Raw genomic sequence first — 102,410 nt, forward strand, 5'->3', positions numbered from 1 at the left:
TGACGATACAGCATAGAGCTTGACTTATTCAACTCGTTCTGTTAAGTCTGTCTCGTTTCTTTTAACTTGTTAACTAGTTGCTACTCGTTTAATTATTCTCTCATTAAATTTCAATGTTGATTATGTAGTCAATCTGAGTCGAGTTTAAATGAGTCGAGTTCTTATACCTCATAATCGACTCATTTAACATTTCGAACAAACATTTGAACTTGACTTCGACTTGTTTAAAAATAAGTTGAGTTTTAATGAGTGAGTTGAAGTCGAGCTCAGCTGGCTTCACTCGCAGTGCAGCCCTAGGCACAAGAACTTATTCCCATTTTTGACGTCCCTCTTTTCCTACCGCACTGAAATCCAACTTGAATCCATATGTCCATGTTGCCGGTGATTTGGATCCGAAACACATGAGTGCTTTCCCATGCTCGTTCGTGGGCACATGATTGTAATCCAACTAAGTTGTAACTACAGATAAAGTGCAAACATTTATTTCTCTTATATTATCCTATATTAACGTTTTTTTAATATCAAATTTACAAGGTTTAACATTGCATTAGTGAAAATTAATTATATTTGCCTCTATGATTTTTAACATTTTGTTATATTATATATTTAGAAGTTTATACTTTGAGATGAGTGAAATCTGTGAATCAATATTAGATGAGTGAAATATGTATCACATTTCCTCATTATTTTTTTCTTAACAGTTCATCATGATACATTAAATGACCCTCATAAGTTAGTTGTTCACCATTCAAGTTTTTTTATGTACGTGTGTGTATGTGTGTATTACCTACCTACTAGATTGGCCAAAGGACAGCGCTAAAAATTAGTTTAGGAAGCAATACAAGGGCACTAAATTTAACTAAGAAAGGATTTTAATTGTATTATTTTCCTTATTGAAATCCATTGGCAAGTGCCCACCCTCATTACAACATCCATCATTTAAATATTAAAGCTTCTAACAGGAGACCGTGTGGTATGGAGTTGAAATGACAAAAATACCCTTAATGTTTAAGTGAAGCCCTCTCCTATAAAGGCAAAAGTGGAATCAGTTAAAAATCACTAATAAAAAGGACAATGTAGAAAAATCTGCAATGTGGTTGTTTATTTATCGCTCATATGGGATGAAATGTGACCTGAAATCACTAAATGATCTTCTCAAAGTCTTGGCCACACACTGAAAACCCTAAGTTTACACGTTAGGTGAAATCGGGCGTTTGATTACGCTTTTGGTCCCACACAAAAGGGATTTGAGATCAACCTTAGCTCTGAGATTCAAGGCTATCAAACACAAGGCTATCAAAACACACCCTGATGGTGCATGTTCTTTAGGTGTAGCCACAGAAATTCAGATAAGTTCAGTAGATCACAAATCAAACTCAAATCAAATTGAGTACCACAAACGAATAAAACCAACATCCCAAAACCATGTGCGGACCATTTACATCCAGAGAAAAACACGACCAATGTTAAAAAAATCAAGAATTTCATGGCTCACATCTAACACTAAGACCAAATTTGTTGACCACTAATATTGTCTGTCTGCATGATGCCAAATCACTTTAGGGAGCGTTTGATTACTCGAAATTCGAAAAGTACCGCGAATCTAATATGGATCTGACATGGTATGGTTTCGCTGATGTGGTAAAAGATACATGGTAAAATCTATCAAACTAAGGATATTACATCACATCTAAAATCAATCCACATTTGAAATCCTTATTGTGCTTGTTTGCATTGAGAAAAGGTTAAATTTTAGATCAGAAGAGGAGGATTTGATCTTAAATCCAGGGTTCTTGGATCCCAGGACTTTATATTAGGAGTAAAATTAAACGCACCTTTAAAGACCTGGTCTTGTCCATACAATGCTTGTTTTCTTGTCTCTGAAACCACGTCCACTATCTGGTTTTAGGATAATGCAAACGGTGGATGGACAGATTTTTTCTATCATTTCCTTTCTTAAAGAAAAGTGAACACGTGACGTGGTCAATGTGCTGCCACGCAGCCGCGAGGAAGGAACAAAAGACCACGCGAGATTGGGGAGAAGAGTTGTTGAGGACCGAGTGAGACCGCGGAAGCCACACTTCCAATGCATCCCCACCACAAAGATGCATCCAAATTATCATTGTCTTGGCTTACAATGCAACTTTCTGTGAGATCAAATTCCTACAGGTCTTGTCGAACTAAATGGTCCACTTAGTACTGTTTTCGAATTCGAAAGGTTGGTACAACCGTCGAAGCGGGGCTGGTAGGCGATCAGTTTTCGTTTTTGAATTCTAAGGGCATCAACCCTTTGTATCGGAAAAGAATAGGCTAATGACACTGTTAAAGCATGTCTTCATCATGACACATCAAAAGTAGATCATGTATCTTAAAAAGACCAAGAGTTCGGTAGGGGCTTCAGTGCTCTTTTGTGTAGTAGGATAAAATATTCGACATCCCAAGACATCAAAAGTAAGCCATGTGTTTGTATGAGATAATAAGGGGTTTGGTGGATACTTCAGCTTTTCTCTGGGTAGTAAGATGAAATAGTCTCCATACTCACACAAAAGGGTCCAGCTAGCAGTAAATGGCCGGCAAGAGCATGCCATTATCGGTGAAGGTGACCATGGGTGGTAGAGCCAAAAATTTTTAACTGAAGAGTATTTGATGGTATAGCGAGCTAGGATTTTTTCACTAAGACGCACTTAGTTGGCATCATAAGTTTGGTGTCGCCAGAGCATGTAATTTTTGAATCATGACAATGTAATCTTAAGACGTTATAATAAGATTTTTGTTGGGTCAATGTGACCAATAACCTACACCAGCCAACAGGTGGCTCCGCCACTGAAGTATAGCCAAGAGTATGGGATCCTCGATTAGTAGCGGCCGAGCTAGATGTGGGTATGTGTAGGCAGCTATCCATCAGACCTGCTCATTTTTCAAGTGTGAGCGAAGACTTTGTCTACAAAAATAATGAAGGCCAACAGTGAGGCCCAAATCAGCACCAAGGCCGACTGGTCAAGAGCCGACAAGGTCGAAGCCCGGACTTGGTCGATCTCTAGTCCTTTAATTACTAAGCCATACGTCATACATACTTTTAGAATAACATTTATGAATGGGTACATGACTAGCCTTACCTCAATGTCACATTATTTAATCTACTATCGAACAAGCAGCATGCCACCAATAGATTTATGGTAAAGCTGGTTGATTGAAAACAATTAAAGAGATAAAAGTTGACTGTATACATAACATGATACATATACATATATATATATATATATATATATATATATATATATATATATATATATATATATATAGAGAGAGAGAGAGAGAGAGAGAGAGAGATTGGTGTATAATATATATATATATATATATATATATATATATATATATATATATATATATATATATATATATATATATATATATATATATATATATGAGTATGTTGCGGTTGTATAAAATATCAGTTTGTCGGAGAATCTAGTGAGAACGCAATGAAAGTTGACTGGTTTCTGATTTTAATAATGAAGTTGATTCCATGTGCAAAGTTTCGCTTGTTTTAGTTTCAGTCAACATCATGAAATTAATATGAAAACATGCACGGATTCTGCTGGGAAGGCCCGGTATTACGATCAACTCAGTTTAGCTTACCTACTGCGTTTGCTGGCAAATGGGTCGGACCAAATATCTATCTTTTGTAATTTCTGTCTTTTCCGGACCTAGCAACTGTTCAAATAATATTCAGTTATGTACAACTGCTCAACTGGAGTATAGCTATGGAAAATTAGCATAAATTATAATTATAGAAGCCAATAAATTCGATTTAGATTTTCTTTTCAAAAGAATTGCTTATGAAATCGGAATGGAAAAAAAAATTAACATCTGGTTAAGAAATTGAATTGGATTTGGATTTAGAATTGGCATCCTATTGGATTCAGATTCGAATTTAACTAAATGTCCGATCAAATAGATTCAGACCCGATTTACTCTTAAATCCATATCCTATATACCAAACAAATCCTCCCTGCATTTGCATAAAGTAGGCGAGCGCTGCAACTTTAATCCCTGCAATTTTTGGCACCTGAATTGGATTATTAGCCTTCTCCTACTGCAACCTTCTTAAAAGGACCTAGATCACTAGAGGGGCATTTGACGACCTTGAATTTTCATTTTAGAATTAAAAATTTTAGAAACCAAAGCCCACCTCAATCTATAAATTTCAGTTCTAGTTTCCCTTTGTCTTTGATAGCCTGAAATTTTGACTCCAGAATTGAAAATGATGTGCTTGATGAAACAAGAATTAAAATTCTAGAATTGATGAATTAGAGCCATGATCATGACATGTAACATAAGGAGATGAAAAAAATTCTAAAAATTTTACAATCGTAATTTTACCCCTGAGGTAGAATCACAATTCCAAAATTTTGATTCAAGAATGAGTTTATAATTTTGGAAACAAAAATTCTTTGTGTTGATAAAACAATTCCATTTCATCAAATATGAGAAGTTTAATTCTCGAATTCCACAATGAATTCCACAAATACGATTCATCCATTTCACCATGATTCTAGTAATAATTTTGTAAATAGTATTACAAAATGCGATAGATGTATAACCCGGACTATTGATAGCTTCATTCACCTTTGAAATCAACACAATTTGTGACATATTCGTAGTCTTTACCATTTTTTCCAATCTCATAAAATCTGTGGTTGGTGCTACAACATCCTAGCCCACAATCAGCCGGAATTTTTGGGGGGGGAAAAAAAGTCTACCGGAAACCGGTCAGGCTCAGGTGCCTTGTTTTTCTTCATACTGAAAACAACACTCTTGGCTTCAACACCACTGACAGGGTTGCATAAAATCCGATTTTCTCCCAATGTCAGGTGCCGTCCTTGGAAATACTTCCAGAGTCTGACTAGTTTTATGCACTGACCAAGGAATAACTAGATGCTGCCCAGTCAATATTGAACCTACTCATCTTGTGCTGCACAAGATGTGACGCGTAAGCATCAGGCTCACAATTCTGAAATGTTTAATATCCTTAAAAAATATAAAATATAAAAAAATAATAAGATGATTTAGGAAACTAAATTATATGAATTAAGTATTTATGTAGGTTTTTCCATAAATTGAAATTAACTAGAGATGTATGATCTCTAACTTGAAAAACCTTAAGACAAAAAAATATATTTCTTCAAACTATAATAGAATTTTATAAAAATTCAAAAGCCGAAGTTCCAGAGTTTTTGTTTTTTTTTTTTTTTTCTCCTATTCGTGTTTGAAAGAATGTAAATCTTGACTTGCAATTCATAAAGCTTATAAAATGAAAAATAAAAGATAAGAGAGGAGGAAAAAAAAATGGGGTCACATTAATGCCATCGGCCTACCTGACATTCTTTCCAGCAAACATCAACCACCCAGTCAAAAAGAGAGGAAGAAACAAAGGTAAGAGAGACGGAATGAAATTGTATCAAATTATCATCGCCGAAGGTCACGCTAATGGCTGCTGATATATATATATATATATATATCTATATATATATATATATATATATAATGAATGCAGTTCCCTTGTCAACCTTACTTTTATCACATGCTATGGTATCAATTGCTACTAGCCATTGACAATTATGAATTGATCAACTAATATTTTCTCGCTCTTTCTCTACAGGCAAGCACAGAAGAGGCAAGAAAAGAGACAGAAACACGGCCAAGGATTTTCTGTTCCGCAGATCTTTCAGGTATAGAACAGGAGAACGGTATAAACGATGAGCAATGGAAGAGAGCCTCGCTTCCACCCTCTCTCCGGACTGGGACTACCCAGAAATAGAAATCGATTTTCTCAATGAGAAAAGGAGAAGACAGACGCATGCAAATAAAATGAGCTCATTGGAGTTCCTGCAGTTTGTTCTTTCCTTATTGGAAGAGAATCAAGAAAAACATGAAGAAGAAAAGGAAAGCGGTAGGGTTGCATCTACATCTGCACTGGTAAGAGCAGAACCAATCAAAACAACGTAAAGTATATAAGTAGGAAACATCTATATATATATCGATCGATCGAGAGAGACCACACCTTGTGGAAACATAAAAATCAGGCAATTTGTTTTCTATATCAGATTTTCACAATTCTAATCTAAACTAAATACAAATCTAACTGGCAATGGAATAACATTTTTGTATTGTTGGATTGGGTTGGTTATCATATAAATCTTAGACAGATGGCGCTGCCAAACTCAACTTTGGAGTTGGTTATCTGCATATCAAATATCAATCCAATCAATAACATTTGGATCTGGATTTCTTTGATCCAGTCAAATGGTTTCAAATTCAGGTTCGTAACTTGGTGTGTCAGATCCATTCACAAAATCCCTACCATCATATGTGCGCTTTGCGTACCTTTATATGTATTTTGTCCACGTAGATCCATCTAAATGTGCAAAAAGCCTATAAAATGAAATGGATTATGCTTTTTTTAATCATGAAAGGGCAAATTTTTTACGAAGACATAATTATAATTTGAATTTTTTGGCCTATGAAAATTGGTATGTACATTTTACAGGCAAAAATTTTTAAATTTCTACATTTTTAGATACCAATTAAAATTTCATCAACGTGTTTGCAATTATCCAAAAAAAAAAAGGAACCTTAGGAAAAGTTTTAGGCCATATTAGTAAGGTTATAATCAAAGCATTAACTTCGTGCTTTTCCTTTGTTGTCCATGCTAGCTGAACTGTTTAGCATATCAGAATCTATTTATTTATGAAATTAACATGGCCAAGAATTTGGAATTTAACGGGAAATGGAAGTCAGGCTAACACTAAATGTGAACTTTGAATTAAATAAGATATGGTAGGCAGTCGATTTCCATTTTAAATGTCATAGTGTCAACTACATGCGTTATTAATGGAAGAATCCTACTTCATCGATATCAAACCAAATAGCAAGGATTTTAATTTTGTTCTGTTGTCTTTTAAAACGCATAGAGGAGAAAGGCTCACGCATGCACGAAAGATCAAATGGCAACGACAGGCATAAAGCTGTTTGCCCAATATCCTGATTCTTGCCACTCCCACAACCTCTCCAATTCGTACGATATGAGCCGCCACCTTCCAAGAAACTCTGATAGTACCCACGCTGCACACACACATAATCGCATGCGCGCAGTACACACACTCTCTCTCTCACTATGTTTGTGAGATGGTGGTCATGCCTCAGGATGAAGGAACTAAAGCTCATATGCAAAACCAAGAACTACCACATTGTTGGAGTTTGATGAATTTGATGTGCCCAATTTTTGCAGAAAATGAGAAGGAGAAAGCATGCCCAGTTTTTGAAGAAAATGAGAAGGAGAAAGCAACCATCGTCAGAAAACAGAGCCATGAGCTCGTACAACATTAACCAAGCAATTGGAGATTCTAATCAACCGGAGGTAGAAGCGAAAGAAATCACATCTACCAGTTCCTCTGTGAGTAAAAACGTGGAGAAGAAGAACCATGCAGCACCAATGTGCTGATAAATGGGTCTTTGATTTTTCATACAACCAAGCATTCTTTTACTTAAACAAATGGAACGAAAGCCCACTGTTTTTTCCATGATGAGGGAGGTGCAACGTTAGAACTTAGAACCCAAAGATTTACAAACTCCTATCGAATACAACAGAAGCAAACCGACCTAACGTGGTTCAAAACATAAGAAGAAACCCAAGAAAGAAGCAGCGGCCAGGAACAAGACGCAGGGCGTTACAGATGCAAGGTCAAGTCGAGGTTGGAGCTGGAAGACGCGATGCCCTTGTCCTCTTCGCCATGGTGGTGCTGAGCAGAAACCCGCTGGCAGTTCAGATTGAGGTTGGCGCGTAGAGATGGCGGCGCAGAAGGTGGAGAAGAGGCGAAGCTTCTTCTTGCCGCCGCCCTTTCCTTCTTGTGAGCATTCTGGTGGCCACCAAGGGCCTGGGAGGTGCAGAACTTTCGAGAACAATAGAGACAGGAAAACATTCTAGAAGCATCCACGCCAGGGCCTTGCATGGGGTTGCCGCTTGGGGAGGCAGGGCCGACGGTGGTGGCGGCGGCGGTGCTGCTGCTGCCATGGAAGAAGCTGAAGAGGGCAGGTTCTGCCATGGAAAATGGGTGCAAGAACACTCTTACATTGCTTCTTTTTCTCTCTTATATCTTGTTCCCGTTCCGTTTACAGTACCATGCGTGATGCTAGAATATGACTGTATTACCCTTTAAGCAGCCCTGTCTCGATTTTTACCTCATTATTTTTCGTCCTTTTCCTTCTTTTCTGATGCGCTGGAGAAGAACGTGCTTGCTTCCTGATTGGCAAGAAATTTGCAGAGGAAGCTCTTAGGGTTCTAATCATGGTGAAAGTTCATGACCGCCAAATGGGAGGTCCAAAGGTTTGCTTTAAGAGGAAATCTGGATCGGTGGGCTTATGATTTCTTCATTTCCACCATCTCCTTTTTCTCTTGAACAAAAATCTTTCCCTTTCAGATGTAAGACATAGGGAGAGCTATGAATGATGGGTCGCAGCAGCAGCTGCAGGGCGTCTTGTATCCCCACTGGTTCGGCCAATTGGTGTCAGCCATGGATCACAGCAACACATGCTAGCTGTTCACCTTGAGAGAGAGAGAGTGCAGAGGAGAAAGACCCCATTGGCGGAATCGGAGGAGAGCTTGAACTTCATTGGCCGTCTTTATTTGGGAGTGGCCGTCGCCTCCTTTCCGGCAACCGTAACCCCAATTCCCATCTCTCTTTCTCTCCACATGTTCACGTGTTAACCAAAGCGAGCAACACTGCTAAGAGTTAAAGGAAATTGCATTGTGTTGTTGGCAGGAGAGAAACCTGGCTGCCCAGAACACTCTGCACTGCAAAAATAATGAAAAGGAGAGGGGGAAGGGATCAAATGGGGATGGAAGAAGGGCGGCGTCGCCGGCTCCGTGGTGTCAGACCGGCTCTGTGCAGCTAGCCTGCGTCGTTGTTGCCGGTGCAGATCGGGCACGAGAGCTCCTCCCTCTGTCTCCCTTCTCTCGTGGGGAGGATTCTTTCTCATCTTCACTCCATTTGACTGCTATTAAGGAAACGACAATGTTGCCAATATGGCATTCGCGTATCGGATAGTATAGGCTGATATATGCCGTCAATATGGCTGTATCGGTCACTTATTTTTTTTGAACTAAAAAATAATTTAGAATACTTTAGTTAATATGAAAATGAAATAACAAAAGAAACAATATATGTCAGCCAAACGATATTAGCCCATGCATAGGAAGGTGGACCCTATTACTAATATATATATATTTACTTGAATGACAACATTGTATTCTAGTGCCTATTATCTTTCATACCCATAGTGTTTGAGATAATGACATTGGTGGCATGAAATAACAACAAGAAATAATGCCAAACATATAAGATAATAGACATGAGATAACAACATGAATATAACAAAAAAAACAGTTTTTTATCATTTCGAGGAACATACTTGTCCTGCATATACGGACTAATACAATCATTAGGTTTGTGTTTTATTGAATCCGAACATCTTGGGTTACTAACAGAAGCTCCCATAATTTTGAATTTCTTTCATTAACTACATCCTTTTTAATAGACTAAGTAAAGGAAACTATAATTCAAGTGTGTATGCCTTTGTTATTCTATCAAAATGTAAAAATGTTTTTTTTGTAAAATTCTCGTTAAAGCATAAAAAAATACTTTTTTCCCTAAAATGGCATTTTCTTAAGAGCAAGTCTTTTTTATATGTTGAAGGATGTTCGGTGCAATGGATGGGATAAGGTTGAAAGGTGGCCAGTTTTTATTTTGAACGCTCGTAGCATCAACTAGTTGTGTTGTGTAAGGAGGTACCAATACGCAACTCGAAGAATAACGAGAGCATTATCTTGAGGCACCAAAACCAATCCTGAACCATGGAAGATGATAGAAAGGGAAAAATGTTTCGGTGTCACTTGGGCTATGGGATTTTTTCCCGCGCACCTGGAAAGCAAGCTATTTTTGCAAAATCTTGCATGGTCTTTCATATTCTCTAAAATTCTAATTTGTTCTCTTTTCACACAAAATTAATAAGTTATAAACTAAATTTCTCCCAATGTATGTGACGTACTGACTTTCATAAATTAATAAGTTATCATCTAAAGTAGGAATTAGAGGCCTCCAACCTCCCAAAATCCTTTGAGATATGCAACAGTGCAATGAAGTATTTACTGGTTTTAGAATTAACAGTTATCCAATAATCTGAGAGGAAAAATTTTAAGATCTCATATTTATTGGGTAAACTAGGGAAATACAAATAATATAGAAAGTGGAAGAAAAATATACGTAAACAGAAAATAAAAAAGTTTACAACCTAGGTTGAGAGACGGTGCTTCCTTAGGTATATAAAACCAAATAATCTGTTTTCTCGCTCTAAAAAAATAGTGTTCTTAAAACACATTTTTTTGAAACATATGTTCTAAAAACGCCACCTTCCTTTTTCCAAAAAGATGATATGAGAGACAGAGAATATATATATATATATATATATATATATATATCCGAATGTGCATGGTTACAACAGAAATAGTAATCAGGAAAACTAAAAATTGACGCCAACAAATAGATCACTTGATACATGGGAATGATAGTTTTAGTTAGGTCTGCACAACGAGTCGAGCTAACTCGGGCTGTACTCGAACTCACTCGTATAAACTCGACTCGAGCTCGACTCATTTATAAATGAGTCGAGGTCGAGCTCAAACTTAGGATCAAGCCATTAAATGAGTTGAGTTTGAGTTGAAGGCACTCAACTCGTTTAAGCTCGACTCGACTAGTTATGTACAACTGAGTCGAGCATGACCTTTAATAAACCACTTGAATGTATGAATGAGCTGGTTAAAACTTAAAAGTCGAGCAAAACTCAGGGTCCGAATCTTTCAAAACCCTAATATCTCTCTCTCTCTCTCCCTCTGGGCTAGCAGGTTAGGATTTCTCTTTCGTTCGTCCACTGGGGTTAGGTTTTCTCCTTCATTCTCCTCACCAAGAGATCACCAGAGAGAGATGTTGGGCTTGAAAGCAAGGAGGGCTCTAGGAATTGTCAGCGGCAACGAGGTTCTTTCTTCAACCGTAAGCTCCTTCAACAAAAATGTCTCTGCTTGCAGCAATGTCTTGAAGCTTCAAATCAAGGTCAATAAGCAGTCCAAGAAGATTGTTGATGCCTACTTCAATACATTTGCGTATGAATCTACCATTGCGTCATTCTCCCTCTAGTATATCTGCTCTTCTCTCGACTTTTTCCTTTCGATTAAGATCGTTGATGTTTGCATCAAGACATTTGGTTATGAATCTGCCATCGCCTTTTGTCGTAGAGCAGTATGGATTCTCTTCTATCAACCTTTTCTTTTTGCTAATCTTTGCATTTGCTGTTTCAATCTTTGAATCGATTAATTTTTGTCGTCGAGGGCGATTTCAAGAGACTCATTATGTCCCTTTTCTTTTCACTTGTTCTTACATGATATCAACCATGAATAAGTATCTCCCTTCACTCTTTGCTTTTGCTTTTCAATGACCAGGATAAATGAGTTTAAACTGGCTGACGAGTAGAGCTCGAGCTCAAATACAGTTTCTCGAGTCAAGCTTGAGTTGGAGAGTTGTGAAGCTCGTGTCGAGCTCGAGCTGGAGCTGGCCAAGCTCAAGCTCGACTCTGCTCGTGTGCAGCCCTAGTTTTAGCTCCTGGCCTGCTTCACTATTTATGATTTAACGACTCTTGTGACACTAAAATTTGAACGTAAAAAGAAAGTCAAGATTTTTTATAAAATCAACTTGAACTAAAGGATGTTCGGTAAGTCATAAGCACATTAAAATGTTGACACTATTATGTTTGTTGAAGCATATTAGTTGAGTACTCCAAGTAGATCCGTGCATCCTTCCCAATACTTTAAGTTGCTTTGCATAGATTTAATCATATAAATAGATTCGTAAAATTTGAAAACAGAAGATTGTAAGAAAAAAAAAAAAAAAAACTCTTTAAGCTTTGATGTTTAAATTGAATTTAAATTTGAGAAAATTAAAAACACTAATTTTTAAAATCTTATAAAGCCAAATTTGTAGATCTGATTTTCATAATGGATATGTGCAGTACCAATAAGCTTTCATTTTTGCTATTCCTTGATTGGAACAAAGGGATGCAAACAGTGGCACCTCGATTTTTTCAATTTAAAGAGATTTCAAGAAATCTCAGATTAATCTATCCATTCCATTAATAGCCGCACTAATATGGCGTATCATAATGGAGGGAAACACCCCAAAGAGGCCGAAGCCCCTCCTCCTTTCCTTGGAGTCTAGGGATGCCTTGGAACGTGGATAGGAAGCAAGGCACCCATCAACTAAGCGACATGCACCCACTATTTGCAGCTCAGTAGAGTTGCATTCACGAGAATCAACAGTCAACTAGACTTTCATTGGTCGGTGAATCTGACCGGCTATGTTATGCTCCTCAAGGCAATGTGCACAAGGAATTTTCTCCTTCTTGTTTTTTTTAATTTCTATAGAATGGATTAAAGAAAAACTTAAGGATACATTTGATTAGCCCTGGATTTGAGATCAGAGGGGGTTCTGGTCTAGAGAGAGAGAAAAAAAAAGAATGAGATCTCAACGTTACTAAAAACTCCAGCAAGGTGCTGAAGAAACAGTACAGCATGCCCATGTAACAATCATATGAAGCAATGGAACTTGTGGAGAAGGACTGATGCCTGGGACATAAGACAGGCACATCAAACAAAATGTTAAAGGTGATATTCGGGAAGCAAACATCATTCCTTGTGTGAATAACCACAAAACATCATTCCGTTGTATATTTCCTGCACTGATTTGGGGGACTGTATTCCCAAAGGAGATGAACCACTGTCTCTTTCGCTTGGCAACAGCCTGCTTGTTTCTACAATGCTCATCTGCATCTCTTTAGCTTGTAAGCTTCTTTCCTGTCATATGGGTAATTGGATAATGGATCCTAGTCCCAATTGACCCGGATTCATTGCGGAGATCGTAGTCATCGTACCATGGAACAAAAGTTAGTGGGCAATGGATCGAATCCCAACCTTTCTGGTTGGGCCTCGGAATCTTCCGTCTCTACGAGAAACCAAGAAGCCTTGAACTTTTAAAATGCACAGGCCGGATGATATATAAAAAACCATAGTTGGTAAACCCGTGATTAAACTCGGATTAGCCGATGACCAGATCATTGGAACAGTGAGTTAGACTTGTCAATTCGCTCAAGTATTCAAATAACCATAATGTATACTTATGCAGGGGAATCGGGAGCGTGAGTCAGGGGCGGTCTAACCGAGTTAGCAGCGAGTCAGCGCAAACCTTGACTCGTGGTCAAATTTATAAGCAATCCGAACTTACTCCAATGATTCTCGAGTCAGTCCGGGGAGTTTGCCAATTATGATAAAAAAAACACACAAGGATCAGATGGCAGGAGACAAAAATGAAAACTAAAAGGAAAACTTTTTGAAAAAGGATGAAAATCCCTCGGGCCCAAAATTTATGTTTATAATCTAAATACTAGGGATGGATGTCAATAGATCAAATTCGAACTAGTCGTAACCTTATCATATCTGATATCTATATATGTATTCAGATTGAAACCAAATAAGGCAAAGTTTTTGTCATATTTGAATTTGACTCTTAATTCACAATTAGAATCCTACGTTTTAAACATTCAACGGAATCAAAATCCAGCTTTCAAATTCATAACCAAATCTAGATTGCATTATGGTATGTCAGGAATCAACCTCCAAAATATTGGACATTAGATATGGAAACTTTTAATCAGCCATCTTGAAGTTTATTATTTGATCATGTACTTATTTGAAACTTAATTCGAATCTAAATCCGACCAAAATGATATTTCCTAAATCTAGACCTCATTCAATCTCTTAATCAGATGTTACTTTTCTTGTTATATCTGATTTTTGTGAACTAGTGTGATGGAATATTTGTTCCGTGTGTGTCTAATTGAATGACATTTCCAATGCATACTCCTGTAATTCTGTCACCTCAAGAGGCATAGTATAGCTGGATTGAACTCGTGGATTGGTGAAAATCTAGTTGTTAGTTTTAAATTGCAAACGATTGATACATGACACTTTAATTGCACATCCAACTTTCCATCCAAGCCCTAAAGTGACATAAACTAGAAGAAAAGAGGGAAAGACTACAGCATTTTCATAATATCTCCACCCAAATCTAAAAAATCTCTAAGTTAGGCTTCGGCGATTTTTTGATACATTTTAGACCAGCACCAGTGGTGGAGCCATGTTGTAGCTGGTGTGGGCAATTGCCTACACTAACTCCGCCACTATTCGCCCCTCACCAACACGAAGGGAGCCTGCCCGCTGCCCGAAAGTGTGATAATTGGACACTTCTTTTTACATTAGATCCCAAAGAATCCATGCATATGACAAATGAGTGCCTCGGGAGTCGTGATTATAAAAACAAGTTTCACACGCGAGACCGAGATGTGGGAATATGCCGATCGATAAATTAACTCGAACTTGACGATGTATTGTTTGTTTCATTTAACGTCATCTCTTTTGTATTGGAAAGAACACCAGTCACGCTTTTCTTCTTGTTCTAAGTCTTTTTTTCCTTTCTTGAAGTTGATGTACATTTTTTTGTTGCGCTGCTTTCGTTCTAACTTAGAAAAAAGAAAGAGAAAAAAATAGATTGATAGAAAAAAAACTCGTCCAAAAACTGGCTAGGCTGATGTGCGTACACATAGAAATTCGTTAAAATTGGTTCTCACTTCCGTTTAAAAAAAAAAATCAAACTGATTTTTCTCCAGAAAAAACAGAAAACATATAAAACTAATCAAACTTAATGATTTTTTAATATTCAGAAATAGTTTAAAATTGACGTGTGGTATTTCTTCCCTGGTTTGCTGAAGATTCGATGCATTTGTCGATTCAGACATATTTTTTATAGCATCATCGTGGATCTCCTAAAGGCTTTCCTCCTCACTTTGGCCAATGAGAAATTTTGGTTTTGAATCCAAACCATTTGGTTTCGTATAAGGGTGAACAAGCTTTAACTGAACGAGTTTGAGTCGAGTCATTTGCTTAACAAGTTCGAGCTCGAGTTCATGAGTCGATTCGTTCAAATAATCGACTTAAGTTTGAGCTCAACACGGAACTATCGAGTTGAGCTCGAGCCTTAATCAAGTCGATATATTCAAATAATTTTACAAGTTTGTCGAGTTTTAATCGAGTCGAATTCGAGTTGAACATAAAGAGAATATCAATTCTATGCAAACAAGTTTGTCGAGTCTTAATCTAGTCGAGCTCAAGCTCAACACGTAATTGCTGAGTCGAACCCAAGTTGCTTCTGTCGAGCTTGAGGTTTTGAGCGGAGTTCAAGCTCGTGTTCACCTATAGTTCCACAAGACCATTCAAATCTCGACAGAATCCTACTAATAGTATGTCAATCGGGTGTTCGGTTGGTTAATTAAAAAAGAAATAACAAACAAAATAACCCAATGTAAATCCAATCAAACCGATGGGTTTTCCCTTTAAAGCAGAAGTCCATAGTTGGCCGTGGTTTTGAGCCAATGGGTCGGGTCAGAATTGCGATCCAGTTCTTGTGGATTTCTGAGCAGATTCATTAGGACGAGACAATTAATTGCAGATGCGAAATCTCCTTGAACGGCCACTTTTATTGGAAGCATCCCAAGACGTGTCCGGACCAACCTAGTTTTTATCCGATGGATGGTTCGGGATCCAAACTTCGAGACATTGAATGATTAAACTGGCAATGAGGACATGTGAACCAAATCGGGTCAGACCCTTCCCGTTAATGGTGGTCATATGGTTTACCCTACGAATAAATGGTTTTGGATCAAAGGGCTAACGAAAGCATACGTGACTAATATTGTCAGAATTGATTTTCGAAACGGACCATTTTTCAAAAAGACTCAGAAATGTCGGCTTGCATTGAATGTATCATTAAAATCTTCTTTTAAAAAACAAATTAAATTTAAGTTGATGATGATGGCTTACACTCACTTTATAGTTTATATTTGCATGTGATGCCTGAACGATCAAGTTCATGTTGTTAGAAATCCTTCCGCCATTTTGATCTGTGTATGATTTTGGTTGCCTGATCATGAAGATTGGAGGATTTATTGGTTCAAAAACTTAGGAATCTTAATTTTATAAGACAAACTACCATATCCGTAAGGTTACTAATCAGTTCGAATTAGCTGATTGCCTTATCATGATCATAATATGATCATGTTTTAATTGTTCAATATCAGTATTGGCTTAGAATGCCTTGTTGTTGTCAATTCATTTATTTTAGAAGAATGATACGTAGAGAGTTCAAAGTACTAATGAAATGTAAGAAATCTTAAACTGCGTCTTGTTTATCCAAAATATGCTACTAAGTATTAATGTAAGAAATCTGAAACTGCAGTTCTTATGAAATGGCAATATCCAATCTTGATGAACTATCCTTAACTGTAAATGGGCATTAGAGCTAGTTCGGAGCAAAATGAAATCGGATAATTAGAAATTGACAAGATCATGAAACGTGGCCGCTTACAAACCCTACTTGGTAGACGATCGCCTGAGTTTAGCTGCCGGCGGACCAAGAACGGTTGACCGGAAATGGCGGCAAACATACAAATCCAGACCATTCAATCGAAGATGGACGGTACGCGTACGCCTTCAGGTAGCAGTCCCACTGACCGTCAGAGTGCATCCCCAAAAGCATGACACCGATAGCTTCCCTCGGAGGAAATAAAAAACAGCTAAATGTGGTTTCCAGAGCCAGAGAAAATGGCGAACAAGGGCAATTTTTTCGTGCTTCTTAGAAATTGGTGCTCATGATTATTATATATTTACCATTTCCTGCTACCACCTTTTTACTGTAAAGCTTCTATAAATTGTTCCCACAACTGCCTTCTTGCGTCTCTCTCTCTCTCTCTCTCAATGGCTTTCTGGTTTGTGGGTCTTCTGCTCTCTTCCGTTCTCAACCCTCTGAAGGCCAACGTTGAAGGTAAATTCCCTTCCTATTATTTTTCTTCTGCTGCTGCTTCTTCTTCTTCTTCTTCACAGAACAGCTTCTGTCGAACAGAGTGACGGATTCCCTGATCTTTGTTGTTCTTTTCTCTGTGTTTTTGTCATGCTAATAAGATTTTCTTATTTTGGTCTGTGCAGGGGATGCACTCTATGCTTTGAGGAGAGCTCTTCACGACCCCGCCAACGTGCTCCAGAGTTGGGACCCAACCTTGGTTAACCCCTGCACCTGGTTTCATGTCACCTGCGATCAAGATAACCGAGTCACCAGACTGTAAACACTCATTAATCTCTCTTTCTCTCTCTTCATTTTCCTTTTTCTGAACATCACTTCGTTGCCATTTTCATCCTGTCGCTCACTTCTTAATGCAATTGGAATGGAGCAACTGCCAACTGCGTGTATGTATATGCTCTTATCACATCAAAATTATGACGGAACATCTTGCCTCTGTCACTCAAGTTCTGTTTGGCAGATCACGATTTTAGCGACAACTTTGATAGGACTAGGATCAGTAGTTCTCTGGTCTTATTCATGGGCCTTCTGCATTTCTTGGAATGCTTTCTGTTTTTCTAAACAGAGAAGGGCAATAGCGTCATACAACCTTCATTGATCTGTGTGCTTAGTGCTTTCAATCTGATCAGGGTTTTAGGGGCAAAAAAAAAATATGTTGAGCATTGACAAGACTACCCTCCTGCGTCTTTCTTTCATTTTCACCTTTTTCTTCTGGCAGGGACCTCGGGAATGCAAGGCTATCTGGAAGGCTGGTGCCAGAGCTAGGCAGGTTGGAGCGTCTCCAGTACCTGTGAGTCATTCTTGCCTTTTCTTAAGGACAATTTGGTCACTCTTGGTGTTTTAGATATTAAAAAGTTCTCCTAAAGGACGACAGTACCCATTCCCGTATTATTGTACAAGAGTCTGAAGATGGTTGAGGCTATACATATGTTCGTGACAGTTTTCTCAGTGCATTGATGATAATATTATTGAAGAACAGGAAAAAGATCTTACTAAGACTTTACGTTATTAAGTTGGAGTTCCTTCGATAGAAATATCATATTTAAAATTTTCAACCTTTCTTGGGAGCAGTTGCAGAATTGCAGGGACGCTAGTATGATGGTAAAGAAAGAGCTAAAATCAAAACTTAAGAAGAGACTACCAAAAACAACCTACTTTCCATGGGAGACCAGGGAAAAGAAAAAAACTATCTTTTTTTGAGGTCTGCAGAACAGACTACAGAGTGCAGGTAATAAAATGATGAGTTCCTTTGGGACTCCAGTTAGACTTGTGTAATGTTTGAGTCTCACAGTCTAGGCTCTGCACCACTCATCTTTTTTCATGCAGTCTGTGCCCCTCCAGGATATAGCCACAACAGGCTAAAAAGATCATGTAATCATCTTTTTATCTCTTTCTATGCTCGTTCCTCTGTTTCCAATGCCATTTCTGTCTCTGTGTATCTGCATGAGTTGATTCATATTTGGTGGGGCAATTTGGGCATCTCCAATGCTCCTCATTGTCTTGCCTCCCTATCAAGTTCGCTGCCCAAGAACATAATGACACTATATAGAAATGGAAATGGCCAAAGTACCCTTCTGTTTTCAGCTCATGTTTCCCATTCCGCCCTCTGCAGTGAGCTTTACAAGAATCAGTTGACTGGCAACATTCCTGAAGAGCTTGGCAAGCTGAGTCGTCTTGTAAGCCTGGACCTGTACAGTAACAACCTTACAGGAACCATCCCTCCATCGCTAAGCAAGCTTGCCTCATTGAGGTTCCTGTAAGTCCCTCTTTTTCCTGTTGTCTGTTCACATAAATGGCTCTTATCGAATACGGATTCTCGTATGGCCTTTTCACAATATGTCGTGGCTAATGTTGGGTGTCTGAACTTTGCATAAGCAGGAGGTTGAACAGGAACAGATTGACAGGCAGAATCCCCAGGGAACTTACACAGCTGAAGAACTTGAAAATTTTGTAATCACTTCATCTCCTGCTCTTTGTCTTCTTATCAACTTTCCATGAGATAAAAGACAGAATATTGACATTGAGATTGGTTGGTAGTTCACTTTAGACTGTAAAATCACAGTAGTTTCTGTAACAACAGCAGGAACTGCTTTTAATGAACTAGGGAAATCATGGAAATAGGAATACAAGAGATCAATCTGGGCCTCACTCATGCTATTTCCCATTGTATCCTTTTTTTTGTATTTTTGTTGGTTGGCAACAGCCCTCGAAAATGATCAAAGGATTAGAATGGCAATGTCCTTTAGAACATGAGAAAACTCTGATTGCTCGACCGTGACTTGTGTTCACAACAGCATGAGAAAGCTCAGGGGACTAAAACGGCATCCTCGATAAATGATCCAGTTCACTTTACAGCTCACTTCCTACCACCAGTTCTCACTTTCAACCGAACTTTGTACTCTTGAGAGTACTAACTTGGAGGACATATTGCTGTCGCTTTGGACACCACTGGTTCTGTATACAGTTATTGAATGAGTGTACCATATACTGTTTTTTATTTCTTACTGTGACATGATACCAAGTACTATGGTTTTCCTTTTACCAGTGAGGTTTCAGACAACGACCTGTGTGGTACGATTCCTACCTCAGGCTCCTTCTCCAAGTTCTCGGAAAAGAGGTGAGAATGAGATTCATCATCCTCTCTCTCTCTCTCTTTTTCTATATATATATATATATATATATATATATGAAAATGAGTTTTGAAACTACAATGGGTGCCATCAACTTCTTTCAGAAATTACTTCTGTTAGGTGTTACTGTGGCGTGGTTTATGCGTACAGTTCTTGGACTCCTGATTGACTGGCTTTGCATGTGTTGCCTGTGTTGATTGAACGGTGTCTGCAGTTTCGAGAACAATCAACGGCTGAAAGGTCCAGAGCTGATCGGTTCTGTGAGTTACGTCCTTGCCTGCAACTGAAGCAATGACATTTGGTTGTCTGCTGACCTGGAGGTGGAAGGAGACAAAGAAGGCTACCAAACAATGAATTCAATCAGTTTTTTGAGTTGTTAGTGAGGGCTGCATGTGATGAAAAGTGTCTCTGTTTTTTGACTTACGTCCAAACTTTCGCCCTGTGAAAGAATATATATATGTTGAAAATTGGGGAGTCCTTGTAGTTTGTTAGGCACGCAATGTTAGTCCTGGCGTGGCTTTATATCATGCGTCCTGTTCCTTATAATGTGAACAAAACCATGAAGGCCTCTGTAGCTGTTCTTTGTTTCTGCAGAGAGAGAGAGAGAGAGATGGATGAAGCCTGCACACTTCTGGTGCTTCTGGCCACTAGACCGTAGACCTGCAACTTAAACTTCACACCTTAGTCGTGGCTTCCTTTCTGCCTTGTTCACAACTACGCCCAGACTAAGTCAAAAGCCTTAAATTCTTTTTAACAAGATTTGACATTTTAGTTTATTTGAATTTCAAAGACGGGTTAAAATCAAGCGAACAGTCAAAAACAGGGCTAGCTATGCAGCTTGTGGGCCGGCTTTAACTAATTGGTTCGATTCGTAGCCCGGTTTGGAAACTCAGAAGGGGACGTAGAAAAATTTGATTGGCATATAGCAAGATAAGTTTGCATTTATGGCTTGTTTTAAATCATTGAATTTAAGCCTTTACAAATGTCTAATAAGTCCACATTTCAAGAATGGCCAGAAGAATCGTTTGAAGCAAGCAACAAGCCGAATCTCATTCCCTAGCAAGCAGAAAGTAGAAGTAATCGGGAAGGGTTGTTAATCATGGAGCAAGGCAGCTTGACTATGTCTCAGCTGCCTGGAAGAGGTATTTTTCATTGTTTTCTATTTTTGAGGATTTCATTTGCTTTTTATCACCGACTTTACGAGTTGAAGAGTTATCCCTTCACTAAGCCTGCAAAACTGTAAAGCAACAGGGTCATGCTGCAATTGGCTATTAAAATGCTGTTCACTAGCTCTTATAGTAACAGAAATTTCACCCACAGGTGCAATGCTGTAAGCTTTTTTAAATGAATAAAATCTACAGCGGAAAACGCACTGGCATTAATTCTATTTCAAAAAGTCTATTGGAGTGGTGACCTTATTACTGCCGGTGAAATTTGTCACCGGTAAAGGCTTTGGCTTTTTCTATTACAAAAGATGGAATGATACAACAGACAAGAAATTCCAAGCTCCACAGCAAAATCACACGTCCATCTTGATTCCCAAAGAAGAATAGTTCAATGTAATCAAGTGTAAGTGGATTTAAAAAGTAAAGTATAACTCTGATGGGACCATAACAAGGCATAATGCTCAACTCATTGCCAAGGGATATCTTCAAGAGGCAGGTATTGACTTCTCTAAAACTTTCAAATCCAGTTACAAAGCCATTACTATTCGAATTTTATTGTCTTTGGCCTTTAGCAAGGGCCACAAGCATGGTACACTTGGTTGAGTGAATTTCTTCAAAGTCAAGGTCTTCACATCTCAATTTTCGATCTTTCCCTATATATTTCAAAGAAAAAACAGATCTATGTCTTGATCTACGTAAACGACATTTTATCATGACCCGTAGCTCTCAACTTGCTATAAACAAGCTTATTGAACAGCTGAAGCAAACATTCTCAGTTAAAGATTTGGGATTTTTTTTTATTTTATTGGAGTAGAAGTCTTACACAAGAATGACATGATCTACTTGAACCAAAGAAGTTATCTTGTTAATCTTTTAAAGAGGGCATGCATGGACGAATCAAACCATTTGTCCACACCCATGAGTTCCACAAACAAAGTTCATAATGAAAGAGATTCTTTTAATGATGTCACTCTTTACATAAGCATGGTGGGGGCCTTATAATATACTTGTCTCGCTCGTTCGGACATTGCAATCTCAGTAAACAAAGTCTGCTAATACATGCATGATCGATCCCCAGATCATTAGAAGGTCATGAAGCAGATTCCACAATACATCAAGAGTACATTCGACTTTAATTTACGCTTTAGCTCATCGAAAGATCCTCTTCTTCTTCAGGGGTTTGCAGATGCAGATTGGGCTGGATGCGAAGTCTACAAAATGATGTGTAGAGTTAAAAATGGTAGCCTTATCAAACACAAAAGCTTTATATAAGTCTCTAGCAAAGGGTGGCAGAAAGCTTCTTTGGACTCAAGAAAACTTTTAAGTCTTGGGTTTCCAAGTAAACAAAGCTCCCATTCTTTGGTGTGACAACTTAGGGGCACTTTACAAGGCTCCTTTTCTTTGGATTGACAACTGGGCACTTAGCCTCTAATCCAGTCTTTTATGCCCGAACAAAACATATAGAAGCAGACTTTCATTTTGTCTGTGACCATGTGAACAATGGAAATACTAGTGCTCAATTTATCAGAACCAACAAGCAAGTTGCAGACATGCTAACCAAAAAACTATGTTAGACAGTGTTTGATCCAATCTGTGCATTCATGCTAGCACGCTCAGATAGACGAGGCGTGTTAAGGCGAGTGAATCAAGTCAATCCGATAAGGATACACGTGCAGTGGTTAAGGATAAAGTTCACGATAATTATGGACAGACTTCAGAGTTTGCAGTTGTGCGTCAACAATTTTTTGTTGTCTATTTGTTAAAATTATCTGTAAATCTTTTCGAATTTTATATTGCTGTAATCATTGAGATAATGCATTGAGTTCTAGTTGCATCAAATCCTTGTATTGCAAAAAAAGACACCTATGCAAAAAAGAACACCTATATGCAAGTTAAGCATAACAGATACATCACCCCAAGGTACCAAAACAAGTTCTTTTGATACCTAGTAGGGATGGAAAGAAGGATGAAAGCTTTTATTGAAAAATGGTTGATTGGCAACACCACAAAGGCCAATTTTATTACGGGGAGTTTGTTTTTCTTTTAAATAAAAACTTTTGGCAGATGAAACTATAATGGAATTCCAATTTACTTGCTTGAAGGAAGATCAGGTTATTCACTATCCCACACACCAACATATGGTCTCGTTGAAGTCAGGTTGCTCTTCTGTTCCACACACCTAATAATGTGGACCCAGCGTTCAGTACACTGATAACCAAGGGTGGGCAAAGGCTGACACTGACGCCACCTCACTAGTAGAAGCGACAGGTGACATCTCAACTGGCGGGTTTAGATTCTAAGTTAGTACTTGATTATATGTAATGTGAAGGGACTAGTAGAGTCATTTAAGTTATCCCAAATAGATGAGAGATTTTAATGATGATAACAACTGACGAGATCCCCAGTTGGGTTCACCTTAATGAATTCAATGATCCATGGCATTAATGTCGGCCTCGGAAGTGCACGTCTCTGTTTTCTTGCTACTGCTTTAAAAAATGGACCTTAAGTCTGCTTTTGCAGGAATGAGCCCCTGCCCACCTGAACAAATGCCAAAGTCTCTCCAGGTATCGGGTGAAAATGTTAGTTTTTTTGCTGTAAAATGTTGAAAACTCAAATGCCAAAGTCTCTCCAGGTATCGGGTGAAAATGTTAGTTTTTTTGCTGTAAAATGTTGAAAACTGAATCTTATTGACCAGCTGGAAGCACAATTTTAACCCCACCTTAAACTTAAGAGGATTAAAAGAATGAACACTTCGTACTTATGACGGTGGGTGGTGCTTGCACTTGTTTCACTAAGTCGGTGTCTGTAAGAAGGATACACTTTTTCATAAGCCAAGAAAATGGGCTACCTACTAGTATGCCTATTGAGACACGCTCAAACTGGCATAGATGCCAAATACCATAAGACTTGGAACTGTTTGTTGCAAAGCAAGCGCTTCAACAATAGAGGATAAAAGTACACACATTAAGTATATATTGGCCAAGCTAAGGAACTGATTTTCATGTTCAGCTCATCAAGTTCATCTTACGGGATGAGAATGACGCAACGAAAGGCGCTGTGCACAGGCACAAACATTGGAGGATCATATACAACTAAACTGGGGGCCGAACTAAAACTTGATCCATCAAGCTTTCTCCAAATCAGTCAATACAAAGTGGGCCATCTACAAACATGGTGGATTTCAACATGCACCCACCGCTTTATTTAAAGGTGATGGATTAAGGCTGCATTTTAAATCAGCTTCCCAACCAAGAAGTTGAAGGAATGAACTAATTATATTATTGACAAAATGGAGTTTCTTTACAGATTGGAGGGTCAAAACAGCGATGAGTGGGCGACGATCCTGTATGTACAAGACGACTAAAGAATCCAAGTTGGACGCCGCAAAGGTCAGTAGCCAATATCAAAGTATTTTGGGTCTGCTGGAAAATGATGCTCCACATGCAACTGCATGGTACGAAAAACAAAAAACCAAGCCACATAAGTCGCAGTTACCAGGAGCATACATAAAGCTATCTATCTGACCAGATACCAGGGGCAAAAATTTAAACTGACTGATATATTCTAACTTTCCAAGAAGCAAAACAAGAAGGGACCTCCGCAGACATTATCTCAAGATGCCATGCCCTCAATGAATCTAACAAAACTTCTAAACTCGGAGATAAAAAAATGACCACTTTCAGGCCGAAGTACGGGTTTACAAATCAAAGACATACAATAAGAGAAAAAGGGAAAGGCGATAACCTATGGTAACTAGTCATCAAAACCAGCACACAGTGCCAGGACAGCAATGATATTCCTTATCAATCCTAAGAAGTGCCAAGGTAAAGCAATGGCAAGCCACAGGTAGCAAAACTCTAGAATCACTAGCTATGTCCCTCTACTTTCATGCATTATAATTCTAAATGATTTATTTACATTTAAGAGCCTATTCATGTTTCCAACTATTTGTTCCCAGGGAAGACAGAAAGAAAACCCACGATCCACATGGATTTTACTGTTTCAAACAAAAGAAATGGCAATTGCATAAAAGTTTAAGCCTAATACGCAGAGTAATCATGCTTAAAATTAATGCAATCACATACAAAGAGCCACACGAAGAATATTAGGATTTCCAGAGTACAAAAACAGTTATTCTGACCTAATCTGCCAACTTGGGAGAACTCATTGATATATTCAACAACCATGGAACTACAAAAACTAAGAGCAGCAAAAGTGTCAAAAATTACAAGGAAAATTATTATATGTGAAGCTGGAAATTGAGCTTGATGCACACGCTAATCATGCTTGAACTTAATATGATCACATGTAAAAGGCCACATGAAGAATACTAGGATTTCCAATGTACAAAAACAGCTACTTCTCTCACATAATTTGTCAACTTGGGAAGTCACATTGATATATTCAACAACTGTGGAACTACCAAAACTAATTGAGTGGCAAAAAGTGTCGAATTACAAGGAAAATTATTATATATGAAGCTGGATGAAATTTGAGCATAATAACAGAGCGATCATGGCATCACGGTTGAAATTATTATCATAGGATTTCCAAAGTACAAGAACAGCTACTTCTCCCACATAATTTGTCAACTTGGAAAGTCACATGGATATATTCAACAATAATGGAAGTACCAAAACCAATAGCGTGGTGAAAGTGTCACAATTACAAGGAAATTGATTATATATGAAGATATACAAAGTTTTGAGCTTAATACATATTGTGATCATGCTAGAAATTAATATGATCACATGAAGAATATTAGGATTTCTAAAGGACAAAAATGGATGATTCTCTGACATAATTTGTCAACTTGAAAGGTCACAATGATGCATTGAGCTGCTAATGGAAAATGTATTAAAACTACAATGAAATTGCTGCCACAGAGAGAGAGAGAGAGAGAGAGAGAGAGAGAGAGAGAGAGAGAGAGAGAGAGAGAAAGAGAGAGAGGCATGTTTTATAGCACATCACATTCCATAACCCTCAACGTGAAAAAGACTAGAAAACCTTGCTCCAAATGAGAATGCATCAAAGATCATTCAATAATCACATAACTTGCAACTTTTTGGGTCTGACAACATATCTTCCCTGCAGTTCAGCAAGGAAGACGGAACAACCATGCTTCTCAAATGTTTGTCAAGTTTGGTGAACTATTCAACGATCTTCAGTTTAGATAAGCTCACAACGGTTATCAGTAGATCAACTTTAGTTTGCCACCAAAATCCCAATTGGAGCTACTTAAAGTCTTGCTTAAACAAATCATCTTATAGCAAGGAAGATGGGAGTGTGGGGGGGGGGGGGGGTGTATTGGAGGGGGGGGAGAGCTAGTGGAGTACAGTCAACAGTTAAACAGACCTGGAGCAAATAACACACCAATTCATCAGATTTGCAAGTCTAAAAGCTAGATAGAAACGCAAAAAAAAGTTTTTATCCACAGAAAAGACACTCAGCTAAATTACAAGTGACCTGAATACACAAGTATGATTGGCTAAAATATTTTATGAATGAAATTAAATACATTCAGTGGACTTAGTTGGACTCGTACAGGAGCACAGACAAAACTAACTACATTTTTATCCAAACCAGGCATTGAGCACATGCCATGAGACAAGAGATGAATGAGCTGAGAAAGTAAATATGCCAACTATATTTTCAAAGTTAAGATCAAATTGTGCTTGGCAAGTGGTTCAGATGCACCCATTTTGTATTGGAGAACAATCTCTGATGAACAGACGGTAAGCTATCTTGGTTCAATCATAAGAATATCAGTCAATCTGCCTCACACAGGTGCAGGGTGTGGGTGCACCGGTGCAGCAACATTTGTGTGGGTGAAAAAATTGAAATAAAAGAGGAAGCCCCTTATTGTAATAAAGGAGAATTTTAAAGGTATGAAGGTAAAGAGTTAAAATAAAAGCTATGTAAAATTATTTTTGCAAATGATAATAAAAGAGAGGTTTAAAAACAAACAAAAATTTACAAAAACCTTAACCATCATTAATCTCAACCGCACCCAGCCAAGTAAATCTTCCACCTTTCATTCTCCTCCTTCCTATTTCCTCCACCTTTCTCCTCCTTCCTCCTTGCTGCACCCAAGCAGCATCCAATCGGCAGGCCGTACCTGTGTTGCATTGATGTGGGCACAGCATCCAAAATGGCACGTCCGTGTACCATATCAGTTAATGGATAAGAAGTATTTATTCATAATCCAATATGTATACCTATACCTTTTTTTTTACAGTTTCATTTTTGTTAAGCTTTTATAATCTTTGAATTATACTGTTGCCACATATACTTGAATATGCACTGTATTCTTTAATAATTTAAGGGATAGAAAAAAGAAGTGACTGACATCATGTTATTGGAGTATAGGTCCATCTACCTCTTGTTGCCAAGATCACTACTCATCAATGCAGATTCAATCAGCCCAAGGTTGTGAACTAGGAACGTTTGTCCCTTTCTAAATCACCACAATGAACCTTCCTTCCATCCAATTCAGATTTCAACTAAAAAAACTTCATCAAAAGGTAGCAATAAAGAAAAACATTTCTTCACGAAGTGCTCATATACAAGCTTCACGTTTGACAGTGACATGAACAGCAACCTTATCCACGAAAAAACTGAGGAAGGAGCAATTGAAACACAAGATTTTTGAGAAAGAATCAAGCAGTTCAAAGTCACTGGCTAAGAACTATGTGCAAATAGGAGACAGACAGCAGCCAGAAGTCAGACAGGGTATAGGACCTGGCAATTTTTGCAAGAAAATCTAACATCTTAAGTTAGTTATTGATTCAGTAAGAGTGTCTTGAAAGTACAGCAAAAGATAATACTAGCATAAAGCCCATTTATTATGGTGGAACAGTATAGTTATACCACATATAACACATTGATGTGGCTTTCGATTCCAGCATTTGGCAATTTTGAGGAATTTCCGACCTCACTTCTATATAAGGGGTCACACCATGTAGGAGTCCATGTGGAGAATCTCTGTGACATAGCATCCAGCAATCATTCATCAGTTTAGCCTAATATTTGATACTTGCCCAGAAGTTTGCCTTGTTCTATTAAACTAGTCTAGCAGTTTTGACATTATCACTACATGCTTACTCTCAGATGTTTGTCCTGTGCTATTAAAGGACCAAGCACTTTATGAATTAGCATCACATGTTTGCTTCACTTAGTGTGCACCAAAATGTCTATTGGTCCAGAGACCAAAAGCATGATATATTTACAACTAGGATAACATTTAACCACTGTCAATGCTAGCAAAAAAGCTAAATTTAATACCTTTCCCTCATCAGAATCTGAATGTCGTTGAGGAAACACAACCCTTAAATCATTGTAAAGGTAAAAGTGCCTTTCTCCCTCACTGTCCAAACCATTCATATCTGATACAGATAATGGATCTGACTTACACCTCTGTATGGATCTCAATGGTTTCTTTGAAAGACAGAGAAAACGGAGATGTAAAGCATATCTAAGTACACCAGCACTGGTGGAACCTTCATTTGCTTTAGTGGAATTATTTACATGTTCATTGTCATGTATATCACTCTTATCCAGTTGACAAAAATCCTCATTGTCACTCTTAAAATGAATGATATCCTCAGTTCTCTGACTGTTCACCAGCTGATTTACATTTCCCAATTCTGTATCAAGGTCGGCCATTTTTGGATTGTTGGGACATATCCCAGGTAAAATATTTGTAGAATTTACCCTGTTTCTTTCCAAAGTGCTAAACATATTAAGTTGCTGTGGAACGGAACAGATGCAACCAGTACAATCAGGTCCTTCGCTCTCTATATTTTTACAATTTTGGTTCTCAGACCCCATTGTACACATAGAGTGGCCATTAGGGACAGCAGGTTCCTCGCGAAGCTGTACAGTGTGCTTTATTCCTGGGACTGGACCAGTGACGGTCATGTTTTTCTGTGCAAGATTTTGGTCTCTTGCCAAACCAGAGGATGAGGCTAGAGTGATCTTTTGACGCATAAAGGTCTGTAACAGAAAATTTATCCATCCATGAGTGGCATATACATTTTTAAAAGTTATCAAAAAGAAGATGATATGAAGAAGCAGATGGAAATAAAATTTTTGTTGCACATCGATTTCATCTGCATTTACCAGTAAGTTTTGCTGCAGAATAAAAGAAAACGAAATATACCAGACGTGCAACAAAATAATGACAGGAGAACATAGAATGCTTGTCCATTAACTGTCAAAGCAAATATTTACAGAACTTAAAAGGCACCGAAACCACATTTAAGCTGCTGAAGGCATCAAAAAGATTAGTTTCCTTTTTTCTTTTAAGAAAAGAGAATAATTTAGACAAGACATCCACCTGTAGATCTATTTACTTGCACACTTAAATTTGAAATATCACATCTTATCAACTGACAATTGTACGTAATTCACAAAAAGGTGTTGTTCTTGCACCAAGCATTTAGCTGCAGAACTGGATGCATTACGTGATCAAAGTGATCATTTTACTCTTAAGAAGTTGTGCATGTTTCAACACAGTACATACAAAAGTTGAAAGAAGGTATTATGTTCAAGAAGGACCCCACTTGGAGCTCTGTCTTCAACAACCATAACCACCAAGTGGTTGGAGCTCCATCTACCATTTCATGCCACCATGAGAATGAAAAAAGTGCGGAAGGAGCCTGATTGCAGTGAATCAAGCAGTGTTGTACGTATCGTACGATACGTACCGTCGCTTTTTAAATTTACAATTAAATACACTGTTTGTATTGCAAACAGGCAGTGCATTGTATGTGTATTGCATATATCATGCAATACACAACCTGTATCGTACGATACATGGCTATACACCCCGTATCGCACAATAGATGTCTATTTTGAAAAATATGGGGTTAAAACCACCCTTTTTCAAACTAATTTTTAAAACTTCCCTCTCTCTTCATTTTTGAACATATCTAATGGTTGAAGGAGGGGAAGATTGTGAAAATTTTCAAAAGAAATAATCAGTTTCACCATGAAATCATCAATTTGAGGGCAGATTTATGCATGGATGATTGATTCATGTTTAGATAGAGAGGGTTTATTTTTAAACAAAAGATGAAAATGAGAATGAGATGATAAAGATTATGAATGAAGCTGTTCTCATTTGTTATTTTCATTAACATTGAACAATTTTGTCCGTGTACGTACAACTTAGTTTTTGATGTGTTATGGATCTTATGACTTACTTATGTGTTATTACGTAGATCATCTTATAAATTCTATTTCTTGATGTCATAGTCCATGTGTTACTATATGATATTATGACCACTTATTAATGTTTGTGAAGTAACTTCATACCTATAATAAGCCTGACATTATGTATAACGTGTTTTTTCATTAAAAAGACATAATTTTTGTTTTTCTTGATTTATCTGATTTTTCCCTTTTTTTATTTTTTTGAATTAAAAAAATAAATTTCTGATACACATACGAAACATTACGATACTTTACAATACATCGTATCTATTGGCCAGACCAATACAGTTTACGATATGCTTTTTACAACATTGGAATCAAGTATAAGAAGAACAATTTAACTTTTTGGCTGATGATAGATTGCACCTTCTATGCAGAGCTACAGAATCACAACCTAAAGATGGCTTCAGAAGGCCATGTACGAACACAGATTTAGAGTTTTGTGATGTAAAGGAAACACAAAAGGACCAAATGGTTAGCCATCACAGTCAAAGGCTTAACATCACTTTTGGGTTGACATTTATACCTCAAGGCTTGCCTTAAGAGCCACGTAAGACCTTAGAACTTGTCTAGTTTGTCATACTGATAAAAAGTTGATTCCTGATTCCTGAGATGGTTGTTAGACTTAGAGATACCTTGAGGTTTCATTGCTTCAAAAGTAGCATCTGCTGACATGGAGATTCCAGCTAAGGGACATGAGAATGGCTACATGTACAACAGGAAGACTGCTTCTTACACATCGTTCAACAATGCACAGAGTTGTCACTTAGAGAAGAAGTACCTCCAGCAGCGTAATTTGTTCAGACTAATTTTTGGCTCATGGAAATGTAGTGTTTGAACTTTTGCATATAAGACTCCAGCTTACATATAAAAATTGCATTAAGGACGAAGCTCTGAAAGTCATGCATACCAGATCCTATAGAGGCATCTTGGAAAGGAACCAAGACCTGAAAAAGGAGGAAGAAACAGGGTGTCAATGTTCCTGCCCCATGGGGTCTGCAGAAGGATCTAGACCTTTCCGGACATTGCTGCAAATGAAGTCTTCTTCAGGATTTTATTAGGTTAACATGATTATTCATTGACAATGGTCAGAGAGTTATGAAATTTATGATTGTAACTTATGTGAATGAGAGGGTCTTCCTCCTTCCCCTCTTAAAGATAACAATCATTTTAACTGCTTGTCACATGCATGTTAGGACAGAGGGATGGCTGTTAACTTCAATGACCCCTTTGGAAGGGTAACTGAGAAATTGGGCAACACAAAGAAAGCAGGGACAGATTTGCAATGCGGATAAGTAATTTTAACATATATGAACTGAAAATGTGTCATTGTATTGATCAACTAAGCAATCCTTCTTCTATGAAAGACCCACCCTAAGGTTCTTTAATTAGGTCACTGCCCACACTGCATGTTTGTGCTGCTTGAGCTCACCAAATTCAGCTGTCAGCTATGATGAATATAATCAACCACGTATATGCACATTAGACACGACTCTGGCTCGAAGTTAATGCTGTTAATGAGTCATAAATTCAAGGATTTATTAGTTTGGTCTGATGATAACTCATTTTTCACTTTGCAATGTATATTTTCCAACTTTTGTGCTTCTCAACCCAACTTTTCTTCTAAAACTGTGTCATATCCATGTCCACCAGAGTCATGTAACACAGGCCAGCTTCAAATTCAGGTGGTAGACTAATTGTAGTGATCTAGCCTAGACCTAACGCCAATGCCCTGTATGCCAGATCCTAACCCGTCTTATAGCTCACTTCAGTTTGCGCCTAAAAAGGAACTTTTGTTAGCACCTAAAAGCCATGAACTAGCACAAAATAGTATGACAAACAGGTATGTAAATTCTTAAAGATTTTCAACATAAGACTAAAGTCCTGCTAATACATGACCACCCTACTTAAAGAACACACAGAGCACATCCTGTAGGACCTCGGAGCTCATGTCTGATTACTGAAATGACTGAGCCCAAATTTGACTTGACTACTCGGTATGGTGGGTTTTAGCGAACCCATAACTGGCTGCCATTTGCACCAGTGTCACTAATATCATTATCGAGGTTTTAGTGATGAGGTTTTCTATGGGTATTAAATTATTAATGGGAAGTCATGCTTTTCTCAGGAATTCGAAAAACTAAAAGATATGTAAAATAATAGACAAAAATATGAAATTATAAGTTTCTTACTAATTTTCTTACAAAAAAGATTATAAAAATTCAAAATGGTATTAAAATATTTAAATAGAAAAATAAATAAAAAATATTATTAAAAATGGTTTTTCAAAAAAATATATAAAAGGTTTCTGGTACTTTCATTTTGACATCATTTTTACTATCATGATAAATTTCAGTTTTTTTTTTTATTTTACTTGCTTTTTGGCATTTTTATCACATTATTTTAAAAACATCACTAATGTTTGCGACAAGGTTAGCATCCACAAAGGTTTAACTTTTAAGAACCAGGATACTGGACACATGTATATATACCCTTCAAGATTTCTCAAACCTTCAATACAAGGTTATTCTTGAATCATCCTTACACACGAGGTGTTACAAATTGTATACTATTGCCACTGCAGTGAAAAACTTGACAGTGGAAGACAATGAATCTAAATTAAGTTTCTTTATTTAGGATTTTAAGGCCAAATATTAATATTCCTTCACCAAGAATTGTGAAAATAGAAAATAAGACTCCGGGTATTGATTTAACATCATACTCAGCATTGAGATACCTAGAAGATACTAGCAAAAATCAGCTTATACCTTACTACTTCGACTCAAAACTAGTTCTTGTTTTAGCAACCGTTATCAATTGAATCCACATGCACAAGCACATAGACACTCTTTAGAGGGCATTTGTGAAGAAGAACACAATGTCTTAGAACACGTGACTAGAAACATATTCTCCAAGAACACCATACTCAGGTATAACACTACAGAATGACTAACAAAAACAGTGATCTTTGAACATGTGTTTCAAGAGCACAATGTTTTTCTTATTAAAAAAAAAAGCTTTAGGGATTCCACTTGGCAAGTGAACCAATATTCCAGATCAATGTTATTAAACTGGTTTTTGCATTAAATAAAAGAATAAATCAGAGTGGAATCATCCATATGAGATTGATTAAAGATAAAGAAAATGGAAAGAATCAAGAAAAATAAGGGAAAATGCAGGAAAACATCATCAAAAAAATTGGAAAGTGGGAAAGTGATAAAAAAGAAAAGAACAAAAGATAACCTGCTAGGTATAGAAAAATCATGAACTCAATTTTAAAAACATAAAATGTACATACGCACATATGTACACATGCATTAACACAATTATGTTTAAACAGAATAAGCAACGCTTGGTTGATTCAATTAGGGCCCATGCACTCTCTCTAACTTTTATCTGGTTTCAGAATTACCAATCATGAAAATCAATTTTATAAACATAAAATTTATGTGTGCATATACGTGTCGACATTAGTGCCAATATGCTTGAAAAGAATAACAAAGCCTTGGTTGATTCGATTAAGGCCCACTCTCTTAGTGTTATCATCATATCATGTTTAGGTATCTATATCCAACATCTGGTATTGCCCTATACCAAATTCTATACCTACAACTAAGTAATAATTCCTATATCTGATATTGCTCTATAGCAGATTCTGTAAAAACAAATTCTTCTCCACTTTTGTTGAACTACAAAATTACTTCCATAGGAATAAGGCAACATTAGGTGAAAAAGACAATCTAATGTCTTGTAATGAAAAGAATTGCATGTAAAATCAGAATATTCCCAAAGGAAATGATATAATAATAAAAGAAAAGAACAGGCAGTCAAAAACCTAGTCGGACCAGATGGACATGAAAGGTGCCTGCATTTAGTGACACAATGGTGCACATGGGTAGCTGCAAGCTTACAAACTATAAAGTGTCCATGTCATATGCATTATTAAGAAAATAAGAAGAATTATAGTAACAGATAATGATAACAACACCAACCACGATAATAACAAAAATAGATGGAAGTAGAAATACCAACAACAGCAATTATAATAATGATGGCAACGGTGTTCTTTGTGACAAAACTTTTGCAAACAGTATAAACAATTACAAACAGTTGCATTAATCTCTACAAGTACAAGCTGATATACCTCTCATAAATCTTGCAAAAAAGTTCACAGTTCTGTAAAAGCAACAATCATTATTTATAGGGTTGATATCCCTTCTTTTCCTTTTAAGGTGAAACAAATAGCAGCATGAGAAACAGCATATTGTGGGACAGTTTGTTTGATTCTTTTACAAGCATATATATAAAAAAAATACACAAAGAAAAATGCATATGATTATGCATGTGTACCCCCAACTTTAGCATACCTTTGTCCCAGCAGGCATGTCACTCAAATTATAGCTGCAAATAAAACTATGAAGTGGTGTCTTCTCTGGATTACTAAGGACCTGAAATTTCAAAAACCAGAGCATTATCAACAACAATGAAAATCTTTTTTGCCAGACCATTAGACAATCAAAGGCGAGTAGTCTCTAATCGCCTAATTCTTACACAATGAACAGGAAGCATATAAGAAAAAAGTAATTGTTTAAGAAATAGAATATTAAAAACCAATATAATCTCAATCAAGGCTGTAAATTTGGAGATTTGATTATTAAAGTGAAACTGAATTGGGACATCCATTAGAACAATAAAGACGGTATTCAAAGCTTAATGAACAACAGCATAGACAATTTCCTAAAGCGAAAACAACTACATTTTTACTTGTGTATGACAGATAAGCGAGACAGCTATAATTGGACAAAGAGAATTGGTTATATCAGTCACAAAATATGTTTCTATCAAGTTTGCATCAAATTGTAACAGCACTTGCAAGTTGAACCCAAGAGATGTCAGTGTAAACAAAGTGAACCAATATGACATTGTTAATCACCAAAAACATGACGAACACTAAAATAACATTGTGAATAAAAGAATCTCAACAACCTAGAAGAAAATCCATGACAACAACTTCATGTAGCAACTCTCACCTTCTTTGGTTTGAATAGTAATGATCAATGTCAGAGCCTCCAACTATTGACTAAATTATGTCAAGCCCAACAAGCTTTAATCGACAAGCCAATTTTAACCGTGAAATTTGTCTCCATGCTGTTGCATTAAGGTAGCACGGTAGAATGTCAAGAATAGCTGACAATGCATATATTCCATGTGTACCATAAGCATACTTTAATGGTATTTTAGAAATAAAGATGTGGGCATTTAATATTCGTTAGTAGATCAATAGGAAGTCAGAACCTGGAAAGGTTAAACGAGAGGATGTGCTGCTAGGATAGTAACTATCACAAAAGAATTTAAAATTCATCCCATGAAAGCCCCTAACAGTAATAAGAAACGAATAAGAGCCTGCTTGAACATTTTATTTAACTGTGAAATGTAATTGCTGAAAAAGACCACACATGCATCAGAACCAGCAGCTAGCACCATTTATTTGATCGGCAATGTGCTTTGAGGGCTAAGAAACCCAGTACCAGTTGTATTTTCCCTTTAGCTGGAATCCGTAGACGACTTCTGGACCAAAAGCCGACATTGCTCAGGCTTCTCTTCATCTTTGGACCTTTACAGACGTTCCTGAGTGAATTTCCCCCAAGACTGATAGATGCGTAATACAATAAGCAGTTGTCCACATCAATACTGGTCACAGAAAATGGGAGTTTCTGCACAAGAGGAGAGAAGCTTCCCCCGGCGACACTGAGAACAGCTAAAAAGCCATCTATTTTCTGCAAAGAACTTAGTGTTAAAACTGAAAAGACTGTCGGATTCAGGAAGAGCCAAAAAAATGAGAAAGATGGGCAGAAAGTTTTTATAAAGCAATCAAACTTTAAATGATGGTGACATCTCCCCTGAGGTGCATGTTACATGAACAGACCTGGCTGAGCTTGCTGGATGATAATCTGCCTGATAAAAGCGACTCTTCAAACGAACCAACTAAGGACCTTCGAACAGAAAGCCTACTCAGGCTTCGTACAAATTTGTTTGTCTGGGGCAAAGAATCAGATCTCCAAATTTGGGCGTCAATAGAACCAGTGTCTGGAGTATATAGAGTTGAATCTTTCTGTAAAAGACCAAGCTCTTCAAGAGACCTGCTTGCAATTGCAAACCCATCCTCAGCATTGTCATCTACCCTCCCATCAAGCTTTCCATCATAGCTTTTAGACTGGAACGAGTCACGCAGTGACCCTACAGAAGAATCACTACCAACGGGACAACCAAGTTTCATGTTTTCACACCATCTAGGGCCAAGAGGAGACAGAGATAGAGGTGGTGAGAGCTTCCTGGGTGATACACTTATAGTTCCTAACTGAACCCCTCCTCCTACATCTTTATAGGAACGGCTTCCAGGCACTACATGCGCAATAGTATGAGCAGCAGGAACTTTATTCTCTAGCAACGGCCCATCTGTAAAAATAAGAGGACCCATTTTGCTGTTATCCGGCCATAAGTTGCATCCAGATATAGGCAAGGAGGAGAAATTTAGATAGCTTCTGTTACCCACATTTGCTTTCTTCTTCTCCTGCAGACTATGCATGCAGTAATCATCACTACATCTAACGGAAGAACTTTTGTTGAATGTTTCATGTGAACCTGGTAAATCAATATCCAGAGGCTCACCATTGAACCTATCTGAACGAAGCATACTATTCAGAGGTGACAACATGCGTTTCTTAGCTTGCGACACAACCATGTCACTCGAGTTATCAGATTTGCCAAATGAAGATGAATCCAATCGAATGGAATCACTGCTCTCAAAATGAGCAGCCGATGAGCCTGCGCTGTTGGATTCAAAACCTACAATTCTTGAAGCAGGGGAATGCATGCATCTCCCTGTATCCTCTGCAGGCAATCTGTGTTTGTTTTTTGATCCATTTCCCAGCCTGCTCTCAACTATATTGAGCACGGAAAAGGGCCTGCCGTTGTCCACCGACAGCTCGCCCCCTGAGTCTCTCCGGAACTCACCAATAGATGACCCAGAGAAGCCCCATCTGTAGAACGAAGCGTCTCCGCCAGCCCCATTTGCCTCATTCTTTCCATACGACGCTTGCGAATCGCAATCATCCATACTGAAACCATTTGGTAGCGATATCGCGATTTCATCATCGATTTCATCGGATGAAACCCGAGTTAGTCCCATTGCAGGACCGAAACTACCACACCTTCTTGTCACTCTAGACTTCATAAATAGTCTAGCCATTTTGTTTCCATCCAAAACCAATAAATTCCATTAAGAAAAAATTAAATTTCGATTGTTACACTACAGTTTAACCACGCCCGCCTCAAAGTGAATCAAGAAAAAAACGAAATACCGAATAATGATCCACTTTTCACCTCATAATCCCCATTCCATTACCATCTACGGAGATTTTCCTCCTCCCAACCACAATCATCCTGCCAAAATCAACCAGTAACCCCGATAAACACATCCAACTGCGACCAGCGGCAACGAGCTTCTGATCCATTGATAAACCAACCTATCCTTCCCCCGACGGCCTGAATATCATACCAAACAAAGATAACCAAAAACAACTTCAGGGAAACGGATAAACCCACGAGATAGCCTCGCACAATGGTAACCAAAAACGATCAGACCCAGATAGAAATTTCAAGCAGAAAACAAAACCAAAAACTCAACAAGTTCACGGCACGCCATCAGTTCGTCATCATTACCGATTGAGAAAAAGAGCGACTCGGGTCGACATTTGCTGGGTTTTCCAACAACGAGATGATAGCAAAATAGACAAACAAAAGGAACGGAAAGGACATCGGAGAACAACACTCAGGGAAGGAAGTTTAAAGAGAAAAATCCAGACCAAGATTAGGAAGATGGCCAAGAGATGCCAAAACAACCCGACGTGGCCTAGAGAGGAAAGGAGAGTCGTCCGCCTTCTTCCTCTTGTCTCTCGCCTTCAGACTCAACACACACAGAGAGATAGAAAGAGAGAGAGAGACCCCAATTACGTGCTTTTAAAACCACCGTTCCCCACACCCACATTCGCGAATTCCGTCTGGTAAAACTGCAAAGGAGTCATGGTGTGTGCATGGCTGCGCCTGTACGTGTCGAATCATGTATGTGTGTTCATGGCTGCTCGGTCCCACTCCCTTCTTTCCAAACGACAAGACCAGACACGAGTTTATTTTCCTTTTTCAAAAAATGAATTAAAATTATTTTATATTGTTTTCAATGCATAAAAAGGAAATTCGAACCTCATATAAAAATTGCCAATACCGCCAATGGTGATCGCAAATATAAATAAATAAATATATATATATATATATATACATTATAAAGAAAAAGAACCCAGAAAAGTGACAGTAAAAGTAACGTGACATGTCTATAGTTCACATGGTGTCGACATTATTAACCGACTCTGTTTTTTACGGCTTCTCTTTTTTTAACTGAAACTGAAGGGCAGCCAAAATAAAATGTTTGGATTTATCTTTTGGTAAAATTAAATAATATATTTTAAGTTTACCTAATCTTCAAAACAAGGTTTAGTATAACCTTGAATTGTAGGCCGAATGCGGTTTGCCCTCGTAAATCTTAAAAAAGTACAGGCAAAGCATGTGAGATCTACTGGACGTGGGGAAAATCTTTTTGTGCAGATCTTCTTTATAAAAAAATATTTTCAAATGGGACTATAAGTTATTTCTAAAACATTGTTTACCTTATTTTTTTTATAAAATATATTGCACAACTCAACAATATATCTTTAATCATATCCGTTTTTCGAATACTTACATGTTGGGCATTCAATTAGAATAAACAAAAGTTATATATGAATTTAAATCTAATTTTATAATCTGAATTTGATTTATATATATATATTTATATTTGAATCTGAATCTGAATTTTAAACCGGATTTCACCAATTTTCAAAACAAGATATTTGTTTAAAAATGAATCGGATCTGAATCTATATTTAAATCCAATCAGATATTTATGTATATCTGAATTCGAATATGAATATGATTGGATGTCATTTATTAAATCTGAATCCGATCTGATTTTCTAATCAGATATTAAATTTTTTTATATATCCAAATTTTTCAGATCGGTTAAATTGGATATCCTATTCAAATCAAATATCTTGATAGGCCGTTTTTGAATCCACGTTACTTAGGATAATTTTTGCAACAGCCCTACTTTCCAAGAGAAAAGAAAAAGTTAATTCTTATAAATTGTCAATTTAGACTCTGCATTTCGAGACTAATAATATTTCTCTCCGTCATTGAGTACTCAAATAATGTCATCATCTTCAATAAGAATCACAGCGATCTATATTTTTTTCAATTTTTTAATCATTTTAAAGTATTTTAGTTTTTAATATAAAATTAAGAAAATATGTTGGCCCTAAAGTAGGCCGATTCTCCAGCTGTGGTGGCAGAGCTAAAAATTTTAATTTTCTTGTCGAAAAATATGTAAATGTAAATTCTTGCATTTATAAAAAGTTTTTTTTTTTGGTAAAGGACACCTCATGTGGGCTTCCTAACTTATATGTGTATGTAATGTCGATATCAATGTTGACAATATTACAATGTAAGCGAGAAATTTGCAAAAAAAAAAATTCAATGTTTTGCTTGTGAAAATGCAATATAACCATCTAGCTGCCTCTCTTTAAGCAGTCAATAAAATTAATGACTGTTATTTATTAATTTACTACTAATTTAATCATTTAAGAAATTAATTATCTGCATTATTAATCAAAGCCGTTTTCTCTCTCAAAAAGACCTGCTTAAAAGAAAAAAAGAAAAGAAAAACATGATTAAATCACAGTCGTTGATCTTCTGTTATGTATTTGTAGAGATGTTGAAGTATGATTGGCCTTTGTGCCGGCCATAACTTAATTTTCTTTCTTTCTTATAACATAATTATAAGTAAACGGAGCCACCAAGAATGACCATTTGGCTAAGTTATGGTCTTCACATTTATGCAACTATTACGTCAATTTGCTTGCATAAGTTAAACTTTTGTATTTATTAATATTCACTTTTGGACAACAAAGTCAGCCATGGTGCAATAAACCATGGCTTGAAAATTTTACTAAAAGCTTGCTCAAGTATTGCATAATACAAAAACATTGACCTCAAGCAATTGAATTTTTTTTACTTGTCTGCCTAGTTAATATTTAGTTATCTTTTTTCCCTTACCCATCGAGGTAACTATAGTTAAACGTGAGTGGGCGAATTTTGTTGAAAATGCTCTCTCTCTCTCTCTCTCTCTCTATATATATATATATATATATATATATATATATATATATATATATATATATATATAATGGCAGATTTCCACATATAAGACACGAGGGGCACAAGCCCCACATCCTCCACCTACTACCAGTGAGGTAAAAATAAACAAGCAGACAAATTAATTTTGCAGGTGGAAGGTGGGATATTCAATATAGCCATATCTGAATGATATTTTGTAAAGCTTTATTTATTAAAAAAATTTAACATTTAAAGCAATGTAATTTTCATTTTAGTAAGATTACTTGGTCTGATTCAGTATAACCTAACCTGATTGATATTTTGCAAAGTCTTTTTATTAATAAAAAAATAAGATTTAAATCCATGTAATTTTCCTGTCACTTCGTTGCTCTGAGGGCTGTAGCTTAACTGGCAGTGGGGAGCATTTATTATGTCACTAGCATTGGCAAAATTTTGCCATTTTTTGGCTTCCACCATCACTAGTGGCCTTTCATAATTGAGGGTAGGACCATAGTGACAAGATTTCTCGAGGGAGTTTTTATTATTTAATATCTTAGCTCTGAAGCTTTATGAGATGTTAGGATCTTAGATCGTAGGATTTCGTTTGATTATGTCTGACAAGGATTTGAAATCCTTTGTTTGAAATATGCAAGGATTAAACTCTGGATTTGACGGTCTCCTATCCTCCCTCTGACTTGAGATTATTAAAAGTCATACCGCTTGTTTGATTCCGGTGGGTGCCATTCCCCTGAACGGTAAAAGACAGGACCACCATACTCAAGTTGAATAGTATATTGTATCCTACCTAAGTCTCGACATAATTCATGAGCTGGAGACAGAGGATGATTTTTCTTTTCTTTTTTTTTTGGAGGGGGAGAGGAGAAGGAAGCGCTTCGGGTCATTGTCTTGGAGTGTGATATTGTTAATCTTCTGCTCACCCAAAAGACGTTAATTATGAATTTATTTCCTCCATAATGAGAAACATTAGCAGACACATGTAGGCTGGTATGAGCAATTGCGTCTACGAGTCTACAAAAATAATCTTATTTGCATGTTCAAGCCTCTATAACTTTTATTTATTTATTTATGTATATATGGATGCCCTTTAAAGATTAAAATTTATGTTGTTACTGTCCCTTATCCAGAAATCTTTTTGTTCTACCATTGAAGAGAAAGGAAGAAGTGACTAGCTTCAAGGTGTAGCGCAATTGGGTGGGGAAATGGGGCGCACATAAAGGGAGACGTCGTGTCAACTTTTATTCTCCTGGCCATCACCTTATTCAAGAAACTACCTTTCTAGACCATACTAGTCATGATGCAAGCTCTGAACCCAGGCAACTGGATAGGGCAAACAATGCACATAAAAGGGGTCACTGTGTCAGACTCTTGTTGTAACAACCTGACCCACTTTTAGGCTCAAGCCTTGGTTTGAATGATCTCAACCCACCCCTTAACAGTTTCGGCTCTAACACAAAAAAAACTATAAACTATGATAACCATATATTCAATAACCCTTTATATAACTCTTCAAGACCCATCATAATCTTCAATATGAGATTAAATTTTTGAGTGTAATCCACTCCTCTTAAAGTACATGCGTCTAGAGGTAGGCATCTGGCTGGGCCGGCCCATCGGGCCCAGGCCTGACCCTGCCCGGTTATAATAAAATATTTTTTTAAATATAAAATATATTTGTTAGTAATAAATATATATTATTAAAATAAAAAAATAAAAAAAATATTTTTTAATCTTTAATGGGTCGGATCGGGTCAGCCCGGGTCTCGGGCCCCTGCCGGCAGCCCAGCACTATATGCATCCATGCGTGTGGGATCTTGGGTCCAAGTATTGAATCGGCTTTGATACCACTATGACAACCCAACCCATTTCTAGGCTTAGGCCCTGTTTCGGGATCCCAACCTGCCCCCTAGCAGTTTCAGCTCCAACCTAAAAAATGCTAAGAACCAGGACTTCCATTTATTCAGTAACCTCATTTATAAGTCTTTGTAGATCCCTTATAGTCTTCAATACGAAACTAAATTTTTTGGTGTTACACTTATGGTCGCCACTTCATCCAAAGAACTACTCTTTTAGACCATATTGGTTCGAAAGCAAACTCTAAATCCGGGGTTTAGGAGGACGGAGGGGGCTACATCCTTTCTTTCTTTCTTCTTATGGTGGGGTTCATTAAAAAAAAAGAAAAAAAAAGAAATGAATGAATATGAAAAAAAAAAATGGGAAGTAAAGATGAACTTGTGAAACCAGCTGTACAAATATGTGAAACTAGTGGCTGGTAAAGAATGGAGTGAAAGACAAGCTTTTATGAGATGTTAGGATCTTGGATCGTAGGATTTCGTTTGATTATTTCTGACAAGGATTTGAAATCCTTTGTTTGAAATATGCAAGGATTGAACTCTGGATTTGTAAACTTTGCATCTTGAGATTTATGGATCTTCAGACAGACGGTCTCCTCTCCTTCCTCTGACTTGAGATTATTAGAAGCAAAGGATGACATTAACTATGATTTTAAGGGGTATACATAGTATAACTGGTTGGGTAAGTAGATGCGTAAAAGGCATACCGCTTGTTTGATTCCAGTGGATGCCGTTCTCTTGAACCGTAAAAGACAGGACCACGATACTCAAGTTGAATAGTATATCGTACCTTACCTAAGTGTCGACATAATTTTCTTTTTTCTTTTTTTTTTGGTTGGAGGGGGAGGAGAGAGGGGAAAAAGGCGCTTCGGGTCATATTGAAGTGTGATATTGTTAACCTTCTGCTCACCCAAAAGACATTAATTATGAATTCAAAGTAGTCCCGCTTGATAAAGATCGGGGCGATCAAGTGCCCCATACGCTAAATTTCCTCCATAATGAGAAACAGTAGCAGACACATGTAGGCTGGTATGAGCAATTGCATCTACTAGTCTACAAAAATAATCTTATTTGCATGTTCAAGCCTCTATAACTTTTATTTATTTATTTATGTATATATGGATGCCCTTTAAAGATTAAAATTTATGTTGTTACTGTCCCTTATCCAGAAATCTTTTTGTTCTACCATTGAAGAAAAAAGAAGAAGTGACTAGCTTCAAGGTGTAGCGCAATTGGGTGGGGAAATGCGGCGCACATAAAGGGAGACATCGTGTCAAATTTTACTCTCGTGGCCATCACCTTATTCAAGAAACTACCTTTCTAGACCATACTAGTCACGATGCAAGCTCTGAACCCAGGCAATTGCATAGGGAAGGCAACACACATAAAATGGGTCACTGTGTCAGACTTTTGTTGTAACAACCTGACCTACTTTTAAGTTCAAGCCTTGGTTCGACGGATCTCAACCCATTCCTTAACGGTTTCGGCTCTAACACAAAAAAAACTAAGAACTATGATAACCATCTATTCAGTAACCCTTTTTATAACCCTTCAAGACCCATCATAATCTTCAATATAAAATTAAATTTTTGGGTGTTACAATCCACTCCTCTTAAAGTACATGCGACTAGAGGTGGGCATCGGGCCGGGCCGGCCATCGGGCCCGGGCCTGACACTGCCCGGTTATAATAAAATATTTTTTTAATATATTATATATTTGTTAGTAATAAATATATATTATTAAAATAAAAAATTAAAAAATATTTTTTATTCCTTAATGGGTCGGATCGGGTCAGCCCGGGTCTCGAGCCCCCGCCAGCAGCCCGGCCCGGGGCCCAGCCCTACATGCGTCCATGCGTGTGGGATTCTAGGTCCAAGTGTTGAATCGGCTCTGATACCACTGTAACAACCCAACCCATTTCTAGGCTTAGGCCCTGTTTCGACGGATCCCAACCTGCCCCCTAATAGTTTCAGCTCCAACCTAAAAAAGGTTAAGAGCCAGTACTTCCGTCTATTCAGTAACCTCATTTATAAGTCCTTGTAGATCCCTTACAGTCTTCAATACGAAACTAAATTTTTTAGTGTTACACTTGTCGTCGCCACTTCATCCAAAGAACTACTCTTTTAGACCATATTGGTTCGAAAGCAAACTCTAAACCCGGGGTTTAGGAGGACGGAGGGGGGCTACATCCTTTCTTTCTTTCTTCTTATGGTGGGGTTCATTAAAAAAAAAAGAGAGAAAAAAGAAATGAATCAATATGAAGAAAAAAAATGGGAAGTAAAGATGAACTTGTGAAACCAGCTGTACAAATATGTGAAACTAGTGGCTGGTAAAGAATGGAGTGAAAGACAAAGTGGGCATCAACTTTATTTGGCCATTGTGGACTCCACACAAGCCCATGGGGTCAGGTATCCTGATCACGAGATAAGGCAATATCTCCAATGGATGTTGAATAGATCCTTTACTCCTCAGTATCAGAAGCCACTCTCTTGAAAGAGGTCCGTCTCTTTGTTCTTCAACTTGATGCACACTTGCTCCAGAGGTCAGACCAAGGCAATTTTATGAAATAATTTTCAATATCGTATATTCATGTAGCAGCGGTCAGATGTGAAGGCTTCTTTCTTGAAGCTGTATGAGCTAAAGGAATTTGATCATTTAATCTTCCGGGTGTGTTTGTTTCACTGCGGGCTTCAGATTTCAGATCCATAGAACCCCAATTCAACCTTATGGTTTTCAACATTTAGCATGAATTTAAAATCCATTATATTGAGATCCAACGAGAATTTAGTCTTGGAATATATGCAATCATGTAGGCAGGGGTGGAGTCATGATTTTTTATGGGTCAGGCCAAGACGATTCGCGGGTTGAGCCAAGAGGAGCGACGAGGAGCGATCGGTCGGGCCAAACTAAACAAATTTGATTTTTTCAATGTAAAAAAAAAAATTTCCTGCGCTCACCCTGGCCATGGCTCGGGCGGACCCCCCCTCCCTCCGCCTCTGCATGTAGGTATTGCTTCAACTTTGCTTTTGCAATTGGAATTGCAATATAATTTGAAATTGTTCCCGAAAGGGTCGGCACAATGGGTAGGGCGGGGGCTAATAAGCAGTCAGTTTCTGTTTCTGTTTCGAATCTCTAAGCATCAACTCTTTGTACTTCAAAGAAGGGCCCACCAACGCACATGCAATACCTTGCTGAAAAAGTAGACCGTATGCTCTGGGAGGATGATGGATTGAGTGGAAGCTTCAACTCTGCTTCTCCTTCTCACCCTTAATATAACTTAATATAATTTGAAAATTAGTAGAGTAATATAGCTAATTAACAGTTTTTGAACACTGCTCAGTTTCCCATTGTTGATATATTATTTGTTAAGCTAAGTTAAAACTGTGTGCCTTGCGGATGATGGATTTCCTCTGGAGGAAGAAGCAGCCTGGGAATGAATAACTGATCATTAATTGAATCCGATATTACTACAACCAGATAATGTTTTCGTCTGTGTATGAATGCCACTTTGACAATGACCTTACATTATGAATTGTTTTTTTAAAGGCCATTATATCATTGTATACATGACAGTGACGAATACAAATATTTGGTTTTGTGACCGATTTGCTATATATATATATATATATATTCAACAAATATATTGTGTGCCATTTCAGTGTGTTATTTATATGTGAGCCATTGTATTGTGTTTATTTAAAAAAAACTGACATTGACGGTTCCTTTTTTTTGCATCAGCAAATACTAACTAGCGTTATTCCCTCGACACTCATTGACGAGAAATTGGTGTTGGTAAAGGCTTCTGACTTTGCGTAGTAATTGTCGCTAATGTCATTGATAGTGACGCTGAAGGTACGCATGTTAACAAATCGAATTTGGATTTGGATAGGATATATCTTTAATTATATCTATTTTTTTGGGTATTCACAGATTCCAATTTAGATTCAAATTTGAATAAAGAAAAGTCATCTGAATCCAAATTTGAAATTCGATTTTACAATTTGAATTTGATCTGAATCCGATTTTTGTATTTATATTTGAATCCAAATTTTGAACCGAATATTTATGTATATCTAAATCTGATTGAATGACATTTATTAAATCCAAATCCGATCCGATTTCTGAATCGCCAATTTTTTCGGATCGGTTCGGTCGGATATCCGAATCAAATTGGATATATTGACATCTCTAGTTAAAGGGCTTTACCGACGAAGTCTAAATCATGAATAAACATACTCTGGTGTTGAATAAATAATAGCCATTAACTCATTGCGACTATTCAAGGATTCGTCACTATAGGGGAATTCATGTAATCATATTTTAATAATGAAAGTCGCATAAAAGATGTTTATAGTACGCAGATATAATTTGGTAGATCAATTTTTAGTTTGAATTCATGTAACCATATTCATTTAAGAAAACTCGCATATGTTGATAATCAAATTTAGACTTGATATAAATTCGGTAAGGTTGGTGTCAATGCCGGATGGCACACCAAGTTCGACGCAGCCCTTCTGAGCCCCTTGGCGGAGCTTGCTTCGAACTCGATATGCTCTTCAATTGAATTTATATCAAAGATTGAAGCAGATTCATGAAACACTTCCTGCTACTTTTATGAATGAATATACCTCAATTTTGAGAGTAGATCATGATCAGAATTTGTTATTCTTTTCATTGCCAAATATTATTGATCCTATGATAAGATATGAAATTGGAAGACCAAAGACAACTGCCATTTTGCCGACTTTGGATTTGCATTAAAAATGAAAAGTTAGCTTTCATCTTCATTTATACGTCTACATTTCGCGATAGATGATGCCATCGATGGTTATGGATGGCATCACATGGGAAACTTAGATACGAACACGAGCATTTCTTTCATACTCTCCGAATTCAACTTTTGGAGATTTTCAAATGATCGTATATTTTAAAATTATAATTGTGTTAAAATATTACAAATTCTTCTCTAAAATAAAAATAATTCAGATGTGCAGTAAGTAGAAAATAATTCGAGTCAAGCTTCATGAGGCGATCTTAACTCGGTAAACTGAGCCTGAGCTCAAGTTCGACTTGTTTAAGTTAGTATAGAATATTTGTGTCATGGGCTTGTGTGGTCAGTTGCCCACACAGTCTTACAAACTTTATTTTATTTTATATGCTAGTTTTGCCTAACCATTTACTTGATTATGCATTTGAGTCCCTTAATCATTTGCTTAATGAACCATTTTAGTACGCATTTGAAGGGCCGATTTTTTTTTTTATATAGAATGATATTCAATTTGCTTATACATATAGAATGATATTCAATTTTATATAATATGGGGTAAGAGAATCACATAAAGTGAAACGCTTAGCTTTGTTCCGAGCCATAGTAAGCCCACCAGTTAAAATATGTTTTGAAAATAAATATGGGAAGGACGTTTCTTTGGCCGACGACGTGTTCTAAAACAAGCCACCAAAATACCGTTAAACTACGTAAGTTAGAATATCTCTTTCCCTTTATTCCAAACGTAATCCGTCCGCCACGTAGCCGCAAAACTGGGATAATCAGGGATATTGCGCGAGTGCAGAGTCCCAACATATCCTGCTTTTTTGGGTAAATGGGTAGTCCTAGGAAGCATTAGCACTTCCCTCCCAGAGGCAAAGCGGGATATTGCGCCACCGACGGCCCCTGCAACTATTTCCAACTTTATCCGGAAAAGTGGGTTAACGGAACCGCTGGCTCCAGGGGGCATAAAGCGTGTTTGTTTGATTCGGAAGCGACCATCCCTCTCTTTCCTAAGCTACTCCGACTTGTGCGAGTGGCGAGGAATATAGTTTTAGCGTAGGGTTGCTCTCTCTCTCTCTCTCTGTTTCTGTGAGTCTGTTGAGAGGGTTGTTGGGGGGAGGAAGGAGAAGAAGAAGATGATTGACACGTCCCGTGTGCAGAAGGAGTTGGTAGAGATCGAGAGGGATAGGAAGACTCTGGGAGTGAGCATCAAGCTCCATGGCGACGATCTCACCCACCTATGCGGCACCATTGCCGGCCCACTCGAAACCCCCTACGAAGGGGGGATCTTCCTCATCGACATCCGCTTGCCTGGTAGAGGCTATAGTTCCCATTTGATAGGATTTTCGTGCGCCCCCTTGTTCTCATTCTTCTCGTTGTGACGTTTTCCTTTGTGTTTCGAGATGACCGTTGTTTTTTTCTTTTCCATTCGTAGTTTTCTGATTACCGAATCTCATAGTTGTGCTCTGCAGTTGAACTTTATTGTCTTCATTTTTGTCTGTATGTTATCTGGAGGGAGCTGTGGCGCGTTACTTACGTTAGCGATGTTTGATTGTGGTTTTGATGGTGAACGCTGTGGGATTGGAGCAGAAGATGGTTGCCATATTCGTGATCTATTCCATAACTGCATTCTATTAGCTATCTGAACTCGTGGCAGTTAGGCAGTGTGCTGGAAACTCATGAAGCTCTGGTGATTTTTTGCTAATGAGGATGAACACCCTTTCTGTTAGATGAACCAAATGTGTTGGATTTTATGCTAGTTTTGGTAATTAGTTGTTGTGAATTAAGTGACCAGGATTTGATGATCTGTCTCCTTAATGATCTAGTGGCATTTGCATTTTCGTTCAGAGATATGTTTTGCGCCGAAAGGGCCTTTCCTGATGGGCATATTGTATTAAATGACTCACCAACATGATATTGAAGAGGATTGGATGTTCTGATCTCCTATTAGGTTGTCACTTATATGGCCATTCAAAAAAGTCCTTTGTCTAAAACTAGTTTGATTCTAGTTATGCTCAAAGTCTAATATCTGAATGTCTATCTTTATGAGTTTGTTGCTTTATCATGATCCCCATGTGCTTGTTTTTGTATCTTCTGGAACTTATCATTCATTTTATATCTTCGTTACAAGTCTCTATAGATGAGATGCAGTTGCACTACTGTATGTTTCTTCAGAAGCATATTTCTAAATTAAAGGGGTTTCCAATGATTAGTGAAAGATTTTCAGATATGAATGTAGATCTAGAGGTGCGAATATTGTAAGAAATTTATTGATTGGGTTGGGCAGGTATGATAATTGAGGGAGAGGACAAAATGATTTGGAAGGAAAGACTTATGATGGTAGCAAGAATAATACATTAGAATCTATGCCTGTAATAACTGCAATATTGTGCATTACATATGGAATTTTATAAAAAGATCTTTGTCTCTAAGTGAGATCTCTTCCAGGAAATAGATGTAGTATGTGGTGGCCATATGTGAGTGGAATGGAAATGTTGGTATGGGCCAAAACAATTACTAAAAAACTTAATGGTCAACTTTATGAGGAAGACATTGTCTTTCTCTGGATAATCCTTTCTTCCTGAAGTTACTGTGTTAATGAGCTTGTTGTTAACATAAAGCATCTAAAGTTAATTGAACTTATTAATGCATATGTGATTGATTGTGTACTCTTTAGTGCTGATGTTTGTTATTCTTCCTTATGTGCAGCTGCGTATCCTTTTGAGCCTCCAAAGATGCAGTTTATCACAAAAGTGTGGTAAGTGATTATCTTAATATAATCCTTTATATACCCATGTTAGCTCTCAATGTGTGTCCCAAGCCAGTTGGCGAGACTTAGAACCTACTTCTAAAGTCACATTTCTCCTATCTTATATTTTATAATATATGCATTACCATGAAATTCATCTGAATAGTATTGTAGGTGTGAAATTGATGGTTTGCAATTTACAGTAAAGTGACTAATAACCCACAAAAGAAAATTTGACACGGAATCCCTCTCTGCACACCTTTCATTCTAAAGTCCTCTAATACACAGTGTTCTTCTCTAGGACATAGACGAATCCAGTAATCCACTTTTAGCTTATGTATATTTCAAATGGTAACAAGTGAAATGCAGAAGCATTAGTAAATCAGTAATTTTATGTGTTTTATGCTATTCTACGCTTGTATATGATGTTCTTTTATGGGAATTGCTCCCATTTTGTATACTCTTCACTTTTTGTTCGTTCATAGAGACTACCTAGTTATAATGCAAGAAAGGTATGGAAAACAAGGTTTCCTTTGCGGTCAAGTTGATAAATCTGTCTGACAGTTCACATTTCATCTTTGCACTTGTAGTTATGCCTTCATCTGATAATGGCACTGAAGAAAAAAATGTTCTCTTCCAGCGTGTGTATGTAGTTGTAGACATGAGGGATTTTATTTAGGTCCTAGAGTCTTGTCTTCTAATTTTCAGTGTAGAAGAAATGTAAGTATAAATTTCACCTTGGGGCATTAAATCCAATTAAACTGGATTTCTACGAGAATGATTACCACATTGTTATGCGTTCAGAACACATGTACATATGGAGCATTTGAGTAAGGAATAAATTCAGTATTCTACAATTCATATGGTCAGCATGGTTGAGCTCTACTGAAACCAGTGTTCCTGCTTTCTGAGAGAGCTATTTGGCCCTATAGAAACCAAGTGATTGTAAGATAGAAAACTTTCATTGACCATTGCTTAGGAGGTTTTTAGGCTAAATAAAAAGGAGTTGTGAATAAATTTTAAAATAATGCTTTTGGGCAATCTTTCAGCTTGATTTGTTTCTCAGACTTTCATGTCTATAACTCTATATAGTTGTAGCGTTTGTTTGGCCGATAAATATATTCACCTTTTTTTTTTTTTTTTACATTTGAAATTATGAAGGCATCCCAATATTAGCAGCCAGAATGGAGCGATATGCTTGGACATCCTAAAGGATCAGTGGAGTCCTGCTCTCACACTGAAAACTGCCTTACTCTCCCTGCAAGCATTACTATCTTCACCACAGCCTGATGACCCCCAAGATGCTGTGGTAGCGCAGCAGGTAAGTCCAGGCGGCTTTCTGAATCTATCCGTTTACAACTTTTTCCACAACATTCCTTTAACTCCTGACTATTACGTCACAGTACTTGCGTGACTACTCAACTTTTGTGGGTACTGCTCGCTATTGGACCGAGACATTTGCCAAAAGATCATCTCTTGGGATTGAGGAAAAGGTAATATTTAGTAATTTTTAGTAGCATTGAATTAAAGCGACAATTCACTCGTGCAGTTGTCTCTCTTTGACATTCTTGCTCAAGTTGGTGGAGTTTAGTCTCGTATATGCTTTAACATTATTAGGCGTTCAAGAGTTTCCATGACATTCCATCCCTCATGGTCACCCCAAAAGAATAATTGTATCTTTTAAGTCCACATTTTGATTGGTTGATAGCATCTACTGGACCTTGCTACAGGTACAAAAATTGATGGAGATGGGTTTCACTGAGACACAGGTGAGGGCTGCACTGGAGAGCACAGGTGGAGACGAGAACATGGCACTTGAGAAGCTCTGCACTAGCTAGCGTCTAGTTTACATGTACAGGTGGTGGAAACTTCAAAAGGGTTGGGCAGCTGCTGCTGCCATCTACTTTAGTTAGCATTTCTGCTTTAGAACCTCGATATTGTAACTCAGACAATTGAACGGAAGGCTATTGTTGGAAATATAATATATCTATCTGTTCATTTGGCTGATATATTGTTCCTTCTTTGCTGTTATCTCGTAGCTGATTGTTTGGACTTTAGACCTTGAGCAGCACCTTCCACATTTGCAAAGGCTCTGGCATTTGAAACGGACAAGAGAGGCCGACCTATCCATCAGCTACTTCGTCTGAAACAACTCTCTCTCTCTCTCTCTTTCTCTCTCTCTGTGTGTGTGTGTGTGTGTGTGTGTGTGTGTGTTCCTGTCTTAACTTCATCAAAAGTACCTCTGCTCGGCAAGCATAAGAAGCCAACAGCATTTTTTAATTTTAAAATGAGTTCCGAAGAAAACATAAACCAGGATCTTCTTGAAAGCAGCAAAAGATCACCTCCCCAGTTTACTTTTTTGAACCTCAGATTGTATGATTGTATAATTTTGGCTTCCACGAGGCGCCAGAAGCCCTGGCTGAAACGCACGACGTATTGGCGCATGACTGGGTAAGATGGGATTCAGTATCAAGTTTTTTTTCCAATGTGGTTGTTTTGCCTAAGGCCGTAATCATCTGCCTGATGACCATAACGTCTGCTGGCGCCTTGAGCAATTTCCATTGACTTCTTCAAATCTAAAATCAAAACATTCTAACACTCGGCGTGCTTTCTTGTGGCAAGCGACGCCCATTTAGGGTGCAAACTAAACTTATGACGTCGCACGGGCTTCGAAGGCTGAAGGGCCGGCCGTGGCCGTCATTGTCTCCCTGGAGGCAAAAGCTTCAAAATCATACTCTGCTGATGAAATTGTTGAGAGTTAGAGCCTTAGAGGTGAGAAGGAAGCAGGGATGCAAAAAGGGTTCGGATATGCATACTAATATATGTTGAAATGAGACCATCACAAATCTTCTCTATTCATTCAAGATGAAGAGGCTGATGCAAGGAAAACAATGGAAAGGTCAGCGATCAAAACCTTATATTCAATTAGCAAAGGAGACAAATGAGCTTTCTCATTTCTTACTAATCCGGTATCTTACAATTTTACATACATCGCCACCTATACACCTCATTATTTTTAATATCGATTAACTACTGAACAGGATTAATAGCCCAGAGCTGCCAAAAGACCGAATCGGATGGTACACAGGTTATTTACATGGGGATCTTGCTCCACCCTAGCCGTGCTTCACCCAGAGAAAACGTACACCAGCTGCTTTGCATGGTCCTGTCACTCTGCACCAAAAACAGATTTCTTAATGGGAGATAACTATGGCCACAGAACCATGACAGTGTCAAAACCACAGAAGTTTCAAGAAGATTGCTAATCCCAAGTTAAGTATTCAATAATAAGTGTTAAGTATTCAGCAAAAAGAAAGTATCTAGTAATTCAGAGAACATATATTTATATCACAAGCATTAGTCCAAACCTACATGCTATTCAACATTTAGGTTTGACGGATATGTTTGAAACAGCATTCCCTGCATGAGGTTCCTAGATCACCATCTCATGGGCTGCCTCTAAATATGTAGTTCAGCTAGATTAGCACGTGTTTACATGTGCATGTGCCAATACACGCATGCTGTGGCACGTGTACAAAAGCAATCCAGTCGTAAGATGCATAATGCAGTTGATGATATGCGAGTGACCAGAAAAGCAATGACCCAGTTCTCCAAAAAAAATTGTCTAGACATATACCATATAAATAAATGAAAAGAGAAAATGCAGAACTCATAGAATCATGAAGAATCAAGTTAGCAACCATAAGCATAGACGCAAATCTGAGAGATAATCCTGTGCACCTGTTGCTTTAGCAGTCACCTCCACGGTAGCAATTTTTGGTTGGCTGGTTGGAAATGCGAGTGGTGTCAAAGGAGGTGAAGAAACCTCCAAGCTCAGGTCCACAGGAGGAGGATCTAGGTAGTTGATCATTTCTGTTCTTTGACCACCTCTTGAAGGTATGGAGAAACTGCGGGCCATAGTGGCTGGAGGTCTTGGTAATGGAGACGCTGTAGCTGTTGTTCTCGCTGAATGTTTTTCTGCCAACGAACGCTGTTGACTTCTAGAAACCAAAGGGGCAGAATGGGCAACCAGACTTCCCTTGGATGAAACATCATTCTTGGCCATGCCACCTGGAGGTCTTGGAAGCTCGTGGAGTTCACTTATTTTTGGTGAAGACATAAGTGGAGGTGAAGAAGACGGTGAGACTTTGGAGGGAGGAGGCCGCTGAGACACAGGGATCCGGGCAAACGCTCCAGATACTAGCACAGAGGGCTCTAGAGAGGCTGTAGAACCACCAGCAGATGGAATGGGTTTATTTGATAATGGCTTACCTGTCAATGGACCAGAGAAGGCTTGTCTCTTGATCTTTTTATTATCAGAAAAATTTCTCCAGTCAGATGTATGCAGTGAAACCCCCTCTCCCAAATGCACAGAGGCTCGACCAGTGACATTATTGGTGTTGCTTTCTTTCAGTAAGGAATGTAATTGTGATAAATTTTGTGCTCCAGACGATTGGTCAGCTACATTATCTCCTGCCTGCTTTTTCGGTCCTAAGGGTAATGAATGGAATAGACTACATGCTTGCAGATCTACGTTAATCTGTCTTCCAGGAGGAGCTCTACTAGCAGACAAGGTACTTTTGGCATCACCAGGTGTTGGCAGCACATATGTGTTCAATTTCCTTGCTGCTGATGGCTTTACTTCCCTCAAGTCTTCAGTATCACTCTTCTTATCATGATACGCCAGAATGGGTGCAGAATGGCAACCATCATTAGGAGAAGTAGATGCACAAGAATCCCTCTGAACCTTTCCTTGAATTCCCTGGAAAAAATTTGTAGTTACATGAGAAAAGAGAACAAACTTCAATAACCGGATCATATGCAGATGTATCAAATAGGAGTGTCAGAGAAATGGATAGGAAGGACATTAATCAACTTTAATCAGTTTGTGAATTTTAATTTTTAGGTGATTGGACAATTTATTGCTTCAGCTGACAGTTGCAAATCAGCCAAAAAGTATTTAAAAAACAATCATTTTCTAAAGAATTAAATAGAAAAAAATGTATAAAATACAAAATAAAGAATCTTAAAATATACTAAAAAATATTTAAAATTTCGAACACCACACTGTTGAATTGGCTACAGAAACAAAAGTGATTCAATTAGTATTGGCTGATTCAGGCTGTCTGAGATAACACTGCAGTAAGGTTCACAAAGGAAACGGGAAAAGGAACTAAAATTTTAAAAGGTACTTTATAAACAATTAGCAGCAATGAGCAGCTAAGAACCAAATATTAACGTCAAGCAAGCTGATGCCAATTGGGCGAAAATGTTTCTCTGTCATGTGTAAGCATATGCATGTGCAAGTGAATGAGTCTGTGGGCACAGATACACCTAAATGCAGTGGACCCCAAACCAGGCAGGGTGTAGAACTTTCAAGCATGGAACTTTTTTTTTTTCTTTTGACGTTTTCTGGCTCATGCTGCATTTGGCAGAAAGCTAGCTATAACAGTCAAATGCCCAAGTTACCGATTCACATTGATACCACCCATGTTTCATAAGAAGGCAGCTCGCCAAGCATTCTGTTGTGCTATATGTCACCAGATACTTATATGCTAACAAGCATAATGTCATCATATAAATACTCCCACATCCATTTTAGAAATAAAAGAGGATAATAGCTTCCAGCCTTCCACCTGAGAGGGTTCAGTTGGCACAGTTGGAATAGAAGCATGATCCAGTCGATCATCTAACTGCATGACCAATGAATGGAAATTAGATGCTTGAAAGAAATTCATCAATCAGGGCACAACCAAAATCCACATTCCACATCATAACATTGCTTTAAAATGCTAAGTAAAATCATAAGACAAACTGCAGGGATGGTCTTCAGTAGAAGTAGAACATTCATGTTGAAGTACTCAATTTATTAAAAAATTATCCAACATTTAGGATCATATAAAGAAACTGTGATTCATAATAATCATCTTGGAGTGGTATCCATGCTCAAAGGCAGATTCATTTTTCTACTTAGAACCCATGTTACCTTTTCCAGGTAAATTTCGAGGAACAAAACTGCATAGTACTACCAGCTTTCTGAATTGGAACTCAAAATAACTCACAAATTGAGCGTATGGGCATTAACGAGTATAGGTTCATCTAGACAAGCTTCAACGAGCTGAACACTGTATATAAATATCATTTAGATGCACAAGAAGGTCTTGATTACTGAGGACACAGTTTCTGGACATGTGAGGTACTCAGGCAACCAGATCACTGAAGGATGCTAGCTAGGCATACCATTAAGAAGTTCTAAAGTGTTGGCCACTTGAATAAAGATGTGGAACAAGATAAACTTCGTTCTTATAGGATCCACAACAAACTCTCCATTTTATCACAGGGTGTGGTTCTGCCTTCTGTGAAAGCCCAGGCCACAGTATCTGATCAGTAATTTGCGAGCTTGGCTGTATGTTTAAGATCAATAACACATATGACGAGACAAAGGAACAATATTCACAAGTCACAATTTTAATTACAGGAAGACAACTTTTAGGTAACAAATCTGATCTCCATTGCTTGAGGAGACAATGCAATTGACCATCATGTTCTATTTTAGCTTGACCAAAAACTACCAACAACTTCACCACCACGTAGCATGTGTGACTAATAAAAGGATGACATAATTTTTTTTAAAAAGAACTAAAAAGTGCCGGCTTACATCCATATGCCTCATTGTACTGATAGTTTTGGGTACATGATGTGGTTGTTCGAAATCAGAAAGTTCTCCATCATCATTGGCATCATAACTCTCATCATCACCATCTTCAGCATCATCATCCTCAAGTCCACTAAACTGATAATCAATCTGCTGTTGCTCTGTAACAACTTTGACATGGGGCTCAACTGACTCTAGAAACTTGAAACCTTTTTTGAAAAGGTTCATCTGCAACCACAAAAAAGAAGGCCCCATACTTCACTCAATTAGAAGTCAGAAAGATGCACAGTTACATGATTACACCTAACACTACCTGTGCAGCATGATGCCGAACAGCCTGTGTCAAAAGACTCCTGGATTGACCTTGCTTCAATGATTTCAAGCGGAAAATAAACAAAGTTGCTTCATCTTCATATTCGTCTAGAGCAGCTTTCAACTTTTCAGGTGAAACGTTTTCTCTAGCATTTTTTGATCTTCCTTTTTCTGACTGAGAAGCCACCATATATTCATACGCATCTCTGTTTGTCACAGGTCCACATATAAGTATAGAACAGTTTATAGAAGCTCACAGATAAGAAAACAGCTAGCGCATTTCATACCTTTTATCATCACATTGCCGTTTCATGTCCTGCAACAGATTTACAATCTTTTAAAGACATTACCAAAAGTAAAAGTGATAACTGATATCAGGTGACAGAAGCATTAAGAAGCTAAAGAAATGAAAAGAAATTGAAGAACCGTCCCATACCCTTGAGGTAGCACAATAAAAGTACATCAAATTAAGGATGAAGAAATTCAGCTATAATCTCACGATGGATCACAAAGAGGGATTGGTCTAATTGTTCCTACATGCAGAGTGAGGCCAGAAAGGCAACATTTGACACACAAGTGTTTTTGGTATGCATGTGCATGTGTGTGTGTGTGAGAGAGAGAGAGAAAGAGAGAGAGAGAGAGAGAGAGAGAGAAGCCGGCAATCTTCAGATTAAGAAACAAAATATGCATAAACAGGAAAGTGGGGCACACAACATAGATGTGGAGCTACATGCTTACCTAGAGGAACCATTTTAGATGAAATATCAGTTATTGAAGAACAAGCCAGAAACTAGAGAGCATGAGAACCAACCTCTAGTATTTGAAGTTCATTGAGAAGAGAGTCAGATGGACTCGTAATTGTCTTGGAAATATGTGACCTCTGTAATAACAAAGTAATGACGTTACAGTATGCACACCATAGTTACTGTAATCCAAGTAGAAAGCAAGGCAATAACCCTCAGACCACTCACATAGCTATCAACAAACTTCTGGATCTGATATTGTGCTTTCCCAAGCATTAACAAGACCCTGCCTGCAAACAAAGGTTGCAACTTAATGTGTTCATGCTCAACCAGACTATGATGGTTGCACAAAGAGAGGAGAAAAGTGTCAAGGGCCATTACAAGAACAATAATAAGAACCTTTACATGTAACCATTATAACAAATATTATTCTCAGGTTTTTTCCGGCAAAGTTTCCATCAGGTATTAAACAGGAAGTTTGCTTTTGTTAGGAAAATCTCAGAAATTCAAGGAACAAAAAATATAAAAAAATGCAAAATTTGAATTTTGTATGCATTTTCTTACAAAAGCATTGATCAAATACAAAATGGTTACTAAAATATTAAAACAAACATCAAAAAAATCAAAATGTATTAAAAAGACTGTTTCCTGAAAAAATGGGAAAAATACAAAAAAAAAAAACCAAAGAGGACACGATACTTTTAATTGATTCACCAAATCAATGGGACCTTGAAAGGTTTTTCACGTGTTAGTTGTAGGAAGTTCCATCGATCAGGGAAGGTTTTTGGTGACAACAGCTGGAGATATTGGTAACTTTTTCAAATATCACAAACATATCCCATTTTGTCATTTCCTTTTGTTTTCCCATTTTTTGAAAAAACCAGTGATATTTGTGGTGTATGTAACTAAGTCTAGCCAAATGTCCAGGAAGTTAGATCAAGAGGTTCAGACAGCTGTGACGATATCAAAAGCCTACGAAAATGAAACCAGATTCTCATTGAATTTTGGGTCATCAACGGGATGAGAAAATTCCCAGCATATTTCAACAGTTTGCACATGATACAGAAACTTTTTTCCCAAATTTATGAACAGATCCTGGAATTTCTTTTGAAGCCCTTGAAGTTTTCCACACTGTCCCCTTTTTATTTCCTACTGCTTCACCTTATCTCAAGCTACCAAGTTTTTCAGAAGAGGTGAAAAAGAAGCTACTAAGATCCAATTGATAATCTATTTTAAGAACTTCCCAATATGACAGCACTCTCATAACAAGAACCTTAAAGGAAACCAGTTTATTACTTGACAGGTCTTCCAAGAAACCAGATTCTCACATGAGAGTGCGAAAGGGCACCCAGTGATGACACAACATGATTAAGGGAATGTTCCTCTCAATCAATATGCAGAGAGTTAAAAAATGCTACAAGCACTCCTCTCAGTTTTACGAAAGATTTATGTTGTCATCATCACGTAAATATTTTGCAGCCAATTTTTAGATTTTCTTTTTAGCTTCCAGAATCCAAAATATGTAGTAGATGCTGCATTAGCCAGAGCCTGACACCCTAACTTTTAGGCATTTCTGACACTTATGGAACAAAGAATGGATTTAACTGTGACAGTTCTACAATGGGTTCCACATATTTTTCTACTTGTTCAAAAACCATACGCTTTCCTTGTGCACTCATTCTCATTCAATTAGAAAGGTTTGATTTTTATTTTCTGCTTGAGAAGACGAGGGCTTATTAAGGACAATGAAGGATATTGTTTTAACCAAGACTCACCACAGTCAATGCTACAAATGAGAGCAACATTTTTCTTATTTCGGACAACAGTTCAAATTATGCAATAATATTCAGGGTTTTTTCTTCAGGGCCAGTTTGATGGCTGGAAATATGGAAACGGAAAAAAATTCCCAGAAATAAATTTCTGGAATTGGTGAATGGGAAATAAAATTCCATATTTCCAAAACCACCTTCTGTTTGTTAACTTGGATTTATTTTTCTAGAAAAAAAATTTCTTCGTTTGGTGGAAATGGTGAGGAAGAAGGGAAGGAAGGAGGAGGAAGAAGGGAGCGAGGGAGAAAGAAGGAGGAAGAACGGAAGGGAAGGGAGGAGGAGGAAGAAGGGAGCGAGGGAGGAAGAACGGAAGGGAAGGGAGGAGGAGGAAGAAGGAGGAGGAGGAAGAAGGGAAGGGAAGGGAGGGAGGAGGAGGAAGGGAAGGAGGGAGGAAGAAGGAGGAAGAAGGGAAGGGAAGGGAGGAGGAGGAAGAAAGAGGAGGAGGAAGAAGGGAAGGGAAGGGAGGGAGGAGGAGGAAGGAGGAAGAAACACCCACGGTAAGCCCTTCTTCTTCCTCCTCCTTCCTTCTCTTCTTCCTCCTTCTTCCTCTTCCCTCCCTTCTTCATCCGCCCTCTTTCCCTTCTTCCTCCTCCCTCCCTTCTTCCTCCTCCCTCCTTCCCTTCTTCCTCCCTCACTCCCTTCTTCCTCCTCCCTCCTTCCCTTCTTCCTCCGTGTCCCTTCTTCCTCGTAATGGTAAAAAAAAAAATTTCCTGAAAAATTTTTCCACCCCTCTGGCTGGAAAAATATTTCCGAAAATATTTTTCCGTTTCCAAAAAAAAAAAAAAAATTCCTGCGTTTGATGGAGGAGGAAAAATTTTAAAATTTTGAATTTTATCTCCTCCGCTACAGTTCTTTTCCAGGCCATCAAACTGGAAGGAATAAAAAATATGCTTTTGGAAAGTATTTTTATTTCAAGGTAAAAAATGGAAACATGTAAAGAAAGTGAAATACCATACAACCATCAAGAAGCTATTTGTACTGCCTTTTTTTGTGGGTGGGGTAACTTCCAGGATAGATTCTTAAAAGATGAGGAAAATCATAGCAACAAATAGCATGTCACAAATACTTCTTAGCAACCGCTAGTAAAATAACAGCTTCTGCAACTTCTATACTTCAGTATTTGATCGGAATCTACATGCATCACTAATCAATGTTTTGAACATAAGGTGCCCCTGTATGCTTACCAGTATCCTCATCATCATTTAAAGCAGTCTTCTCTAGGAGACAGGAACCCAACTCCCTCAATGACAATGAAAATTCTGCAAGGCAAGCTCAACAATTCAGAAAGGCCCATATGGAACTAATATCGACACAAATTTCTATTCAAGCTTATTCTTACAAGCTGATGAAAAATTATGGCTGTTGAATCCATTTTAATAAACAAGAGTAAATATTTGGATACATGTATTTAAATGTGCAATGCATCATAATATATTTACGAAGCTTAAAACGGTAAGTAATGTTTCAGAAATTTCAACAAAAACAATCAGAGATGGCCTTCCTGCAGAATTGAAGAACACTTGAACAGCCATAACTTTAGAGGACTTATTGGAGGTAAATTGTAAGTTGTAACCCAAAGAGATGAGGAATGATTAACCACATTTTAACGTGTTGGACAATGGCTGTACCATATGCAGCATTTGCAGTGGCAGCAGCTGCAGCAAATAAGCTGTCGTAACAGTTTCTCATGTCTTGCATGTCCTACAAAAGCATAAAGATGTTTAGTTCCAAGAAAAAGATTATGATGTCCTAAAACAGTAGATGACATTCATGCACCATTTAGCCATAGGAAGGAAACTTTTAAACAACAAGATTGAGTTTATAGTATATAAATTACCATTTTCATGTGTACGGGCCTGTCAGAGTAAATGTTTATCCAAATATTTTGCAAAACAATTGAACAGAATGTGCTCTTCCACATTAATCTAACTAACTAGTAGGCATTGTTCAAAGTCATACAATGTAATAACCATTCAATGGATGCTGTTGGTTATGAGTTTTTTCATGTACAGGCTTGGAAAATTGATTGACATGCATTTTAATGAAACAAAATGAGCCACCATTCCATATGCTGCTGTATATGTGTTAGCAGCAAAGGAGTTCAGTGCACTCAAGAACCTTGCCCAAACCATTAAAATATGCACCGTTCAGACTGTATAAACCATAGTTATCAAGAAACCTAGTTCTATTAAAAGTCACTTCCTTATATTTGATTTCCTTGTTTAACATGCTCATCTGAATTCCACAGTCTACCCCCATTACTATTTTTTCAAAATATTTCCTGCTTCACATATTGTTTCCTCTATCCTTTTCATTTACTGGTATCTATGGTATAAGTACACAAATGCATACTATTACATGAACAAATATATTGGAGACACATCATTAACTGTATATCTTCATACACCTATTTAGCTGCCACACCCACGTCAACAAAAAGTACCTGTGGGTATCGGTGCAGATGTTGCTTGGGTGTGACAAAGCATGCAACATGGTCACAAATATCGTTCTCAGAGTTTTAATGGCAAGATTTTTCTCAGGTATTCTTTGGCGATGTTGCTTTTCTCAGAAAAATCATGTGAAAATGAAAAATAAAAAATCTAAGGATAAAATAAAAATAAAATAAATGAGAAACTAATAAAAAAAACGTTAAATAACTACATAAAATTATAAAAACAACGTTTTAATGATGATAAATAACTTCATTTAAGTTTAAATTTGAATTCATGATGATATTGATGTAAAAAACGAAAAAATGGGAAAAAGGCAGGATAAAAACACAATAAATATGTTTTCCACATTTTTTTCAAAAAAATGTGTTTTTTTTCAGGATTTTTTCATTTTTCTCGTTAATATCATGATATTATCGAAAATACCAGATATCTATGACAATGGCATGCAAGGAGGAGGAGGACCTGGTGGCAGGAGGAGGACGAGCCAGAGTAGGAGACAAGCAGCTGCAGCAGGCCTGAACTGGGGGTGAAGGGAGAGAAAGATAATAAGGATTTTACATTTTTTGTTTTTAGATCTTTTAATCTTCTTTTTTGTTACAATTTCCAAAAAGAGTTTGTTTTTACAAGTTAAAAGGATTTTTTGTTTATCTTTTCATACAAGCTTATTTATATATACCTACCTTGCCACACCTGCATCTAAAGCCTGTGTCTGTATGACATAGGTCATGAGTACTCAAAGGGTTTGTCAATTATTAGATAGTCTAAAGTAATGACAGAAAGGTTGCTTTAATGACTTAGTCAGTCTTCTAGGACATGCATTGCCTCTTTGCTTACAGCAATGATAACCTTCCATTGGGTCTTGGAGATACTCAGTGACACTAGGACAACCAACCAATAGTTTCTCTCTACACAAATTTGCCTCAGAAACAACAGTCTCCATTACAAGTCAATGTGCTTATCAGATAAACTTCCCTCATCAGAACAGGACGGAGAGTAGTACAACAAAAGATGCCACAGTATTTTACAAATTGTTTTTGTTGATTGTCATTGGAGTTCAGTCTAATTGAGCAACTCTACCATTGAAAGTAGGAAAATGTACAGTTTGGCAAGCAAGCTTGTGGCCACCCAAGATATGGATTGTCCTACTTGTAGGTTTAGAAGTCCTGCCATTACTTCTCCACAGTAGTATGTTGTGTCAACAAGAGATCCATCCCCGCCAGATAGAGATTCAGATTGAAGACCTTCAAGTTGAAGAAGGCGAAAAGTTCAATATTTGGAGTGCCCTTTTGTTGGCATAATCTGGAAAGGGTTTTGTCTAACCTCAGCTTGCACACACACACACACACACACACACACACACACACACATATATATATATATATATACTGGGAAAAAAAGGAGTCTTCCACAGTAGCACTTCGGATGTAGCTAAACATTTTTCCTGCCACAAAAACAGGAACAGACTCCAAAATTCAACATCATGTCTCGTTAGTGATTCACCTGATTTATCTATATATCTTCACCAGGGTGGTGAACATTCATGTTCTAAATATGGAATTTTATGGGCGAAGAACAATTTTAATTCTTACGCTCTTACTATACAGTTGCACTAGCACATAGTCAAAACAGATATTTGTGAAATTCCTATACAGTTGCACTAGCACATAGCCAAAACAGATATTTGTGAAATTACTATACAGTTGCACTAGCACATAGCCAAAACAGATATTTGTGAAATCTAATAAATTCTTATAGTTTCACTACAAATTTTTTTAACAGGTTTGAGCAGAATTTTGCTGATTTTTTTTTTTTTGCAAATAATTGGTCATTTTACACTGGCATACACTGTATGTTATTTGTCACTTTTTAGTAATGAAGATAGAGTTTCTAAGGGTTGTGCACTTAACCATAAAGCATTAGATTATAACTACCTTTTTCTTTACACTGGTTATATATTTCTTACATTCTTTTCAGTCATTTAAGTCATATTGGCTAGTTCCCAATTTTCAGATGATTTACATTCTTTACTTGTAGATCACTAACTTGAAATATTTTTCTCCTTTTGGCATAGAAAAAAAATGCAATGCTATCACTAAAAAGCGATAAAATGCAATCCTAATTACTAAAAGTTTAAAACCTCGAGAAATAAGAGAGAGAATGGGAAAAAACTGCATATGAACAAAAGAAGAACAAGTAGAAAAAAAATACTACTCAAATGGTAAAATAAGAAGAATATGAAGCAGAAAAAAGGAAACTGTAGAGAAAAAAGGCTGTTGAAGAAAATAATCTAGGCTGAAGGCTCTTGGGGTCTTACTGTCTTAGACTCTTAAGCAATGGCCTGAGCATTTCCATATGGCACGTTGCCTGGAAACAGCTAGCCTACGCCGGTCAAGACACAGACCTAAACCAGACTTTGACAACATAGCAGCCAGAAAATCAGACAGTAACCCCTCCAAGAAAGTTCTGATATAAAACCATATAAAAATAGAATGACACAAGACTTTGAGGTGGAAAAAAGGAAAAGAGTGAAGAAAGTGCAGGGGCACAGCAAAGTTTCAAGAAAGCAACCAACTAGGTTCAGTAGCCTTTTGCCTATGCTGCAAATATTCACATATTCAGAGGCCGAGTTCATCCCCAGTAGGTGCTTCCCAAAAGCAACTACTCAAAGACAAAAATCACAAATTTACAGAACGGAAGTGGCCCAAGTTTCGTGGGATACCATTACGTAGGAGACACCCCAAACATTCTTCTACGGATAACAAGCAGATGAAGAAATGAATGAACTGCTTCGTACGTCAAGTGAGCAAAAGCGTAAAGCACTAGGAAGATCATAATGAGAAGCAGAAATCCTATATTGACGTAGACCAAGGACTGAACTAGGGTTAGTGTTTGAGCACCTCGACGCTCGTTGTCCACTCCAAACAACATTACCCAATCGATGTAAGGGTTTGATCGACTCAACAGTTCGTACGACACTAAGATCTTAAAGAAGTTGAATTTTGTTTTACGCTAACACGCCTCTTGTGCAGCAAAATTAGCCCCAAATCATTTTCTCCATAAAAAATAAAATTCAATAGATTCCAGCGAGGTCAATTTATCCTAAAAAGTTTCAAGCACGCAAAACAAGCTTCCATCAAATTGATCAATGAAACACCAACCCCATTTCCCATCAAGGTTCACGGCACAGAAACCAACAGGCACGCAACGAACAAGCAATCGAAGCACGATTGGTAGCAATCCATAACTGATCCCACGAAAGCTTCAGTAAGCCCTAGGAAATAATAGGGCAAAACAGAAGAAAAATAGGAAAAGAAAAGGACAAGGAAACTTTCATGACCTGCGTCGCTCGAGCGAGCTCGTCGATCTGAGAAAACCGCTGGGGACTCCGCTTAACTTTTGCGTCGCTCTTGTGCAGGGCAAAGCCGCGAAGCTTCTTGAATGAGGACTTCATCTCCTCGCAGAAGCAAGGGAGCAGCTGCGCTTCTCTCCCCTCTCCCTTGCTCTTCTTCCTTCTCCTGATTCTTAGAACCAGTGAGCACCAAGATAACCCTAATCGGCCACGAGCTCCATAACGCGAGAGAAAGAGAGAGAGAGAGCGCGCTCAGTGGGAAAAGGAGAAGAATGGGGAGAGAGGATCCTCACAGGGAGACGGACCTGGAAGGTATTGGCGGGAAAGGCGAGGACAAGATAGTCCTTTTAAGAAATCCGAGAACCCCCCGCAACCCGGGTTCTAACCATGGTTTGACCCGACCGGACGCTTATCCGCGGCTGCCCGCAATGATCTTCTCCGAGTCGGATGTGGCGGGACGGAATCTTTCGTATCGGTAATCGACGATCCGATACGAATCGAGTGGGGCCCCCGAACTCCTCATTCCCGTCCTTTGCCGTTGACTCCGCCAGTCTTCTCCTCGAGTGACGTGCCACGTCAGCGAGGCGTCGTTCGTCCGACGTGGACAGAGTGCCAGCTTGGCACCTGATCTCTTTGATTCGCCGGGTCCTCCGGAAAGGTCAAGTCAGTGAGTCACACTTACCATACAATAAACTCGTGTTGTTATTGTCGCCATCATCTATGGGGCTGATGTCGACGTCGGTCAAATAATGCTTGCTGATACGGGTTTATTTTGGAATATTAATTTCTTTTATTTTGTTAAATATTTAAAAAATATTTTATTAACCATTTTACTTAAAATAAATAACAAATATTTTTAAGTTATGAACATAACTTGCATGCTTCAACTTGCATATAAAGCATCACTTTACTTAGTATAAAAGCATAGCTTTAAGAGGTGAAACAAAAAATGCGATGCATAAACAAATAAATAATAATTTAACAAATTGTTATTATTGAAATTCCAAATGTTTGATGTTCATATTGAAACTTTTAATCTGAAATTATTGATGTTAAAATCTTCTTAAAATTCAATCATAATTGAGTCTCAATAATTCTTTCAACCCTAAAGATTTGTGCTCTCTAAACTTGTTTAAGAAGTCAAATTTGACAAAAAATAAGTTGAAAGCTCAGCCAAACCAATTGGACATAAATCCACCTACACCATTTATTATGTCCTAGCAATAATGAAGGTTGCCCACTTGACCCACCCCAATAGAGTCGATCCGCTGCTGGCTAGGATGCACTCAAATGAATGGATCATCTTCTTAGGTGCCACAGAGTTCAACGAACAAAACTGATTGCCTCCTTGGCTAGAGGTAAAAGTTGCAAACCAATGGCCGAGGGCATAGTGGGTGTTTAGGCCTGAACACCAACTCTCAATGGCGGAGCCAAAATTTTTGGCAGAGGGTAGAGGCAGAGCCAAGATTTCTCCGTTGGTTTTTTGTTAGGTGGGGGAGGGAGAATCCGCAAACAGTCACTCGGTACGGAGCCAAAACCTATCTTTCAAAAGTTTTTAGAGAAACCATATTTGCATCTTTCAAAATTGCAATGTCATTTTTGATGAGCTGGTGTGGATAGTGGCTCACACCACTAGCTAAATATAGCTTCGCTATTGCCCACTTTTGTATTTTGTATTTGAGTCTTCTTGTGCAGGGGCGGAGCTAGGATTTTCTTCAAGGGCAGGCTAACAATCCGACCTTTAAATCCGCGTAGGGTCAAACTGAATTCTAATACAAAAAATACATTATGTAATTAAAAAATATTATTTTTTTCAATATAAAAAAAAATTATTGGCTGGGTGGGGCCATGGCCTAGGCGACCCCCCCCCTCCTTCTGCCCCCTGCTCTTGTGTGACTAAGAGGTCATTTGGCATCCATAATAAATTGTTACCGTCCAATAATTCTATCCGAAAGTTTGAGATAGATTCATAGAATACTATGTTATAAGATTTCATGAATCTGCCTTAATTTTTTAAGCAGTTCCACTGAATAGTAACAATTTGTTACTGATATCACAACCTTTTAAGAGGTATTTTTGTTCCTTTACAGTTTTTTGACGTTCATTTTTGTCCTCATAAAAGTATACTGAACTACATTGTCCATGATTGCGTGACTTCGGGTGAGTGAGAGGCTAATCCCACCGCCCGAGTGAAGGCTGAAACCCTTTTCTTCCTCTCATCCTGTCAAGGTCCAAGGCTGCATTATGGTGTCTCAGGGAAGGTGCTCGTTATGCACTATTTGCATATCAGTATCTCCTTTTTTGCAATACAGATTGTTGACACCATGAGAGTTTGTAACAAAGACTGACCGCCTACTAGCCTCTGCCTCGGTTGTTGCACCAACCTCTTCAGGGATATGATCGCCTGACTTGACACCAAAAAAAAAATATGCGGATGAGTTGAGTGCCAATCAATGCAAAGAGGCACCATAGGAGAATCACATGTGGACTTGTATGGACAGTTCCCCACACAATCTCACAAAAGTTTCTATATTTACATATTAGTTGACCGCAAAAATATAAGGTGCTCTCAAATATTTTGCTATATATTTGAAAGGTCTAAAATTGTTTGAATTAGTGTACCTCAGACTAAAAATTGAATCTCGTTTTTCAGAGAACTCAATGTCGATGTCTTTGTTAGAATAATTGCTAGTTGTGGAATAGTTACAAGCAAGCATATAAGTGATGGTCGTAGTTGTGAGTTGTGACAGCGTCAATGACAAGGACCAGATTTAGAAAGAAGTTTAGCATGACTGAGTCAAATGACTAGTAGAATATTAGAGAACGATCTAAAGAGGGTCAGGATTGAGATACGGCTCAGACTCCTACAAGAGGCAGCAGTGGAGAATTTTCCGCAGTGGGCGAAAGCCTGATGAAGCAATGCCGCATGGAGGTAGAAGCCCTACGGATCGTGTTCTTCTTTTTCTAGAGAAATAAGTAATGACCATGTTTGACGAATAAGCATCAGCTAACTCTATGCCAGCAGCCGCGGCAAGACAAAGGATGCAAACGTTATCCAGAATGATTGGGCCAACTTTGACTTTTAATCCAGGGCTGTTCAACGAGTAAAGCCAACTTGGGGTCGACTTGAACTCGCCCAATAAAACTCGATGTTTTAGTAAATGAATCGAGTTTAAGTCAATAAATAAACTCGTTTAATTTTTTAATTTAATGAGTCAAGCTTGAGCTAGGTAGGCTCGAACTTGATTCGTGAACAGCCTTATCCCCATTTCTTGCTTGGTTTGGTTGCCTAGACCGGTGTGCAGAAGTATTCTAAAGTGAGATCGAAGCATTGTGAAAGAAAACCAAGCCAAATTGGGATTGAGATTTACAATTGGGATATTATGAGACAAAAAAGACCTACATACAACACATGCGCCATGAACAAAGACCGGTAGATGGCCTCATTGCGTTAGGCGTGAGGCATAGACCACATTATTTGTCCAACCAGGGGCGGAGCTAGGATTTTTTTTAGGGGCGGGCCAAATGGGAGTTGGGTTTATTGGGTTGGATTTGGGTAGGGAGAAACTGAACTCACATTCAAAAAATACATAGAGACAAAAAAAAATCAATTTTATATTGTAATATATATATATATATATATATATATATATATATATATATATATATAACGTACTGCACCCACCCTTTAATTTCCTCGTCCAAAACTTGTCTACGACATCTCCATATTGCCATTTAAATATATCTAGAAAATAACATATAGTATTTTAAAATTCCCCAACATCGGCATCATCATATGAAAGGAAAATAAAGAAATAAAAATAGAGTAAAATGCAAGTATGGTCATTTGTATCTGGACTTTGGGAGTTGTCTACATCAGAATATCTCTGAGTATCTTTGAAGACATGAGAAGCAAACCATTCTTTTGAAAATGATCAATTATTTAGTAATCTAAAAGGTGAAATTGTTCATAAATAAATAAATTCAAGAATGATTAGTGTGAACTATAATTTTAGCATGTGAAGTGTAATAAGCATAAGAATGCTCTTCATGTTGCCTTCGTTCTATCAAATAATTGCTGTGGGGCCTAAGTTTTACCAAACAAGAGAAAATAATTCAGATCTTCCATTTGTTTGACCAACTAGATTTTTCATCTCATATCAAGCAACATGTCGTATTTACGTTTATGTCTTGTGTCAAATAATTAGTGAAGCACTTGTCAGTTGCTACTTTTAACTGTCGTAAAGATTTTTCTCTCTGTTTTCCTTTTTTTTTTTTTCTGGTTTCTTCACAAACTTTAACTTTTAAGTACGTAAATTATTTTGGCTTTACAATAGTCAGCAAAATAATTGACTTGTACGTGCCTATAAATATATGATTTTTTTTTATATGAAGATTTACGTATGGCCTGCTAAATAATTATTAGAAATTAAACAGGCCATTGTAGATTTTCTGGCTTTCCTGTTTGATGTGGCTTTCGACTTAGTCTCGGGTTCAAGCCCGAAAAAAAGAGTCTCGGGTTCAAGCCCGAAAAAAGGGCACCGGACTAGCTTGATCAATTATCAGGTGGGCACAGTGGGCCTGACAATATTTTTTAATATATAATTATAATATTTTATTATGATTAATTATATATATATATATATATATAATTTAATCAGGCCATCTACGCTTGAAACTCACTCCTTAACCCGGCACAGAGAGAGGTGCACCAGAAACCTTGACGGCTTGTGAGGAGTTGCTCAAGCAATGGCAAACGCTCCTTACCTTTAATTTCAGCAGTGCCGACATGTGTTTCCCAAACGATTCTTTAATTTGGGGTGTCACATGCTTCAGGGGCCTATCTTCAATAATAAAGTCTGGATTTTTCGAGGTAATTTTGCAAACTACTTTGTTTTTGGACCAGTGCATTAGGTGATCTTCTCCAATATATCCAGCTTCATCGAGTTTTTTCATGATAGGCTGAAATTAAATTAAACATAATGGAATTTTTACGTCTCGGGCTTGTCTACTGGGATTTGGTAACAAAAATAATTCTCTGATCTCTATTGAGTTCGGATCGACTTTGTGATTCCGTGAAGATCAGACAACAAAAAACCCGATTGCATGTGAATTTCAGGTCTTAATCTAGTTGGACCTGCGTTTGATTTGAAACGATCAGCTCTAGGTAGGAAAACAAGAAGAAGAAGAAGACAGGATTCAATCATAACAAGTCGGGAGAAATTTGAGTGGGTCAGACCATGTTCTCTTGTCTACTGTTTGCATGCTCCCATATAGACAATACGAACCCCCATTTTCTTGTTGGTCCGAAAATGCTAAACAAAAAAACTCTTTAACAGTTCTGAACTAATGGAAGGACAAAGGTAGGTTGGTAGAACAGGCTAAACGAGCACAACCGTGTCTCTCACCCCAATAATAATTTTTCTATATACAAAATAATTGTAAATAGTTCTAAGAAAGCATCAAAAAATGGTCTAGAAATGTCTACCAAGTATGCTATTAAATCATGTAAATGAAAGTGCGACATGGACAAAGCCCTTGCCCCTGGAATCCAGGGCTGCTTGGGGACCTAAATGAAACATCAACTAGAATGTTGTACATCTACTATTTGCAGTTTAAAAAAGTAGTGCCCATAAGGATCGAAGAACTAACGACAAACTTTCACCAACCCGGCAGTCTGACTGCTACTTACGGTCATAGCTGAAACAAATAGGCACAGTCAGCCACATCCAGTTCATATACATAGTCAGCTGAACCAGGAAACCATGGATATGCACATGCGATCAGTTTGCAACATATGCATGAAACTTCAAAGGCCGTTCTTACTACCATGCTGACAATTATCTATTCTGAAAATCATCATGATTGCAAACCTCTAGCATGTGTCATTGTACAATGGGAACCACTGGCATTATGCAGATAAAAAAATCAAATTGATTCGTCAAGACATGAAGATTCAAGGAGTATCTGCATTTGTATTAGCAAATTTAAGACTCGATGAATAGGGGTGAACAACGAGTCTAACTATTTGAGCTCGACTTATTAAAGCTCGGTTCCTGAACGAGTTCGAGTCGAGTCATTTGCTTAATGAGTCGAGCTCGAGTTCATGAGTCGACTCGTTCAAATAATCAAGTCGAATTAGAGTTTACTGAACTTGAACTGTTAAAGCTTGACTTGCCTCGAAAATGATGTGTGGCGATTTTTTAAAAAGCTGGTATATTGTCATTAATTAATTATAAAAGTTTTTACAAAAGCTCCTTCAAGTTTGTTGAGCTTTAATCGAGTCAAACTCGATTTATGACAAAGTAATAGTTCATATATTCAAACTAGTTTGTGGAGCCTTCATCGAGTTGAGTTTGAGCTCAACACGTGACTGCCGAATCGAGCTCCAACTCGAGCTATTTTCGAGCTCGAGGTTTCATTAGTCGAGCCCAGCTCAAGCTGACTGAACTCGGGCTCGACTCGGCTCATGTTCACTCCTATCGATGAGCAACTCGGTAGTGCTTTCGGCTTATGGCAATTATATCCATCAACCTCAAAGATCTTGTAGCGATGAGCAACTCGGTAGTGCTTTCAGTTCACATCTTACTGGCAATTGTATCCATCAACCTCAAAGATCTTGTAGTGTATTGAGATGCACCACATGCGGCAGCAAAACTTCATCTTTTGTAATGAAAAAGGAACTCAAGTTTCTAATGCTCCATCTAATCACAAACACTCGATTAAAGGTCATTTTGTAGATCTTAGACATGGATTCCGAGATCCTCATTTGTATGATTCCATGACCCACCAGACCCTAGTATATGAATATTCCAATTCAGGACTTTGATCATTGCAATATGGCAGTGTGAATCATCGCCACAGAAAACGCGTTAAAAGACGCTTTAAATGTAAAAAATAGGTCAGCCGAAAAAAAGGGAGAGCGTGTTTTTTTTTTTTAAAAAAAAGAAACACGTTCTTTCACATTGTGCCCTTTTTTGTTTTTGTTTTCTCAGTTTTTTCAGCTTTTGATTGTCAGACAATTTTAGCATTTTATGATTAAGATTTTGGCCACTTTTCTCTTTTTCACTAAAAGATTAATTGTTTTAACATGTGCCGCGATCGTTAAAAAAAAAAACTTTGTCTTTTTAAACCCGAGAAAAACATGATTGTTTAAAACTTGAAAACAATATTTATGGCCATAGTATAAAACTAAGAATCCTGTCAAAAATTTGACCTAGTGAGATCAATCTGTGATCTCACCACAGCCAAGCAACCAAGGATTGGAGTACTAGCTTTTTCTGCATATTTCTAGATATTCATGTCTGCTTCTCAAGAAAAAGAGAAGGCTAAGATGGTTTATTAATTAATCTTAATTAGAGCCAGTCCGTGGTCTTCCAAGTCTTTGGCATATTGTCTTGCTGCCAAGTGGGTATGGTCCCAAAGCTTGTCCTTTCCTTTGGAATATCGTTCTCACCAAACAATGGTCTAAGAAAAAAAACACACAAAGAACGCAACCAAACTAATGTGTTGTTTGTTTTTTTTTACAAGGCTAATCTCTTGTTGCTTGCCGTAAGCAAACTTAATGTGTTAATTTGTTTTGGCTCTCGCTTCATGTGAAAGCAGGTGTGTCCCATGGAAAGTTGGATGAACACCTCCCTTTCATCTTGTCACTTCAGTTCCCAACCAATATTTTAAATTTCAGCTGAGCAAACCATTGAAGACTTTTGGAAGTACTAATCCCCTAAATGTCATTCTAAGCAATTATTATATTGCCAACACGTAGCAACAAAAATACATTCCATTTGTTGATTCTTCAAAGTAGAGAGTAACTCATTTGAGTTGAGCACCACCCAACTCTTTTAAAAAATTGCTCAAGGGGTTAACATTATACCATCCGTGTTTTGCTGGCAACAATGTCCTCTAATGCCACTCCTTTATAATGTAAATAATAAACTGTAAATAATAGCATGCACGACACTCAAGTTGAATGATATATTATAAAATCACCGAAGTTTTGAAATAGCTCTATAGCTCTAAATCTTGAACGGGATCACTGGTAGCTCTAAATCTTGAACGGGATCACTGATAGATCTAAATCTTGAATTAAATAACATGCACGACACTTAAGTTAAAAGATATATTATAGAATCACCGAAGTTTTGAAATAGCTCTAAATCTTGAACATCACTGAAGTTTTGAAATAGCTTAGCTCTAAATCTTGAATTAAATAGCATGCACGACACTTAAGTTAAAGGATATATTATAGAATCACCGAAGTTTTGAAATAGCTCTAAATCTTGAACGTATAGGATCACTGAAGTTTTGAACTGAAGTTTTGAAATAGCTCTAGCATGCATGACACTCAAATTGAAGGATATATTGTAGAGAAATAGCTATAAATCTTGAACGTATAGGATCACCGAAGTTTTGAAATAGCTCTAAATCTTGAACGTAAACGTAAGGGGTGGTTTCACCTTTCACGAACCACCAACTACTTTTAAAAAGTTCCATAAGTTTAGAGGACCTTGTAAAACCCCACCTCAAGACTGTCATAGGGAAAGATATTAGTCAGGCCAACTTAAAGTTCTTTTGGTTGTTTTCCAGGGGGTTGGTACAATAATTGGTTGTTTTCCAGGGGGTTGGTACAATAATTAAGGTGAGAACTGTTAGCCAATTAATTTCTATTTCAAATTTTCGAAGCTCTTAGTCATTGACGTACAAGCTCAAGCACATTAGAGGCAACACTTCAATACGCTGAAAACAAAAACAAACTTAGTATCTTAAAAACACAAGGATTGAGTGAGAATTACCACTCTCCTCTAAGCAATACAATGAAATATTCCTTCTACTCACTCAAAAAGTGCCATCGCAATTATAACATAAATACAAAATGTGGTACTGATTTCCTAACTGTGGTAAATGATTCAACAGTGAAGGTTCCTTGCGGACAAGTCATGCTTTATATATAGCCTGATTGATCCATCAATCAGATCAAAATTTGGTCCTAGAAACTCATTTAGATGCTATATATCCTGGAGGTTTTAGCAATGTCTATGTACAGTGGTGTATAATTGTTGGGTGTACAGTGGTGTGCCGCATCTCAATCCCTTGTTGTTGAGCTAGGCGAGTGGACCTCCAAAACAGACTTTGCAACACAAATGGGGCCTAGGCAATCCAAAAATAGCAAAAAAAGAAGAGAGGAAGAGAAGAAAACGGAGGGAAAAGGGACAAAGAAAGCTAGCAGAAAAACAAAGCTTGAAAGGTTGAAGGAGAAAAAAATGGATGCGGAAAAAGTTTTGAGAAATTCACAAAACCCTGTGCAACTTTTAATATATTTACGAGGAACTGCCAACGTTTGGAAAACTAAAAATAGTAGCCTGTATCTATCAAATAATCTTAAACACATGCTTCGATAATTAAAAACATAACATTTTAAAGAACTGCCTCACCCTTAAAAAGGTACATATTCCTTTAGGTTTTGACAGCCTACATTCCACTAATTATGCAAACATGTTTATATCACCACACTGTTCACATTTATACTGCACATTATTTATTGTCGGCGTCGGCGTGTTGATGTAAATGGTGTCACCACATTGTTTGCTTGCAAGACATGCCTGCATGCAACGACACATCTCTAGCTATATTTACAGGGGGCACACCTTCATCCCATTAGCTGATTCCCCATGACAAAATCTCAACGGGTAGATCTGTTGATCTTTAAGTAACGATATGTACTAGCAGGTAGAAAGAAAACAGAGACAGACCAAAGATTCAGAAAACGGAGAAAAGGAAACCCCCCACTCTGCTTCTCAAAAGGTAGTATGAATCCCACCTTGCAGAATCAACCAAGGACTGCTGGAGATGGAGAGCTAGAGCTAACCAACATCTAGTTGCCTCTTCACCACACGTACAATGTCGTCAACCTGCTTACCATTCACATTTTAGTAAAAATGTTGGATTTCTATCCTCCATGGTCCAATAACTCTTAACAGCAAGCTTGAGCATTTTATTCTCATGTGCCAGAATTTCTCCTTCATTTTTCTGTAAGGACAAGAATTCGTAGATAAACGAGGCTTATTTTAAAGCTATTCAGTGTCATACCTGGGGAAGAGCAATCCTTTCCAGATTAGCTGCATATGGCATGGGCACATCGGCCCCGCCAACTCTAAGCACTGGTGCATCAAGGTGATCAAAGCACTCCTCCATCACCGATTGACTGTTTCAGGATAAGGAGAAATGAATATGAGAAATTTTGTGCAACTTATGAACTGATAAGCTTTTGCCAAAGAAACACACAAACCCAATTTCTGCAGAGACACCACACTGCGGGAAACCTTCTTCAACAGTAACAAGCCGATTGGTCTTCTTGACAGATGCAAAGATGGTTTCTCTATCAAGTGGCCTTATTGATAGCAGATTTATGACCTGAGCAAGACATCAATATACTTCATAAAGAATATGACAACTTCTGCATTCAAGTCGATGGCAGTCAGCTTTTACCTCTGCACTGATCCCTTCCTTGGAAAGTATATCTGCAGCCTGCAAAGTAGCCAGAAGGTTTTTTTATTTTTTTCCCCTAACTTGCAATTCATGTTCTCAGGAAGTGTAAAGAAGCAACACCTGATCATAATAACAAAACCTAACCATACAAATATCTTATTCCAGAATTACTTGCATGAAGCAGTCCCAAACACATAAGTGCATGTGTGTGTGTATATATATACAGAGAGAGAGAGAGAGAGAGAGATTGGCCTTGAGATACTATTCCAGGGGTTAATCATAAAGAAAGAGGTTTACCTGAGAAAATATCAAGAAATTATGACAAATAACAAACAATACAAAGATCAGGATTGGGAATTCAAGGAATAAGAACATATTTAGCTTCAAAGGAAACATTTTGTAATCTAGAAGTAGCAAAATAAAGAAAAGTGTTACGCTTGTAACAGTACTTCAACTATGATATAAGGGCTCGGTGGCTCATTCCAGACAAAATCATTCTTTTGCCAGCTTTTTGTAATAGTGACATATTGTTCCCCCTTTGGTTCCAGCTTAATTTTATCACCATATACCATAAACAAAATATTTGGAGAAGTTAGCAAATGAGCTTAATCAGAAGGACTTCATCATATGATTAAACAGCTATTCTTGTTCAGACCAAAAATAATATCATACCAGGAAAGAGAGACACTAGCCCATCTGATACAACTTATATCAGATGACATTGTGTTGCAGAAAACCTTTCTCATGAAGATAGATTGATATCAAAAGGCGAAGCAATTTCAACATGAAAAGTAGAATAAAATTTACTACGAGTATTGGACTATAGGAAAAGAAAACATTTAATGTGTTGTCCACTTACCAACTAGAATTCAGCTGATTCCGTTGTAAACAAAACATGTTGTAGCCATGCGCACTCTGCCTATAAAAAGCTTACAAGTACAAATGCAAACTAAACGAATAGATGGAGCCATAAAAGTAAATCCAACTAGAGAAGATATAAGAATCAGCTTTACCCCATTTATGAAGCACTAAAAAATTGTTGTAAAAGCATGTGGGGATGCACCTAACAGTCTAATCTAATGTTCTACAGGCATACATGGGATGAACAGGCAACGACATTATCATTCAGAAAAGAAAAAAGCAGACTAACCTGAAGTGCATAACTGACCATCTTAGAGAAAGATGTAATAGTCACATGGTCTCCAGACCGTTCTATCTGCCAAATGAAATATTAGTTTGAGTAACCAACATGGATATTTTCTTTAGTACAGCAAAAAGGTACCTTAGCTTTTCCAATTGGAAGACAGAAATTAGAATCAAGGGCTTCCTCTGAAACAGGAAATGTTTCACCATACCTGCATGAGAACGTAATTACAAGATTCTACAATCAGCATCATGTCAGAAGCTGATGAAGATTTTCTTCCAATATACTTAGCCTAATACATACAACAATTCATTTTCCAGAAAAACAACAGGATCTGGGTCCCTAATGGCAGCTTTTAGCAGCCCTCGAGCATCTACTGATGAGTAAGGAGCCAGCACCTTAAGTCCAGGACAAGTTCCATACCAACCGGCATAACACTGCAAATAAAATCAACTGAATACTACCCACAGTGATAGTTTCATTGTAATCAAATGCATGACAAAAACGAGCCATCAGTCATCAGAATATTAATGCAATGTAACAGAGAAGTAGAGCAAAGAAGAAAGACAACCGCATCTCAAGAGAAAAAAAGCAAAATCAAATGATCAAATTTAATGAATGGTGTCAAGTATTGGCAAGTGGCAACAAACCAGGTCCATTTTCAATCTCCTCTACAATGTAAACCGCCAAAGGAACTCAAGGAAATAGTTAGGCAAGAAACCTAGACTACAGCAGGCACAAGGATTGACGGGATCTTATGGGACAGGATTTGACAGAGGACCATGATGAGTTCCAAATCCAAGCTACATGTAGCTCCATCCCCAGTTGCAGACTTGCAGTCAATAACACATCTATCTGAAGGACGAATTGGCTGTTAACATAGGTAATGAAAGAAAACGAAGCACAAAGTGTCAAACAATGACCAAACCTGAGAGTGTTGAGAACCAACACCAGCAGCAGCCCCGTTAGGTCCTCTGAAGACAATTGGTACAGATATTCCACCTCCAGACATATAAAATGATTTTGCAGCAGAATTGATTATATGATCTATAGCCTACAGAAAAATGGTAAACAATTCAAAAGTTCCGTGAACATATGAACTGGAAGGTCCAAATACTCAGAACAAGAAGTTTTCATATAATATCCTGAAAGTGCCAAAAATTTTGCAGCAACAGATATTGGACCGAAAGGAGGCCAGAATTCAGGTTTTCTTGTCAGCAACATTATAATAATTCCCAGGTTCTACCAGTCAGATGCAGATTTATTAGCAATACTAACAATCAAGATGAAATAAGTTCCTTTTCAATTAATAACAACAGGAGAAAATGTTCACATGGAAAAAAAGAGAAATTGCATCATCTTTGCTTCCCATAAATGGATCCATAACTTGGAAAGAAGACATCAAATATCTAAGCAGTTTGTATTGGTCAACTAGTCGGTACTAAACAGAGATGCATCACAGATAAGGGTGGGCATCGGGCCGGGCCGGGCCGGCCTGGTAAAGGCCGGCCCGATCCGGCCCATCAGGCCAGGCAGCCCGGGTCTCGTGCCCGTTTTAAAATAAAAAATAATTTTTTAATCATAAATAATTTTTTAAATATAAAATATATTTATTAATAATAAATATATATTATTAAAACAAAAAAATTAAAAAATATATATATTTTAAACATAAACGGGCCGAACCGGGCCGGGCCGGCCCACCGGCGGCCCGGCCCGACGCCCACCCTTAATCACAGAACTTGACAACCTCAATGTATAGAAAATCAGCATTGATGAACCCAAAAACCATATAAGTTGACGTTTTGGTTGCAAAAAGAGCTATCATATAATTACGGATGCAACAGTAATATGGAGGGGTTAAAATCCCAATGCATAGAAATCGCTCGGGACTAGTCTCACATCTATTACATTTATAGTGAATGATGCACATGCCTAGAGCTGATTACTTCTTGTGCCATGATTCATAGCCCATTTTCTGTAACAAAAAGCCAAAGCCTATGGATTGAGATCCACATGACTAGGTGCTCAGGTAACTTCAGAGAGAAGTCTATAAAAGGAGACCGCATGGGACCCCTGAAAAAGATGTGTGTGCATGTATTTGTATATGTATATGTACATGTATACATATATGTCTACGTATATGTATATGTATATGTACATGTATATGTATATGTATATAGATATGTATATATGTGTGTTATTCAACAAATAACATCTGTTTTGCAAAGGTGAAAATAGCATTTTCAGGTACAACTTGGCAACATGGATGACCAACATGTAGGAGCTGAATCATCATTCGACATGTTCCAATGCAGGCAAGAGGGCCGGATAGAAATATCTAAGTTACATCAAGAGCTTAAAGTACATCCCACAAATTAAATTAACAAATAAGTGAGATCCATCAAACAAATACCAAGGTTTGGTCAAAATAATTTTTCTGTAACATGGGATCTGCTGTGATGCATGTTAGCTATTGCATGATGTCTACTAGAGCTTGGGTATTGCATTAATCCCAATTTTTTCAACTGCTTAATTCATTTTTTACTTCACAAATAGGTAGGTCCCATGAAAGGCATCCTTTCTAAGTACCTCCACCAAGAAAATATAGACTGAGGTATACATCAAGCACGTCTACTCATAAAATATATAGAGCTCAGTCTGGAATCAACTGGTGGGCATTTCAGGAACTATGTACATGAAAGGCCAAACTGAAGGGAAGAAAACCTAGGATCATGCTTCATCTTAATTTCAATAAGAAGAAAAAAGGAAAGGAAAAAACAATACATATGAGCAAAACAAGATGACATAATCTTAACCTGCATAGAGAAATTAAATGTCATAAACTCCACAACAGGACGTAGACCATAAAGTGCTGCCCCAATACCAATTCCAGCAAAGCCAGCCTGCAAGTGATGTCATAAGACTTTTGGGAACAATTATTAGATGCTTTCAGATGAAGTGACATTGTTTGAAGATCAGTGAGAAGGTGGCAGGACATACCACCAGTCAAAACTGCTAAATAAGATGCACATGAGTTACCTCCGTGATAGGGGTATCAAGGACTCTATCAGGACCATACTTCTGAAGAAGGCCTTTGGAAACCTATATACAGAACCACTGTAACTTGTAAAGTCACTTGCACTAAAGAAGAAATCATCTGTCATATGCATGCATAAGCTTTATGGATATGTAAACAAACAAACAAATAAATAAATAAGCATAAATGTATTGACACACTAATTGTATCTAACCTTGTATGCTCCCTGATACTCACCAACCTGTGAACAAGGATTTTACATTAGTCCAAACATTATCAGAATATTTCAGATACTCACAAACCTTGTTGCATAAGCTAATACCTCCTCGCCCATCAAAAAAACTTTGGAATCTGCAGCCATCTCTTCATCAAGTGCAGAGTTGAGAGCATCCCTAATTGTCATCTGTAATAAATAAAACAAAAGTTTAAAGTCAACATTGGAATCTTAGTTGCTTTTAGAATTAATATTTGTATGAAAATTTTCATAAGACGTGGCACAGGCCTTGAAACCAAATTAACATAAAAATTTGCCTAAAAGTGCTCCCATTTTCCTCAATGGAGAAAATTGTCCATGTAAAACTAAGCAATTTGTATATGGACATTTACATTTTGGACAAAACTTTTTCCCTAGTTCCAGATGTACTGTCATTCTTCTTTCCATATGAGACTCAAAGATGAAAAGACTATTAAATGATGCTAGACATACTATAAGTAGTGGATAGGAGAAAAACAAGGACACTGTGTGGACTTTGAGAAAAAATGAAAAAAAAAAAAACCAAAGCATACATAAATATTTAAAAACGTCCTCAACACTAGATACAGGAGAACGAAAACCATAGACATGCATGCATCAGCTTGTTGACAAGGGTGATCAATCTTTACAAGAACGAGGATCTGGATAACAGCCAGAGCTTCATAAGATCATCTAATTTTGGGTGTCAGACAACCATTAAGAGGCTTTCTGTGAATAATGTACATAAAAAACCAAATGAGATAGACAAAGCTCTTCACATCCAAGCAATTAAGACTTGAAAGTGAAGAGCATGTCAAACTGAGCAGATTGGAGATGAGATCCAATAATCAACAAACTATTGAAGATCGGAGAACTATATTTATAACAATAAAACTACTACTTTTATCATTGACCAAACATTTTCCACATTCAAGTCTAAATTCCCACCACCAGTTGGCACATAATCTCGGCCACTTTGCAGTACCTCTCTCTCTCTTTTCTTTTTTTTTCAATTATTACCTGTAGAACTGTGACTTGTTCAGTAGACTTGCAGGTTCCTTCATGAATGATTTGCTCATGTAATGGTTGATATTTTTTAAATGTTACGTATTCATACAACATGTAATTTATGTTTCACAACTTCTTAATTTCTTCAATAGATTCTTACTCCGTTCCACCATGTGAACTTTGGGCATTGCAAGTTGTACAGTTCTTTCAAATAACAGATTTTTCTGTCAACATGATGCCCTGAGCAGTAAATAAAAAATGAGGCAGAAAAGATTTCACACGCAACATAGTGAAATAAAATGTGCAACAAGAGAAACTCATCATACCGTTTTTGCAGCACCAGAGAAACTCTTTTGTAGCATAGTCTCAGGAAAAACCTTGCATAAGGACTGCACGTGGGTCTGCAGGAATAACCAGGCAACTACTGTTTATACACATATACAGAAAGTGGTAGCCTTATGTTATGCTAAGTTCACCAATCTTTGTTGACAGATGCATAAAGATGCACGCAAATTAACAACAAATAAGAATAGCAACGGTTCCTGTTAACGTAAGTTCACTAAGACAAACGGACAAGTCATTATTACCACAGTCGAAACTGTACTAGAGAATCCAGCGAGCGGAACTTTTTGCACGACTCTCCCCAACATCGTTCTTCTGCTTCAAAACTCAAGAAGAAGAAGAATAAGAAGAAAACAGACATTTATGTAAGTGCCTCGAGTCAGACATCTAACAATGGCGTTACAAGAGAAAAAAAAACCCACTCCAGTCTTCAGCTATTTCACATGAAAGCTCCATGAAAACAAAAAATCGATGTAAACAACAGTAGGCCAAAGAGAAAACGCCCTCATCAGTCATCACCATCTACATACGAGGAGGTATCAGTGTGTTCACAGTTGTGCTGCCCTGCCGCAACGTTGAAGCTAAGTGTGGTTCCTACCAGATGGGTGGAGCTGTAATGGTGATAAGAACTCCCGACTTTCTCAGCATACAAGAATGTGAATTTACGTGCAAGAGCAGACGCCTTCTTTTAAGCATAGTGCTGTTGAAATCTAGACGGCTTCTGTTTATCTTTTCACATATAAAAATCACTGCCTTCCTGCCTCTTTTCAGCTGCTGCGACTTCTGGCATCACCGTTTTTGACACTTCCCCTGCCACTTGGACACAACATCGTTCAGTAGAAGCCACTTGGCACGGCGCCTTTCAGTCACGGGGCATTGAACACCTCCGTTTGACAAGAAGCTGGACTCATGCCGATCCAACACCAAAAACTGAAACTTGCGGCTCAGTCTAATATTTATAACTTGAGTTCGAACTTGATCCGGTTTAATTAAATTTAAAATATATATTTAATATAAAATAATATGTAAATATAATTAATTCTAATAAAATATTATAATTATATATATAAATAATAAAATATATATTAAAAATATAATTAGGCCACTCGAACTTATCGGGCCTACTCGGATCGATCCGATAATTGATTGGGCTGACTTGGTGCCATTTTTTCCAACGTCGAGCTCAAACTTGAGTTGGATCGAGTATCAAGTACCCACAAGCGGCTCAACCCCGACCCGATGCCCATGAAAAACACTATACATTGGTTCACCAAGCTCCATTGCAAAATCTATGATTTAATAGTCTTAGATTAAACATAATATTCATACTTAGAACCTCTATTTTATTTTTTTGACAAAAATATTAGGTTTAGGATAAGAGAGAGGGCCTGATCTTTATCTACGGTTTTCAAATTTTAAGAATTTCTAATGGGAGACAACCAAACACAACCTTAACCTTATGCTCCCAAGATTTTGGTTTTGTTTAGGGTCTTGGTTAGACTGAAGTTATGTCGTGTTTGTCACCATTTATAGTTGAATTACAGATAAATAACACACTAAAATGTAAGTTTTCACGCGTCAGTGAAACCATCTTTTCTTGTTGTGGTTGCCGGCACGATCATGATTTACTTTGTTCTCAGTCCTTTCTCTTTGCATGGTAGGTCCAGTAACTATGTTCGGTTTCCATGCAGTTGCAGAAATTGATCAAAATAGATGTTTTTCGATTGTCTAATTTGCAGGTTAAATCGCTAAAATCTTATGAAACTTTTCTGCTTGTTGAGTTCTTTGTATTTCTGAATTATATTATCCAAACAAAGTTGATACAAGTTGAACGCAGTAAATGATTTTCTGCTTGCTTTGGCATTGGATCCTGATGATTGATGAAGGTCTACCATTACAGATATGTGCATGCTCTTTAAAAGTTTCCATGAGAAGTAAATTCTATGCATTTGGGTCCTGTAACATGTTTCATACATTACCCATTCATCATTTCTCGTTTCATGCATTTAAATCACCCGCCTGGTCGAGAGACTTCATATCTTGCTAGTTTTCTCCCCAAAAAAAGAAGTATCACTTATAGTTTTAGTAACTATCATCATAAGGAGAACAAAAATGAAGAAGAAACGACGAATCATAGCTAGAATGGATACTTGTTCACTTCCCTACAAAAGGGTAGATACACCTGCTACATCCCACTAAGCCAACTTTCCATTAGAAGGTCCGGAGATCGAATCCCAGCGTCGCCACTTGCACTTTGAGCTTCTCGGAGGCTAGGAAGCGGACTTGACCGCAAGGAGACGGGGGCTCTCCTGCGAAGAAGAACAATGGTGGTAACATGAACGCACATTCAACATTGCAATTGGTGCCCTCGTCAATAGCCTCAGCCTCTTGAACCTGTCCTTGGCCGCCGGCGGCGACTTCTTTGTTTGGTCCTGCATGTTGACGATCACGGAATCAACGGCCGAAAATGGTCAAACCAGAAAATTAGCTCTTGTTTTGAACACTGTGCATTTTGCATGAGCCTAGCTGGTCAGACCCACTACTGGCAATTTTGTTCCAGACTAAGTTGAGATGCGGTAGGTTCGAACCCACTGTGCCAACAGGTTTGAACCAACTCTTGGACTATAGCCCCAGAGAGAGAGAGCAATTGGCAAGGTCTAAGAAAAGGGTTTCCTTTTTTGGTTTATGCAATAGGTTCCTCATCTTTATTCTTAATAATACTTTTTAACTCTTTCGTCACCGATATGCACGTTGAAACGTGAAGGGGCAGCACCCTGAGATACCAAAGTATGCCTGATACCCTATAGAGATGAGAAGTTGGATGAGAGCTTCAGCTTTCTGCCTAGCAGTGAAAAACTCGCTCACCCAGAACTCATGGCAGTGGGAGAAAAAAAATTCTGATGATCATCCTTATATGATTAAAATAGGTGAGACATGAGCACTAGAGCTAGGACAAAAAAGAATATGTCTTTGTAAATGGAAAATAAATGGGGACTGGAAAGCAAATTTTCTCAGAGGGATTTAAGGACGTGTTTGACAGGCGGAAACATTATTTCCCCTGCGAGAAGGAGGCGAAGAATCAAGAATGTCCTTCCCTAATCAATTGTGTTTTTTTTTTTTTTCTTTCTCCACAAAGCTATAGTTACCGTGGTTGTGGGTGTTGCAGAACCATTGCTTCCTTTCCTTTCATGAGACGATTCACCATCGGTATGCCTGTAATCGCCTGCAACAATGGCAACAAAAGTTTGTGAAATGCGCAAACTATCCACTTAGAGAATTCAAATGAAGTACATATTAGCATTAATTCTTTCTAATTTATTATGTCTGAATCATGTTAAATAAATACCGTAGAAATGCGAATCATGCTGAGAGTGAACCGATACTTTGTACAAGATAAATGTGGAAGGATGGCTATATATATATATATATATATATATATATATATATATATATATAAGAGAGAGAGAGAGAGAGAGACCAATTGGCAAAAGCAAGATATTTAGGTCAGAGACAAGAACCAAACCCATTAACTTGTTGCTAAAAAAATAATTTAAATAAAATATAAACATTCTAATAGGTTTGTAAAAACTATTTTGATTTAAAACATATTTTGAATCAAATTAGCTTTTATGAAAAATGTTGATTTTTTTTATAATCAAAATGTTGATAATAAAAACACTATAAAAACCAAAAAAATGAACAGCGTAATATATATTTTGCATCAACCTTTCTTAAGATCATATTATCATATTGGTAAAGTTAGATTAATAAAACACTATAAATATCATATTTAAAGGGTCTTGCTCTTGTTTCTGACTTATTGGTTATATATACATATATATGTTAAATCGGCTACCTATGTAAATGAATGGTTATTTTTTATTTTATATCGTTAAAAACAATTATAAAAGGTATATTTGAGACAATCAATTGCTTGGCCACAATTGTTAAGGAAAAACACATCATACAAAAAAAAACCATCTAGCTACAGAGATAGCCGACTTATTTCAATTTTCCTATATATAATCAACTGAATTTTTCCGATCATCCGCGCATCAAGTGCACTCTGGATTTGGTCTATAAATAAGGAGTGTATTATTATCCGGTGGCAAACTAATGTAATTAGTGAGGCAAGATAAGGGTAAAAAATGTCCTACATTTATTTATTTTTGTTATTTTGACTCATTTTTAAGTTTTTTTGTTTTTGTTTTCAACTGTTTTAATATATTCTCAGTTTTGTTTCTATTTTATCAGAATTGATTGGGAGAATCGCTTAAATGGTTTACCTATTGAAATTTACAACCTGATTGGTTTGATTCAATTTTTTTTTTAATATCCAAAGGTATGGAGACCGGATAAAGCAAATCCTTCCTAAAAAATAAGAAAACACAAAGACGAGCTTTGTTATAAAAAAAAAAGTTTTAATATTATCTCAACAGTTGAAGGTGCATTCTCAATCAGGACACCAGAATCTGCGTCCTATCTTTTGCTATAAACAACTATTTTATTATTATATGTGTGTGTCAATGGTCAACTGGTCTTGATGATATAAAATCTGAAGGCAGTGTATGAATAAATCATGCTAATTAACCAATTCTAAGCATGCATCCAAAACATTAAATTTTCGATAAACTTATAAAAAAATACATTTATGGTCTTTAAAAGTGCGTTTGATTCCTCAATTAAATCATTTGAGATTTTAACCAAGTATTGCACAAAGTTCATGGTTGGGCCCGGCCTAATAACTGAATGGGCCGGACTTGAGCGGCTGGTATAGGCTTCGGGCCAGCCGGACCCAGCCTTAAGCTTGATGGGTTGATGAAAGTTGATGAGAGTCCGGTCATCAGTTTGAGGCAAAGGCAAAGGGACGGGGGCATTTGGAGCCCTCAAAAGACTAAAAATTAAAAAAATTACCTGTAAAGTACAAAAAAAGTTTTGTTTAAGCTATATAAAAAATTTGAAAATTTATATTTAGAATTTCTGAAAAAAAATTGAAACTGTAAATATTTTTTACTCCAATCAAAGGGTCAAATAATCTCATTTTTAAGTTTGTTTCTTTGAAGATAGTATTCCTGCACTGTTATTCTGCAATTCATCTAATCTCCTCTCAGAGGAAGAAAACAGAAACGAGATCATGATAATTTAGACCCAATGAATGAAGAAGAAATCTTACCATCCTCGGCGCTGTCATCCGTGTCGGCGACGGAGATGTGGCAATACTCCCGGAAGCTTGGCGATCCCGGGAAATCCCCAGACCCCAGCCTCCACTGCCGTCCAAATTCCTCCTCTTCGATCTCCTCCTCCTCCCGACGATCCCCGCTTAACAACGAAGACGACGATGACGCACTATGGCTCCCCTCTTCACCCTTCCTGGTGCTGTGTACCCTCCTGTCCTCCTTGGTTGAGCCGCTCGCCGCCGGCGCCTCACCTGCACCACCACCACCTTTCTTCCCGTCCATGATAGCCTTCTGATTCCGGGGTCTGGACGACCCGGTACTGGAGTCGCCTCCGCCGCGGCTCTCACCATGGTCGTCGCCGGCGTCGCTGACGAGGAGCTGATTGGTGGAGAGGGTGCTGAGGGTCTTGGTCACTTGGGGACGCCTCTTCCCATTTCCCGAAAGCTTGAAGCTGCCGATCCTCCTCACCAGGGGACGATAGCCGGAGAGCAGCCCCATTTTCACTGCTTCTCGGCTGTCGAGAACCCTCCGGTCGTCGGACGGACAATCCAAGGCAGAAGAGGAAGTGAGAAAGATACAGAAGTAGGATTCGTCAGCAGGAGGGCGGAAGTTGTGGAGAACTCGTGGCTGTGAGAGAGAGAGAGGGGAAGAGCTAAAGTTGATCATGGCCACAGATTCTTACCATGGGAAATGCTTATTTAAGGGATCTGCACTCCCCTTCCTTCATTTATAGCCATTATTTTACTTTCCTTGATTATCTTTCTAAGTGGGTTTGACGATCATTGTGAAAAGCTCTTTTATGTTGGGAAGAGCAATAGTGGCAATTTAGGATATCTGTGGCTCATATTCAAAGCAGATATTTGGATTGACCTTTGGCCGGCATCTCATAAATGTCGGAAAAGTAATAAGAGACTTCGATATACCAAACTTGTTAAAAACTATCTAGATCATTAATTTTTAAAAAATTATACAGTGGACATTGTTTGAAAAAAAAAAAGAAATTTAGTTGCATTTTCAAAATACCTCTATAAGAAGGGAAGTGATCTCAATTAAGAAAAATCATTTGTTTCCATTATTGAGGGACATTTCAGTCACCACAATACAAGTAGATTTTTTGTTTTTTTTTTAATTAATTTCTACTTTTAGATCTTGTTAAAAACAATGAACCAAACAATTCCTCTCAAATTTGGCATATAAAAATCTAGTATCAACCTACTTTCATAAATATATGCACCATTTACCCATCTCCAAATCAAAAGTAATATGTTTTAAGTTAAGAACAGATCTTCCTTGCATCAGCATGGAGTGCCAACATAAATAATATTTCTTCTTAAATGAGTTGGCACCTAACCCTTTTAAAGCTGAGCCACAACTCAAAACTGTGAAACAATGTCAATGTCACGGAACGTGCAGACCACTTAATTTAGGTAAGGGACAAAAACTAGACCAAACTAAAAATAACTATTAAAGAGTTTTTTATGTAATCAAACCTTATGCATACGATCTAAAGAGGGATTTAATGAAGAGCATGCATTAACTAAGTTATTTTTTTATTTTGATAATGTTTTTTAATAATACAACATCAAAACTTTGATAGTATAAAACTAAAAATAACTATTAAAAGAGTTTTTTATGTAATCAAACCTTATGAATACGATCTAAAGAGAGATTTAATGAAGAACATGCATTAACTAAGTTATTTTTTATTTTGATAATGTTTTTTAATAATACAACATTAAAACTTTGATAGTATAAAACTAAAAATAACTATTAAAGAGTTTTTTATGCAATCAAACCTTATGAATACGAATCTAAAGAGGGATTGAATGAAGAACATGCATTAACTAAGTTATTTTTTTTATTTTGATAATGTTTTTTAATAATACAACATCAAAACTTTGTTAGTATAAAAATCAGACTCTTTTTACAAAAAGTAACTTTAATTGAAACATGATTTATTTTGAATGAGTAATTATGAACATGTTATATATATATATATATATATATATATATATCCCAAATTGATTACTGATGTACCTTTTATATAATCCAATCATATAGATATTATCTTGGACATGTTTTGATGATAATCGTACACTAACTTATTAATTTTTTGAGTTATAACGTGCTTCTATAGCAAAAAAGTTGAATGGCTCTTATGACTTCAAATTTTTGATACCATAAAAATCAATGATTTCTTTAAAACCAACTTGAACCAAAATATATTTTATGTTGAATTAGCATTTATAAACTTACTAGAATTTATATATATATATTTTTTAAATATTTTCTTCGAAAAATTTAAGAGGTCTTCCAGGCATGCAGACACAGCCCGCACCCAGCTCCACGACTGAGATGAGGCTCGAAGTAGTACGTGATGCTTGGAGCATCCCTCACCGTAGGCATTTTTGACACCAAATTAAGCAGATGTAGAATGCTTTAGCTGAACCCGTGTTCCTGTGTGCATTATAATCTGCATATCTATGTAAGTTTCAGGCAATTAAATGCATACATATTTCATAAATATTTTGAGCAAATATTGCTTTAAAACATTTCACTATTAACAGAAATCAGTACACACACATAGAGGCATGTCAAGATCCTTCCACCAAATTAAGCAACGGTATCTGTAAACATGTTAGTTAAGCAAACTAGCTACGATTTTCAACCTGCACACATGTTTCGTTTGTATGTGATCACATGGTTCAAAATGGGTAGTCTTCAGACTTGAAGAAAGGGTGCATTTGGTAACATGAACACTGAGTTCTTTATGATGCAGTGTTTTATGAATATGGCTTAAATCCATGGCTTTTAACAAGTAGCATGGATTTAAAATCCATGCTACTAAGATCCTCTGTTTGTTTAAATTGAGGATCTCCCAAAATACACCATTTTATGCAGCCTGGGATCTAAGATCCGAGACTATCAAACGTAACGTAAGTAACTATTTGAAAACAGTAACATTATGTAACTACTCATGCATCTTACTCAAAATTAGTTAGATCATTGGATATCTTAAAAAGTGTTTCATGCAACACTTACTCAAAATTAGTTAGATCATTGGATAACTTTAAAGGGCTGTTTGACATGAGAAACACTGTCATTGTTTCCTTTATCTATCACAAATATTGGGACAAATTCATGCAACACTTGTTCAAGTAGTTTATGAATGTACCATAGTATTTGGAATTAGAACATCCGCACAATGTTCATCATGCCAAACAGCCCCTGAATGGTTGTTTAGAAACAGTAATACATTATTACTATCTCATGAATCTGCTTTAGAAAATATGGTAGGTTCATAGAATACTTGTTACAATGTTCCATGAATCTACTTCATTTTTTGGGGAGATTCATGAGACAATAACAATATGTTAAATGTTGGCAAACAAGCCCCATTGTTAAGTAAATCCATGGACCGTCACTTGCATAGCAAAGCATCAAAACATCCATGTGCATCCACCCCGTTCAGGATAAACCATGTTTCCTACATCTAGGGCATGCATGAGTTTAGTCACAAGTATGGGCTCTCGTCCATGCTTGGGCAGCAGCCAAATTGTTCATAGGCCGAACCCGGAAGTGTTTAATCAGATCATTTGTAAAAGAAAACCAAATCTAATTACCAGTCAGATTCATTATGTAGTTTCATAACCCTTATAATCAGCATCCGATTCCCACACCTGAATGGGATTCTATAAAGAACTGACACGATTAATTACACACAAATCTTGGATCATCTTACACTAGGTGGATCTGAATTTAGCTTTAAAAGTGAGATTTGGATCTGAGTTCTGTTTTTGTGAAGATCGTGCAAAAGGGGTTTCACTATTCCAGATAAGTATCCTAAGTATTTTGCTACACAGGTGGACGGTCCTGGTCGCAAGGAGTTTGACACAGCTGCACGTACATCTTTGTTCTCATTCTTAATTATGGGCATCAACCCGGCGCACAAGCTGATGCAGCCCTAGACCCGGAAAGAAAGGGACAAAAGGGAAGTCTTGGCTTCTGGTTTCTAAATAGGAAGGTGGAGGGTCCCCTATAAAACATATGGTACTGTTTAGGACAGTGCCACTTTATTGCATAGTTGTTCATTAAAATGTCTTGACATAGCAGCCCTTGGGTTAGGTTAAATGAGATATATTTGGAAAAAATAATTCACTCTTTGTGCCACAGCGGCATGCATTCAACTCACATCCTGCTTGGACCCATTTCGCGTTTTCCGTTGGAATAAAGCATAATTTCTTCTTCCTTTATGTTCACAATCTTTTTCCCATTTGGAATGGGCAAGCCTTAGAGCCAAAAATCTTAGTTTAAGCTGCTGTCTTTATAGTTATCTTTTCAACAAAATATAAAATAGTTCGTATTTGGATGTTTTGTAGTTGTGGACATACATTTTTTTGGCAAGAAATAAAGTTAGTTTATGCTTTTTTTGCACTCAAAATTGGTGTGCATGTCATCGTCCAAATGAACAAGAAATTAGTAGGATCTACTGGAAATAAGCATGTTTACATAGCATAGATGTAATTTTCATGCCACACATTTATATTTAATCTAAGTTGTTGGCTATGTTGATATGTTGGTCCACTTATGGTTCTAGTTATAATGTATGTAAAGAAGATCATTTTGATCCTATTTTTGATGACCAGATTATGGGACATGATATTTTTGGTAAAGTTGTTGGATATTTAATAAGTCGGTCTAAACATATCATTAATTGTATGTTATATGCTATCTAAAGAATTGTCTCACTTACAAGGATTAATTTTGGGGCTTAAATTTTCTTTTCTAATTTTCCTTCATTAGAACTACAAGAATCCTTTTTTTTTTTTTTTTTTGGCTCATCAAGCGAGTACATACAATGGGAGATCAAGAATCATATGATCCACAACCTTACTCTTTTACGTGAGTTCAGACATGATTTCAATCTGGTCTCTCCCTCTAAACTGTCTTGTCTTGTTGCTGGTTTTCATCATTAGAGTATTTCTTCCAAACTAATAACAATTTAAGTCCAGATAGGCCATGCACTATAATGAATGATTACTAGTTTCTTGTTCTTTCTTCATAGGAAGAAATACTAAATCTGTATAAATTTGCAAGATAAAACGGTCATACCATATAAACATTACAATGAGGAAAAATTGGTAGGTACCCAATTCTTGGTTATGTGTAAGGAATAATCTTAACCATCTATAATTTTTAAGATGAATGGTTGAGAGAAAAACAGAGAAAATGAAAAAGAGTATTCTAGTTATTTATCATTAATTAACAATTTTTTTCTCTTTCTTCATGTTTTTCTTTCGATCATCCATTTTATAAAAGATGGATGGCCCATATTATTTCTTATAGGTCCCGTACCTAAGAGTATGGTACCTACCAATTTCTCCAACAAAGAGATTCTCTTGAAAAATAATTTTATACACATGCAATCAGAATTAGTCTACTAAGTTCCATGGTGTCGCTTCTTGGCAAATTCATGTAGTCCAACATATATGAGCAACCTCAACATGGCCAATCTTTTGTTGATCACAAGAGTTGCAGTACACAATGACGTTGACGAAGACAAAATAACACAAACAAGAGCTGGAAGAAGTTGAAACCAAAATGAACACGGATGTTTGTGATTACAGATGGAAGTCATGTATATCTTGTATAAATAGTGGTAATCTTCTGATTTAGTTTGTTCATTTGATCCTTTGCCTTCAACAATGATTCCATTAATTTATATCATGCTGTCATATTCAACTTGTTCTGGCCAGGTATTCTCTATTTTGATGTTCTTTTGTTCTTTGTGGTTTTACTGAATCGAGGCATACTGCACATGTTGTTCACAGGAACTGAAGTTTCATCACTTAGACCGAGTTTTGTTGCAGTTTTGGAACCTTTTCGGTTGCATCAACAAGTATACATTGTGTTTTGGTCTAATAAGGCTCAAGAATATGGGACGCAACTTAAAGATAACGTCTTGCTTACAAGTTCTTTCCTCCAATTACTTTCCTTGGGCTCTTCTTTCTGTTTTAACAGAACCAGTGTCGGCACTTGTGTTGTTACTAGACATACATAGCATAATCAATGGCTGCCGACAGAATTGGGCTTGTTTCATTAGGTTGTGTGGGCCACTATGGATGCCGAGACCCACAATTATTTGGGATGCGTCTTAAATAATCATGAAGCTACTTTGGCTTAGTTTCAGCTACGAATTTAGTATATGGTATGTACTTTATGTGCAAGATGTGATAGAACGAGCAAGAAACAGTGATGGAAAGTTTAAAAATTATATGTTATGTTGCTTTGTGTCCTTATATGTGAGTTGTATGGGTCAGTTTGGTAATAAGAATAGTAACAAACTATTTCATGAATCTGTGAAGCTTAAAGATTGGTGTAGATTTATGAAACACTATCAAACAGTTGTCACAACCTTTAGATAAATTGATGAAATAGTTTGTTACTGTTATCATTATCAAATGGCCTCATCTAGGTATAGAAAGAGCTGAACAGTGAATTTGATGATCATGTTGTGGATCAGTTTGTTTTGGTAGATGGTTTTTAATCATCAAGATGAACAGTGTGGTAAAGAACCAATTGTGGTTCATTATGCACGGCTCATGGCCATTACCTAACATGAGCATCATGTTCATTGTTTGAATCCTTAATGGATGCACTCAGATAAATCAAATGTGTTGCACCCATGGAAACACACTGATAAGGGCTCCTTGGTTTTCTTTAAAGAACACTAACATTGAAGTCCTTGAGAGGCTGCCTGGTTCCTGTTTAGAAGTACCTTCGAACAAGAAGAACAGACGGCCAGCAGAGGTGCCATGTGTGACTCAAACAGTGGAACAAGGAGACATCCTATGTCCCACATTTGGTGTATGGTTTGTTCCACGGAACATCTGCTTTTGCACAAGTATGTGTTCCACGAATCAAACACCCTCTCAGTTTGGTACCAAGATTTTCCAGTTAAGAGAGGGTAGATCGCCTTCCTCGGTGCATTTCTTTTCATGCTAAGCATTATCTAATGAAAAATGAGGTGACCAAGTTCTTCCCGTTTCACTATCCTTTCCCTTCCCAAGTTCTTCCCGTTTCACTATCCTTTCCCTTCAAATCTCACCCTTTTAAAGGCTGAACTAAATATCAGCCATGTTTGATTTGGGGATGTACAGTCATGTGAAGCTTCACCAAAGAAGAAACTCTAAGCAATAATGAGACAGTTAGTAATGAATGAGAATTTGTGGACAATAAAGACAAAAATAAAGAAAATGCCATTAAAGATGGTGCAGCACAAAATATCAAGCGCATTGTAGAGGCTAAACGCTGTATGCTATAATAAGCATTGGCCCCAACAAAGAGGAAATTAAGATGAACATTAAACTTTGAGAAAATATGTATAAATATGCTTGTATTAGAGGAACGTTTCAATATGGAGAAAAAAAAAATCCTTTCCTTCCGTGGATGTTGGCACAAGTGCCGAACCACGTTGCCTTTTGTTTTTTTCTTGTAACTTTTTCTATTATAGTATCTGTGTTGTTTCCATTCTAAGTTGTAGTAATGGCAGGATCAAGTTCTTCAACTTCATCATTTTCTCCAAAATTTTCCTACCCTGCAACTTAAACGTTGCCAATTTTGTTTCAATCAAATTGACTCACTCCAATTACATGTTATGACGTACACAATTGCTTGGACTTATTGAAAGCCAAGACTTATAGCCATTTATGACAAACAAAGCCCCATTCTAGAAAGGTTCTTCATCAACAATGGCATCCGAGTAGAGAATTCAGATTATGCGTCATGGAGAAAATCAAATCGTTTGCTCCGAGGATAGATTACTAGAACCCTTTTGCTCTGGACTCTCAAGAACGTGAATGTTTTTTACTTCAAAAGCTTCCGTCAATAGAAAAGGGAAGTCAAACTGTTGTGTTTCCCTGCTTAATGGTCTTGACCCTTCTTCTGAGGCTTTCATGAGATGAAAGCCTTATAAGAAGGGCCAAGACCATTAAGCAGGAAACAACCATTGATTGGTCATTAACTGGTCTCCCAATTGCAGCAAGCTCGTTACAAAGCCTCCTATTCAATTATACAAGCAAGTTGTGGCACTTCTTCAAAACCATGAGACTTTGTAGTCCCATCAATCTTCTAAGTCATCATTGAACTCTCCAAACCATAGTATGGTATTTTTTGGCCAATGACAAGGAAACCAAACAAGCTTTAACAATAAGTGTGGAGGACATTCTCATTTATTTTCTTCAAAAGGTCCTGGATTCACTCCTTATGGTCAGCAATCATCTCGCTAAATGTCGCAGGAAAACCATCAATACAATGTCAAATCAGGGCCCAAAGATAAAGTGATATGTCAAATATGCTTTAAGTCTATCCATACAACTGTCAAGTGTTATCACAGGTTCAACCAGACCTATCTAGTTGGAGATATTCCACATGCTTTGGCTGCATTGCAAATTTCAAGTGGTCAAGATCATGCTTGGTTTCTAGATAAAGGTGCAACTTCCCATATAACAGCTGACCCAAGTATTCTCTTTATTATTTTTCCATTTAATGGATCTGAAAAAATTATGATTGGAAATGCTCACTAATTGAAAATATCTCATGTTGGTGAGTTTACACTTCAACTTGAAAATGGGTCTATTCATTTACAAGATGTTCTTGTTGTTCCTGATATCAAGAAGAATATCTTATCTGTTAGTCAGTTGACATCTGATATGAATCTAATGTTTAGTTCTATGATGACCATTTTAAGATAAAGGACAGGACCACACAGAAAGTGATAACAACGGGGTGAAGGAGCAGTGACCTTTATGTTCTGAAGCCGAGTGAAAAAAAGCATTTTCTTCTCTTTGAGGCAGCAAATGGTGGAATAAGATGTTTGGCATCAACTCTTGGGGCATCCACACTCAAATATCGTTCAATTTCTAGAAAAGTGTGGTTTCATTTCTATCTCAAAAAAAAAATACAGTTATGCTATTTGTTTAGGATGTGCTTTGGCTAAATCTAGCCGGTTGTCATTTTCTCTTTCTACTGCTTCATGTCCTAAACCATTTGATAAGGTGCATTGTGACTTATGGGGACCATCACCCATTTTGTCCGTTCCAAGGATTTTCTTATTATGCCTTACTTGTTAATGATCATAGTAGATTTCTTTGGTTTTTTCTATTAAAAAAGAAATCAGATTTTTTTTGTACGGTTCAAAGAATTCCATAAATTGATTGTGAATTAGTTTGAGAAGCAAATCAAGCAATTTCAATCTGATGGTGGAAGAAAGTTCAATACTATTAAATTGTATGAGTATTTTAAAGAGAATGGAATTCAACACTTTGAATCTTGCCCAAGAACACCTAAACAAAATGGGTGTGTTGAGAGGCAACATCACAACATAGTAGAGTTGGGGCTTTCAATATTATTTCATGCCAATGTTCCTTTGAAATATTGGGTTGAAGCAATCAATTTGCTATATGGTTGATAAATAGGCTTCCCACTGCAGTTTAAATATGGACAGTCCATATAAAAGACTGTTTCATAAAAATCCTGATTATTTTTATCTTCGAGTTTTTGGAATTCAATGTTTTCCTTATCTCACTGAGTATACAAAACACAAACTTGACTATCGATCACCCTCATGCATATTCTTGGGATATAGTGAATCTCACAAAGGTTATCGATGTTAGGATCCATCTTTCGGGCGTGTTTATAGTTGTCGGCATGTTATATTTAGTTTTGTCCTTTCAGGCCAACCACTTGCAGCTCCAATCAAACAGAGCATGTTGTGAGCACTTTTTCTGATTGGCTTTAGGACAACTTGTACTCTCATAAGAAGGATTACCAACCAGCTGCTTTCATTTCTACTTCTACCGCCACTATAGATCCAAGAACATTAACATCTTTTGACTCAAATGATTTTGAAGCAACCCAAACTCCTCAACCACAATCCATTGAGACCAATTCAAATACCAATGACTTTCTCACTCTTCCCTCCCGTATTCATAGTACAAACCCTAGTTCATCCAATTTCCACCCCATGATCACTAGATCCAAATCTAGGATTTGTAAACCAAACCCAAAATACTTGCTGAATTAGAAATTCCTCGAGAATCCTGAAACTATGAACAAGCCTTACAACACCATGGTTGGTTCCAAGCCATGAAAGAAGAAATAGATGCCTTACAACAAACTCATACTTCTGATCTTGTCCCAAAATAGAAGAACATGAATATTGTTTCATGTAAGTGGGTTTTCAAAACAAAAATTAAGGCCGATGGAAGCTTGGATCATCTTAAGGCACAGTTAGTTGCACTTGGATTTACTCAAGTACCTGGATTTACTCAAGTACCTGACATTGATTGTATAGAAACTTTTTCGCCAGTGATTAAACCCACAATTATACCTGTGGCTTTAACAATTGTTTTACATCACAAGTGGCCAATTAAGCAAATGGATATTACCTTCTTACATGGGACTTTGTCTAAACCAGTTTTTATGGAGCATCTGCGGCGATTTGAAGACCCTCATAAGCCTCATTATGTTTGCAAGTTAAATCAGGTACTTTATAGTCTTCGGCAATCTTCTCGAATATGGTTTGATAGATTTTTTTTTTTACCTTTTAGTAATGAGATTTTTCTGCAGCGTTGCTGATTCGTCCTTATCTATTTACAATCATTCAGGACAAATATTTTTACTCCTCTATATTGATGATATTCACAAATAGTAATGAAGACTTACTTACTCAATACAGAATTCAAATGAAGGATCTTGGTCCTATTCATCATTTTCTTGGCATTCAAGTATCATCTTTTGATGAAGGAATATTTTTAGATCAAAGCTGGCATGGCTGAATGTCGACCTCTTTCCACTTCACTGGTTAGTCGCGTACAACCACCTAACTCATCGCCTCCACTGCATGATGTGAAGATATAGCAAAGCTTGGTTGGGAGCTTCCAATATCTAACTTTTACGAGTATGGATCTATCTTTCAGTGTTAATTATGTTTTCTAGTGCATGCATGCTCTTACAAAATTTCATTTCCAACTTTTCAAAAGGATTTTAGATATATAAAAGGAACTTTGCACTATGGAATTCACATTCTACAGCATTCTCTATTGAATCATTATGCCTAGATTGGGTTGGATGCCTCATGTCTCGGCTGTAAAAGGACGTAATGAGAAAGACAAAGAGGAAGCGAGAGAGAGAGAGAGAGCAGAAGAAATTACGTGGTTCGGTCAAACTCGACCTATGTCCATGAACCCTTTCATTCTCTACAATTCTGAAAAAGGAATCCTCTTTTACAACATTGGAAGAATCATGAGAGCAAAGAAAGTTAAATAGAAATTTCAGGCTGGTCTATCAAGATCCGAAATTTTTGGATCTTGATTACAAATTTGAATTTCTTTTTCCTTTGAAAAGATTTTGACATCTTCATGCGTTGGAGCATTATCTTCATACGCTGAATTATTTGTTGCTTTCCTCTTTCCAGCGTCAATTGCCTTTCTTTCATATTTTGACTTGAAATTCAAAATTTGATTTACGTTGCAAGTTTGGCAAAGACATTGGATCGACAACCTTATCTCTAACATCGGCGATCTACTATAGGATTTTGTATTTTTTTTGTTGAGCAAATTGGATTTCCTAGAGTGCTAAAAAGCAGCCTAAGGTGGTCCGATCTAGCTCCGAAGCTGAGTATAGGGCTCTCGGCTGAACTTACTTGGATTTCTCATATCCTTTGAGACTTGGCATTTATATGATTCAGCCACCAACTTTATTTTGTGATAATTTATCTGCTCTATATCTGTCTATAAACCCCATTTTTCATGGGCGCACTAAGCATGTCAAAATTGATTACCATTTTGTTTGTGAAAAGGTCGCCCAAGGATAGCTTATCACTCGCTTTGTCTTCCCATTCTCAGGTTGCTGATGCATTAACAAAGCCTCTCAGCAAAAAGCCATTGTTTGTTTTACGACCCAAACTTGGCCTTTGGATCAAGCCCACGCCAAGTTTGTTGGGGGATCATAGTAAAAGCCAGCGTCGTAAAATGAAAGGTCAGCCTCGTGGAGACCAAGTTGAAAGTGAAGGCAATAAAATTATAGAAGAAGCCATCGAAGGTAGAAGCAATAATGAGGCAATTGGTAACGAAGGAGCATTTGTGGACAACAAAGAAGAAAATAAAGAAAATGCCATTAAAGATGGTTCAGCACAACATATCGAGAAAATTAGAGAGGTTGAACATTGCATGCTATAATGAAAGCATTGGCCCCAACAAAGAGGAAATTAAGATGTGCATTAAACTTATGGTTGAGAAAATATGTATAAATATGCTTGCATTAGAGGAACGTTTCAATACTAAAAAAGATTTCCTATTCTTCTGAGGATGTAGGCAAAAGTGGCCAACCACGTAACATTGCCCTTGTTTTTCTCTTGTTAGCCTTTTCTATTATCCCGTGGGTAAAACTTCATTATGAAAAAAAAAACTGCATTTTCCAGCTCCCAATCTAGGCTTTAAGCAAACAAGGTTTTGTCAAAAACCTGATTTTTGGTGATTGGTTGCCTTCTACACAGCGACTATAACCTAAGTTATTACTTAGTAATAAAAAAAAAAAGTAATGGCAGTCATTTTCGGACAACCGGAAATGGGCTGGTTGAGGTCGCCCATGAGCAGCCAGTGTGTATCATGCCAGCATATGGCTGAAAGAGCAAAAAATAGCAACATTAATTCTTTCGCCCGACCTCCGACTAGTAGCCAGTTAAGAGATGGCCCTACAGATGTGACGGTCCCATCTGCATTGGAATGATACCCAAGCTGGTTATATTTTCGCTCTACCAACCGACTTTAGTAAGAAACTAAGTGTTAAAGTGTTATTGGTTTGAAAATAACCCAAATCTCGAGGAGTATTTTATCCTATCACCTAACAAGAGAGCCGAAACCTCTACTTTTATCATTGCGCCCCTACCCCTCCTTCCCTTTCTTTTCTCCTCTTTATTCTTGATCACAAGAATTTGATGTCTCATGAACTGGAAACAAAAACTAACTGCCTACCAACCTCTATTTTATGTGTTGCACCAATTTAGTTAAGGGACCCTGCTTGTTCGTTAAACGAAAGACTAGCTCTGCAAAAGTGAAACCTGAAAACATTTTCCTTGTAATTATGAAAATGCCCTTTTATAAAAGATGGCAACATGTTTTTCTATGTTAACGACATAATATGGAAAGAGCTCTATGTAAAAACCCCCTGCGTGTTAAAACCAATAAATACACTTGGAGAATATTCCAATTTCCAACCCAAAATTTTGCTGATGATCGAAGGTTTTAGCTTTGTTAAAGGCACATCAAAACTGAAAAATAAAATCAAGGCGACTAAATAAATAGCCTACATTTATTTAGATTTTTTGCTTGGTTGACTACTAGGTCTATTTTCTTCTTATTCTTTTAAAATTTTCAACTTTTAAAATCTTGTAATTTATCTAACAGTTCTCTCTCCAAGATACCCTTCAAGGTAAAGATTAACGATTCTCAAGGAGTCAAGGGTTTGCTATCGGAGCGAGGGTTTACTGTTTCGAACTCATGTGATGTCAACCCTTTGTACTTCAAAAAAGAATGAGACATCAATATGCAAATTAAAGTGAATGAAAGACATCAATATGCAAATTAAAGTATAACAAGAGAGTGATCACTTCAATGTACATTGGGAAAAGGGGAAGTGTCACTGGAGCTGTGAGAATAGCCTCCCCATCATCAAGGTAAAGATTAAGGTTTTTCTTTTTTTGGTCTCTTATTAACTCTTTCCCAAAACTCTTTAGTGTTTTGGGTTCTATGATCCATGTGACAACAGCATTTCTGTCACCAACTTAACAGCAAACTTCAAATTTTTTTATCAACCAGAAAGGAACACACAGGTGCTTAATTTTGTATTTAGCACAAAAAGTTCAAGCGCGTTTTCGAAAATCTCGTTAGCAACTATGAGCAAAACAAAAAAGAACAAACAGGCTTGGAAAACTTTTTCCCTTATGCCGTTCATTTTCAAGGCATCTTCTGGCTCCCAAGAGGATAATCATCTTTGACATTGTCCGAAGGTGCCTTTGCCCTTTATGCAGATTCCCTCGAGTCGATGGGCAGACTTTGTGAAGAAAAAGCGCCATCATGCAACCGGAATATCATGCTGCTAATCAATGATTACTTGTTCGGGGAAAGAAGAGAAAAGGTTGGTATTCTTCAGAGAAACTTTATGAGATACGCCCAGTTGCTGTATAAATGCGATGCAATATTTCTCTCACAATATGTGATTGCTGAAGATGCACCATGTGCAAGCGATGCTTTGGCTGCACTTTCTCCTCTGGCAACTTTCCCAGCGGCAGCTTTGGGCATCCCAGCAGCTTGCTTTCTTGGGCATGTTTCCAGTAACAAGATCTCATTCCCCAAAAAGTGTGGTCTGCCGAGCTGTCCTTCATATTCTGAGAAATTTTTTGTGGCAAGAAAAGTTACTGAGCACTTGGTAAGGGCCATGAAGTTCATGAGAAATTTCGCTCTAAAAAGGCTGACAAGTTACTTTTGCCGAGTCTTGGGACATTTCTCTGCAATTTCTTGCTTTACAGATCTTCCTGTTCTTTTTTTTTTTTTAACTATTCGCTGTGAAAGTTAAAGGACGATTACATTGGAATAGTTAAAATGCATCTTGGTCTTGTAAACTCTCTTAGAATGGTAGAGAAATACACACTTAGATATGTGCCGTTCAGACTCACAAAGAAGAAGAGTTGCTTTAACATTTTTTAACAGAACTTCCTAGTTTTTGAGTGGGTGGGAGGCTAATCCCAATGCTAGAGTAAAATCAAAAGTCTCCCTCTTTCCCTCCATCCTCCAAAGGTTCAGAGCTGTTTTGAGTAACTTGAGATGACACTTCCACTGTGTTTTAACTTGCACATCAGTATTCCCTTTACCCCTGCCCCCAACTCAACTCAAACCCAATTTTTACAGTACAGAGAGTTAAAAGTCACAGGAGTTTGGAAAGGAAACTGACGTCTACCAGCCCTACCCATTGGGCCAACCCAACTTCTAGTCTTGGTCTTTGCAAATTGGGATGCATAAATCCTTTTATAATATTGATTGCCAACAAGGAGTAAATGATAGGTTTAGTTTATAAGTTGTTCTGAGTTGAAGAAAATGTGGCACTTGTAAAAGGAATATTGCGAGGAGTAGTTAGCTGAGGGGCCGGGGTTCCATCTTATCACGTATGGTTGGCTGCTTTTCAGATCTGCGTTTTTTGATGCGTGTGTGGATGCCTCGAATTGCTTTATTCTAAGACATATATCTAAAATATCATATGAAAATAGACTTTTTCATCTTTATCGCTTTCAAAAGTGGCCCATTACGCTGCCACTGAAAAGATTCATCACCCAATTTGCCTTTTAGGGTTCTTTACAACAACAAGGAAATCTAACGAAATAACGATATGTCAGAAAAAAATTACATACATAGTCTGGTGACTAAGCTGCAGTATCATATCAGAACTTGAATTGAATCGGGGGAACTACCAATTCAACTGATCATTAGTTATGGATCAGGAAAAAATTATTAAATAAATTTACAAAAGTGCAGAATATTTAGAAGACTAAAACTATTTTTTGAGTATTAGCGTACTGATTTGATTCGAATCAGCCAATTTAGTAAGATTTTTACAACACTAGTTAATTATGCATATATAGTCTGAAAATTGGAGACGTAGCAAGAAGAACAGGCGCTTAGCAGGAAGATCTGTTCGTTCTTGCGTCTCTTTCAAGAACAAAACTTGTGGGGCGGACACTTTTCTGTTCCTATGCAGTTGAAGTGAAGTATAAATCTTAATCATGCTCTCCTTTCATATCGTCCCTTGCTCTGCATCACAGAATTCAAAGCCATCTGCAATGAGAAGTTTGGTCA

The 102,410-nt window shown here is 37.4% G+C and overlaps 7 protein-coding genes across 10 annotated transcripts; 2 read left to right on the forward strand and 5 right to left on the reverse strand.

Moving 5' to 3' along the window:
* Positions 1-7,730: 7,730 nt before the first annotated feature.
* LOC116247574 (zinc finger protein KNUCKLES-like) lies at positions 7,731-8,105 on the reverse strand. Its single transcript, XM_031619747.1, has one exon. It carries the CDS (start codon positions 8,103-8,105, stop codon positions 7,731-7,733), a length of 375 nt encoding a protein of 124 aa, XP_031475607.1.
* An 8,555-nt stretch (positions 8,106-16,660) lies between these two features.
* On the forward strand, positions 16,661-20,263 carry LOC116248386 (leucine-rich repeat protein 1-like). The gene is made up of 7 exons (XM_031621155.2): positions 16,661-17,036; positions 17,198-17,330; positions 17,788-17,859; positions 18,682-18,825; positions 18,948-19,019; positions 19,615-19,686; positions 19,914-20,263. The coding sequence occupies exons 1-7, from the start codon at positions 16,970-16,972 to the stop codon at positions 19,984-19,986; spliced, it is 633 nt and encodes a 210-aa protein (XP_031477015.1). The 5' UTR covers positions 16,661-16,969; the 3' UTR covers positions 19,987-20,263.
* A 3,858-nt stretch (positions 20,264-24,121) lies between these two features.
* LOC116247284 (uncharacterized) lies at positions 24,122-38,145 on the reverse strand. Of its 4 annotated transcripts, none has more exons than XM_031619361.2 (7): positions 37,947-38,145; positions 36,008-37,626; positions 35,610-35,858; positions 34,449-34,529; positions 28,150-28,860; positions 27,736-27,849; positions 24,122-24,312 (listed from the first exon to the last, which is right to left on the reverse strand). In XM_031619361.2, the coding sequence occupies exons 2-7, from the start codon at positions 37,328-37,330 to the stop codon at positions 24,256-24,258; spliced, it is 2,535 nt and encodes an 844-aa protein (XP_031475221.1). In that variant the 5' UTR covers positions 37,331-37,626; positions 37,947-38,145; the 3' UTR covers positions 24,122-24,255. The 4 variants fall into 4 exon arrangements, with proteins under 4 accessions (XP_031475221.1, XP_031475223.1, XP_031475224.1 ...); XM_031619363.2 differs by having other exon boundaries at positions 37,804-38,145; XM_031619364.2 differs by lacking the exon at positions 27,736-27,849.
* A 9,673-nt stretch (positions 38,146-47,818) lies between these two features.
* On the forward strand, positions 47,819-51,742 carry LOC116248929 (ubiquitin-conjugating enzyme E2 27). Its single transcript, XM_031621969.2, has 5 exons — positions 47,819-48,298; positions 49,694-49,742; positions 50,895-51,054; positions 51,137-51,226; positions 51,464-51,742. The coding sequence occupies exons 1-5, from the start codon at positions 48,121-48,123 to the stop codon at positions 51,569-51,571; spliced, it is 585 nt and encodes a 194-aa protein (XP_031477829.1). The 5' UTR covers positions 47,819-48,120; the 3' UTR covers positions 51,572-51,742.
* An 883-nt stretch (positions 51,743-52,625) lies between these two features.
* Positions 52,626-65,375, reverse strand: LOC116247802 (uncharacterized protein At2g33490-like). Its single transcript, XM_031620123.2, has 11 exons — positions 65,063-65,375; positions 60,901-60,973; positions 60,457-60,531; positions 57,672-57,733; positions 57,512-57,580; positions 56,988-57,016; positions 56,702-56,906; positions 56,392-56,616; positions 55,370-55,426; positions 53,475-54,495; positions 52,626-52,907 (listed from the first exon to the last, which is right to left on the reverse strand). The coding sequence occupies exons 1-11, from the start codon at positions 65,174-65,176 to the stop codon at positions 52,903-52,905; spliced, it is 1,935 nt and encodes a 644-aa protein (XP_031475983.1). The 5' UTR covers positions 65,177-65,375; the 3' UTR covers positions 52,626-52,902.
* Positions 65,376-74,564: 9,189 nt separating this feature from the next.
* Positions 74,565-81,609, reverse strand: LOC116248451 (pyruvate dehydrogenase E1 component subunit beta-1, mitochondrial). The gene is made up of 14 exons (XM_031621246.1): positions 81,571-81,609; positions 81,310-81,384; positions 80,066-80,146; positions 79,958-79,984; positions 79,746-79,808; positions 79,523-79,609; positions 77,632-77,757; positions 77,007-77,140; positions 76,842-76,914; positions 76,710-76,775; positions 75,560-75,598; positions 75,360-75,484; positions 75,161-75,275; positions 74,565-74,982 (listed from the first exon to the last, which is right to left on the reverse strand). The coding sequence occupies exons 2-14, from the start codon at positions 81,343-81,345 to the stop codon at positions 74,935-74,937; spliced, it is 1,020 nt and encodes a 339-aa protein (XP_031477106.1). The 5' UTR covers positions 81,346-81,384; positions 81,571-81,609; the 3' UTR covers positions 74,565-74,934.
* Positions 81,610-83,191: 1,582 nt separating this feature from the next.
* LOC116248415 (uncharacterized) lies at positions 83,192-87,178 on the reverse strand. Its single transcript, XM_031621189.2, has 3 exons — positions 86,499-87,178; positions 84,472-84,548; positions 83,192-83,757 (listed from the first exon to the last, which is right to left on the reverse strand). Exons 1-3 carry the CDS (start codon positions 87,166-87,168, stop codon positions 83,596-83,598), a joined length of 909 nt encoding a protein of 302 aa, XP_031477049.1. The 5' UTR covers positions 87,169-87,178; the 3' UTR covers positions 83,192-83,595.
* Positions 87,179-102,410: the final 15,232 nt, after the last annotated feature.

Source organism: Nymphaea colorata, chromosome 2 (genome assembly GCF_008831285.2).
Source record: "Nymphaea colorata isolate Beijing-Zhang1983 chromosome 2, ASM883128v2, whole genome shotgun sequence".
Taxonomy (NCBI): domain Eukaryota; kingdom Viridiplantae; phylum Streptophyta; class Magnoliopsida; order Nymphaeales; family Nymphaeaceae; genus Nymphaea; species Nymphaea colorata.

Bases quoted from the DNA above. Each gene is read 5' to 3' on its own strand.
- LOC116247574 (XM_031619747.1), bottom strand. From the start codon at position 8,105: ATGGCAGAACCTGCCCTCTTCAGCTTCTTCCATGGCAGCAGCAGCACC.
- LOC116248386 (XM_031621155.2), top strand. From the start codon at position 16,970: ATGGCTTTCTGGTTTGTGGGTCTTCTGCTCTCTTCCGTTCTCAACCCT. The intron at 17,037-17,197 runs GTAAATTCCCTT...TGGTCTGTGCAG, and splicing joins TCTGAAGGCCAACGTTGAAG to GGGATGCACTCTATGCTTTG. The intron at 19,020-19,614 runs GTAATCACTTCA...TCCTTTTACCAG, and splicing joins CTGAAGAACTTGAAAATTTT to TGAGGTTTCAGACAACGACC.
- LOC116247284 (XM_031619361.2), bottom strand. From the start codon at position 37,330: ATGGCTAGACTATTTATGAAGTCTAGAGTGACAAGAAGGTGTGGTAGT. The intron at 34,530-35,609 runs GTACTGGGTTTC...TTGAAATTTCAG, and splicing joins CTAAAGGGAAAATACAACTG to GTCCTTAGTAATCCAGAGAA. The intron at 28,861-34,448 runs GTATGCTAAAGT...TTTCTGTTACAG, and splicing joins ACATGCCTGCTGGGACAAAG to ACCTTTATGCGTCAAAAGAT.
- LOC116248929 (XM_031621969.2), top strand. From the start codon at position 48,121: ATGATTGACACGTCCCGTGTGCAGAAGGAGTTGGTAGAGATCGAGAGG. The intron at 49,743-50,894 runs GTAAGTGATTAT...GAAATTATGAAG, and splicing joins CAGTTTATCACAAAAGTGTG to GCATCCCAATATTAGCAGCC. The intron at 51,055-51,136 runs GTAAGTCCAGGC...ATTACGTCACAG, and splicing joins ATGCTGTGGTAGCGCAGCAG to TACTTGCGTGACTACTCAAC.
- LOC116247802 (XM_031620123.2), bottom strand. From the start codon at position 65,176: ATGAAGTCCTCATTCAAGAAGCTTCGCGGCTTTGCCCTGCACAAGAGC. The intron at 57,734-60,456 runs GTAAGCATACAG...CTTTGTTTGCAG, and splicing joins AAATGATGATGAGGATACTG to GCAGGGTCTTGTTAATGCTT. The intron at 56,907-56,987 runs GTATGAAATGCG...TGTGACAAACAG, and splicing joins CGGCAATGTGATGATAAAAG to AGATGCGTATGAATATATGG.
- LOC116248451 (XM_031621246.1), bottom strand. From the start codon at position 81,345: ATGCTACAAAAGAGTTTCTCTGGTGCTGCAAAAACG. The intron at 79,809-79,957 runs GTTAGATACAAT...TTCTGTATATAG, and splicing joins AGTATCAGGGAGCATACAAG to GTTTCCAAAGGCCTTCTTCA. The intron at 76,776-76,841 runs GTACCTTTTTGC...TTCATTTGGCAG, and splicing joins TTCCAATTGGAAAAGCTAAG to ATAGAACGGTCTGGAGACCA.
- LOC116248415 (XM_031621189.2), bottom strand. From the start codon at position 87,168: ATGATCAACTTTAGCTCTTCCCCTCTCTCTCTCTCACAGCCACGAGTT. The intron at 84,549-86,498 runs GTAAGATTTCTT...CCATTGTTGCAG, and splicing joins GGATGACAGCGCCGAGGATG to GCGATTACAGGCATACCGAT. The intron at 83,758-84,471 runs GTAACTATAGCT...GTCAACATGCAG, and splicing joins CTGCAACACCCACAACCACG to GACCAAACAAAGAAGTCGCC.